Here is a 137,967-nt window from a genome sequence, read left to right as displayed (position 1 = left end):
AGCTGGCACTTGTCCCCGTGAACCTGAGTAATCCAATCACCTCATGAAAGCCCTGACATCTCATTGCTCATTCCCTTTTTCAGGTCATGAGCATGTTGAAAAAACATGGGACCAATGCAGAGATCTCCTTTTACTGCAAAAATTGACTGCTGACTCCTACATCGTCCTTCCTGTTTTCATACTAATTACAGAGCCATGTAAGGACCTCCTTCTTGACCAGCAAGTTCCCTTAAAAACGGGCCTGAAAGCTGGCTGGCATTCTTTTTGGGAAGCAGCATGGGCACTATGAGCCCAGAGTCCCTATGAAGTGCTGCTCCAATCTTGGGGGCCCTTTGGTAGGAGCTTCCCTTGCCCACAGACCCTGCACAGACACTCAGGACACACAGCAGATCCAGCAGTCAGCTTTTCTCTGAAGTTCACCTCTAGCCCTTCTTAGAAACAAATGTCACATCTTTCCCCCCTCCCAGTCCCTGGGGGCTGGAACAGTTGTGACTGACCAGAGGCCACACGTGACGGACAGCTGCTGCACCCTCCCTTTCCTTCAGGGGAACATTGCTTGGCCCGAGCCACTTGTTACTGTTTCCCTTTGCTTTCTAACTTCTCCTCTGCAGATGCTCTGAGAAGCCCCTCAAAAGAAGGTGGAAGAAACTGCTCAGGCTCTTGTGGAGCGAAAAGAGAGCCAAAAGCTTCAACTGGCTTTTCTGCTATGGAGTCGCTTCCTCCAATCCCCCATCCCTCCAATGGCCTGCAGCAGGTTTCCTACTCTTGGAGTGCTTTGTGAGCAGTTTACATCAGTGAGCTGATAGCACTTCCTATTATTCTACTCCTTTCTGCCTCTCAGGAAACAGCTCTGCGGTGCCATCTGCTCCCCCAGCACTGCCCCGTGCCTGCGTCCTGAGGAGGGGGCTTAGCAGGGGAGCAGGAAGGGGGTATTTCTGCCTTCTCCCTTGCCTTGCTGTTTACAGACAAACTCCTCTGCATTGCCAGAGCTCGGCCAATGAAAAACAAACCTCCTGCAAGGCACCCTGTGCCGCACCCTCACCCCACATAGTGAGGGTCCCTGGACAATGTTTCTGACTTGCTTCACCTGGTTCTCTTCAGTTTTCCACAGGCAAAAGGAAAGGCAGCTCTAGACCCCCTCTGCCTTCAGGCTTGCAGCACTAGCAGCCACCACGCAAACACCTCATGGAGCAGAAGCTGTGGATACTGACCCCACTCCCAGCACCCGCTGTTATCTCGGCTGCCGGCTGGCAGGGGGGGGAGCATTGAGCCCTGCGGTGTGTTTTGAACTGCACACACCAGCCGGCTGCAAAGTCCCTTATCTGGAGAGTTCAAGGAGCTCTGAGAGGCTCCCTGGGGGCCCTTGCCCCCAGCAGGTAAAGCGATCTGGCTGGGCAGCAAATTCTCTAGGGCCTGCTGAGACTCCAGTACTGTCCCAAAGGGCATCCCACCAGGGAAAGGGCAGTGGCGGGGCAGAGCCAGCCCTAAAACTACCCCAGCTGACGCAGCTGGGACTCTTCCAACCACTACTGAGCCCCATGAAGCCCTGGGTATCCATATCCCCACCGGGACTGCTGAGTGGGTTTCCAGCCCTGGCATATCACTGGCGAAACACCATTGAGAGGTCCTTAGCGATGGCAGATCCACAATGAACCCACATACCTCTCTCCTCACCACATGGCGAGTGCCCAAGCCCAGGCACAACTTCATACCTGGCCAGAGAAAACCCCTCCAGGCACCCACACAATCTCCCTGGAGCAGAGATGGGTTCTCCTGCCCAGTGTCCCATCAAACGCTTGCAGGAGGACATTGTAATGTAACAGCAAGAAGCTTACCAGAAGGGCAGGGTGATCCCAAACCCTTGCTCCTGGTCACTTCAGGCCACAGGACTGCAGGGACGATGCATTCTTGGGAGAGGCAGGAAAAGCCCTGCAAGCTGCCTGTTCCAAGGCCGGTGGTTTGGAGGTACAGGAGGAGATACAGTGCCTGGGGCAGGAAGCAGGGGGGCAGGAGCTAAGGGAGGGACATAATTTCTGAGCACGCGTCAGAGGAGGAGAGATAAGTTGATCTCAGGAGACTGTTTGCAGAGACAGGATTCACGGGGCTCTTCTGAGAAGCTGTTTTCCTTGATGGCACCCTCTCAGGCCACTCTTCCCAGGGAAGAAGACTGTCCCCTCCAAGCCACAACCCTGACCTGCTTCTTGGGAGGCATATTTTTCTAGGGCTAGGTTCAGACTCAATTTGTTGGAAATTTAGAAAAACGAAGACCCTTTCTCCCAAGGGCAGAGGGAGGGATTTGCTCAGGCCAGTGCAGCTGCAAAACCTCCAAACCCAGGCACAAACTACCTCCAGGACCTTGACGGAGCTTCCAGATAGCTTTCAGCACCTCCAGGAGCTGCAGGGAGATGGGGAGGGGCAGAGGGTGATGCACTACGGGCATGCACAGAAGCTCACACCAAGCTCTCAACACTTGGCCATGGCTTCCCGTGGGACCACCATGGACGTGGGGAGAGCCCAGGGATGCTTCATTCTAGACCTTCATGCTCTCCTGGCATCCTCTGCAGCAGGCAGACCCTCAACAGCCCATGTCCACAGGACTGGTCCAAGCCCCCCAGTGGTCCAGTGGCCAGTGCAGGTGCTGCTCAGGGGCCATGGGGAGGGAAGGGATGCTCCCCTGGGATTGACCTGGGGGCTGCAGTGGGAAGGACAATGGCAGGAAGCTATGTTTCCGCTTCCAAAAGGAGAAAACCTTACAGGACCCCTGTGGAGAACAACTGGACAGCTTTAATGTAAAAATCAGCTGGGAGCACAAGGAGCAGCCAGAGGCAGCCCCAAGTTGGGAGCGGGTCCTCCTTGCATGGAGGAACCTGGGGCTTGATGCAGTGGTGGCACAGGCCCACCACATGCCAGGACAGCCATGCACAGAAGACAAAAGCAATCTCAATCATGCCACAGCACAAGGCACAGTTCTGGCTCCTGCCTGCCTGCCTGCTGCCTGCCTCTCCAACAGGCAGGTGACACTCCTTATTTTCACCCAGTCAAGTGGGAAGAGGGATGCTCTCTGATGGGCTGGGGCAGCGTTCAGGTAAGACCCCCAGGGGCATGGCTGTCTGATGCACCTCTTTTGCTTTAGTACTTTCCCCCAGTCAACTCAGGGTTGCTCAAGAAGAATCCCCACCTATGTCTGTACAGATGGTATCTCAGTCGGCCACACCTTGGGCAGCAGCTAAAGCACGTCAGAGGGATGAGCTGAGCCTACAGGACCATGTCCCCATTTCCCCCTCATGTCTGCAGCTGAAAGGAGTGAAGGTGAGACATGTAAAGAGAAAGCACACAACAAAACAGGATGAGAGTAAAACAGCTCATAGCCAGACAAGTCTGAAGATAAGGACTCAGTGAATGCATGTGAAAAAACCCCAGCAGATAGAGTCCCATGGCCAGGGAATGAAAGAGGAGCAATATATGTTTCTCCATACCCTGCCTTCTCCTGGGCTTGGGAGGGGAGGGCTTTATCTATCAGCAACACATGACTACCCCAAGGTCACTGCTTGGGGAGCAGTACTGGAGGGGGAGAGCAGGACTGCAGGAGGACACCTGCCACTGGTGGCCACTAGGGTGCTGGGATGTAGAGTGAAGATGATTCCTCCATCATTGCTTTGTGTTCTTGGCCCCAGGACTGACCTCAGAGCTGGCAGACCCAGGAAGGAGTCAGGCCAGGAATGACATAAGGGAGCTGAGCATGAAGAAACCTGCAGTTGAGGGTCTGAAGGAGAAGGATGGGGACAGCTTACATTCCAGCCAGGAGGTCCTCAAAACAGTCCTGCAGTGAGAGGCAAGACAGGAGGGGCTGTGAAATTATTGGCAAGTTCAAAAGTCCCTGTAAATTGTTCCCCAAACTATGCATGGAGGTCCTCCATGCACAGAGCCCTTGACAGAGGAGGCTTGGGGGGCTCAGCTTAACCACTCTCCCACCCCAAATGCCACTCTTTTCCTCAGGAGAATCTGAGCCCAGGACTCACTCACTCATCCCCGAACAGTGATGCTTTCTGGAAGGGCAGGAAAAGCTGGCTGCCAACCAGCAGTAAGAGTACCTGCTTGTAGTATCCCCCTGCCTACTGCCACCCAGCCACCTCCTGCACCTCACAGCATCTTGACCCCCCAGCAGAGAGGCTGTCCTTCCAGCTCCAGCTCCTTCCTATATGGAGCCAGATGCAAAGGCACGGAGCTGCCAGCTGGCAGGACCCTCAGCAGGCAAGAGCTACCCAAACCCAGTGGGGGCTGCTGAACTGCTGACCCTCGAGGGGGTGAGAGAGCATCCCGAGGGCTGGATGGAGTGAGCCTTGTCCCTGCACCCAGATGACCCAGCAGAGAAGGCCTGCAGCAGGCTGCCAGCCCTGCTGGGGGGTTGGCTCAAGGGCATAAGTCATTTTGCTCCCCCCCAAGCTGTTTTTCAGAGGCTGGTCCAGGCTGCACAGCTGCTTCCAATTTAGTGGACGACAGAAGAGTGAAAACAGAGCCAGAACAACACAATCTTCCCCTGGTGTCACCACCTCCCCAGCTCCCACAATTTGGAGGGGCAATTCCCCCCAGCTGAGCAGCAGCCCCTGGGCAGAAGCTGGGACAGGCACACTGGACCAACCACCACCAGCCTGTGGCAAGTCAAAGTTGTCTCCATCTTCTGCATGTCAGCTGTGCCCGGTGGCCGGGACAGAAATACATGGGCTATTTTGGGTCTCCGGAAACCAAAGTGGCCTTTCGCCTGTAGGCCAGCTCAGAACAGGGGCCCTGGCTGACCACTGCTTTTGGCACGAAAAGTCTGCAGCCCTACTGAGAAAGGAGATGGCGAGCACAGAAGCAGGTTTTGGGACCAGTCACTGTCCGATGTGGTCTCTCTGCCAGCCGCCTGTCCTGCCAAGATCCTGCTCACTCCCTGGACAGCCACAGCATCTCGCAAACAGACTTCAGATGCTAAATGCAGCTATTTCACAATGGACACAATGGCTCTGCTCCAGGAGACAGGAGTGTCTGTCACTCCTACACCTCAAAAACCCTCTTTATCCCAGCCAGGGGGCACCCCACAATCCCCAGAAACAAATGGAGGCAGAAGGGATGGATGCCCTATCTGGGTTTGCTTGTGCCACATGCCCAATTCCAGTCACTTCCAAAGCTACAGCTATCTCCTAACAGTGGGGTAAAGCCGTCCCTAGAAGTCCCAGGATTTGGAGGGACTCGAGGAGCCACACACACCTGTACATTTCCCAGCGGATTTTAAATTGGGCTGAGGGGAAGATGCTGCCTGCTGAGAGCTGGGTTTGCCATATCTCTGCTCTATGGCAGACACAGAAGAGCTGTGTGGGCAGCACACTGTCTGTGGTCCAAGGAATGGAAAGCCAAGGAGGCAGCATGCCGTCAGTGGCACAGATCAAGCAAAGGACTTGGAGTAAACACCCAGGGGGCAAGCACCATCTCTGGCACCCTCTTCCCTTCTCCCTGAATAACTCAGCTTTCCCAAACAGCCTGGCAGGACTGAAGTCTCACATGTGGAGTCAAAGCAAGACTAGAGGCGGACACTTCCTTTGGAACGAATAAGTCAGAACCTAAACCTCCCACCCTTGGCATTGGCCTTGGCTAAACCGTGGCAAACAGGAAAATCTTTATGCGAGTAGGATCAGGCAGAGAGAGCAAACAGGAGGTGGGGAGCTCACCGCTGTGTCTGCCCAAATCCCGTCAAAACAGAGTCTCCCACACAACTACCAATTATGAGCTCAACCACAAGTCAGGAAAGAGCAAGTCACATCCCCTCCAAATCCCAGCCTGTGCTGCTACATCTGTGCAACCAGCCACCACCCAGTGTGCCCCAGCTATGATATCCCAGCCTGCCTGGGACTGTGAGCATCCTCAGGGATGCCTCAGGGAAGCACAGAGAACTCTGAATGAGAGCCACCGAGTGCTCTTCTCACGTGGAAATAGCGCTTTGCAGCCACTGACATTGGCTAGCAGACTCCACCAGCCTCTCAGCCTCCCCCAGAGTAATGTGGGGAGCAGAGGAGATGAGGGCAGCTCTAGATACCCTGCTGGCTGACCCAAGGTTACCGTACCCCTGTTGAGATGGGCTGGCCATCCGGCAAGATGTCCTATCAGGGCTTACCTCTGTGTCTTACCACACTGGGATGCTGATGAACTCCCACAGTGATGCTGGGCAATAGGGAGCCCAGAGGCTGAGCCCTGCTGAAGCAATCCCTTCTGACACATTGCATCCCCCTAACAGCCACAAGGAAGAAAGGGAGGGACAGCTGGTAGCAGACAATCTGCATTTATATATCGATGGCCAGGCTATTTACTGCTGTTGGGTTTTGTCTCAGGTTGAAGGCTCCACTTTTGGAGCAAGCCCAGCTGCAGAGACCAGGCAGGGGGAGTGTGGTGCTCTTCAGCAGCTCTCTCACCGCCCCCCCCCCAAGGCATGGATTCTGCCTTGCATCACCTGGGCACCCCACACCCGCTGCCTCCAGGAACGCACTGGCAGATCAATGTCCTGATGTGGTTCACCACGCAGACATACCAGCCTTGTGTTGCCATGAGTAGTGGGTGTGAAGACGGGAAGGAGAAGCTGAAGGGTAGGGTGGATCACTTCATAATAGCTCCATTGTGCTGCCGTTGGTCTGCCTCCTCCTGTGGTTAATGGATAACGCTCACTCTCTTTGGAGGCCACAGAGACCCACCCAGCCCTGCCATCCTGAGCCACAGACCGACACCTACAAACCCTGATGGGCTGAAAGCACCATATCCCTGTGTGCATCCTGCAGCAGTGGGCTCCCTGTGGGGGCAGAGATCCAGTCGAGAGCAAATACCATCAGCGAGCTGAAGGTACAGCACTGAGGGAGGATAAAAAATGGAATTGCCTCCAGTTTGGTCCTGAGGCCAGGCAAAGACAAGGCCTACCACAGGCAGAGCAGGCAAGGCAGATAAGGCTGGCATCTCCTTCAACCCTGAGCCTTGGCCAGGACTGAAAAGCGAGATGTGCCACTAGTCCCTCCCACCTCCCTGAACTGTTCTCCAGGGGTTATCCCCAAGCCTAGAACACGGGAGCTCCTCTCATGAGGGTTTCCCAAGACCATGAGCAAACCTGTAGCAAAACTCCAAAGCCCCCACTGTCTTGAGCCAGGTGAGCTGGCCCTCAGTTGCAGGTGTAAATTGGCTCCCTGTCCCTGCATGGTATCAATGGGTGGCTGTGCTAGGCATGATGAACCAGGCAGGAGTGAGAACCATGTTGGGAGCTGCAGCTTGGGCAGCAGCGGGAGAAGCCAAGCAGGGTGGCCCAGGCAGGATGCCCCTCTTCCCAGCAGCCTTGCAAGAGACTGGTGCCATTTCAGTGTCAGTCTGGGGGTGCAGGTACACATTCAGGTTGATGGCTAGCCCTCGTCACAGCAAGGCTGATGACACAGCCCTGCTGCCGTGACTGAGCCTCAGTACGTGGCCAGAGTGGGCTGTTCACTGGGCAGGAGGCTGATTGCGTGTCCCGTGTCCCTCTGGTCCTGCCGCTCCACTCCACCCAGCCACATCACTCCCTGCTCTTCAGCTCCAGCCCCTGCCTGCCTCCTCCCTCTGCAGCTTCCTGGTCTGCTCACTCCATGAATTTCCAGCTGGAAATTTCACAGTGAGGTGCCTTCCTATCAGACAAGTCCTAAATGAACTGAACTAAAGCAAATCTCACTGGCAGTCGTGTGGTGGGAAGAAGGCAAGAAGGCTCTGCGGAAATCTGCCTGATTTCCTGTTGACTTCTTCTGCATGAGCCAGCAGGCAGGCAAAAGGTCTCTGCTCCCCTTTGGCCTCAAGGAAAGCCAGTCTCCTGGAGATGAAGACTCACCATGCTTACCCATGTCTTAACCAAGAGACTGAAAAAGAACCTTGAGCACTGCACCCAGAATGCCAGGCTCACCCACTTGTGTCACAGTCGGCACATGACAGCTACACACACCCAGAGATCTGAGCCTCCCCTTTCTTGGGGATCAGTGAGACCCAGGAAAGCCTGCTCCAAGCCAGAGCAGGACCAAAAGGTCAAAACAGTGATGTTCTTCACACCACCACCATCACCAACGAAGTTATAAAGGGCTATTAGTGTTATTCCCAAACAACAGCTTCCCTTGTCTCATGGGAGCAACAACCCTTCAACATATTCCTCATGCAGCATCACAGCTCCGCTCCCATATGGGGACCCCAGAGCCCATCTACAGCCTCCGAACCAGGTCTGCAGAATCTGGAGTGGAAGATGGGGTGCAGTACTGTGCTGCAGCCTCAGCTGGGGCTCTGTAATCCCTCCAGACCACACATCCTGATGTAACCAAACCATCCAGGGCCTGCCCCTACTCTGCACACTTCTTTCCCCATCCCACATCTTGCATACTATTAACCTAAGAAACAATTAGTCTGTATCACACTGCTTAATCAAATCCTAATGTGTGGCTGGTAAAAGTCTGACTCCTGCCCATCTGCAAATGTATGTCACTTACTCTACATAGTGCTTTGTACTTTGTACATACTTGCTGGCAGCTGAGTAAGACTTAGCAAGGAGATGTGACTCCAAGAGCTGGCAGTCCTGCAGCCCCAACAGTGCAGTGCATAGGTTGGTGCTGGGGAGGCTCAGGAAGGTGCAGGGAAGTAAGCAAGGTTTACACAGTGGAGTCAGTACGGAGCTGGCAAGGACCACAGGCAAATAGCACTCTGCTGATGAGACCAGGGGTTGCAGCTTCTTTAACACTTGCCAAAAACCTGGATGTTACATTGAACAAAACCAACCAAGATCTGCCTGTGTTCCAGAGAAAGCACCAGAAGCTGTTTGCTGGCTTCCTAAAGCTGGTGCCTTCCCATCTGGACTGGGCACACAGGTGGTCCTGGGCTTCCTCTGTCCCAGTGAGCTGGTCCCCAAACCCTGTCTCTGCAAGGGGAGCTGGGAATTAAGCCAGGCAGAGTGAGGAAGGTGTAGCATGGGAGTGGGTGAACGGGTGCCTTGTCCTCCGCACCCTGGCTTACCCCCCGACCACAGCAAGGAATGAGACAGGTCATGCCAGGGCAAGAACAAAGCCCATGGCTCATCTTCAAAGAGGAAGAGGCTCAATAATACCTCCCAGCCCAAGATAATGAGAGGAGGGATGCCATGCTGGAGAATTGATGCCAGTAGTTAATTACACAGCTTGGTGAGGAATGGAGAAAAGGAACTGCAGGATGGAGGTGCCATACTGCCCTATGTGCTGGCACTACATCTGCTGATTCAAGCTGAAGTGAATTTCTTCAGCCTCTTCACTCCAGGTACCTGGCACAGTGTAGGCTCCCACCTCTTGTCTGCACTAGCTGCAGAAGGAACAGTCATGCAGCAAACCATCTTCTGAGGCCAATGCTACAGCCCTCAGTGCTGAACAGAAAGTGCCTTTGCTCTGTGGAGACCTTTTTGGTGAGCAAACCTATCTGTCTTTTCCAGCAAAAGGCAATGGCTGGAGCAGGAGTGCTTTGGAGGGCACACGTGTGGTGTTGGCACTGGACTGACACTATCAATGGCCCATGAGCTGCACTCAGACAACCAGTGTACCCAAGAGAAAAGCATCCCTGCATAGTCACATCCTGAGATAGCTTTGTAGTGAAGGCAGGCTTGAAGGAGCCTGAGGCTGCCCAGTCAGGGCTGGCGAAAGGAAACAATGCCACCAAGCTGGGATGAGGTGCAGAAGGGGAGTGGGATTTCCCGTGTCGGCATTCATAGAAGTCCTTCAATTGTGTCTTCTCACAACAGGCAACTGAGGGGCCGGTTGGCTGCTTCCTGCTTTGGAGCAGCCGGGAAGCACATCCAGCTGTGGCCAACAGCTGCACAAATTCCTCCTGCAGCCCCTAGCCTTGGGGATCAAGGATAGAGTCTTACTTGTCTGCAATCCCACAGCTCTAGGGCTTGGCTGCTGTTGCCTTCCCACACAGCCCACAGTTCCACAGCCCATTCCCAAGAGGCAGATTGGAATGCAGTGAGTATAGGAACGGATGGCGTTGGTTTGCCAGTATTAGCACCTAGCACGGGTGTGAGGCTCAGATTTAACTATGGGGTGGCGAGGACAGCACAAAAGGGCTCTACAGGAGTTCTTGGCACTCCTGCCTGGACCAGGCTTTCCATCAACGTTGATGGTTTGCTCAGAAATGGAAAGAAACTCTCACTCACTGAAATCTTCCACAGCATCCCAGAGCTAACCAGGAGCATTTTCTTGAGCAGGACCTGGAGCAACCCTGGGCCAGCAGTTTTTCTGCCAGACAAGGGGGCTCTGCCCCGCTTTTCGCACAACAGCACACGGTACCCTGCCCCCGCACCTGCCAGCGGGTCCTCACAGTACCCGCCGACTGCGGCATGCTGGCAGACGCCGTCCTGCACATGGGCGAGAGCTCGGCAGGGATGTGCATCTCTGCAGCCGGAGGACCGCCGCACACACCCCTTGGAAAAGTCCAGCATCCCAGGTATCAAAGCATCACTGCACTTCGCATCCCCAGAGCCCCATGCTGGACGCTCCATTTCGCATCCCCAAAACCACATGCTCTCCCCGCAGCAGTAACTATGAAAGGGGATTTGGAGTTGCCGTTCAAGGTAGCAAGGAAGAAAACCCTCCGTCCTAAAAAGCAGCACCTAAGCATCATACCCGCACACCCCCACTCCGAGCCGCGACTTGCCCGCCGCCTCTCCCCACGCTCTGGAGCCGGGTCCTGAGACTGGAACAGCCGCCCGCTCCCTCCGAGGGCTCCCGGAGAGGAACCCACGCACCCGGCAGCTTCGAAAATCCGCGAGGAGCCTCGGAGGGAGCCGGGATAGCCAAAAGCTCGGCGACTTTGAGCCAATACCTTGAACGCGGGCGCCTACCGCTGCCCCCCGCTGCCTGTCGGCTCCGGCGCCTTCTGTCCCCGGTGCGGATGGAAAACCACTGCCTCAGTCCCGCTCTGTAAACTCCTCCTCCGCTTTTTTGCCGCCTTCAGTGCCACGCGGTCCCCGCGTGGGAGAGGCGGCGGATTTTCCGACTCCTGCCCCCTCCCCGTCCCCCCTCGCCCCTGGGAGAGAAAGGGTAAGAGGAACCGCGACCCCTGCACGGGCAGCCGTGCGCGCCTCAGGCTGAACCCACCTGCGCCGCGCTCTCTGCACCGCCCCGCGTTCTGCTGCCGTCCCTTCTCCCGGCCTTGCCCGCCCTTGGCTCCCCCCCTTTCCGCGCCTACCGTGTCTCCACGCCCCGCAGCTGGCGGGAAACCCCCCGGCAGCTACCGAGACCCTCCCTGTAACTCCGGAGCTGCACCCAGCGCCAGATTGGCGTTAATATCTATGTATTAATAAATATTAAAGCTCTAAATCATGGCTCTAACCGGAGTGTGAACTGGCCCTATTCGCCCGGTCCCTCACTTGTCCCCCATGCTGCGTTCTAATATAGACAAAAACCCTCTCTGCTGGCAATCACCACTTAAGGGTGTAATATGTACACATATATATGTGTATACATATATATGTATAGATGTGTGTATATATACACACATATACATACACACATGTATATAAATATATTCCTAAATCTTTGTTCGCGAAGCCTAGCCATGATAAATATGTGTGTACACACACCTGTACACACATATGTACATGTGTGCATATACATATGTATATATGTAAAACTGTCTTGAATTAGCGATCCAGTGGGTGACATCCTTGCCTATGGCAGGGGGATTGGAGCTAGATGATCTTTAAGGTCCCTTCCAACCCAAACCATTCTGTGATTCTATGAGTAGGATTACAGACAGTCTTTTGCGTTGTGTATTCGGAGCGGCACTACCAGGATGGCAGGCAATGTGTAGAGCCCTCTGATACTTAGCAATTCCCCTATATTCAGAGGATATAAATAACATGTGTATGCAGTATCCAAAGGGCAGGCACAAACTCTAAGATGTGAGATGTGTTTTTTCAGGCTGCCGTCTCCAGGCTCCTATCAGTCTGGAATAGATATCTACTCCACCGTGATAAAAGCCTGTTGTTTAGCTTAAGTGCAGACGTGCAGGAGTCCTCAAGGTACTTTGTCCCCCAGCAAAGGGAAGTGCACAGAGTGCACCTGAATTCAAGCTCATATCTGTGCAGTTAAACAGCCACAGAAATATTTTTTATAAAGCTGGATGTTTAAAGGTTCCTCCACCAGGAACAGAGGGCCCTCCTGGCTCTCTCCATTCACCTCTGCTGTGCGGCCACAGGCAGCAACACCAGGAAGTCCCTGCAGCAGCTTTGACCATGAAAACACTTGTTCCATAAATAAACAATCTCAGACAATTCTCTGCAGATGGCGATCAGTTTGGGTTAGAAATTAAAACCAGAAGTTAAAACACTCCCAAAAGCTCTGGCAGATTCCCATCCTCACGATCTTACAGCGCAATGATCTCTAGCACACGTCTCCCTGCAGAATCCAAGCACCAAGCTTGTATTTTAAGACAGACCTACAAAACATTGCCACGTAAGCAAAAAGTCCTTAAGGCCCAAGAAAAAGGCAATGGGAACAGGGCTGAAACAGCTACCAATGGCTTCTGAGCTGCAACCATGACACTGCAGAGTGTCACTCTCAAGAAGAGACCTCTTCACTGATCTGCTTGGTAACAGACTCTGCAGCTGGATCTCTCCCACTGTGCTTCTGGTAGATATTTGTCATGGGCTTCTGGAATCAGCAGGATGCACTAAAAACATGAAGTGAGCACCAGCAATGTTGTCAGACAGTAAGACAGGAGGCTCTTTTCTTAAATGTAAGATTCATATCAGATAAAATTAAATTTAAAAGCTCTCATCTCCAATTAAAGCTCCTTCTGTGTCCCTCAGGCAATGATGGGCCTGCCTTTCCTCAGCACATTTTTCCTAAGCCATTCTGATCTGGAAGGTGTTCTAGTTAAGCTGCAACAGAGACAAAACCTCTCCTCTGTCCACTCGCCTCACCTTGTCTCTACTCTCCCACCTCCTATCTCCTCTCTTCTCTGCAAAAACCAAATAGAAAGGCAAGGTTGCCTACTTTGGCATGTCTCACATCACCTTCTCTCTAGCTTTGAGATGTACCACACTGTCACCCACAGAGGCCCTCAAGCCCTCTTGGCAGTCCCTGGGACACGGATGCCATGGCACCTTGGGCCCCATGTTTCTCCTCGGGATGTCCACACTTGCTGCTTAGCAGCATGAGCTAAAATTTGAGCATCTCTATAATTTTATTTTTCTACATAAGCTCCAACTTTAGGATAGGCTAAAAGCTGTGAGAACAAATTACCCCAGGAACTTGAGCACAGGGTCCAGAGTGGTGGTGCCCAGCCAAAGTGCCACTGCTTTCAGAAGCCAGGACAAGGCTCTCTGCATCATTATAGCCTCAGATCCTATCCTTGGGAGGAGAAACACCACAAAATTTACCTTTGAGTAGATATTCCAGGAAGTCTCCGCTTCAGGACAGGGTGGGTGTAGCCACTGCCTCACCCCAGGCTTTCAGCAGCAGGGTGCATAGCACTTACCATCACCAAAGTACAGGATTAAATGTTCTCTAATTCACAGCTCTAGTCCTGTCTGCACAGCCGCTCCCTCAAGCACTGGAATCAACATCCCTCAATAGAGATGTCTCTCACTGGAGACAGGGGGTTTGAAATCCATTAGCACTGAACAGAGTCTCAGCCACCGGTGACCGCAGGCAGACAGGAGGCCAGCAGATGGACCCGAGGGGAGGCGTGGAGAAAGGCAGCTTCCAGCTCTTAAGTACAGCACGGGCTGCTGGCTGCTTCTCTCCACAGATCTGTGTACCCACCCACCACCGACTTGCAGGACAGGGTTTAATGATGTCTTCTTTCAGGCAAGCAGGAGACCAGGAGTGAGCAAGACACTGTGGGGTGAGGAAGGCTAAGGCTGGAAGAGCATGAGTGTCCTTTAAAATCCAACCCTGGCTGGTGCAGGACAGTAGACATTTCGCTCAAGGTTCTCTTCTCAGGAGAGGCACTTCAGCCCCTCAGGGAGCATGTCTGCTCTCAAGAGCAATGCAGGTCCTTGGGCTGTGTAATGCCAATGGCAGCATGCAGTCGCAGGGGGGGTGACACCTCCTCTGCAAGGGAAGGTAACAAATCGCACAGCCAGTGACAACTCATTTATTGCCCCACAAACATGAGCCCTTGCTGCAGGGCCAAGCTGCCTTGCTTCATCTTGATGAAGTGTGTTGCCTTTGCAAAGCCCTCTGCTCCCAAGTGACTCTCATGTTATCATTTTCACCTCTGTGTGTACAAAAACAAACCTCCTAGAAGAAACAAACAGCTACAAAACCAGTTTCTGCTCCAAAACTGGAAACAGCTGTGCTTTGCCCAGCACTGGTACTGGGCCCACCACTGTACAGGACACAGAGCTAGATGTTTCTCCCCTGTGTAATTTGGGCAAGGAGAAAAGGCAGCCTTGAGTGAGGCCTGGGGACTTGCTGCATTCCCACCCTCTCCATCTCCAAAACAGCAGCATGGTGCCAAAACACACTGCTGCTGTTGGCAGACTGCTGTGCTCCCCAGAGGAAAGGGAGAAGGCAAAGTCCTGCTTTCCAGGAGGACGGCAGCCAGCAAAGCCTCTCCCTTACGTAAGGCTGGAAGTCCCACGGACATGCTTATCAGGACGTGTTGATGGGGCTCAAGCTGCCCAGCCCTTTGAGTTTTCTTCTGAGACCTCAAACTTGCGCTGCAGGAACTGCATCGCTGTCACCTGGAGCCCACAGCTAGTTTGTAACTGGCAGAATGAACAGGCCAAGTGCTAAAGTGCTCTCCCTTCAAAGACACTTGCTGCCAAACCTTTCACAAAAGCTGCTTCCCCCCCCCCCCTTGTAGCAATTGCTTGCTTTAACTAAGCTATCCAAAAGGGGAAAACAAACAAACAGCTGGTTTGGAAAGCAAGAGCAAAAAGGGAGATTTATTCCAGGCAGTGGATAATGCATCACATGAGCTAAAGGAATATTTTCGGTGCCTCTTGGGCAATATTTGAGTTTTAGGCCCTGAGGAGCTAGACAGCATTTGCAGGCACTTAGTGTTTCCAGAATCCTTTACACTTGGCACCCACGTCGACCGTTTTCCTTGGAGATTTGCAAGCACTTTGCAACCATACATTAATTAACCCACCATCCCTCCTCTGCAGTGAGATTTCCTTTTCCCTCTAATGTGCCTGTGCCAGAGGCAAGGGAAACTGAGGCATGGTGAGGCCATCCACCTGCAGCAGGGCTGAGATCAGGGGCTTCATGCTGTCCAGTTCTCCTTTGCATTGCAAAACATCCTTCCCTTTGCATGCGTGACCCACAGAAGCAGTGTTTCCCTACATTGGGTGCTGCTCACACCATTTCAGAGGAAGGCATGGACAACTCAGCTCAGAGAGCCTCTGCGCCACAGAGCAGAGAAACAGAGAGCCAGTGTGTTTAAAAAGCAGGGCAGGCAGGCAGGAATGGAGTGGCAAGCAGATTAGCAGCTGTGTCTGATTCTCTGCACGTGTGACAAGGCAGTAGGGCACAGCCATACTGGGAAAGGGGGAGAAGGGGGCATTTTAATCAGTCACATGGAGGGAAACACAGAAGATGCTGGACCTCTGTCAAGTGCCAGCAGGTTATTAACCTATTAGCCAATGGGGGAAAAAACCACTACAGGCTCCTGTGAATCCAGTTATGATGAGACTACAATGATCCTGGATTCTTTGATAGTCAAAAAAAGCATCTCACCCTGTTGCCAAGATCAGCAAATGGCTCAGGGACCATTTTAGTTTGGCTGTTTCCTTGCTGGTCCTGGCTGAAGAGCTGCTGGCAGACCCTTTTTGAGGGTGGGTGTTCTCTGGTTGCTGCTTGCAGGACTCCTGATAGTAACCCCCCAGGATTTCGGTGCCCTGCCCTGCGTTTCAGGATGAGGTGTTAGGGCAGAGGTGATTCTCACCTGATGGGCTGAGCCTGGCTGGGGAAGGAGTGGGCTGCAATACCCTCCCGAGCTCTGCCTGTGGCACAGATATCCAGCTGGCACCTCACCGCTTGCAGGGAGCCACGCAGACCTTCAACACCCCGTCGTCCCTCTGCTTCCTCGTGCAACCCGACCTGCCGGGATAAAGTCAGGCAGCTGCCTGTGATTTCTTCACTAGTGGGCTGAGGGCAGCAGGAGCTCGCTGCCAGTAGAGGAGCAGCCCCAGGTGAAAACCTGTAAGGAGAGGCAGGGGAAAGAGGGGCACCTGTTGCCAATCAGCCCCACCACCTCCCCATGCTGAGCATCCCCCCCATGCTGGTAGCACTGAGATGCAGGTGACACTGCTACTCCTAAAGCACTCACAGCACCGGTGAGCAAACAGCCTGGAGACATGATAAGGAGGGGCCTCCATTCAGCCCGCCTCTAGCCCTGTGGCGGTTGCAGGGCCACCGGTGTTTTCCAGCTGGGCAGGCAGAAACAAAACCCATTGTCCCCTGATTTGGCACAGCTCAGCAAGGGGCTGGGGTGCCCAGAGGGCTCCTGGGGCCTGGCATGGACAGTGGGGTCCAGTTAAATTCCAACCCCTCTTAGGCTGCTGAAGGTGGGGGGGGGGGTTCCTGGTGCCCAATGGAGCAGCATCATCTTTGGGACATGGGGCATCTCCCAGCTGGCAGGCTAGGGAGACACAAGCCACCCTGCCCAAGCCACTGCTGAGGGTCTCCCACCCCCACCACCTCCTGGGTGCAATCCTCCCCAGAGCAATCCCTCTCTCCTTCATCCCCATCCCTCTGTCTCCCTCCCTGTACTGCTGCTGCCATCTCCTGAGTCCCAGCTACCCATTTGCTAACTCCTACAAGCATTAAAGCAGTAAATACTGCCTAATGACACCAATTAGCCGTGAAGTTGCTTTGTGGCTAGTTATTGAGTGACAGCTGTGTAGCCACCAGCCAAAGGTAAAATGTTACCCCACAGCACACAGTTTCCACCTGCCAGGGCCTGAGCTGAGGCCTGAGTAAACTCAAGACACACAGGCCAGGCTCCCAGTGGTACCAGAGGAGACAGGCAGGAACACTCTGTGGCATTCAGAAATGGTAGTCCTGGGGCACAGGCCACTCCAAGCACCAGTGTCACTCCGTCATGGTGTCACACGAGGTCTCCTTGGCAGAGGATGGAACTGGCATGGGCAGAGGGACCCACACTATAGTCAAGGTCATCTGGCCCATTGAAGCAGTGCCGGGGGCACATCCTGCTCCTTAGCTGGCAGCATCAGTCTCCCACGATGGAGCACAGCCATTAAGGAAGGAGCTGGCTGGCATTCAGCCACACTCGTAAAACACCACAGGGGAGCTGTGGGCTGCTGGGAATGAGGGAACCTGGCAAGAGGAAGAGGGACAGCAGCTGCTGTGTGGTCCTGTTACCCCAGTCTGCAAAGGCCATCCACTCCCCAGTGGAGCACAGTGCCCAGCAGCTCCCTGCATCTCATCTAAAAGGCAGAAGACGACTTTCTGGAGGATGGGTGAATCCCAGGCTCAAAGGATAGCCTGAAGCCATGGCTCCCCATCAGCCTTCCCAAGGCACCTTGGTGGCAGCAGGCAGAGCCATGCTCTGGCTGTCAGGGAGTGCTGCTGCAGTTGGTGGCTGCCCATCCCTCGTGGCAGTGCAGGGCCAAGGCACCTGCCTGCTCTCCCATCCAGCCTGCTCCCTGGGCAGGCTCTGTGGCCACTGGCACCACGGGGACTATGGCACATGGCCACCTGCAGAGACAAGGGCTCCAAACACAGGCCCAGGAACTCTCACAGCCATGCCAGCCCCGTGTCTGTCCCTGGCTCGATAGTTGCTGGCTGGCGTGGAGGAATTCCGCTCTGTGCAAACGTCTGGCAGGGCTGACTAAATCCTGTCTGGAGACTAAGCCCATCCTGTCATGCTTTCCCCCTTGGGCGAATCAGCAGCAGAGCTGTGGCTGAATGCTCCCAAACATCCCCCAGAGAGGTCTCCAGGAGGGCCCTTTCCCACAGCTTCCAACAGTACCAGCCGTTCATCATTTCCTCTCCTTGCCAGTCATACTTCCATGGATTCCCAAGCCAAGACATGGCCCCCAGGCCACCCGGCAGAACACAACCACGGGACATCAAAAGAAGAGCGGGCCGAACCCATGACCAGCGGCCCATCTGTTGTGGATCATCCAAGTACCACTGGGACCGCCCTCTCTCCCTTCCTCAGCCCCTCTGCAAAGCTGAGTGTCCACCCGTGGGCAGAGGATGCTCTAACACGGACCAGGAAGGAGGGAACCCCCGGGGGGTCCTGCACCCCTCAGGCATGAGGCTGGGAAACACTGCTGGGAGCCTGCAGTGCCCTGTGCTCACGCTGCAGGGGGAGCCCGTAAGAGTTCGGCTGTTCCCTGAGGGGGGAGGTTGTGGCTCCTGGCCCCTTCCCGTGCTCGCTGCAGAGCTGCCCGACCCCCGAGGGCTCTGCGGGGACCCCGCACCCACCGTACCCGTGCTGCCCCCTGCCGGCGGCGCGGGGCAGCCGTGGGCCCCCTCCCCTCCCGTGACCGGCCAGCACGGGGAGCCCACGGGGAAGGAATTAGCCGGCCCGCGGGCTTAAGCGGCTCCGCGGAATGCGGGAGGGAGTGTGGGAAAGCGGAGGGGGGCGGGGGGGGAGGGCAGCAGTGGTGTTCTCCCAGCTGTGGGGAGCTGACGGCTGCTGGGAGAGGGTCCGGCATTCTGGGTAGGGAGGCATCCCACGCGACCCCTCGGGCTGGGGGCTAGGGAAGGACGGGCACAGGCCCGAGCGCTGGGTTCACTGTGAGGATGATCAGGCAGTGAGCTGCAGCAGGGGGATGGGGGCATCACCAGCTCTGGGAGCCAAGTGAGCAAAGTGGGACTAGGAAACCCAAAATGTGGGCTTGTTGTGTGTGCTGTGCTAACCCATGGGGGGAGTGGGGATGAGCAGGAGCCAGGAAATCTGGGAGTAAGCAGGGAAGTCTGAGGGCAGAAGCTCAAGCTGTTTGTTTGAAGGCGGTTTAAAGGAGCAGGGCAGAGTTTGCTTGTAGGTAACACACTGTGCAGAAGGGGAGGGATAATGTTAAGAAGCAGATTTCAGGGTCAGAGTGGATCGCATGAAGATACAACACAGTGACAGTCACCCTGAACACAATACCTATCCTGTAGGGCTGTGCTTGCTGCTCAGCTGTGGGCCACAGAGAAAGGGGTCCTAGCTGGTCCTCTGAGAACCCTGAATCTCATAGGGATGGGATGGGATGGGGAAAGGCATGAGGTGCACCTCCTCAGCATAGCTTACTTCTCAAAAGGCAGCTTGCCAGCTTCTTCCCTTGGTCTTGGGCTATAAGGCATCCAGGAGCACCTCTGTGCCACTGGTCAAGTGCTTCAGGGACAAGAGGGGGTTCCTGTCACTACCTTTCCAGGGGCTCATGGTCTCAGGCTGACTCCATACTCAGCTGATAGGGACTCAGTCTCTGGGGAAACACCTTGCTCTTCTAACACTGCTGCCCAGACCCAGTAAATCTTTTTTCTGGCAAGCCAGAAGACAAAAGTCAGCCCTGACTACAGTGGTGGCTGGCTTCCTAGAAAGACCCCCCTCTGAGGAGAAGCTGCAGACAACCTACTCCCTGTCTTCTCCACTCTCCCCACAGAATCTGCCACCTCCAGAGGGTGCAAGCAGGTGGAAAAGTCGCACCTGGTTTTTGCTAGTGCTGTGTCCTGGGATTGAAGAGCTGGGAAGCTTCACAGCAGAGCTGAGCTGTTGTGCAGTGCTCAGCAGTGCTGCTGCTGGCCCTGCTTTGTATCTGCAGTCATGATGGTGCTGGGCTCTCTGCAAAAAGCCAGGCTTCTCAAGAAGAAAAAGAGCTCCACAAAAGCCTAGTTTCCGAGAGAGCCCCTGGAGTGGCTTGTTGCTGATGGTAGCTCAGGGGCTGCCCGCTCTGATGCAGGACAGGCTGCTCTGCCACTGCTGCCTGCATCTGCCATCCTGCTGCTCCTAGTGCCATCCAGCTTGCCTTCAGGGATGCTCCAGCCACTCCTGGCAGGGAGTGGGGGGCTTCTTGTATGTCTGTACATGAGATAGCTGCTGCAGCGCAAGCAGGCCAGCAGCAGCACGTGGCTGTGCTCCTCCACCGCATCCTCCATCATTTTCCTGCACAAGCCTGAGGACCATGACAGATGAGTTTCACTATCTCCTATCACCCACCTGTGCCAGTTTCCCTCACTTCCTGCACTTCCCCATCCGTTGCAGCCCCTACAGCACCCAGTTCCCCTTCAAGACAGCACCAGGGCAGTGAAGGGATAAGGACAACAAGCAGCAATGGGGACCCTGTTTTATCACCTCTTGCATTAAGACCTTTACCGGGGCAGTAGAGCAGCGCCCTGACCTGGAGAGGCACCACGGATGTGGGGTCAAGGGCCATGCCACAAACCCTACTCTGCCTGCACCTTCATCTCTCTCTCCCCTGCACACGAGGTCAGGGTCCTACAAACAAGCCTGAAGCCATGCCTCGGACTCTGAGGGCAGCCAGGACCTCTGCACTGGGCCAAATCATGCTGAGGACAGCCGAGCATGGTGCCTGGGGAGAAAGGAGCTGCATGGGGAAAGGTGCAAGGGCAGAGGGCAAGCTCCCAGCGGTCAGCCTACAAATAGAAAGGGTCATGGGAGAGTGCCCAGCTACTGGGACAAAGGGCCTGTGAGAGGCGAATGGGGCTGCAGAAGAAGCTCTGGCAGGGAGGCAAGCAGTGGCACAGCCCCAGGGCCTCCAGGAACGTGGAAGGCTCGCTGGCGGTGTTCCCTGTGGTTACAGGCACCCCCGGGGCCATACAGGAACATACGTGACTGTCAGGGCAGGGAGGAAGCCAGCGCTCACGGAAGGCTGGGACTGACACAGGAAGGCGACGGGGCCGTAAGCAGAGGCCGTGTCAGCCCTGCAGTGACATCCCCGCGGGCAGAGTAACCAAACACCACTCCCAGCTGCCTGTGCTGGGGGATGGAGGGGGAGAGGCCTTTACTGCCCCGTGACACTGTGCTCTTGGGACGAGCCCCCTGCCCGGCCCCTCGGGGGTCCCGCAGAGGGAGGGGAAGGGAAAGCAGCAGCACTCAGCGCCAGCAGGAGCGGGGCCGAGCGTGCCGGGGTCGGAGACCTGCCACCCCCTCAGCCCCGTCTGCCCCGCACGGCCGCGGGACGGCTGCCAGGGCTTTCCCGAGCGCTGCCGCCGCCGCCGCCGCTGCCGGGGTCCCTGGTCCGCCCCAGCACCCACCCGCTCCCGTGGCAGCCTGGGCTCCGCCGCGTCGCTTACATGTTCCCCCGAGCGTTGCCGGCTCCTTCCCGCGGCGCCGCCGCCGGCACGGTCCCGTCCCGCGATGCCCGATGCCAGCAGCGCCGGCCGCGGCACGCCGGGTCCTAGCGCTGCCCGCCGCGCCAAGGGCACCTCGCGGGCGGGCTGGGACAGCTCGCAGCTTCGCGGCCGCCGGCACTGCAGCCCAGTGTTCTTACCCCTCGCACCCCGCTCTGCCCCGCTGCCCGCAGCTGCAGCGTCCGCACCAGCGAGAGGGATGCTGCAGCGGTCGCCACGCTGCCGCAGCCCTGGCAAAGGGATGGCCGGTGCTACGGCTTTTCCCAGTGCTTTCCCACCTGCTGGAGCAGGCAGCTGGCCCTCCTGCCCCGGGGGTCCCTGCCCCGGGAGGGGGGCATCGCCGTGCTGCTAGTTTGCCCAGGCAAGGAGGGCAGGTGCTGGCAGCCAGTCCCACCAATGCTGCTCCCCCTTTCACTACCCCCTGCACCGGCACCAGGCTCCGAACCCTCCTTGCAGCTATGGGACTGCAAAGCATCAATCTCAAACTGGAGGCAGTGTGAGATGGTTACAGAGCTCAGCACAGGCCCCCAGCTGCAGGGTGACCTTGCAGCAGGAGTGCCGAGCAGCCAAAATGCAGGACAAGACCTTGGCTCAGTGGAGGGGATTGGAGCCAGTCCCCCTTCCTGGTACCCAGAAGGCACAGTGGGGACAGTGCATGCTCCGCTCACCTCCCTGCCTGCGCCCTGCCCTTACCTTGATGGCTCTCCTGGTGCCGGATGATGCAGCCTGCAATCTCCTCGCTGCCAGGTGCCAAGCAGGGTCGGGGTTTCCCAGAACAGCAGCAAAACCAGGGTCCAGAGGCTTTGCCACCCCACAGGCTCTGCAGCTGGAGGGGGTTTCAGAGCCCTGGTGCTGGCTGGGGCTGGCTGAGCACGGCTTCCGCTGGCTTAGCAGGTGGAGGCTGCATGCACGGGCAGATTAGTGGGGGGGGGAATTGGCTTCTGCCACAGAACTTCAAGCGGGATTCGTCAGAGCATTGCAGTGGGGCCAAGTGCCAGCAAAGGGAAGGAGAGAGGGATGCCTGTGGGTGGACAGCCACCTTGGGGGGACAATGCAGGCTGTACAAGGGGAGCACTGAGAGCAGTGCTGCAGATGCCAACATCATCCCTGGGATGGAGTCATCTCTCTGGTGGCCCATGTCACTCCATGCTGCTGTGTGAACTCGGGCCATAGTGGGACACTTGCTGAGCTCCCACCCCATCATTGGTCAGCATCGACCCCCTGGGGCCAGCAGGGGGGCCTTCAGTAGAGCACCCTGCACCCACTGCCCCCTCTGCTGGGCCCCTCAGCTGCTCAGGAATGAACTGGCACCAGCCCACCAGCTGCTCTCCTGGTATGTGCGTCCAGAGCTGGAATGCTGTGTCTTGGCCTCCTCCCTGGCCCGGCCAGGCCTGGCCCCTACCCAGACCTCCCATCCCACTCATCTCTTCCCATTAAGGAAGTGCAGGCAGCTGAGCTTTGGTGTTGGAGGAAAACAGGTGTCAGAGCCAAGAGTGATGGAGCCAAGTGGAGGGTGGGAAGGCACAGGGGAAGCACAGAAAGCATACTCCTGCCCACACAGCAGCACTCTCACCAGCATTTCTTCCCACACCTCACTGGGAACATGGAGACAGCCCCTCTGCTGGTGATACTGGTGTGCCCACCTCCACCTTGCTACCTGTCCCCAGGCCCAGGAACACTGCATGAGGCAGATGGAGTGGCAGGAGCATTTCTCCTCTCCCAGCCCTTACTGCAGAGCTGGGCTGCAGCCAGCACTTCTATTTTAAGCCCCACAATGTGTTTGAGGAGGAGAGCGGTGTGCACAGCCGAGCTTCGCAGCCTGCCAGGGAGAGGCCCTGCTACCCACGTCCCTGGAAACTTCCTCTTCTCCCCCCAGGGCTGGCACATGCTCAAGGCAGGTTGTACCAGCTGCCCTTTCCCCTTCCCAGTACAGGCAAGAACTGGGGCAGCCGAAACCGGCATGACCTGGTGCAGTTACTTCAAAAATATCTGGGCTGCAGGAAGCCCTGAAGGTCCAGCCACACTCCCCTGGCTCCCTCCATGGCACAGAGCATTCACCTGCTGTGACTTGGGCTAGCAGCCATTCTGCGAGAGAGGAAGGCTGGACAGGCCTGGCAGGGCTGTGCAGGCAGCAGGATTTACTCTGTAGGTAGTGATTTCCCTGCCGAGCTCCCATGGCAGGGAAAAGGGGCCCAGGTGCCCTGTAGGATTAGCTGGGCTGGGTGCAGGCACAGAGGAATCACAGGACAAAGCATCTTTGTGAGAGGCACCAGACGGCTCAGGCTTCTTCCCAAGCAAGACTAAAGCCCACTGCAGGGCCCTTCTGATCTGAAGTTCCCCCCATTCCTTAGCAAGGACCACCTTGCAGAGCCCCTTTCCTCCTGTGCAGAGGGGTTCTGCTGGATGAACGAGCTCCCAGACTAAGCGGCTGTTTATTTTTTAATAAAAACAATCATCCATCCCCCTCCACTCGTGCTGTGTGTCGTCAGGACGCCTGGGGAGCCAGTGGCACTCAGAGAGAGCACTGGGCAGGAGGGGTGCTCAGCACCAGGCTGAGGCCAGGGGTTGTGGTGGCTGGGGCACAGTGCAGCCCTGGGGCTGGCTGAAGGGGAGCTGCTTGACACAGCCTCGCTCCTGTGGGGAGGCAGTGAGCTGTGAACTGGTGCTGGGAGCAGAGACCATGCCAGGATGGTACTCAGAGAAGGATAAAAGGCAGGCTAGGACCTTTTTCCCCTGTGGCTGGGGCTCACTCTTTCTTCCCAAAGAACTTCTTGAAAACAGATTTGTTCTTGGGGCGAAGGGGGCTGGTGGTCTTCTCCCCTAGCGTGTCCCGGGAGCTCCCTGTTTGGGCCACAAAGGAGTGACAGCGTGCCCGGGGCATGGCTGGCACTTGCTCCCCTATGTACAGGGTGACTGAGTAGCTGCTCCCGGCCTCCACTGGCTCCTTGGGCATGACCACTGGGGTGATCTTCTGGTAGGTCGCTGCAAGAAGGAGCAGTCAGTGGGGAGGGCAGGGTGCCAGCAGGCCCCGTCAGCCCCTCAGAGCCCTCCCCAGGTGAGGGACTGCAGCCCAGGGCAGAGGTATGTAGGACTGGGTGGGTGCTGGAGCAGCATTGCATCTGCCCTTGGCTGTCTGTGAGGACAGAGGCAGTGGTGCCATCTCCTGGCAGTGACAGTGAAACCAGGGCCATACCTGAGGTGAAGGAGTAGGACCTCCTCTTGTTGGCCACCAGTCCATAGTCGTCTTCTTGGCAGATGTTGTCCCACAGCCCGGGTGACCCTCTGGGTGACCACTGCTGCTCCTTGTGCCCAGCCCCCTGAGCATCCTCTGAAGCAGAATGGAGACATGTCACAAGGCAAGGCCTCCACAGGACACCACTGTGTCAGCCCCAAAGAGGACAGGGAAATGTATTATTATCTCATTATCCCAGGAAGCGAAGGGAAGTAACTGGTCCTTTCCCCAAGCCCTTTCCCCAAGCCCTACACCCTGGGACTGCTAGCCCAGATACCACTAAGTTCAAGACTGACCGACAGCCTTCAGCCTCCACCAGTTGGCTACCTCCTCCCCTGGGCTGGGGAGAGGAGTTGGGGGACAGTGACAACCCAGCCAGACAGGAAAGTCACCTGCTGCTGCCACAGTCCCCTTGGTTGGGCCATCCTGGCTGCCCAGAGACCTCTGCAGCCGGATGTTTGAGCAGGGTAACATCACGATCTCCTGGCTCCTGGTGGTCATGACCTGATTATGTCCCTGGAGGTGGGAGCTCCCAGGGCTGGGGACCTTGCTGAAACTGAAAGTAGCAGAGATTTAGCTAAACCAGTCTGGCCCACTGATGTCCTGCTGGAGCAGCACACACCAGCAAATGTGGGAGTTGTAGTGAGAGCTGGCTAACCAGCTCCTGGCTACTCACCCCCCAGTACCACCAGTGCCCTCGACATGCTGTGCCGCTGCCTGGAAGTAATCCACTTCAGGGAAACCTGGGGGCACAGCAAACATCCTGCTGGGTGCTAGCAGTGCACAGGACTGTCCCATAGAGTCAGTCCCTGCTCCAAGTCCCCATGCTTCCTGGATGGCTTCTCCAACCTCCTCCTGTAGGTCCTGCCAATGAGCCTTGGATTTCATGGCAGGGCTTGAACCTCCTCAGGTGTGGGTACAGCAGCAGGAAAACTTCAGTATTACAGGTCTCCTTGCCTGAAGGGCAAGCAAGGCATTTCCAGGCCCCACAGAGTAGATGGAGGAAGACCAAGGCGCAATTATAATTTTACTGACACAGATTTTTTGCTGCTGAGGCACCACTGACGTCAGTCAAGCTATTCCTGATTTATAACTGCGTATGTGGTATGAAAACAAAGCCTCCAAATCCTGCCTAGCAGAGAACTGCTGTTCCTGAGGCAGGTTAGGAGGATGCATAAATCAGAGATAACGTTTTGTTGCTTCTCTTCTGACCCCCTCTGCAGGGGCTGCACCAACATGGTAACCAAATAGAGCTGGGCCTTTGCTCTGCCAGCAAGGGTTGCTCACCTGAGTTTTGCTGCAGCTTTGAGACCCATTCGTTCATGAGGGGCTGGGAGGGGGCCCTCAGGAGGTACTCAGAGCCATCCTGCAGCCTTCAGAGACAGGGGACAACAAGTCAGCAATGAGACAGATGTGGGGTGCAGATACCACAGCCCCCACCAGACTGGGAGAGAAGTAGGTGTGAAAGAATGAAGGAAATGCTCATCTAAGCACTAGACTGAGCTGGCCCTGGCTGGGCCCAGCATGGACACACTGAGGAGGGATGTGGCTGTAAGACCCCACTGCCCTGAGTCAGGGACTCACTGAAGCCTGAAGCAGTTGGTCTTCTTGGTGTACGCAGCATCTGGGGTGCAGATTGCTCCAGAGAGGTTCAGGGGAAGGGCCACCACAGAGCTCTGCAGCATAAGGGAAAGAAAGAGCAACAATGGGGTTGGATGGCTCTGCCTTTCCTGGCCATGGGAGCAATGGCATGCTGCTGCCAGCTCCCTCCCGTGTTGCCCAAATCTCCCCCAGTGCACCTTGAGGCTGTCCCTGCGGTCCTGGTAGAAGCACAGTGTCTGCCTCATCAGCACAGCATGGAAGAGGCCCCAGGCTCGGCAGCTGGCCTGTGGGACACAAGCAGGGGACAGCTGTGATACCAACAGGTTTGGGAGCAGACAGGTGGTCTCCTGCCACTCAAAATGCAACCCAGCCCCTCTGGGGCTCTGCCCTCCCAGCATGGCCAGTAGTTCCAGGAGCATCCCTGGCTTCACTCCTGCCCCAAAATCTGGACATTTCCTGCCATGTCCCAGCACCCCTGTCCGAAAGAAGCCCCACAGCCATGCCTGTACCTTTCTCCCTCCTGTCTGCAATACATGCTTCCTTTCCAGTGTCCCCTCCATCATCTGAAACTCCATTTTACCCGGAAGAACCTGGAATGGGACAGAGGGTGAGCGAAGCTACATTGAGGGCAATGGTGCCAGCCCAGCCTCCAGGCACATGGGGTCTATCTGACCCATCCCTGATGGGCAACGCTGAGGTGGGAGTGAGAAACAATTTCCTGGCATGGGCAGAGGCTGGGTTGTTTGTCAGCTTTTGGGGTGAAGTGCTGCTTTGCTAAGGCTAAGGGCTGGCAGTGGGGTGTGTGCTGCAGAGACCCCAAATTCAGCACCTAGCTCTTCCCCACCAGCTGGAGCAAAGGGACCACTGGAATCAGGAAGTCCCCAAACACGGTCACATTTGCTGGAGTGGGTAACCCAGCCGCTGCCCAGGGTGTTCCCCAACCCCCTACCTGACCCTGAGGGAGAGTCCCTAGCTTGTGGCTCTTACATTGCTGCTCGCTCTCTCTTCTTGCCCATACTTCCGCCGATCCCAGGCACTGGAGCCATCCAAGGGGACTGCAGACACCAGCTCCTCCAAGTGGGGGGAAACCCTGAGCCCACTGGGACTGCCACTGCCACTGTGCACCACTCTGGGGCTCTTCTCTCCTGGCGGGCTGTGGAGCAGCCGGGCAGTGGTGGGAAGGGTGAATTGGGCCACTAGCACGTTGTTGGCTGATGAGAGGATGAGGGGCCCACCAACAGTGGTGTTGGGGCTGGGCAAGCTGCCTGTCCTGCTCCCTGTCTGCTGGCTGGCACAGCTGCCTCCTGGTGGGCTCTGTGTCCGTTGCTCATCTGCCCCATCCCAGATGGCCTGCAGCTCCTCCTCCTCTTCCTCAAACTGGCCATGGGCAGGATGGCAAACTTCCTCAGTGCCCAGCACAGGGCTGTGAGGCTGTGGAGAGGCCAGTGCCCACTCGAAGACAGAGAGCTGGGTAGGGGCGGTGGGGGAAGCCGAGGACCTTCTGGGCTGGCTGCTGCTGGCTGGCCGTGGTGTGGAGGCAGGGCCAGGGACGGCTCCTGCCCTGCCTGGGGTTCTCACAGGGGATGATCCAAGCTCCAGCCGAGTGGCTTTGCGATGCCTGGCCCTGCCAGTGGCACTGGGGCTGCCATCCTGGCCAAGTTGGGTGGCCAGCTCATCCCCCTCTCGACTGACCCACTCATCCTGCATGCCAATGTGGGATGGCTGGCTTGGCCTCAAGTCCAGGGGGTCTTTACCAATGCTGCTGGAGTGCTGCAGGATCTGGTGCTCCTCCCCAGCACGGTATGCCCTGTGCTGGCTGTAGCTGGGGTTGAAGCTCACCTCCTCAAACCATGTTCCTCGCTCACTCTTGGGGGATGTCCCCAAACTCTTGCTGGGTCCCTGGGGACTGCACCCATCCATATCCACCTCCTCCTGCCATCCAACCCCATGTGTGCCTGTGGGCTCCCTTGGCCTCATCCCCCCACTCCGCCTCTGCTCTTGCCCCTCTGCCTTCTGCTGCCATGCTGTAGCCCTTCGGTGGCACCCCAGAACCATTGCATCCCGGGGCAGCTCCAGGCTGAGAACTGAGCCCAGGGAAAGGTGGGGACATGTGGTTTTCGGGTCAGAGAGGCAGGGGTCCTGGGGGGCTGCCCCACATTCGGCATCAATGTCCTGCACCAGTGGGTTCCTGACATAGAGCAGCAGCTCTCCAAGCTGGGGTCCAGCAGCAGCTGCCCCCAGCCCCCCCTTCCTCCGACCATACTTCTGAGGCCACGTGTTGCTGGGGCCATGGTGCTCCTCAGGTGTGGGCCGCAGGGAGCTTTCGCCCATGATGCCCTGGAGCGTCAGCAACTGGGCCTGCTCTGCCCTTGCCTGCTCCCGCCGCTGCAGGCTGTTGAAGAGGGAGCCAGCCCCGGCCTTAGGCATGGTGTGGGAGACAGCTGGCATCCCACTGCCGGATGTTGGAGGGCGATGGACGACAGCGGGTGGCTGCTTTGCGGTGGAGGTTTTCCTGGCCTCCACCTGCACCTGGGGAAACAGAGGAGAGAGAGGTGATCCCCACTGCTGGAGCCTCTACCACCCTGTGCCAACTGCCCCCTTTCCATGCTGCACCTGGAAAAGCAAGGAGCTGGGGGGCAGGCAGAGCTGGGAGCAGCTTCACCTCAACCCCCTGAGGGCTGCTCCCACCTTGGTGCTGGCAGGGTAGAGGCAGGCAGGGGAAGCTCTGCCTGTTATGGAGTCCCTCAGATATGGTACAGTTGGAGCTGACTGTGCCATACGGCTTTTCCCTGGCACTGCTGACCTCCAAGCCATCACTTTTGGGTGGCTAATGAGACAGCAGTCACTGCTGCCCATCCCTGCCACCCTTGCATGCCCCAGGCAGCAGAACAGCGAATGCAAGGGCAAGGGCTGAGTGCAGACTCTTTCCTCCCTTCCCCACAGCCCCTCTCCTGTGTTTCTACACCTGCCAGAGTCTGCAGGAGCTGGAGCAGTGTCCCCTCATACCCCTTAGGCTAGAAGGTGGCCATTACCAAAACCCTCCTGGCAGCCTGGCAGCCCATCGCCCTGCCTCAATGCCCTCTGTCCTCCTGCCCTCTTTCTCAGGCTACCCAGCCTGGCTGCCCTTGGGGTTCCTCACACACAGACCTTTGCGCAGGCTCTGGAGCAACAAACCGATGCAAGCCTGAACAAATCACCAGGCTCCCAGCTCCAGCACTGCAAGCCATGCAAGCTGGAGTGAAACCCGCCCCTGGCAAAAGGTGCATGTCACACGGCCCCATCCACCCTTGCCCCCTCTTCAGTCATCTGCACAAGGAACTGCTGCTGCCCCATAGCAATGGAGCCAGGAGGCTCTCCCACTGGCCACCAGCATGCCGTGCCTTCCACGGCCACCAAAACCACTTACACAGGGGGCCAAACTGCAGCGAGCCCCATCTGAACCTTCTTCTCACCTGCCCCAGCACCCACACTCTGGAGCCCACAGCACCGTAAGAGTTTTCCCTCTCCTGAGGGACCACTGCCAACAGGGCACAGTGGCATGGCCAGGAGGGTTGGTAGCAGACAGGTTCATGCCATGCAGCCACTCTCCCCATCATGCAGCCTTCCCTGGAACATTACCTCTTCCATTGGCTGGTGAGGTGGCTTTCTCTTTCGCTTTAAGCTACCCCAAGTGTTTCCTAAAAGCCCCTGGCAACGCTTCCAAAAGGTTTTACAGCCTGAGGGTTTAGTGGCGGGGAGCTGAGCAGGGGGAAAGAGAGAGACACAAAGAGTTGAGGGCAGTGAGGGCAAGGAGCTGCAGCAGGAGAGCACAGGCAAAGTGGGTGGCACAAGCTGGTCCTCAGCCCTCGGGCATCACTCAGCATTGGCATGGTCAAAGGCCCCTCTCCTGAGACTGACACAGCCCCAATAGCTCGCTTAGAAATAGCCTGAAGCATGGGGGCTACACCACAGCCCTCACAGCCTCCCAGTCTGCATGGGGGAACAGCTCTGGAGAGCTGCCCTGGCTGTGTGGCAGTGTCCAGCCCTGGGAGCAGAGCTGGGTGCTCACCCATGGTTCTGCCAAAGCTGCCTACTATCCTGCACATACCGTCCGCAGTGCCTCCTCCCCTGGCCGCTCGCTGCTGGCTAGCGGCTGTGCCTTCTTCTTCTCACCCTTCTTGCCAACGCTGAGGATGAGGTTGACCGTCCCCCCAAGACCACTGGGGCCCCGCGGTGGCAGCAGCAGCGTGGAGGTCTCAGCAGGATCCCAGGTGACAGGCTCCTTGGGGGGGCCTGCACCATGAGGTGTTTTGCTGCTGGGTGTCCCCCAGCTCTGCTCTGCTCCTGATGGGGCTTCTGAGAGGGGCGATGCCAGTGCGGAGGTGGCTGTTTCCCCTGGCAGCCATGGCTCTGAACTTTGCACAGGCTCAAGGAGGGAGCAGGGCATGAACTCCACTGGGCTGTGGACGCTTTCCAGATGGGACAGTGCACATGAGGTGTGCTGCTCCTGGGGAGCAAGGCAAGAGAGGGAATGTGAAGGAAGGCACTTTCTTACAACAGCCTTTGCCCTGCCTGAACCTCAGAGACTCTCAGAGGTATTGGCACACATCCCTCCTCTACTTCTGCACCACCCATTCCATCCCGTGCCTCTGCTACCCTCAGCCTCGAGACTGGTCATGCTCCCTGACAGTCTCGACATGTCTGGGTACTCACTTGGCTGGTAAGGGATGTGCTTGAGGGGCTCTCTGGGTCCGTCCTGTCCTCCTGCTTGCTCTCCAGGTCCTGCTGGTGCCTCTGTGCTCTCCAGCGCACCAGCACCCAGCCCAGCATGCTCTGCAGCTCCTCCAAGCGCTCCTTTATCTGAGGGGAGAAGAGATGCTGGGCAGCCTGCAAGGACCCCTGGCACAGGGACACTGACCCTACCAGGATACTTCACTATAGAGCAGTTTAAGAGGGTTTGGGAAGTGGGATACAGTCATAGTTACATCAGCTCAGGTCTCAGCATCCACTGCTGGATGAAACTCCTTCCTGCCCTGAGCAGGCCCAGGGATGCATAGCTGGCCCCATCCCACTTGCTGGGGCTTTGCACCCATACCTTGTTCTTTCCTTCAGGGACTGTCTCCAGAGGATTTGGAGAGTTTGCCCTGACCCTATTTCCCCTGTCCTTACTGTTGCACTCAGGTAGTGCTCCTCAGACACCAGCTGCTGCCCTGATGCTGCCAGTGCCTCAAATTCCTTGAGCTTCTCTTCAATCCTCCTCTCCAGTTCTTCGCATGGAGTTTTTGGGAGGCTGGGGCTGCTTGGGCTTTCAGAGAAGATCTGAGCCCGTGTGTCCTCTGTCCAGGAGCTGTGGGCACGTGAAAGACAGGTTGAGGAACAACCCAGCCCCTCCTCAGCCCTACAGGCCCCAGAGAAGCCATTCCCATGCTCAGAAATGGGTGGAAGCAGCTTGCTGGGGTAGTGGTAAGGCTGTTGGGGCAGGGCAAGATGCTGTAGGGCTGCCCCACAGCAGGCAGGCCCAGTGCAGACCTTCGTTCTGTGCTCCCCATGGTCATGCCTGGCCACAGCTCCAGCACCGCCAGCAGCCCATGCTCCAGCAATGCCATGCTCTCACCAGCTCCTCCTCAACCACCACAGAAGCAACCCCGATGGCTCACTGCCACTTACATCATGGCTAAATAATCCTTGAAGAAGTGCCACAGCTGGCTGGCCTGCTGCACTCGGGTCTGGGTCTCCCACAGCAGCTCTCGCAGCCCTGCCCAGGCCCACAGCGTCTCCTGCACCTGCCGGCTGGCGGGGCACTGCTGAGCGGGGCACAACTCTTGCAAGCGGGCAGCTGCCCTCTCCAGCTCCTCCAACTGTCCCTGCAGGGTCTCTGACACTGCATGCTGAGGATCACGAAGCAGAAAAGGTTCAGGATGCATCCAACTCCTCTGTACCCAGGCTGGACTCCCCTGCATTATGGGATGTAGGGACAGAGGGGAGGATGTAGGGACAGAGGGGAGGATGCTGGCGCACAGGCTGTAGAGAGTGGGAAGAGCTACCCTCGGTGGGGAGAACAGGCAGAGAGCACAGAACTGCCTGGCTTCCTTGCCCTGCTTTCAAGAATTGCTTCCCCACCAGTGGGAAGATGAGCAAGGTGCTGGCAGCTGGGGGCTGGTACATGGCAGCTGATGCAAGCTCTCTCCCCTTGCTGGGCCCTCGCTAGCAGAGGGGAATGGAGCAGGGCAGGGCTTGGCTCCACTGGAAAATTCCAGCCTGGCCTGCCACAGTGTGCCAAGGCTTACGACACCTGGGCCCCCAGGGGCCAGTGCCTCACTGGAACGGCCCCAGTCAGCCAGGACACCAGCCTACCACAGTGCTCCCCTGACTCACCTCCATCTCCTGCTGGCGGCTCAGCAAGCCCTGCAGCCCTTGGAGGTCCTTCTCGCTCTTCACCATGGTGAAGCCGCTCTCTGCTCGAGCAATGTCTTGAGCCAACACCTTGGCTCTGCATCGAAGGGCCTCCAGCTGCGGGGATACCTCTGCCACCTGGATGAGCAGGAGGGGACACAGAGGGAGATTAGCTGTGCTGTGGGACCCACTGTGTCACTAGTTGCCCCACAGCCCTGGCCCACCCCAGCCTGGGGGCACCCTGCCATGCACCTGCAAAAGGGAGAGACAGGGATACCAGCCTTGCACAGAGCAGTTCCCATGCATCCCACTTGGAACAGCCGAGGTGCATGCCCTCTCCCAACTAGCTGGCACGTCCAGCTCCAGGTGGACCCCCCAGTTGCATCCCCAGACCCCCCGCCTCCACTCCCTACCAGATGCTCCAGGCTCTCCATCTCCGCTGCCACCTCCATGACCCGCTCCCGCTCCTTCGCTGCATCATTCAGCATCTCCACAGCCTCCTGCAGCTCTCCCAAGGGGCTGCTCATGTCCTCACTGCTCGGAGGCTGCTCAGCCTGGGCTGACAGTGGGGGAAAAGACCCCTGCAAGCTGCAGCATCTGCTCCCTGGCTGAAGCCAGCAGAAACACCAGGTATAAGAGAGATGGGGAGTGACACCCCAGGCAGCTGGGCTGGAGGGGAGCACCCAATAGGGTCCCCTTGCCAGCCACAGACCAACCCTTGGTCCAGTCCCAGGTGCTGTGTGATCCCAAGGGATGCCTGGCCATGCTGCTCACCACTGCAGATCCCTGCTGGTTCTGTGCCTCCTCCTCTTGTAAGTCCTGCAGAAACTCAGACAGCACCAGGGAGTCCCGCAGATCTGCTGCCCGGCGCCGCAGGGCTGCCTGCACATGTGCCAACCTGGGGTGATAGGTGCCCATCAGAGGTGCTGGTGGCCTTTGCACCTAGTCAGGGAGAGCATCCTCCTCCTCACACCTCATCATGTGCCTCCTTGCACCTCCTCAAGGTGAGCAGCCTCCTCCCCACCCAACCTAGGGACTGGGGAAGAGGCACATTCCCCCATGACTCACTTCTCCTCCACCATCTCCACTTTCCTCTGCATCTTCCTCGCCCCCTCGTGCTCAGTGGGCGACTCGCCTGCTGCTTCCTCCCGCAGTGCCTGCAGCTTGAGGCCACACGTCAGGAGCTGCTTCTCCAGCTGGCCCATCTCTTCCAGGTCCTGGCGCAGCTCCGCCGGGCTTCTCATAGCGGCTGGTTCTGAGAGTGACCCTGACACAGCTTGCAGCCACCGCTCAGCCTGGTCCAGCTCCCCCACCAGCCTCAGTGCCTTCAGGGAGAGCAGGGACCCCATCAGCCTGGCTCTGAGCCACCCAGGGGAGGCAGGAGCCATGCTAGCACCCTGCTGAGGGTGCCTGGGGCACTGGCAGCTTGGGCAGCACAATTGGAGCAGCGTGCAGGCTGCAAGACCGCCAGAGCTGCAGCTCTGGTCCCCACAGGCACCGGCCTCACTTGCTGATCCCAAGCAAGCTGCTGCAATTGGAGCACACCCCATGCCCACTCCAGCCCTGCCTCCATGTACCTTATCGATTTCTCGCAGCACGACGCCATTCTCCTGGTGCTTCCTCTGCAGGTCCTCCCACAACTCTCCCAGTTCTCGCAGCATGGCCTTCACCTTTGGGCTCCCCGGGGGTCTCCCTGGCATTGGCCCCTCCTGGGAGGCAGGGAGGGCAGTTAGGATGGGCCCCACCTGGTGTCACCACCCCACCTTACACCCGGGGGGGGCTCACCAGGAGCACAGCCCTGACATTGGAGCTGTGGTCCAGGGGCTTCTGCTGTATCCGTGCTGCCTTCAGGCTCTCCACAGGACATGGGGAGACTCCAGGACCCACACTCTCATCGTACAGGGACAGAGTCTGCTGAGGAGCAGGGAGACATGCTGGGTTAGTACCCAGACCAGGGATAGGAAGGTGTCAGGGAAGTCAGTCCTCCCCCAACACTGTTTCCCCTGATAGGGGAGGGGGATGCAGAGGGAGCAAAGGGAATTCTTGGGGAGACATTACTGCATTCACTGCCTGGCAGACATCCTGCACTTGGACCTCCAGCTGCTGCATTCCCCACTCAGTTTCTGCCTCTCTCCTCCTCCTGCAGAGAGAAGAGAGGGACAGTCAGGACTGCAAGGTCCCCCCTTGCACAGGGGACCCCCATCCCTGTTCCCTCTGACTCCATGCCACTCCCACAGCCACTTCCACAAGCTGGTACCTCTTGTTGTCCCCTCCATGAGGGGGCTGTCCCACTGGGGAGCCAGGGCTGATCTCCTCCCCTCTCTTGTGCTCTGCCATCTTCCCCAGCAAGTCTGTTGCCACCTGTGACACAAAGGCTCGCATTTCTTCTTGTCCAGCCCAAAATGTGCACCGCTTTGCCCTGGGCCTAGCACTTATCACCTCCCATAAGCAGTGGTACCGGATCCAGGCGTGTTCAGCTTGGCCTTTTCCCAACACCTGAACCCCTTTCCCACAGGCTTCCTTGTCTTCTTGAAGTGGAGGCGCAGGAGATGTCTGAAGGAAGACGATGCTTACCATGCTCCCGCGTCCTCTTGTCCATTTGGCTCCTGCTTCCTTCCCCACAGTCCCATGGCTGCTATTATCTCCTCGGGGCTCAATGTTCAGAGCCACAGCTTTGCTCGCCGGTGAAATGTTTGCCAGCGCTGGAGCCTTCTCTGACCTGGGAATGGGAGGCAAGGGAGGACCAGTGGAGCAGAGGATGAATAGACACCCTAAGTGGAACTGGTGCCCCAGAGACAGCCTGCCAGGGGCTAATCCAGGTCTTTCCCAAGCCTCTGGCTCCAGTGCTGGGGGGCTGGGATTGCAGTCATGGGGCTCCTGCCTGGCTGTGCTCTACCTCAGTGCCTGCTGGAGCTGTGCCCAGCTCTCCTTGACATCTTGGTGCTTTGAGGTGACCTGGGCTGCCAGGCTGGGCTGCAGGTTTAGGAGCTGGGACACGGTCACATCCAGCATCTGGAGAAGAGAGAGCAGCTGGGAAGTGATGGAGGCAGGGCTCATTAGGGATGAACTACCGCCGGTCCTGTGGGGGCAGGAGAGGCAGTGAGTGCCAAGCCCAGTCCTCTGCTGTCCCTGTGGAGGCTCCCCCATTTATCACACAACCTCAGCCACCCACACAGCTGTGGGGTGTCCATAGTGTCCCCAGCCCTGCTGATGGCAGAGCTGACCTGGGAAGGCACACATCCCCCCTCTGCTGGGATGCTCCCCAGGGCTCACAGGATGAAGCAGAGCCTTGCACTTACCATCACCTGGCTGGCTATGTCCCTGACATCCCGATCCTGGCATGGCACACCCTCCACTGACTTCCCTGTGCCGCAGATACTGCTCTGCTGTAAGAATAGGCTGCAGTCAGCAGTAGGAGGAGGATGGTGCCCTGCTCTCAGCTCCAGCAGAAAGGAACAGTGCAAAGCCACACTTGCCACTCTGGCTCCCCTTCTTATATCAGGCTCTAACCCCCAGCTCCCTTTCCAAGCCTCAGGCTGAGAGTCCTGGGACCGCAGTAGCCCCCACACGGGGGACAAGGGCAAGGTGCTGCCCACCAAGTTTCCTTCAGGCCACGCAACAGCCCCGCACAGCAGGGTGCACCTGGCTCCAGTGTGGGTACCTTCGCATGAATGGCCCCGAGCAGTATATCCGCTTGCTGGAAGAAGGCGGACACCTCCAGGGCCAGCTGCAGAGCCTCGTGGTGCTCCTTCAGAGTCCCCTGCAGCCGCAGCCACCTGTGCAAGTGGAAGAGGAAAATTGAAGGGCAGTCCGTGCCTATCTGGGGAGCTGTGCAGAGCTGGGCCAGCAGGTTTGGGGAATCCTGCTTCCCAGCCTGTCAGCTCCTGGTGCTTGGCTTGGTCCTGCTAAGCCTATGTGTCCTCTGCTCACGTTTTGTTGAGGTGCTTGCGCCGGGCTGAGATGTTCCTGCTCTCGCTTTTGCCTTGCTTCTCCAGCTTCTGGGCCAGACTGTTCACCTCCTTGTGCAGACTCTGGAACTGCTGCTCCTCCTGGCCCGAGCAGAGAGGAAGACATCAGCATCCCTCCTCAGGGACCTGTGCTATGCCCCAGCCTTATGAGCTTCAGGGTCCCTCACATGCCGGCAGCCCCCCAGCAGCCTCTCACCTGCTTCAAGTCAAGGATGCGGCGGGTGAGCTGGATCTTGTCTGGGCTTTCCTGTAGGAGGGCTGCCAGAGATGGCTTCTCCTCCTGGGCCAGGGGAAGGTGTGAGAAGGTGGGGGGACAGCCAGACTGTCCCCTTCCCCAGACCATGCTTCCCACCCCCCCCACCTTGTGCTTGATCCATGCCTCCAGCTGCTCAGCTTTCCTGTTGAAGTCCTGCAGACTCCGTAGTCCACCCAGGGCTTTGCTCTGGCTGGCAGCTGTCTGCTTCAGGAGCTGCCACTGACCCTGTAGGGCCAGCAGCTGCCTCCGCACTGCCTCAGCACTGGGGCTTGCCTGCCACATCAGCTGCTCGCCCATCTGTGGGGCCAATGGACCCGCTCAGCATCAGCGGTTCCCAGGGACCCTCCACTGCAGAGGATGCAACAGGGACACAGGTGCTGTGGGGAATGGGAGCCATGCCACAGCCTGGCCTCACCTGGTTGAGCTTTATCAGAGTGTTCTCAAAATCCTTCATGTCCCGCTGCAAGGTCTGAGCCACCTCCTCCCAGTCCTGGAGGTCGCAGCCGTCCTTTAGGTCCCGCAACTTGCCTCGCACCCAGCCCTCCGCCTGCAATGTAGGAAGAGCCACATGGCACCAGAGCCTCAAGGATATGGCTGTGGGGACCCAAGCCCAAACCCTCCCTAACTGTGACAGGGACAGGAGTGCACCCTGTCAGCTAATAACAGGCCAGCAAGGGTGCTCAGGACAGCATCCATGGCAATGGGAGTCTGAAGGTAAGCAGCATCTCACTTCTTTCCAGCATCTGCATCAGCCCAGCAGGAGAAGCTGGGTCCCCTTCGAGCAGGCCAGTCTGTGCAGAATATCCCTGCACAAAGCATCTCTTTTCCCTGCACCCTGCTCCTGACTGCAAACCTCCATGCACTCTTCCCACTATGGCATGGAAGCAGCCCGCCCCACTATCTCGGTTCCCACGCTGCTGGGGAGGGACATGATCTGAGAGGAGGAGGAGGATGGGGGTTGGGAGGAGCATGTGCACATGGAGAGGAAGCAGGGCCCTGGTGTGGGCTGACCCCCTCTCCCTGGGGCTGACAGCCAGGGAGAGGCAGCCAAACATGATCTCATGCCACAAGCATGGCTTCGCTCGGGGCCGGGAGTTCAACCCTCCCTGCTGAGCACCCCACCCCACAGCTCACATGAAAGGCTGCTGGTGGCCCCCCCATCCCACTTCCCACGCAGCTCCTTGGGCGAGGGCCCAGGCTGGCCTCACCTGCAGCATCTCCCGGTTGAACTGGGCTACCAGAGGACTCGGGTCGAGGAAGAGGGCTGCTCCCACTGTGCTTCGCCCACTGCATCTTGGTGCTGCAGCGGATTCCTTGCCCTTAGGACTCTCTTTCTGGGGTGACGACACTGGGGATCCTGCCAGCTGGGGAGAGCAGAGGTGGTGGGGCATGGGGGGTATCAGTGTGATGCCCCAGGAAGCCCTTCTCATCACCTCCCAGGAGCATTTTGGAAATAAAGTACTTAAGCATGCCTTGTCCTTGATCCCACTCCTTTAACAACATATTTGGGGTTCTACCCCAGCAAAGTGAGGCACTGTTCCCCTCTACCAGGGCCACACTGGTAGCTTTTGGAACCCCAGCAGGAGTTGCTGGGCTGTTCCTCAGCCCTGGGTCAATCCAGCACGTAGGCTGGTCCCTACACCAACACTGGAGGTGGAGGTAGTCCTTGCTGCCTCTCCAGCCTGAGGCTGCACATCTCTGCAAGCATTCATGTCTGCAGCTTCCATTTGGTGTCACCCTGGGGGATGCTGCCCGGGATGGGATGGAGAGGCCATGGGGCAGGTCCCTGGTAAGACCCACCACTCCTTTGGGGGCACCCAAGATCCCCATCCCCAGTGAGTGGTTGGAGGGGGCAGAGAGCACAGTGTCTCCCGTGGGACTTGGCCTTGTGGGCAGTTGACACTGATGAAACCCTCTGTCAGGGTTCCAGCTCTGCCAGCGGTGACATCAAAGGTCAGCCAGTGAAAGTGCTGGCCCTCATCCAAGCTCAGCCCCAGCCCCAGCTGCACACAGCCCAGGGGACAGCACCATCACCCGGGCACTCACTTCCCACCCTTCTGCCCAGGGATGGGGATCTGACCACACACTAACTGGTGGCAAACAGGAAACTGAGCATCTTCAGGAGGAACCAAAAGGTGCAGGGCTTACTGCCTCCTCTCACCAGGCAGAAATTGCTCCTGGGGTCAGCCTGGGACAGCCCTCCCACCCTGAGAGGACTGGGTGTGAGCTGCCCCACAGTGTCCCATCTGCCTCCAGGCCCATCAGGGCGCAATTTCCCAGGAGCCTGCAGAGCAGTGGGGTTCAGGCAACTGTTTCAGGCTCTCTAAGCACTCTGGCATGTGCTGCCCTGCTGACAGCATGAGAGTCACTTTTGAAAGCCTGCTCTGCCTAACCACAAGAACTACAGAAATCCTCTATCTTTTTTTTTTTTTTTAATAGCAACACAGATTCTGAGGCCCTCCTGCGACTCTGGGATCTTTAGTCTCTTGACTTGTCCAGGGCTGGAGGAGCCCATAATCTGGCTCCCTTGGAAGCAATAAAACCTGTGAATGCTGGCCAGGGGGCTGACCCCTTGACCCATAATGCCCAGGTTGTCCCCTCACTCACTCAAAGAGGTGAGGCTCCATCCACACCTGGGCAAACAACCAGCAACCAACATCATTGCTCAGCTCCAAGCTGTACATCAGGCCCCCCTAAATGGTGAGGGCAGAGGGACATACCGCATAATAGGGAGAACATCTGTCCACTGGAGAGCAGAAAACACTGGCCTGAAGATTCCCAGGCTCCTGCTGCTCGTCCTCTGCATTCACATCCTTCCTGAGAAAGACCTAGAGGCAGGAAGGCACAGCTGTGAGCCTGGTAGTGCTCAACCATCCCAGCAGCTGCAGGGGACAGAGGACCATGCACCCACCTCCCCCTGTCCTGGGCCAGAGGAGGCTGCTGGCAGTACCCAGACACTACTTGGCTGGGCTCTTGCCCACCCCTCCTTAGGCATCTAGGCCAGGCTCCTCCAAATGGCATCCACAGCTCCTGCCACAGGTTCAGCAAGTGGGAAGAGCTCCTAAGCTTGCTTCATCCAGCACCTTCTCCATTTTAGCTCCCACTGTTCCCCTTGAATTGACTCCAAAGCCAGCAGAAACCCACTTAGTCAGCACGACTGGTCCCTGGTCAACTAAGGATGGTCAGAGTGAGACTCCCCTGGCCTCCTCCAGGACAGGAGGGCAGAGGCACAAGGGCACAGGAGGACATTAACTACATCATCATGAACCTGAATCCTCTCAGCTGCCAGTCCCCAGTCACTCAGCCTAGCTGGGAGACAAGAGTTAAGGGGGCAGCTGGCTTGCAGGGAAGGGCTCCCACAGGACAGGAGTGAGGATGGAAGCAGGAGAGGCAGGAGGAAGGAAGTCCAGGAACTGCAGCCAGACAAAGAGAGGAGGTCCAGGATGAACTCCACATTACCTTATCCTTAATGGAGCCCAGCCCCAGGAGGAGAGGTGTGTGGGATTGTTTGGATCATGCCCAAGGGCATTAAGTCTCATCCTCTACAGATAGATCTTTTCTTGGGCTGTTGGATATAGCAGGCCAACTTAGGAATCTCTTTCCACTCCCTCCCTGGGGCCACCTTGCTGTCTCTATCTTAACAGCCTTCCAAGCACGCACAGGGCAACACGAACAGGGTGGTGGGCAACGTGTGCTGCTCCAACACTCCCTCCTCTGAGATGGCAGCAAATGGGGTGCTGGATCAGCCAGAGCCAGAGCCAGAGCCAGCCTACCATTGCTCAGGCCACTGCAAACTGGAGACACTGCCTGAAGGGGAACCAACCCAGGCAGATCAGAACTCCCTGCTTGCACAGAATGTGGCTTCCTACCATCTCTGCAGGACTGCAGAAAAGTCCCAACACGGATGGCAGCCCCCAACATAAAAGCTGCTGCCACCAGAAAGGCTCAGAGCCCCACAAACATCCCAACAGCCCTATAACCCCTTGGAGAATAGCACCACCGGACCTTTCCAGGGGCCTGCAAAGCCTAGCTGGTGGCTGCAGAGGACAGACCATTGCACCACGCCACATCATCCCATCCCAAGCAGGAAGAGCAGGCAGGGTATGAGGCTGAATCATGGCTCAGCAGGCACAATGAGAACTCAGAAGGGGGGTACCAGAAGGGGAAGGCACACCCCTGCTTGACCACGGGGCTGAGAGGTTTGGATGCACATTTAGGGAATGACAGGGAGCTAAAAGTGAAGTGCTTGTGCAGCATAAGACCCTAGGAAGCCCCTCTTCTAGGCAGTAGCGTCCCACGCCAGCCACCATGGCTCAGCTGTGGGAGACAACCCTGCAGGTGACACAGGAGCTTTATTTAAAGTCCCTGTCTCACGATCCGTCGCTGCAGAAAAACAGGGCTGCCAGCAAAAGGATGACTTCATCCTTCCCGCAGAGCTGCTCCACCAGGACAGCCCCCCCTCCTTGGTCCCTCTGGCTGGAGCTGGGTCCTCGATCCGGCAAAACAACAAACTCTCTCAGCAACTGAAGGCTGGGAGAAGGAGCTGTGCCTGCCTCAGCATCCATGAGGTGCTGTGCTAAATGCTCCCCAGGAGGACCCCAGGCTTCACAATATGAGCAAAGCCACATGTGAAACGAGTGCAGCAGCCTCAGCTGCCTCCTCTGCAAATGCTTCTTTTCCTTTCTAAAAGTAAAATTAACACAGCACATATGCTTGCTGCATTCCCGTAGAAGAGTAGGTGCCAGTGACGTCCCACAAGAAAGAAGAGTGGGGCCAGACCCTCCTGGGTTGCACTGTGCTCATCCTGGAGGAGCCCCTTATTCCTACAGGGCAGGAGTGAAAGGCAAGAGCCACAGGTTGGGGGGCACACTTGGGAAAGCACTACTGTGCCCTGTGTGGCAGACAGCATCCTTCTCTCCTCTGGCTGTCATCCCACATGTTTTCCCCTGAGCTCTGGCTCCCTCTCTCCCTCCAAAAGCTCCATCTTCTAGCCTGCCCTCCTCTTCCAGCTCCACACGCCCATGCTGGACAGGGAGGAGGCACTGATCCTGGCAGCCTCCTGGGAGTCCCACAGCACCCAGCACATGTCCCTACCTTATATGAAAGAGGGGAGCCCTCATGCCGATGCCCCCTGGGCTGCGCAGACTCCGGCCGCCCAGCGAGGAGCTGCTTGCGTGCTGGAGGAAGCGGCAGCTCTTGCGAGGCTGTGCCTGGCCTTTATTGGCAATGAAGACGAGGGCTTTGGCAGTAGGCTGTGTAGCTCTCCCTAGTGCTATCCTGCCGGGAAACCAGCTGTTGCAGGTCAGGGTTAAAGCCCAAGGAGTTCCTGCTTGCTGTTGCCAGCAATGCTGAGGTCTCCAAGCTGTCTTCCGCTCCATCCCAGCCACACAGGGGGTCTCCCGGGCTCTGGCACTGATGGATTTGTACCTCCGTGCCTGGAGTGGGTGCCGGGAGCCCTGGGTCCTGTTCCTTGCCTTGTCCCAGATTTGCCTGGCTGTGTGGCCCTTCATGAGTCACTTCCCTTCTCCTAGCCTCCGTTTCCCCTCTGGTAAATGGGAGAACTAGTTCCCAGCTCCCCACACACAGCTGCATCATCACAGGCATTCCAAGAGCTGAGCCCTCCGTAGCCAGGCTCTGGGGCAGGGCTTTTTTAGCTCATCTTAGCCCTGGGGAAAGCTCATCTCCACTCACCCGCAAAGACCTCTATACCTGATGGTACACAGAAGTGCATGGGGGGCACATGGGAGGAAAAAACAACTACCCCCAGGACCCCGGCAGCGAGTGCTGCCTTGACGACATGGGGACAAGGAAGCACGGATGGCCGCAGACTCTCCAGGACGTACCCATCCCTTGGCAGCCAGGAATGGGGAACTGCAGGGAAGACGGGGAGAGAGCAGGGCACAGGTACTGGGATCACTTACCTTGAACTGAGCTTTCCCTGTCCTGCTGTTGTTGTTGTTGTGGTTCCTCTCGCTGCCGACCCGGGCAGGGTCCCCGGGTCTCCCCGCGTTCCCCGCGCCAGCCTCCCCGTACCGGTTGGACAGCGTGATCTTCTTAATGGAGCGGGCTAGGGAGCTGCGGTTCAGCCGGTCCTCGTCGGTGCCCCCGTCCTCGCCAGGGCCGGGGCTGCGGGGCTGCTCCGCGGGGGCGGCGGGGCCGGCCCGGGCGTGAGCCAGGTAGAGGGAGATGCGCTCGTTGATGCTGCGGCGGAGGCCGCGGTGGCTGTCCAGGGCGGAGGCGAGGGCGATGCCGGGGCAGGCGGCCCCAGGGAAGTCGGCGGCACACTTGGGCAGCGAGAGCCTGGTGCTGATGGTGAAGGGCTGCACCTTCCTCGCCGTGCTGCCCGACATCCTCGCCCTCCCCGCTGCCGCCTGCGGGCAGTGGGAGCCCCGGCCCGGGCACCGTGGGGCTAAGCGGCAGTGCGGGGCCCCCGCCGCCCGGGAGAGCGGGTGATGGAGATCGCCCGGGCGGCGCCGGCTCGTTCGCCGGGGCGGGCGGCTGCGGCGGCGCTCAGCAGCGGGGCAGCCCCGCGGCGGGGGGCAGCGGGGCGGGGGGCGGCCCAGCTCCCATGGCCGGAGCGGCGAGGCTCGGACAGCCGTCCCGCCTCGGCTGCCTGGGGCGGACCCTCCGCCCCCACTGGGGCGCGTCCCCTCCCCTGCCCGGTCCCTCCTCCCGCGGCGGGCCGGGGAGGCGGGGGAAGGCGCCGCGCCTTGTCCTGCCCTGCTCGGGCGATGCCGTCCCTTCCCTTCCCGTCCCGTCCCGTCCCTGCTCGTGCCCGGCAGGTTTCAGTCGTCCGCCTTTCTGCGCAGGTTGAGGAGGCAGAGCAGGCAGGTGAGCAGGGCCTGGCGGCTCTCCCGGGAGCGCAGCCGGCGCCCCAGGCGGCGGAGAGGCGGCAGCAGGCGCCGGCGGGCCAGTGGCAGCAGGCGGGCGAGCAGGGCGCGCAGCAGCGGGGCGGCCAGCGGCGGGGCGGGCATGCTGCCCCCCGGGCCTGCGGGCGCACCGTCAGACCCCTGAGCTAACCTGGCGGAGCGGGGGGTGCCCGGCAGCTCCTCACGTTTTGGAACTTCTGAGCCGAGCGGGATCCTGGGGGGTCTGCACCCTCCTGAGAGTGGGGCGCTGCTTGGGGCAGGCTCGAGGGTGAAGCGCTGGAGGGAACTGCTGCCCACCTCTTGCCCTGGTGACTCTTACCCTCCTTCGGATCCTTCCTGCTTCCACCACTCAGGCCTTTGTCCTAGAGGAGCCTGGACTGCTCAGCTACCCCAACGTGGCCCTGCCACCAGCCCGAATGGCAGGAACAGCTCCAGAGCAAGGGGCAACAACAAAAAAACCCCAGCTGTCCATTTAAATGCCCCCTCCTCCCAGGCTAGACACATGCTCCCTGTAAGTGATACTGCTTAGCAGCCAAGACCCCATTTGTTAGGGTGGCAGCGCTGGGGAAAGAAGGGGGGCGAAGGAGGATCAACATCTGCCCACCACAGAAATGTGGGCCGGCAGGATGGAGTTCTATTTCACTACAGGTCTTTGCTGAAGCCCTTGGGCAGGCAGCTGAGTCCAAAATACACTTGCCTGTCATTCCCAGACAGTGCAAGCAATTGCCACCCTTCTCCCACAAGGACTGGGAATGTGGGCCAGGAGTGCAGGCCAGGTGGGCCAACAAGAGAATGGGCAAGGGATGGCCTAAGGCACAACATCCTGAGGAGCAGATGGGTACTCCCCTGAGAAAGAGCATTGATCTGGCTCCATGTGGGGCTCCAGAGCAGGATGGTAAGCAGTGTGCTGTGCTTTCCAGCTGTGTTCCCAAGCTGAGTTAGCTTGTGGCAAGCAGCCGGGGAGCACAAGCTAGCCAGGGTGAGGGTACAGGCAGGAAGGTCCATGGTCACGTCTGTGCCCTTCCACTTCCCTCCTGCTCCTAACCTTTGTTTTGTTCCTGGTGGCTGTCTGTCTTCATTTCCTTCCCTTGTTGTTCCCTTCAAAAACCCTGCCAAGTCCCTACGCTTGGCTCTCACTCAAGAAGAATTTAGGAGAATGAACAGACACGAGGGACTGACTGAAAGCTACTGCTCCGTTTCCCTGCCTGCCTGCTGTAAGCTGTCCCGTGCCCAGTGCGTCCCATCCAAGGGTGGTTGGTTCAGCCAGGGTGACCTTTCCCAGCCCCACAGATTGCTCTCAGGGAGCCAGCCATGATGAGGAAAGCAGGCTGGCTGTGCCTCGCAGGGACACCATGTGCTGAAACCAGAAACAGCTTGCCAACAGCCCCAGAGCTTCAAGGACCAGGGCTGATGTCAGCCCCTTGGGACTGACCTCCTGGAGGCTCCCAGGCTCCTGGTCTGCCGTGGTCAGAAGGCCCTGGAGCAGGCGCACTGCTCTGCCCTGTGCTGCCGCCATCCCCATGCTGATGGTGGTTCGGGGAGTGGGAAGAGCTCAGACGAAGGAAGCAGGAGCCAAAGCTTTGCTGCAGCTGTGTCAGGGCTTATGTTTCCCTGGGAGGGAGCTTCTCCCCTTTGATCAGGGAGGCAGTGGGTGCAATGCTTGGCCTGCTCTTCAGACTCTTGGGTTCACTATGCTGCAGCTGATCTGGGGCAAGTCAGTGCCTCACTTGGTGCCTCGATTTTCCCCAGCAGTACAACTCCAGTGGGAATATCATCTCCCTGTGCAGTGGGCCCTCGCAGTGTCTTACTCTCTGTGCAGGCTGGGGACCACTGGGATGAAAAGTGCAGCACCCCAGGTCAGTGTTAGTGACCACAGTGATGGAGAAGAGTGGAGATCTTATTCGCCTGGGAGCATCTTACTAGGAAAAGCCCTGCCTGAGCTGGGGGAACTGACCATCCTACCATCCCTGCCGGGGGAATCCTGTCCTCCAGTCCCACAGGGGAAGGGGAGGTGCTGGCCAAGTGCAGACATGTTGCAGCAGAGGTGTTGCAGCACATTGCTGGGGGCATTGCCTCTGAGTGTTATGTTGCATGTGAGTGTAATGTTGCAGAGGTACACAACGGATGGGACGGCAAATCCCTTGGGAACAAAGGGACTCCAGTGTGTGGCCTCTGCAGAACCCTGTTCCTTCCCAGGGAGGGAGCACATGAGGCTCTCACCCTGCTTTGAGAGCCAGATGCTTGCAACATTCCAGCACTGGGCAAAAGGTGGGGCAGGGCTTCACTGCTCTTGGGACTTGTAAAAGGCAGATTTTTGTCTCTTGCCAAAAATGCAGAGACCTTTGCTGAGTCTGGAAGGTCAGGGTCTTTAGCCTCCATTCACAGTTGGGCAAAAGTACAGCCCAGGGAGGTGAAGGGACATAAACCTGCTCCTCTGTCAAGTCAGGCACAGAGCTGAGAAGAGAATACAACCTTAAAAGAAAATGAAATCACACCAGTATCTACTTTGAAACACAAGATTTAGGGCAGCAGATTCCTGTGCCTGTGCATTTCCTGGGCCAAGGCACTTAGAGGCTTGCTGTAACTTCTCTGATCCACAGAGGACTTTCTGGTCCTGCAGTCACTGCTCTGTCTCTCAACACTTTTTATTATCTATCCTTTATCCCTCTCCATGAGGAGGGCTCAAAATTATTCACCAGGTGGTTGGCTTCTGTTTTGCTGGGTACCTGTCACGGCTGCTTCATTGGAGGCATCCGTTTTCTTTGTCAACCAATGGCACAACCAAGTATCCCCTATTAATTGCTGGGAAAGGCTGAGATCCACTTCCTGAGTCCAAACAGGGACTGTATATCCCTCCATAGCACTTACTTCTCTCAGATGATCAGCTAGCAGCTGGACATCAGCAAACAAGGAGCAGGAGATGTCCCTGGGCAGTGAAAGGGCAGTGTGGGTTTCTGGGAAGCCTGTGGATGGAGCAGCACTGGCAATGAGAGAGCAGGGCTGGAAGCAGCCCACATAGGGGTCTGTGCTCAGAGTGGTGGCAGGACTGTGTAGAGCTGTCCTCTCTTCTCCCTGCCATCCCAAAGCCCTGGAGATTCGGCTTATTCAAAGCTTCCTTCTAGCTGCTGAGCAGGGGTGAGTTCACAGCTCACACATCCTCTGGACAGATCCCAGACAGCCGATGCCTCTGTCTCCTCTGGGAGAGGATGACCCACTGGGAGACCACCTCGTAGGAGGCACAGCTGGAGGGTCATGGGTGTGGGACATGCCAGCCTTTGGACTGGACACAGCTGTGCTTCCTCCTGGTACAACTCCTCTTGGTTAGTGCTGCCTGTTGGTGGAAGGAGTGTCTTCTGAGCAGTCCTGTGCCCTGTCAGACAATAGGCAAAGCTGGCGCAGGCTTTGGGAGTGGGCCGGGTCCCTGGCTGTTGTCCCATGAGCAACCTGCCAGCACTCAGCCTGCTCCCAGAACAGCATTTCTGCTTCATGGGACAGCAAGACCCTAGTGCCATCTCAGAGGCAGGCACAGGGGACAGAGTAGCCATTGGCACTTGCTCATGCTCAAAGAGGCTGTTGCACGATAAAGGCTCCAAAGGATTTAGCAGAGAGCAGGAATGCTGGGAAGAAGGGCATAGCCCTCTGGTACCTCTTCGCAAGGTGTATGAGATTTGCTGCACATCTTGCTCTGGGCATAGCATTGGGAGCTTATAGAAATGGTGGGGAAGCAAGATGAGAGGTGGCCAGAGTCTTTTCTTTGAGGAGACCTTACCCTTCTGGCAGGGACCCCAGAGGGTGCTGGTGGTGGGGACACTGGTGGCACCCAAGCACCCAACCCCCGTGCAGGAGTAACGCAGGCCATTCCTGCCAAGGAGGGATGTGAACACTATAAATAGTTTGTTTAACACACTGTGGCCAGGCCCTGGAAAGCCCCAGCCCATGCACATTCCCTGCTGTTGGCGCTGAGACAGCAGCTGTTGGAAAAGACCGAATCCAGCAGCTGCTGCCTGGTACTCCTGGCCCCTGCCACCTGCCCGAGTCCTCCCAATCCCCCTGTACGGTGTCTGAGCCCATAGCATCCTTTGGCACAGGTGCCGAGGCTTGCTAAGGTGATTCCAGCTCTGTACTGGTGTTGGTGCTGCTTCCTGGGCTGGTGGTGGCTGCAGGATGCTGCTGGTGTCAGAGGGACAAAGAGGATGGGGAGAGGGCTTTCCTCCCTGACAGCCCTTGCAGTAGTGGACACGCCACTGAGCCTGGTGGGAGCTGTGGGGCCATGCTGGTGTCAGCTGCTGCCCACCCGCATGCCCTCAGCTGTGGCTCTTCTCAGCCCTGGCTTGGGATGCTGGGCTGGGCCCCCACACCCTGTCTCCACTTGCACAAAGGCCCCTTGTGCCGACGGGAATGACATTCCCGCAGCCGTGGGCCCAGCGCAGAGTGAAGCATAGCCAAGGGGGAGACGGGGCCAGAGCCCAGCTGCCAGGGCAGCTGGTGGGGGCAGGTGGGGATGGGCTGTGGTCCTGGCCCCCCTTCCATGCCTGGGGGATGGACATGAGCAGCTGGTGGGAGAAGGGGAAACCCCAGGATGAGCAGGCAGCTCTGGGCTGTGGGAGGCAGAGGAATGGGGTGCAGAAAAGACTGCGATGTTGGGGAGCCGGAGCAGTGGTGCTGTGCACCCATGGGTGCTGCCAGCCCACCTTATGCACTCCCACCCAAAGCAGATCTATGGGATACGTGTGGGAAAGGCAGGAGCGGACTGGGCTGGCTCTCACTGGCTAGGGGCCGTCACAGGACAAACCCAAAGCTAAGAGCAGTTTTGGTCACATCTTGCCCCCTTGCTTCTCACCTCAGACCAGCATTTAAGGACTCTGCTGGGCATCCTCCTTGTCCCATTTGCAAGGAGGAGGATGAGCCAGGCCACTTCTTGCGGCATTAGCTGGCAGCTGAGGAAGCCCCCCCTGCCTGCCACCCCCCTGCGATCCTGGGCCTGCCAGATGCCGGGCTGCAAGGGAAGGGATCTGCCAGCTGGCACCCAGAGGGAGGGAGGGGATTTCTGGTAAGGCTATGCCAGGGGCACTTGTCATCCCAAAGCCAGGATGTCACCATGCCCTACAATGGGGCCTGTGTGCGTGTGACAAGGCCCTGCAGCTGGGACAGCAGTGACAGCTCTGTATGCCTGCCCCTGTGCTCCATCCCCACCTGAGCCCTTGTTTCACAGGGGCTTTGGGGCTGCATGGAGGAGCAGGAAGGCTGGGCTGGTAAGCCCTATGGTACTCCCACCCCACAAGGGGCAGCTCAGCTCACAGGTAGTCAAGAGACAAGTGCAAGTAGCCCACCTCTATCCAGCCCTGGAGAGCCTCTGGAGGAGAGGGCAGCCCTGGGGGGCAGCTGAGGGGTCGTTTCTTCCTGCTGTCACACCTCTGCCATCTGTGCTCTGAGCCAGGTTGGCTTGTCCCAGGGCTGGGTGCTGCTATGCAGTGGGGAGACTGGTCCCAGAGAGCTGGGCTGGTCCAAAGGGCACCTATGTAAGGGATATTGATGTTGGGATGGATAAGGTATGCAAGGTCACTCCTCTTCCAAGTGCTGAGCACCTCTGGGGCCATCTGGGCTTCGATGCCCTTCTGGGGTGTGAGCAAGGGGCAAGACACACTGACAAGTCCTGCTCTGAGCCATGCTATGAAAAGTCTCACCCCACGGCACTCCATTGTCATTTTTGTGGAAGGCTTTTGCTTCCAACTATAACTGGCATGGCCTCAAAGGAAGCAGGGGAAAACATCCACCTCCCACAGACTCTACCCAGGGTTACATTACCTCTTTCAGTCCTTTTCCAGGGGCCAGAATTCCTGGCTGCCCTCCATTCCCAGATCCATGGTTAACTCCATCCTATCCAAGTAGATCCTCTTTCCCCTCCTCAGCCTCCCCAAGACACTTTCCTTTAAGAGCTGTGCTCCCTTCCATCCCTCTTACATGGTGGTGCCCCATGTGTCAGTGTTAAGATACTCGAGCAAAGGAAGAGGTGACTTTAGAAAAGTCCTAGGAGATATGGATCCCCTCCATCCCCACAGCAAGACCCACATCTGGCGGTGCTCCTCCACCTGTGCCCCAGGCTGGGCAAGCAGCATGACCTGGGCTTGGCTCTGCATCTCATCCCCCCTAGCCCAGAGCATGGTGAGCAAAGGGAGGACGTGACCTCCAAGTCACTGCCTGGACCACACATCTAACAGATCTGTTTATTTCTGGAGTACACAGTGAGCGGGGTGACGAAGCAGAGCTGCCGGGCAGGCAGCAGTAGTTATTGCTGCAGGCGCATCCTCCAGTGACAACAGGGGTCTGGGGAAGCTATAACTGCCTGCCTGCCTCTACAGGGCACCTTGCCCACCACCAAGCTGGAGCCACCCCATTGCCCCAGAAGGTGAGGGGAGTGAGGAGCACAGAGAAGTGCAAATATGTTGGCACTGGAGTCCACCCGCACTTGGCAAAGGAGCCCAAGGGAAGAGGAGAGTGTAACAGTGTGGGACGATGATGGATTGGGAGAAAAAACCCAACTGTGTGCAGAAGAAGATGCCCCCCCCCCAAACCACCACCCCTCCTCTCTGGAGGAAGGCATTTCCTCTTGGGTGCTGTGCCCCCCAGCCCTGCTGTGGGCCATGACCAAGGGTAGCAGATGTCCCAGGAGCTCCCAGGGATGGGAAGGGAGGCCAGGCTGCTGTAACCATGTGGAAAAGAGGAGCTTCTGCTGCGGCACTACAAGGTGGCATGTGTTCGTATGGTGAGGGGGCCCCAAAACATTCAGTGCTTGAGTTGTAGGATTTGATCCAGTGGTGGGCATGGGCAGGAGCATGGAGGTGGGAGGGATGTGTTGAAGGCCACGCAGAAAGAGCCTGTGGGCTCCACGCTTTGGTCGCGCTTAGTGGTGATAAGTACAGTGCAAGGGCTTCAAGAAATAGAGTATGGCCATTCCTCCTCCCAGAAGGCCATGATGGCTCCCCCAGGAACCTGCTGCCTGAGCAAGGCAGTATCTGCTGATGCTCCCAAGTGTGGGTGCAGGGATAGACAATGTGTGCCAGAGAGCATGGGACAGCACTAGAGCAAGCAATATGAGTGTCCTCCCCCTCATCTCCGTGCAATTCCTGCCTCTCCCTGCTCTGAAGCTGGCCCCCAGCCTGCTATTGCGCAAGGATTCACAGGTACCACGATGCTTGCACTCCTCCTGTTCTGGGGTGGGAGAGAGGAGGGGGGAGTGGAAAGAAGCCCAGCCCAGAAGAGGAGAAGGGAATCCCCTGCCTGCCTTGACCCCTGGTCCACTGGAGAAGGTGGTGTGAGGCTTCCTGGGAGGCAGGGCTGGTGGCTCAGCATGGAATGGAGCAAAGGGAAGAGTATCCGGTGTCCACAGATCCAAGGGGAGGCACTTGGAGGGGGCCTGGCCCGTTGGGGTGTCCCAGCTGCAGCAGGTCTGTCATGGCTCCTAGCCACACATTGTCAGCAGCAGCCACTGGGAAGGAGAGGGAGAAGGGATAAGCAGGGTCTGGTGCATTTTTGGCATGCCCTCAAGTGCCAGCTTTAACAGCTCTCCAAGAAACATAGGGCCTGCAGCAATCCCCTTTTCTTATCTTGATCTTTTATGGGTTCTTGCCCTACCCAGGGGGCTGGAGGGTTTTCTACCACCCACCCCAGGTACCCCATTCACCCTAATGCCTTGTCCCCTTGTTTCCCACCCCACCTTCCACTGGGCTGAGTTCTCACCTCAGCGAGGTTCATGACAGCGGTCCCAGTGCCGTCAGGGTCCATACTGCGGAAGAACCCTGCAGGGACACAAGAGCAAGGTGAGCAACACATCCCTCTGTTCCTGCCCTCCCTGCCCCAGGGCCATCACTCACTGAACATGGCCTCCAGCTTCACAAGGCAGCAGACAAAGTTGTCAAAATCCACGCCCATGTTATCATCTGCATAGCGGGCCACCACCACCTGATGCAGCTTGTTGTTCAGCTTGAAACCTGCAAGGCAGAGAGAAGTCAGGACCCCAGCAGGAGAGGAGGGTGTAATTGTCAAAGTCCATGCACCCACACAAAGGGTCCACCAACCCACCCAAGGAAAGGCACCATGTCCAGCCTCAACAGGAAGAGGGGATGCTCCCCCTGCAGCCATATGACTGGTTAGCTCACTGATCCACCCCAGGCCTCTGCTTCGCCAGGATGGGATTCTGCAGGTCAGAGGAGGACAGAGGCTGGGACCACCTTGCATGCATCCCTAACTCTGAGGCTCCAGCACTTGGCACAGCTGGGATGGAGAGAGTCTGGTGCATAGATGGGCCACATCTCACTATAACAGGTTGGTTCCAAGCATGCAGTATAGGCTGGTTACACTCTTCTCCAGTTACTTGGGACAGGACTCTGACAGCAGGAGCCCCTTACTCAGCCCTCATCCCAGCCCCATCCTTCCCCAGACCTACCCGCAGACTCCAGAGCCATGCGCATCTCATAGGAGCTCATGGTGCCAGACTTATCCAGGTCGTGCTGGCGGAAGATCGTCTGCAAAAGTATCACAGAGGACATGAAGGGCAGGCTCTCCTGTGGCCTCCAGCCTGGCTGTCCCCTCACCCTGCTGCCCCAGGAGGGGAGCTACCCCTGTGCAGTGCACCATGCCCCCTCTCCTTCTCACCAGCCAGCTCCGGATCTTGTTCCACAGGATCTGGAATTCCACCAGCCCTAGGCGGGCACTGCCATCTTTCTGGGGATCAGAGGGTCAAGGAGAAAGCAGCCAGCAAAGGGAGCGGTGCAAAGACAAAGCCATCAGATTCCAGCCACTTGAGGCAAGAAAAGCCTGGCCACACTTGGCCTGCCCAGTTTTCCCCCCAAGTTCCCCTCTCTGTCCTGCAGCACTGGCAAGATCAGAGCCTGCAACCCAACAGGGAAAGGGCAATGCTTGAACTAGCTGTCATACCACTCCCTGGGAGCAACTGTGCTGCTGCTATAGGAAGCACATCACTGTGCTGTCCTCGGAGCAAAACTGGGTTGGCCTGCAGCAAAAAGGGCTGTTGTAGGGCCAGGCGGGAGAAGGGCTTGGAGGCTCCTCTGTCCTTGCCTGACCCTCAGCTGCATGTCCTTGTGCAAGCATGACACAGGCCATGGCTCCTGTCACTTTACATCTCTCTTCCTCAACAGCTGGACAGGATGGTTTAGGGGAAAGAAGCCCAAGAGTCCTCATTCCCTTCCATGAGTGCCTCAAAGGCTGGGTGGCATGATAACATGTCAGGCTGGGGAGCCCGTGTGAAGGGAAGCACAGGGAGCTTCCTCCTGGCAGGGAAAGTAGAAAGCATGAGTGGGACTGGGTTGGGCTTCTGGTGGCAGAGCCAGGACCCAAACAAGCAGGGGAACTCATGGCCCTTTTTTTTTTTCCAAAAAATCCTGCTGCTAAAGCCAAGGGGTGGTGTGGTGGCCCTGAAGCCATAAGGACCCTTTCCTGTCTTCCCCCCGTTGAACAGCCTCAGCATGGCTGGAGAGCCAAGCCTCAGCTCCCACAGAGAAGACTTGCTGCTGGCAGGCTGAGCACCACAGAAGTTGGCCCCTGCCCACAGCACCAAGAGAATACATCCATCAGGTTGACCATGTTGCGGCAGGAGTCCACACTGAACCCATCTGTCTTCAGGTCTTTGTCTGAGGAGGAAGGAGGAGGTTGAGCACATGAACCAAAACCCTACCTGCTGAGCAGGCCCAGGGCACAGGGAGCAAGGGGTGGGAAGGGCAATGCTTACGTCTAGCAATGACTCTGTTCAGAATAGTCCGGAGCTCAAAGACGCTGATTTCCATGTCCTGTAACAGAAGCAGAATTAGCATCACCTCTTGCTTGCTCTCCACCCCACTTGTGGCCATTCCCCCCCTCCCACCTAAACATCTCTGCCTTAATCACAAAACATGAAGGTGTAATTACATTTCTTGCATGCCCAGAAGAGTTTGGGTCGCAGCTGGATGCCTCTTCCCCAAATCTGCCCCTGTCACACCACCCCTGGGGGCAGCTGGGCTAAGCTGTGGCAGAAATGGACCTGTCTACAGGATGGGACTGAGTGACCGTGGACTGGGCTGGAACTCCCATCTCATCCCCTCCCCAGGCCAGGGCCTCCGAAAGCTTGGCACAGCCATACCCACCTCCCCTGCCAGCTGCTGGAACATGTTCTTGAAGCCATCTTCTATGTCGTCCTCAGTTATTTCCTCCTGGGGTGACACAGGCCAGAAGGAAGAGGTTAGTGGTCAAACCCAGGCTCTGCCCTGCCTCCCAAGCTCAGTAAACCCCAACTGGAAAAAGGAAGCTCTTCCTTGTTCTTCTCATCTTTGTTAATCCTCACATCCCTGTTGCCCTGACCCTGCCAGCCCCTCTCTAGCCACAATGATATCCCAAACTCAGACAGCCACCGCCTGCCTGCAGCTCCCCCTCCCAAGCCCCAGAGCCTCAGAACCAGACGAACCAAAGTGGCAGCTCCTACCTCATCTGCCAGGTCTGCTGAGATCTCCTCATCCAGCTCCCTGGGGCAGAAAGGAGAAAAACAAAGCGATGAGCAGGGTCCGCAGCCAGCAGGCTGCTTGCAGTGGGGAAACATCCCCCCCCTCCCAGACACAGGGTGTCCCCTCCCAGGCAGGGACTCACGCTGTGTCAGACTGCTTCTCGGTGAAGACCCGCAGGACAAAGTCGGCCTCCTTGTGTGGCTCGAAGGTGGAGGGCACGACGATGTACTCGCCGGGGGGCAGACGGATCTGGTTGCTCACCTCCCGCAGGTTGATGAAGGTCTCAGAGCGTGCCCGTGACTGGTTTCGCAGGAAGAAGTCCTTCTTCAAGTGCACGTTCTGGGTGCCCTGGGCCTAGGGGAAGGAATGCGCATGTGGACCACAGCCCCACAATGGGGAGCACTCATGGGGAGCGGTGGGACCAATGCCAGCCCCTGTCAGGCAGGACATCCCTGCCCTGCCCATCCCAGTAGGAGCCATCCCTCCCTCCCACATGGAGGTGCCCAGCACCCACTAGCACCCTAGCCACTGCCCATGACAGTGGGTGCATCCACCCATTCCTGTCCACTCTTGGGGTCCCCTCCAAGAGGGGGTAGGCTCCAGCAGCTCAGGACATACCTCCTCAGGAACCTGCAGAGAGGAGAGAAAAGAAGGAAAAAATCAGAATCCCAGTATGTGCCCCAGCCCTTACAGCCGCAGGGAGCACAGGATAGGGAATATTAACCCATAGACTGGTCAAGGCAGGTGGAAAAGGTTTCCTTGAGGACTGGGGTTGAGGTGGGACTGGCAGGGCTGAGCCTGTCCCAGGGAAGTGGCATCAGGACTGGCAGGGGTTACCTCATAGACAGCAAAGCCGATGGTGTGCATGTCACCTCCCACCCGCCGCTCCCGCCGCCGGTGCTTCTGCATCAGAGCCACCAGGAAGCTGCAGGCCACCTCATCATCCCCAGGGTCATCATCTTCTTCCAGCAACTTGATCTTGAACTGGGGGTTGATCCAGAATGTGGCTGACAGGAAGAGGATGTGTGGATGAGACACTTGGCTTCATCACGCTGCCAAGAGCAGAGACGTGGAGGCCAGAGGTACCTGGGTGATTCCTGCAGCCCCCAGCAGTGCTTCCCCGGCGCCACGTGCCCTCGAACACCTGTGTGTGCCACCTGCTGAGCTCGTCCTTGGTGAGGGCATCGGGGGTCAGGTTGCAGATCTCCAGCCTGGAGAACTCCCTCATGAAGTCCCGGAAAGACATCCTGCAGGAGGCAGGTAGGGGATGAGGCCAGGGCACTGCTGTAGGGAGGGAGGACAGCACAAGCAGCCCTGGACCCAGCCAAGATTTTGGGAGAATTAAGTGATAGTAAGATCTTTTACCCTAAACAGTGATAGCTTATTTAAAGCCTTCTGCTGGGTTTGGGAAAGAAGGGATGTTTACCCTTCCTAGATGTTTATTTTGCATTTAGTTGGGCTGAATTTCCTTGAAAGGAGGAAAATTATTAACTAGATCAGATGAGAAAACACTAGCAAGCTCTCCAGTGCTGGAAAGCCAGCTCATAAAGGCATGTCATGTGCTTCAGGTGAAGCATGACCGCAGGATCTCTTCCCAGCTCCGATGGCTGCTGAAATAGGCAGCACTTTGCCCCAGCACTCACCAGAACTCTCCATCCTCCATCTTCAGCTGCAGCTCTTCCCTTTCACCAGGGTCAATGTTGTCCCATTCAGAGGAGCTGGAATAGCAGGAGAGAGACAATTAGATGAGGACTCCTGAAGGTGAATTGAGAGCACTTTGGAGCTGACCCGTAACTTCTTGCCTTTCCAATGTGAAGGGTACTGCACGCTGCCAACTTCCCCTCAGCAGTGCCATGCGCTCAATTGCTCTGTGCACAGGGCTTGCTGGCCTGCCAATGGAAGATTGGCACCCCTTCTGTCCTGCTTACCCATCACTCCAGGCTCCAGTCCACTCCACCTGACCCCAGGGATTCCTGATGCGGATGAGTTGTTCCTGCTGACCCCGGTAGTTCACCTGCCAGACACCAGACACAGGAGGTTGAACCCATTCCACTGTCCAGGCTATGTTAACACTATTAAAGTCTAATCTAGCTAACTCACGTCTCTGAAGGCTGTGACAGAATAGGCATGGCCCTTCACCAGCTTCTTGAAGGTCACTGCTTCCATATCAAAGGCGCTTGTGATCTGAGGAGAATGTGCAAGCTCAAGTCAACACGATTAAATAATGTAGTCCTATCCCTACCCCTTCCCTCCACTGTGTGGAGAATTCCCCTTGCAAAGAGAAGTAGCAGGTAGCAGCTCCCTGTGCTCAAGGACTTCTGGCTGAGGACAATTTAAAGAAGTTTCCCTGCCAGAGGATCCTAAAGATCCATCAGGGAACCACTCAAGGAGCCCATTCACAGCAACCGGGCTGCAGCACCACATGCTGTGCCCCAGGGCTGCCATACTGGCTCTGGAAAGGGTGCTCTGCTAAGACGGGGAAGAAGTAACCTCCCAGCGAGGGGACTGCTGATACAACCGTGGGCTGTGAGGCCTCACTTTGGGCACTGCGGTGGCAGAGCCCCAGCTCGTCTCAGTGCACCACTTACGTCGATGGAGCAGCCCAGCAGGGACCCCCTCTCCAGCGCCTTGCGGATGATGTGGCCCATGTTGCGTGGCGGTCGTTTCAGGTCGTACATCTCTGCCACGCCGCCCGTGAAGTCCTCGAAGCCTTCGGTGGTGCTGCCCCCCGAGAGTGACTCGTAGCAGCCATTCAGCCTGAGCGGTGACAGGGGCATATGACGTGACAAGGAGGTAGCACACTGCTGCTCCCTAGGCACCCAGCACAAGCAGGGCCAGCAATAGAAGAGACTCCCTTCCCTCTGCCCTGCACATTGAGGTGCCCTGTCCCCCACCTGCCCACATGCCCACCACAGGGGTACCCACTTGGCGTAGGCCTTCTCCAGCAGAGCACTCCAGAACTCAGTGCACTCCGCTGAGTGGACAAACAGGAGCTCCCCATCCTTGGTTGGCAGTTGGTCATCCACCACCACATCCACCCACTCACCAAATTGCCAGATCTAGAGGGTGAGGAGAGAGTGGGGTGAGCTCGGAGCATCACATGGCTTGCTCATCCCTATCCCAGAGGGATGCCCTCAACTCACCACCCTCCCTTCCACCCCAGCCCACCAGCTGTGGAGGGCCAGAAGCCCCCAGCCCACCTGGAAGTGGAAGATACCAGCATAGTCCTCCTGGAAACTCTGTCCGTGGGGCACCACGCGGTGCAGAAGCTCCTCATTGAGCGTGAGGGAGCCAATGGCAGCCAGCAGCCAGCAGTCACCTGGGGAAGGAGAGGAAGCCAGTGTGAGCACCCATCACCTCTCTATCTGGGAGAGTAGGCAATGGATGTTTAGGAGCCCATGTTGTGCTCTCCTTGCAAATGTTTGGAGTTCCCCAGATCAAAAAGTACGTGGGAAAACCAGAGAGGGTCCAGCAAACAGAGCACAGAGAGGCAGGCTTGCTCATCCTGCCCTCAGAGAGTATTAGCTCAAGGCATGATAGAACAATCTTCCCTGACCTGGAGCCTGTGTCCAGAACACCACATAGTCAGCACCAACAGCCCCTTCCTGCAGCCATATATCTAGACCCCCCTGGAACTCATTCATATGACTGCCCTCCATATCTCAGACACCAAATTCTGCAGTGGAATTACACTTTGCATTTAAAAAGCCATTTTATCAAGCAAGAGGGTTAATGCTGCTGTCTCAGCTTCTCAATTGCAAGCAACGCCACCGCCCTTTTCCTTCTAAGTGCTCTTAACCACAAGTGCTGCTCCAGGCCAGCACTATGCTTTAAATTCTTTCCCTTGATTCCTATTTCTCTTTTGCCTTTGAAGCCTTTCACACTTTAGCCTCGAGCCTGGATAACCTGTAACTGGGCTGTGGTTTGACAAAATGGAGTCAGATTTTTTAATGACCAATTCAACACTACCACAGTGCTCTGGGCTGTTATGTGCTCCAGTTACCACCTCAAGTTTGTCCTAATTACCGTATGCATTAAAAGGTCAGCCCTGAAACCAGCATGCTATGTGTGCTTAGGTATATGATACTCCCAATCAAGTGATCCCAATCAGGACAACGCTCTCGGTGGTACCAAGATCTGTTTCCAATGACCACTCTGCCAGCCTACATAGCCCATTAACATTTCTCTCCTTGTCTTAGTGCCCTTGCCTTGAGAGACACCCCTGGAGTCCACCCGTGGAGTGTGGACAAATCATCACTTGTACTCAATAGCTCTCAATTCTCTTCTGCCAGACTGCATTGCTTTGCAACCGCTTTGTCACAACCAGCACATCCTCACCTCAATTTGTTACTGCCATCCAGCTGCCATCCCTCATCATTTACCAAATCAGGGAGCTCTTTGGGGCAGCTCCTGGCATTGTTGTTGGCATGTGTCAGGCATGGATCCACCCATCATCTTGCCTGACCTCAGCATGGTCAAGCTGTGCAGACATCAACCCATTTTCGTGGAGCCTTAACCTGGAGCCACTAGGAGGCACAGGATGTCCCACATCTTCCATTTTCCAGTGCACTAAATGGAAAGGGCTAGCCATTCAACCTTCTCCACTCACTACTCTCCCAGACCAAGGTCCAGGGACAGAGCTTAAACACTCACCCAGAGCCCCCTGGCAGATGTCCGTCCGGGTTGCACCACCAACGATGAACTGAGGGTCATCCACTAATTCCTGCAGAAGAACAGGATCAGATGCTGGTGCTGGAGTTCAGCAGGGTCTGGGCTTCAGCAGGGCTGGTACCTGTTACAGCTCTGACTCGGGAGAAATAATATATGGTCCCTGCCATATACCATGGCACCCCATATGCCCTCTACTAGGGAAGGCTGCTTGACTGCAATTCCAAGGCCATCATGGTAAAGCAAGGCAAGATCTGCTGTAGCCATGGGAAGACAAGGCTGGATAAATAAATGACATTCCCCTTGCACTTGTGGCACCAGGGGATATATGCTCTCAAAAGCCCCAGTCACTGAGGGTGACACATCCATGCCATGACACCTAGAAGCAACAACAGAGCCCACCTATTTTGGAGCCCACTGTCTGCTGTCCAGAGGAAGCTGGGCCTGCTAGGCACAATGCTTTTCTGAGCAGACACCCACAGGGCATTGCTCCAGGAGCTTGGGAAGGGAAGCTATGCAGCACTTCAAGCACTCTGAGCACTGAGAGGAGCCAGCCAGAGCCAGGCTGCAGATCAGCACACCATGTCAGTGCAGACATGCAGGGCAGGGATGCCAGCCCAGCCTGAGAAGCAAGCCCAGAACTTACTGATGGACGCTTCCACTCCACCCCCCGTGTCTTGCTGGAATGAGGCCCCAGCTCCTTGAATCCAAGGGCAGTGGGGCCAGCGGGGAACTGGGGATCTCTGAAGAGGGTGCCGCTCTCAATGCATTGCTGCTTGAGGGCCTCATAGTCCTGGTTGAGGTACTTGATGGCGTTGTTGTGCTGACCAAGCCCCTCGGCTCTCAGGCGGTCTCTCTGTAGACGGGCAGCCATCCCTCCAAAGGGCATCATGGCCAGGCACTGGCAGCACTGCCTTCAGCTCCACTCCCTGCAACAGAATGGGCATGGCCAGGCTGAGGCAGGGCCTGGTACCTTGCACTCCCCTGGGGACATCAGCCATCTCACAGAGCCAGGCTTGAAGGCTGGATTCCCAGTTCCCCCTCGGCCTCACAGCAGGGACCTTCTCCATCTGCAGTGCCTTGGGTCAGTGAGCCCAGCAGCACACAGAGCACCCCAGGGTGGGCACACGCACCAGGGAAACCTCCCCAGACCCCATTCCCTAAAGCAGCCCCGTTTTGAGCCCTGTCCTCCAGCCCGGCCATCACAGTCCTGCTGTCTTTAGGGGACGCCGAGGAAGCAGAGCAGCGTTGAGGGCTGGCTGGGAGGAGGTAGCCCACCAGCAGCTAGGTCACGGATCTCCCGTCCTGTCCCGTCCCTGCTGCTGAGCCCAGAAGGCTGAGCCCGGAGGAATTTCAGGCTCTTCCCGCCCCCGTCAGCCTCTCCTCCCGGCGCAGCTTTCCGGGTCCTTCCCTAGTCCCGGCTCCTCCTCACCCGGGAGGGCGTAAGCAGCCGCCCGCAGCTTCTCCCAGCCCCGGGCGCCTCTTCGTCTCCTTCGAAACCCGCCCCAGCTGCCTGAGCACTGAGTCAATAGGGCCGGCTAGGGAGGAGCGCAGCGGGGCGCAGATAGCTCTATCTATGGGGCCGGAGGAGGATAGGGAAGGAAGAGGCGGGACGGCCCTTCCCGGCACACACACACGCAGGCAAGATGATTCAAGGCTCGTCGACGGCCAGTGGAGCAGCCTGCTGGGAGACACCGGGAAGGGATGTGGGATGCAGCGGAGCACCCCGGCAGCAGGAGACCGGGGCAGGGCAGACACCGCAGAGCCGCCACGCCGCACCAGTCCCTGCCCTAGCCTTCCTCCCCGGGGGTTTAACCAGTAGCTCACGGCCAGGCGCTTCAAACCAGCAGTGACACAGCTGCCAGGCATGTCTGGCCCTGCAGTCCTGCCCCACCGCTGTGGCGGCAAGACCCAGCTCCCCTCCCAGTGCCCAGCTGCCATCAGCCCTGTCCAGGCACCATGACAGCAGCCGGCATTCCACCCACTGCACCGCCCAGGATGGAAGGGGCCTCCGGGGCCGTCTAGTCCAAGCCCCCATGCAAGCAGTGTCACCTGCAGCAGGGCCATGGGGAAGGTGCCACCACCATCAGCCCACCCGGATCTGCAGCTCAATGTGCCACACTCCCCAGCCATCTCAGCTCCTGCTTGGCAGGGCTGGTGCCGAATACTTCAGAGGTTTCTCCCTGTGAGGGAGTGGAACAGTCCTTGGGTAAATAACCCTGGAGCCAGCAACCCACTCAGAGCAGCCAGCTCAGATGCCAGCACTGGCCAGCAGCCTCCCTAGCACCCAATCCCAGGGGAGTGGGGCCCAGCCTAGCTCTGAAGAGGTGGTTTTCCTTGTCCTGAAGTGCTATGATAGCTAAGGGAAGGCAGGGAACAGTGAAAAGCTCTTGGCACATGCATAGGGCATAAATCTGGCTGCTAACTCATGGGACTGCCCTAGCCAGAAGCTTTTCAGAAAAAAAATCTAGTCTTCCCCATCATTCTGCCTGCCCTGGGATGCTCTAAACCCACTATCTTTCTCCAAGGCAGCGCCAGCCCTTCTCTCCTCTACAGTGGCCCCAAATCAATGGAGCTCCTCCCTCCAGCTCCTGCTCTGCAGCCAAACACCCTGGCAGTCTCTCCAGCAGCAAGGCACTCATTGCCTGCAGAGCTGGTGGAATAGCTTCTCTAGTACTAGGTGCTGCCCAAAGCCCAGGGATGGCTGCAGGAGGAGGAAACCCAAGTGCAGGCACCCTCACTGTCTCCAGTTCCCACCTCGCAACCTCCCCGGCACTCACAACACAGCCTGCTGAGGGCCAGGGAACTTCCCCTGCCCGCAGCCCCTGACAGACTCCCTGCACCCTCTCCCACCCTACCTACCAGGACGGGCCATGGCTGCGGACGTAGGGAGCTGTGTGCCGACACGGGCACTGTACGAGTTATTCTTAGATCTGTGGCTCAAAATACTCGGAAGGCTGTGCTCAGCGGCAGACGGAGGTCACGCAAGCGCAGAGCAAGGAAAAGCATTTCAGAACCCAGAATGGGAGAGGAACCACATGGGGCCTTAAATGACAGGATTGGTTGCTGACACCTCCCCAGGATGATGCTGGATGGACACTGCAGGTCCTCCATGGAGGAGGAAGGGGTGTGATGAGACAAGCCAAGCCCCCAGAGCAGTTTTCCACAGCAGGTGACATCCAACTACAATAGGATGCTTTCCAGTATTGGAGGTACTTCTGATCTCTCCCAGTTGGGAGCAGAAAGATACGCTGGTATCTGCAGGGTCTCAATACCTCATACACCTTAGCACATAATGCAAAACCCCTGGGCAAAATCACTGCTGAAGTCCAGCCAAAAATCTCTGCAGACCTCTGTTTTGTCAGCTGCTCTTGCAGATCAGAGGAAGTGGGAAGTTCCCTTCCTCGAAGCCAGCCCTGACACACAGTATTCTGCCGCATACTCAGCTCGGGGCAAGAAGCCACTGCCGCCCATAGGGTCCCACGCGGCTCAAGCAGCTCTCAGGCCTTTGCCAGCCCTCCGGAAGACAAAGATCCTAATTTCCCACAAGCTTCCCTTTATGTTCCCGCACCCCTTCAAAGAGATGTGACGTTGGCTTTGGGGTCGGCAGCGCATCCTGGGTGGCCGCGGTACCCAGTTTACTCGCCGCCCTGACTGGGAAGCCACCGGGTCTCTGCGGATGCGTTATCTAATGGGATATGCAAGCCTGGAGAAGCTTAGAGAACAGAGGAAGCAGCCGGGGGAGGGGGGAGAGGCCAGTCGCCGGGCGGGCAGGGTTCCACCGCCGCGGGGCGTTCGGAGGAGCCCCACCCGCCCGGCCGTGGGGAGTGCCCCGGGTACTTAAACCTCGGGCCGGGGTCGGATAAGGGTAAGGATGGGGTTGGGGGGGATGGACTTACGGAAGCTGCCGCCGCTGCCGCCGCCACCGCCCTGCCCGCTTCGGCCCGGCCCAGCCCAGCCCAGCCCAGCCTAGCCTGGCTCGGTACGGCCCCGCAGAAGGTGGAGTTTCGGTGGGCAGGATGTGCGAGCAAAGCCGGGAGGGCGGTGGGAGGGGGAATTAAAGGAGCAGTGACAGCTCACAGACACTAGAAGGGGATTTATCGGGGCTGCTGGTGCGGTTCTGCCTGTTGTCACCCTCTCCCAGCTCCCGGGGATGGAAGGGTACCGCCGGGATGGGCCCGCTTCTTCCACCATTGTTCAGAGTAAAGTGTTCGGTGCACACGGAAACCGCGCCTGGAAGGAGAAGAGGAAGCAACTTTCCCGTAGGAATGGTTTTGGGGGTGACTGCCCCACACTGCTGGCAACTCAGCTTAGTTGGGTGAGCTCTGTACTGCACCTTGTCCCAGGGCTTATTGACCTTCTGGTGCCGTGGCTGAGTATGGTGGTCCCAATGGGTTTCACACACTGTGGGGTCACTTCTTCTTCCCTTATGTCTGGGAAGGCTGTGCCTGCACCACCTCACTCTTACAAGCCCAGGGACTCATGGCTGGCACATGCCGTGGCAGTCATGGCCAGTACCCACCCCACCAGCTGCTCCCTGTTGCTGGGTGCCAGCAGGGAGGTCCCCCTGCCCTGGGGCTTCCTGCAGAGGGGCTGCCCCTGCGTGCCCTCTGTGACTCATGGTGCAGCAATGCTGGGTGGTGCTGTTACCAGTGGGCATGGCCACAGCAGGGCTTGGCACAACACTCTGCAGCCCTGTGTGGTGCAACATGGCTTTCTCTGGCATGGCATGGCACAGCTCGGCCTGGTGTGGCTCAGCGCAGCATGTCTAGCGTGGCCTGGCCTGGCATGACCAGCTCAGCTCAGCCTCATCCTAAGGAAAGAAGCTCTGCGCTGCCATCCTTCTGCTGCCAGGGCTGGACAAGATGATCCCAGCAACCATGGGGCTCCTTCTCCTCCCCTGGTGCCTGCTTGCAGCTGGGGAGGCCGTGCCCATACAGCCTCACTGCAGCAGCTGGTATTGAGCCTGTGGGAGCCCAGGCTTCACACAACACCTGCTTCCTAACTCACTGTGCCTTGCTCCAGGGGGTAAATCCTTACTAAGCAGGGAGCAGGTTGCACACGGGTATAGGAGCTGTGTCCCTTGCCTGCGGGAAGGGCAACCAGGACATATAAAACTGGCTGTAGCATGGTCCTGCTGCCACATCCAAAAGGTACCACTGCGGCCTTGGCCAGCACCCACCAGAGCTGCCCTGTCCCATCCCTACCTAGAAGAGCCTGTCACAGGCAGGTTATTCTGCCTGCCCTGGTGTAAAGGAGGCTCTGGGGTGCCCTGCTCTGGGTTGTTACAGGGGCTGCTCCCTCCCCTCTTCAGCCAAAGGCAGCTGTGCCAGTGCCTGCAGGCTGGAAACATAGGGGGTTCCCTGCTGGGGTCACCCTCCAGCTCTGCACGGAGCTGCAGGCAGCACCGTGCTGTCAGACAAGGAGCAAGAGGCTGGAGCGGGAACAAGCACATTGTCTGTGCTTGTTCCTGCTTTGGACTTGTGCCCAAACAGTTCTTCCAGCTTTTTGTCTGGCCTGGACCACCGCTGACCACCGTGCCTGCTCAGCTCCACCCAGGACAGAGCAGGTCACCCCATCCTTGTTGTGACCCCATTCTCCTGTTTATCTCCTGCCCTTATTACCCCTCAGTGGCCTCCAAAGCTGCTTTCACAGCTGATTCCTGGAGCAGGAGACAGCTCCTACATAATCCTGTCACAAAGGCTGTCCTGCATCCTGCCCTCTGTGCTTGGGAGCAGTTTCCGTAAAACACCTGCACAAATACCTGTGCAATTTCATTGTTTCCTTCCCTCAAAATTCCCTTTGCAGCAATGGCTGCAGGGACTTGGCAGCAGGCATAGTTTGTCTTTCAGTCTTCAGTTCTCTTTGTTCTTAGGCATTGCCTCTTCCCTATCCTTTGGCTGTGGGCTGCCAGGAGGAGAATGTTTTGTCCCCTGCTGATGCTGCGCCACCGGCACAGGAAGCCACGGAGTTTGAACACAGCAAGGCGGGAACAGAGCTGGTCACTTGTCCATCTCTCAGCAGCCCGCCCCAGGCCTCGCCTCTCCATTGTGCTGTCCTCCGAGCAACAGCCACTGTACACAATGTAATGAGCATGCAGCAACTGCCTGGGAAGCATGCTGGATCCAGCCTGCACAGAGAGCAGCAGGGAGCATTCTGGGGGTTGGCCCAGCACTCAGGATGGCTGACCTACAAGCAGCATCACATGTCAGGAAAGTGCTCCCAGCCAAGCTGCGCTCCAGAGGTCTAGCACCCCTCATCCTTTCCCAAAGGCCTTAGCTGTCCACCCAAACCAGGTATCTAAGTTTCTGAATGGATGTGGCAGGAGTGGACACAGAACTTGCTACTGGGACTGTAGAGGTGGGCTGACATTTCCTATGGAGGCTACCAGCAAAACTCCCCTACTGCACCATTCCCAAATCATCTTCCCCCATCCCAGCCTCAGTGCATGCAGCTCCCCATCTACCTGCTTTTCACAGTGATGCCTCCGGAAGCCAGAGGAAAAGCTCACTTGTGCCAGGAATGCCTGTGATCCAGGGCTGGATTCTTGGCAGCAGGGCAGTGCTTGTGCTCACACATGATCCCCCACTCCTTTTGCACCAGGCATGCTCCTGCAGTCCTGCTGCAGGTGGGGTCCTCTCCTCCCAGGTCCCAGCCCCCATTCCACAAAGAAAAGACTTCAAGAACAATAGCTCCTTTTTTTCCTTTTTTCTTTTGTACACAAATATATACAGGGTATTATACACATCTCTACACAGACAGTGCCACTCAGAACACACAGCTCTGCACGGGCAGAGCCCCGACAGGCGCAGAGGCAGCCCCGGGCCATAGCGTACCTACAGAGACCAGAGCATCCCAGCCCACCTGCTGGACCAGAGGCAAGGACAGTAGGTGGGTGCAAGCACAGGGAAGCAGGATCAACGTCCCCCCTGCCCCAGCCTGAGAGTGGACCGCGAGTAATCAGCTCACATGCTCATTTCATTCCTAGCCAATAGCTGGAGGGGATGGGTGACTCTCACCATGCTCCTTCGCACCCACCTGTGCTCCAGCCCCAGTTGAGCCCTGGGAGCTGGGGTGGCCTGCCCTCCATATGCACTGAAGACCCACATCTCCTCCCCTCCATCCCCTTTCCTCTGGGCCTGGGATTCTTATAGAGGAGGCATACAGGAAAGTCAGCTACATCCTCCTTGTAACAGCCCCCACATGCTCTCTGTGTGTCTGGCTCCCTTCCTCTAGTGGGGAGCAAGGAGGGAAAAAAGCCATGGGATGTGACCGCCCTTCCCAGCAGCTGAGGTGGGCAGGGCTGACATTTCACTTGTTCAGGCCTATTAAAGTGCTTGGAGCTCCAGGGCCAGCATGGGTGACAGAAAAAGTAAATGACTGTCCACTTTCACCCAGCCCCATGAAGCCCTGGAGGGAACTGCCCCAGCGAGCTTGTGCAGCACCCACAGATGGCAGGCAAAGGGAGGGTGATAGTGTCTGCAATGAGCACCAAACAGGATGGTGGCAGGGTTGAGGGAAATAAATATAGCTAAATAGCAGGGGGATTTATTATTTTCCTTTACATTTTACACAAGGGGAAGGGGGAAGCAATTGAGGGCAACTGATCCTGACCACAAAAGCCCTCACAAAGAGCCCTTAAACAGGGTCAGTCCTCCCTGCAGGTGCCAGGGGCTCCAGTCCACCTCTCCCATCCATCCTGTTCTCTGCCTGCCTCTGGGACAAAGCTATCAACAGGGAGGGGGCAAGGGTGGAGGTAGGAGAGGAACAGCCCCCCTCTCTCAGGCTGGGCGATGGCAGGGGAGCCTACACCAGTCAGGGCAGGTGAAGAAAGTCAGCACAGCCCAATGAGGCTTTTGTGCTCCTGAAGATGGTGGTCTTGGTTGGAGAGGGCTCCCAAGGGCTGCTTTCCCAGGGCTCCCTCCCTCTTTGACCACCTCAGCTGGGGGAAGACCCTGCAGCAGCTCAGGGAAGGCAGCCTATGGGGCCCTATGACAACCAGGCAGTGCTGACCTCACAGCGTGTTGAGGGTCTGCAGTCTGAGACCCTTTCTCCCCTCTCCCTAGCACCCAGGAGACCCCCATCACAGCCCCTCCACCCCAAGCCTGACCCTGCTGTGCAGACACAGGGCAGCAAAGGGAGGCTGCAGTACCACATGGGGGTCAGGTTGATTTCTTTGAAAGAGGAGTAAAATGTGCAAAGAAAAATGCCATTTAACATGATGCTGCAATCCCCTGCCTGTGCACCTGGGGAAGGAGGGACAGGACCTGGGGGAGAGGCTGCCTGCGCCTCCTGCTGCCCATAAGAAATGCCCTCAGCACCCCTCATCCTGTGGGGGATGCCTAACTCATGCCAACCCTGCATCCCTTACCTGGGATGATGCCACCCTTGGCCATGAAGCCAGGCTATTACGGTCCCTGTGGTGAGGGAGAAGTCTATAACAACCTCATGCCTGGACCAGCTCCTGGCATGCCCCACCAAGTGGATACTGCAAGGGGTTGAGAAAGGGCACACGCAAGCACAGGGAGAAGGTGCAACAAAAGCCACCCCCTTCCCTAGGTGGGGTTTCCAATACACTGATTAAAGTTTTTTGTTTATCACTTTCCTGCAATAATAAATTATTAGTGTTTCTCACCAGGATGACAGGCGACAAAGTGGCCTGCTAAGAAGACCCCAAATGTTCCCCTTATGCCCCTTCGCACAAAGCACCCAGCCTTTCAGGTCCAGGGCAGCACTGTGGGGGTCTCATTCCCCTTCCTCTCAAGCCCCCAGGATTCTGGGGTCCGGGGACATGTTGAAGAAGGTAGCTAGTAAAGAGCATGCCTGCTGAGCAGTTGGGCTGGCACAGGGGTGGAGGGGCAGGGAGATAGAGAGCTCGCAGCAGGGCCCCTGCCCTCACTAAAGGCAGCGTCCCTGGGGGGCAGGCGGACAAGGGCAGTGGCCAGCACCCTCAGGTGCCTCTCCCCAGGTCTCCATGCCCACAGCCTGCCCTGCTCCTGGGCCTCCTTCCCCTCCCACCCTTCGAGGTCCCTACTGGTGGATCTCATTCTCTATCAGGCTGTCCTCACACGACTGGAAATCTGTGTCGTTCATGCCATCGGCGTTGATGAGCTCCTCATCCTGCGATCCCTGCTCCGATCCCTGCTCCTCTGACTCTGTTGCTTCACCTTCTGGCGAGGAGTCCTGCAGCACTTGGGCGATGTACTTCTGTCAGGGTCCGGCATGGGGCAGGAGAGGGGTGGGGAGAGAGCAGAAACACAGGTCAGTCTGGGGAGCTTCTCCTGGCAGCAGAGCACAACACACGAAGCACCATGCATGAGGCTGAGCTTGGTGATATGCTGGGGGGGTGAGGAAGGGTCCAGACTCCATGGCATGTACCAGGAGAGGGGGTTAAGAATGGGACTGGCTTGGCCCTGCAACACTGGATGTGCCAAACCCCAGCATTCTGGGACAGGGAGCCTGGGCTCGGCTCTTTGGAGCCCACATGGAAAACTGTACTGCCTTTTTTGCCAGTAGAAATGTTCTTCTGAGGCTCTGCCTGTCTCCTATAGGGATTCTCTTTTTGGTGATATGTCGCTGCCCTTAGATATATGGACACTAGGAAGAAGCCTGGATTACATGTGCCTAGCCCAGCCCTGCTCTCCCGAGGAAGCAGGAGGGTCTGCTTTACCCCATCTCTGCAGCTCTGTATAGACCCCAACTGCAAAAACCTCATGGAAGGAAGCAGCTGGAATGAGCCAGTGAGCCAAGGAAAAGTTCAGAAAACTCCTCTGGGATCTTGGAGAGTTGGACAGGGGAGAGGAGAGTCCCCAAAGCACTTCCACGGCCTTCAAGGCAATGCCCATGGAGACACCTTTGTGTTGGCACTAGGACCAGCCTGGTGGGTGATGGCCGTTGCTGGCGAGCAAGCGTGCAAAGATGCAGAATGAGAAGGGAGACTGACCCGGCTGGATTCACTGTCACAGCCGAGAGAGAGGCAGAAAGTAAACGCACAGCATCTGAGGAGCAGTGGGAAAGGGGTGTGTGTGGGGGGGTTACACTTCATCACCCAGAGCAGGTGAGGGGCACAATGCCCAACACTTGCCTCCCACCTTCACTGGGAGGATCCAGGTGCTGATTCAGAAAAATGAGAAGTGAGGAGTGAGGTACCTGGACAGGGAGTTACCTCCCCCTTTCCAAACCCAGGTAAGGAATGTGCCAGGGCATGGAGATGGGGACAGTGACTCACAGCTGACTTAGGAGCTGGCAGATTGGTAGCAGGTCTCCCGTTCTGCCTGTTGTCCATGGCATCCACCTCTGTGTGGTCAATCTGGAGAGGAAAGGAGAAACTGAGAGACTGCCAGGGCAACACGCTTGCTGTCCCACCTCAGGAGCAGCACACAGGCAGCAGGGACAGCCTTGTGACTGTGTCCTCTGTGATGCCAGTGTTGAAAGGCTCTGCTGAAGGGTAGGCTGGGACACCCTCAGAGCCCCTGCTGTTTTAAGGCTGAGCTGCCCTCCCAAGGAGGGTCCCACACCCAGCATTCTGCCTCACCTTGTAGTTGTGAGCGCTGAGGTATTTGAAGTGCCCAAAGCAGACGTGACACAGACAGATCACAATGGTGATCACGAGGACCACAAAGGTGAACATGGAAGTGGGGGCCAGGAAGCCTGGGACAAAGGAAAACCAAAGTGGTGGTGTCAGAGGGATTGTGACTGTGCTCCGTGGCTGGGGGCTGCCAGGACCAGAGCCTGGCCAGGGAAGTGGCTCTTTAGGAGGCCAAGGGCTGGCATCCCAGCCCAGTGCTCACCTATGCGCACGGTGGAGAAGAAAAGAAGCCAGAAGAGGCAGAGGATGGGGGCTGCCACTACCTGATTCACAGCCCCTGAATGGATCTTCTTGTCCAGCTTGGCAGGCAGGTAAGCATAGTACAGGTTGTATCGGTCCACCAGGTGCTTAAGCAGCATGTACATGAGCCCTAGGAGAAAGGGAAGGATGCCAGCAGAGTGGGGAATCAGCTTCTTTCCTAGATTGAGAGAGACTATCTCCCCCACATCAGCCTTCTTGCCTCCACTCTGTCTCTGACACAGGGAGGCAGAGTGGTATCATTTACCAAAAGGGACGATAATGGGGCAGGTGATGCTGTATGTCATGACCACAGTGAAGACGCACATCATCCAGGCGTAAGCAGCTCCAAACTGGAACTCATAGGCTTGGTGCTGCAAGAGGGAATGGAGACCCATCAGCAGGACCCTGGGAGCTGAGTGGGTGTGTTTAACACACCCAGTTCTACACACACCACTGGGCAAGCCCCATCAGGGTCCACTGCAGCAGTCCCATCCCTGGGTGCAGGCCACACCCCATCCCCTCAGCCCCGTACATACTCGTTTGACGTTCCTCCGCTCGGCCGCCGAGCGGGCCAGGCAGAGGCGTATCATGTACATGAGCAAACCAGGGATGCGCAGCAGATCCATGGCATTCCCGATGAAGGCAGAGGCGATGACATAGTTGACAAAGAAAGCCCCATTGTCCGGCAGGAACACACACCTGGGGAGGTGCAGCAAGAGCAGGCTACAAGAGGAGCTCCCTCCTTGCAGGGTAGCAGCTGGGAGCCCCAGTACCTTCGGGTGCCAACAAGAACCATTCCCCATTGTAAAGAAAGTCTTTCTGCTCAACTCCACTTACTCAAATCGCACGGCGGCTTCAGCGAGGAACTTTTTGTCAAACAACCAGCGGAAAAACACATCCAAGCTGTGGGATAGGAGGGCAAAAAGAAAAGAGGGACCATCAGAAGCAGCGATAGACAGACATGTAAATGGCAAGTGCGGAAGCTGCTCTAGAAGGACCGAAAGCTCTGACCATAAACTGTTTTGTTCCCTCTTGGGACGTGTCACCAGCAATTATGTAAATCAGACACTGGAAAACAAAACAAAGCAAAACAGTGTAGCACTCAAAAAGGGATGTAAAGCTTCCCACTTGCGTGGTTTTATCCCTTTTCCCTGATCCTATCAGTATTTTCCTCTCTCCTCTGTTTGGGCACAATAATCATGCAAGGAACAGGTGACTGACTCTACAGAAGAATGTGGTTAGGTACACAGTACCCTCCAACAAGAGATTAAAAAAAATCCCTTAGGAGAAACAAATCCCATTTTCCTAAATTCTGATTTTTTGATATAAAATCATCCCATCCTCTGGCACTGGTGGAATACAGAGTTCCAGAGGCAACAGCAGGGGGACTGACTCCTCAGAAGGGCGGGCAGTCTCTTTAAGGGTCAAAATGCAAATCTTCCAAGAGCATTTACCTGCCTAAGTTATAAGGTTAAATGCAACTTGAAACCAATGGGTTGTATTTTACTTAAGTTGTGGTTGTCGTGTGCTGGGTGCTTGAGTGAAATTCTTCTCCTTGGTTGTATGCTACTCCTGTAAACCTTTTGCCAAAATGCCTATTTTCTCGCTAAATTAAAAGAAGTTTCTCAGGAAATGCATGTAGCGTATTCCCTTTATGTGAATTCAAGGTGTTACATAACTAAAGGCTCTGCAAGAGTTCTGTTGAGCCTAATCTCTTGGAGTCTAAATGTAACTAAATCGCCAGGGAAGAGTGTGGCTTGACCTGGGGCTTTACACGCACAGTGTGTAAGGAACAAACTATCACAGTGAGAGCTCCCTGTCCCACATCCATTCCCCAGTTTTTTCTTCCTCCTGGTGTTCCCCTCCTTGGCCCCTGTTCAGTGCTGCAAGCCCACACCAATGGCTGGCAGGTGATGCAGTTTCCCACACAGCAATTCTATAAACTGTGCAGGAAATTTGGGGCTCACATCCAAACAGATGAGCAGTGCTGCACACCCACTATCCCACCCAGCCAAGCAGTGCAACCTACTCAAGTTCTGGCTCAAATAGAGAATTCACTAGCTTTGTGCAAAATTCAGAGTGCACACTGAGCACAGAGGTGGGGAGTGCTTCCTTCACCAGCAGACCCTGAGTGGACTTTTCACATGCATCCACCAGCCACGCCAACTTTTGCTGCACTATTTGTAACACCATGGCACACGTCACTGCATCTGCAGATTGAGTCAGTAAGGTCCTGGAGACCCAGACATGTATGGTCTGGCCTGTGGCCCCCAACCAGAACCAAACACATTTTCCCAAGGGGATGGTGGCCAGGGCACCAGTGCAGTGAGGAAAGAATGTAATGCATATACAGGAGGACAAGCAAAGGTGCATCTTAACCCTCCCCATGCTCCAAGTCTCTGCATTTGCCTTCCCAGCACCCCTACCTGCTCAGGCCCAGCGACGGCAACAGCAAGACCATGAAGATGAGGAAGGTGTAACACTTGTGCATGGTTGTCCTATTCTCTCCAGACCTGAGGGTAGAGAGGAAGCCATTAGCCTTTCACTGTCACCCCACCAGCCCCATGAGCTGTGCTCCTATGGGATTTTCATCAGTACTTCCCAATCTCTAATCTGATTCCCATCCTGTCCACTACTGGTACATGAGTATGCCCCCTTTCCCTACAGTATGTTTGAAATCTGTTACCAAGTCCCAGTTCCTTCCCCCTTGTCTCACAGGCTGTGCAATCATCTCCCTTGACCTGCAATCCTCAGAGCTGGTGACAACCTCCCCATCAGTGTCTGCAACAGAGGTCAGAAAACAAAGCTTACATTGCATGTCCTGTGGGGAATATGCCTCACAAGCAGCTCATTTCTAGTGATCTGCACTTTGAATACCTTCCTTGTAGCCAGAAGCTGGAGCAGTTGAAACAATTTTCCCTTGGAAAAGCTATGACTTACACATGGGTACAGGCACGCCACCCCTGCCTGCTCACCTGAGCCAAGACTTCCTTCTCTACTAGCATTTCTCACAGTGACCAGCCCCAACTCTTCCCAGCTTTTTCTTCTTGCAGACCTATGTAAAGCTCTGCTCAGACAACCATGCTGCACAACAGCAGCTAAAGACTGGCAGAATAGCTCTCCACAGCAGTCCCCAGGTGTGGAAGACAGAATCACAGAAGAGAAGTTCAAGCAGAAGGATGCACTAACGAGCTTTACATCAGTGAGAAGTGTCTAGCAGCCAGGTAGCTTGCTGGTATGACTAAAAACAGGTGCTGGCTGCCCTTACCTGGTCCAGTGTGCTTCAAAGAAGGCAGAGTAGTATACAATGGTGGGCAGAAGAGCAGAGAAACACCACAGCAGCAGGGTGGGGAAGAACTGGGTGATGATTGGATTCTGCAACAAGGCAGAGAAGAAATCAGTGTTACATGGTGCTGCAGCTCTTGTTCCAGCCACAGGTACAGCTGCCTTTGCTGATGCCAAGTCCCCAGCACTGCAGCTGCCACTGCACCCTGGGCAGGCTCAGCACCTCCCTCATGGTCAGGCCGACAGCATACGGGGAATGCTGACAATTTCTCTGCCTATCAGCCCTGCAGGGGATGTTGTGCCTTGAGGTGGTTCCTATGCTACCCATCCTGTACACATTTCCAAAGTCCTTACATTGAGGTACTCTACGGGCTTGGTGACATTGAATTTGTCCATAGTGGTGATGATGATAGCAGGGGTGGTGAGGAAGAAGAGTAGGATGAAGAGGATCACATTAATCACGAAGCAGCGGATCCACCACACGAAGCCCTGGACAGAGAGGTGTTCCCTGGGAAGGGGAAGGAGGGCATCAGGATGGTTGCACAGGGTGGAATACCATTCCACAGCCCAGCCTGTCTGAAAAGCACTTGGGGTGCCAGCCCAAGGCTTTCCTCCTCCCGGTCAGCCCTACAGAGTTGCTCACCAGTAGATGTTCTGTGGGTCAGGGGCATAGCTGACAGTCCAGTTGGAGACATGGAGGGACTCACTGCAGGAGGAGGCCCTGGGCTCCCCACGGCACGCACAGCCCTGGCACTTACAAGCATTGAAATCTTTGAGGATTCTGAAGAAGAGAAATAAGGACATGCTGATGCAAATGGCTGGCAGGCACAGGCTGAGGGGGTGCCTTAGTGCTGGCATTCTTCTGATTTAAGGCAACGGTTGGGAAAGGTCACCTTCTTGGTGAGGGCAGCACCCTTTGCACTCACATGGCTGTGATAGTCTCGTTGTGGAAGGTGACAAAGGCCATCCCCAGAGGCTTTTCATTCACCTTCTCCTTCTCCCGCTTGTAATCATCTTTGAGCTTCTCCTCCAGTTTGGTATAGTACTCGATGGCCTCCACCTGAGCAGGAGGACAGAGGTCAGAGGGGAGATGATCTGGGCAACCAAAGCCACCATGTGCTCTACCTGCCCAATACCTCCAGCTTTCCCCTACCTCCTCACAGCCCCTAATGACACAGCAGCACAGGTGGCCGCAGGGCTTGGGGTTGATCATGCTTGTGTGGCTGGTCTTGCTCTTCAGGTTGGTGAAGTAGATTCGCCCACGCTCAGCTTTCTTCCTGAAACAGGAGAGCAGAAGGGAGGGAAGGCTCAGAAAAGCTCTGTGGCACCAGACTTGTGAGGAAGCCAGCAACACTAGCCCACTCTGCCTTCTTTCCCAAACTAGAAGTTACCTCTCTGCATCAAGGAACATCAGCCGGGCCACATCGTAGCAGGGACGGGCCTCCAGGACAGTGCAGTTGGCATAGGCCTCCCTGTGGATGAGAAGCACCAGTTCATCACACCTGGCTCCAAAGGCCATACTCTCAAGCAAATCAAGGACTTCTCTCCTGCCCCAAGAAGAGTGTCCTGGGCTGAGTGTCATGACACATACCAAGAGTTTGCAGGGGAACCTGCAGGCTCTCTACCTTATAGCAGAAGCAACACATGGGGCAAACGCCATATCCTCTGGCCTTTGGCACAAGGAGCCTCTCTGGACTTTTGCTCTGTAGCAGCAAGGAGCCTCTCTGACCCTACACTCCTTCTCTGCTTTCACAGGCTTGGGGTTAGAAAGAGGCAGAATGGTTTACAAAGGTTAAAGGCACTTCTCTTCTACCCATGGTGCTTCTAAACATGGCCCTGAGAGTTCATTGAGATTCTGACAGAAGAGGAACTTAATTTTTTTGTTAAAATTATATACCTTCTACAGGGACTGTGATCAGGGCAGCAGCACAACATCCCATAGGAACTGCTTGAGTGCCTCCTGCCTGTATCTCATCTCTGAACCTGGCCACATCTCAGGACATGCCCTGTCCACTGCTTACCATGCTGACCCCCTATGGCTCTGCAAGAGATAGCTGGGCATATCCCAAGGTACAAAACCAAGGATACCGCACATTCAGATAAAAATTTAGCAGAAAAATAACAGCAAGAGGCCCAAAATAAAGGTATTCACCAATTTTGGCTAGAGTTCTCTATTATTGCTATTCGAGGTAAAACTAGCACTACCCTACTCCCTGTTATGGAGCAGTCTTTGGGGACACAGTGAAACTCACTCAAAATGCTTCTTGATCTTCTCTGGCTCAGCGTATTTTGAGATCCCATTGATGAAGAGAGTTCGCTTAACCTGAAAGTAAGAAAAGAAGGGAAGGAAAGAAAAGAAAAAAAAAAAAGAAAGAAAGGAGGCAGGTAGGTGTGGATGGTGTAAAAGACCAGACTGCAGCAAACCCCCTCCCAAGACCTCAGTCAGTGATGAAAAAGGGCAGCCCCATCACTTCTGGCAACCAGGACTCCCCCTCTCCTATGCTTCCACTAGCTGTAGTCATCCTGCATCCTGGTGTACTGCAGATTGAGAGGCTAGGGACTTATACTGCAGCTGCCTGAACAGAAACAGGGCTACCCTTTAGAAATGAAGAAGGCAAAAGCCACTGCAGCACTCTTGAGGAAGAATGGGGTCCTTCCACATATTTACCCAGTGCAGGCCTCTCCTGTTTCCCCACAGGCAGTCAGAGCTGCTTCTCTGGAGGCAATTTGCCTTTGGCCAGGCAGAATAAAAGAACAGCCAAAACATGACAGTCCCAAATTACTGTGGGAAGTGAGGTGCTCAGCACTCTCTCCAAGGCTACCTGACTTGACCAGAGGGCATAGGAAAATGTGCCTGAGAGAGTGGCCAGATCCTGCTCACCAAGTCATCCTCTTTGTAGCGCATCTTGGAGGTGTGCCGGCGCATGCTGAGCACTGTCAGCAGCAGGTACAGGAAGGCAAAGATGGTGTGCAACCACAGCAGGTGATTCCTGTTACAAGGGAGACCACAAAGGTAAATGCAGGGTTGCCACTACAAGTCTGTGTGTGGCTGGTCAGGCCCTGAAGGCACTGGCGCCACAAGCACACACATGCCTTACAACCATAATCCAGGAGCTCAGCTTAGAAAGTGGAGCAGGGACAGTAGCCTCACAGCAAGGGCAGAAATGCAGCCTTCAAGGAGGTGAGGCTCTGCAGCACGTGAACCTTTACAAAACACCCCTTGACAGCCCCAGTTATCCATCCTACCCCTGCCTATACATACCTAGAATTCAGGTTAGCAATTGTTGTCCTCCCAAAGCTGTAGGCGTTGTTTTCTAGGGAGAAAGAGCCAGACACGAGCACGTTCAGTTATACGGAATGGAACAGAGCACCGTGGTGAGCTACAGCAGGAATCTCACCTGCAGAACACCTCAAAACCAAAGCTGCCCGGGATTACCCTGTGGCTGCTCTACACTCAAAGTGAGGCAGCAGTCATGGTTTGTCTGTGTTAGTCCTATCCTGCCCTCCACTGCTACCCAGAAGTCTGGAACGTGGTGTTGAAAGCAGCTCCCCCAGCCAAGCTAAAGGCTCTTTGCTCTCACCTAGCAGGTCCCCTGAGAAGTTGACAGGTAACACGATGCCCACAGAAAGCACACCCACGACCACCAGCAGCCCGATGATGTGCCTCTGGAAGGACAGATAGTGCACTGCATCAACCCCGCATTTGTCCCGGATCTCGTCATCCCTGCCAGGGAGAGAAAGGCTGTCAAGCAATTTTCTACATTCCCTCAAGTGCTGGGGAAAAAGACTGCTCCCCTCCTGATTTAAGCCCACACAGCACCCCTGGTTCTGCCTTATAGAGCTGTAACTAGGCTCCAGGGTAGGGAGCCCAGCACTCAGCCTTGAACCAGCCTGGGCAGAAACCTGCCTGTGCAATGCTTACTCAGTCCCACACCCCATGGTCCTGCCCTCTGTTCCCCAGGACAGGTAGCTGGACACACAAAAATCCCACCTGAGGTGGGCCTTGTCTTCTCTGCTAAGATATAGGATGGCTGATGCTATCCCACAGCACTCTGAAGCCAGGAAGTGCTTAGGAGACTACTTCTGAGCATCATCATGCTGAGGGCATCTCCCTGCATTCTCCTGTCCCCTCCTCATACCCGTTCCCCAGAGAGCAGTGCCCCTAGCAGGAGTCCCAGGGAGAGGAGAATCTCTGCAGAGCAGTGAACAGTGTTTCTGAGATGGGACTGAGGTGGAGGAGCCCTGGGCTGGATGCTCTTCTGTCATTCACTGTGTGACCTTATTTTGCCTTTAAGACTCCTCATCTAGTCCCATCTTTGCTTGTCCTCTTCAGAGAGGGGGCTGCAGGAAGGGCAGTGACTTCACTCAGCTATACTGCACTGGATGACCCAACAATCCCACAATGCCCCTCCTTCCCCATGTGGGTCCCTCAGGCAGGTCCTGGGGCACTTACTTTATCCTGAAGATGGCTGTTAGCCAGGAGCAGAAACCCTGTGCAAAAAGAAGACAGGACAGTCTCACATCACTCTGTGTTCCCTTATCCCAGGTCCCTCCTTCAAAGGCTCTGGTGACTAGGCTGGTGTCCTTGCACCTTCACTGACTTGGCTCAAGGGGACAGACCATGAGCACACATATGTGCAGAGCCACAAATGGGCCAAGGTGAAGGAGGTGACAGTGCTACTCCATGGAGCACAGTACAGGTTGGACTATGCTGTGTGGCTGTCCCCTACCAACTGGCAGTTCAACCTCCCAGGCAACCCATACACTCCTGGCTAACATGGGAGCGCTTCACTGCCTAGGGACACCCAGAAAATTTACCATACAAGTATTTTAGCCATCATCCTGGACAAGAGAAGCTCTGCAGGGACTGGGAAGGCAGGCTGGGCCAAGGCAGTGCTCCTCAAAGGACACCTAGGGGAGCTTCACCCCCCATCCATCACACCCCTGTTATCCTACTGAACTGTGCCTCCCCTTTAGTAAGGAAAGTTGCAGCAGAGGTAGACTGCAGTGTGAGGAGAAGCTGGCAAGTAAGTATTGTTTGTAATGCTGAGATTATAGGCTGGACAGGTGTCTGTTAAGTCACAGGGATCTATTTATTTAAGCAAACATCTAGAAGCTGCATAGTTATGTAGCCTTGAGCTGCACACCATACTCACACACTACAAGGTGTGGGACTTAAGGCCTAGGAATGGGCAAAAAGTGTTTCTTCTGAAGAGCCCTTTGTTCAGCCAAGCTGTGGGCCCCTGGCCACTCAAAGGTAAAGCGTCTGACTCTTGCTGCTACTCACGTTGTCCCTCTGGTCGAATTCCACAGAGCTGGAGACGGAGGTGAGGCGCTCGTAGCGGTCATGGTTGTCAGAATGCAGGGCGGAGGCTACACTAAAATGACAAGTGGGAGGCGAGGGAGAAAGTTAGAAGACGTGAGGAGGCAGCCTGGCCAGGAACCAAGAGCACCCAGAAGACGAGAGGTTAATTCAGATCAGTTTGCACCAGGTGAGATGAAGAGAGACAAGATCAGAGAGCAGAGGTATCAGTAAACAGAGATCCCTCCTCAGATGGCATGAGGAGACTGACAAACCCCGTGGGCTTGGCCATGGATCTATTTTTTCAGCACCTTCTGAGAGGCACCCATGTTATGTGGCAGCCCCTGCAAGGAGAAGCTGGCAGAGGGTGCCACAGAGGAGAGATGAGGTCTGTTTAGCACAGGGTTTAGACAAAGGAGAGGAAGGGAGAACCAGAGGGTGCCGCAGCCCCTCTGGCTCTGGCATGGCCAGAGAAGCACTGGCAGTGGCTCCTGTCCTGGAGGGCCTCACTTGCCTTCAGGAAGTGGAAGGGTGGGAGTCTGGTGGGCTGCATCCTGCTACACCAGTCCTCCTCACCCTTAGTGCAGGAGGAAGAATGCAGCTGCCTGGAGCCAGGCTCAGCACAACCTGCTCCACAGCTTCAGCTGAGCCTCCTGCCTGGAAATCCTTTGAGTAGGAGTGGGGCAGACAGCAAGAAGTAAATGCCTGCATGCTACAGGACAGGAAGGCAAAAGGGGTGAATATCCCAGACCACTTTACTGTGGGCACAGGCAGAAACCTAGATGAAGAACCTGCAGCAGAAGCATCCAAGGCTGACAATAGCCCCTGCTACAAATGGAGGCAGAGGGAAGCTGGCAAAGGAGGCAAGAAAATGGTCCAGAGACCTAAATTAAATAGCACTCCCAAAATGACAACAGCAGGCTGGGACCTCAGAGGTGCCTCAGAGGTGCCAGAAGAGGCTAGAAACAAAGCAAAAAAATCAAATGAAAACATGGTCTCCCTGTAATCAGTACAAGCTCAAGGAGGATCAGATGGACAAGAACACCAAGAAGCAGCTGCTGAGAGACAATTGCTAGATATGAGGTAGAAGATACTAAGGGAAAGAGAACAAGTAGAGACCCTTGTGAATCTGCTGAAGGAAAGAGGATGGGACACGTGGCCTCCCTCAGAGCAGAGCAGCACCTGCTGAGTCCCTAGATGGAAGTAAAAGAGAGGGGAAAGGAGATTAGCTGAAGGTCAGGGGACTACAGCAGTGCAGATCAGACAGAGGTGTGCAACCTTGCGACTGCGGAGCCCAACACCCTGCTCTGCTGGAGGGACAGAGTGAGCTTCAACCCAGCTCTCAGACCTTCAGCCTTTTAAAATCAAAGGCCTTGTAGCTGGGCACACGGAGTGAAGGTGAATTGCTGCTGTGCACAGCCCTGAGGAGAGCTCAGCAAGATGACACTCTGTGCTTTTGGCTTCTCTGTACGGAAAAGGCAGAGGGCAGAGCAGAAGCAGCACTGGGGGGAACAACTGAGAGGAGTGCAATGTTATGAAATGACCAGGATAACTCAGCTCCGTGCAGGGGGATGCTGAGACAATAATCATGATGACCTGCAGTGCTGAGAAGACAGAGGACGCCAAACCTTCCCAAGGATGGAACGCTGAAGAGGGAGCTCCTGCATCTGGATGAAGACTTTTTAACGTGAGTGGGTGGAAACAAGACTGCCCTAAACCACAAGATTAAGGTGGGACCCTGCATGACGTCCTGAGTTTGGTACAGACCCTGCCCAGGGAAGGAGAAGTACAGGGTCTGAGGTATGAACAGCCTCAGACCAAGGGAATCACAGGCTCTGAGCGGGGAGGCCAGGCATGCCATGGAAAGCGCTTGCTGCAGTGTGAGGCTGAAGGTGACTGCGTGGGTGGCAAGCCCTTCAGGGCTCTGTGATCACTTCCCTCACACACAGAGGTGCGGGTAGTTTGCTACAACCTCCCAGTGCAGACTGAGTCACCACTTAAGACTGTCGATGGCTACTGCAAGCTCTGGCAAGTGGCAGGACAAGGGTACTTGCTGGTTCTCATGAAAAGGGAACATCAGAGGAAGATGCCCTTCCCCACAAATGATGTACATTCAAGGCCTAGGAGCATCAGGTGACATACATGTGTTCCTAACCACCTGTCACTGCACCCCCGTGGAGAACAGCTGGGATGGGAAGGTGCCATCAGCCTTGGAGGAGCACAGCCAGAATGAGGCTTCCTCACTGAGCTCCACAGGTTTTTGAAAGCTTCTGGCTACCAACACTATACCAACTCAAGCAATAGGTTTGGGGGTGGTATGTATGGTGTGTCAGCAGATTGTTCCAGCAAACTCAGATGAAGAAGAGGAGCAGGAAGAAGTAGTCCCCTGGAAAGAGACAAGCACTCATGATGATAACTGAAGTGGGCCCCCGAAAAGCCTCAATGCATGATGGCTCTGCCATCTCCCCTCACAATGTGTTAGCAGTAAAAAGTTGCCAGACACACCTGATGCAGGGCCAACCACTAAGTTAAGCACTCAAGCATGAGCAAGATGTCCCCTCTGTGCCATGTACTACAGCTACCATCAGTTCTGTTTTCACAATTTCAATTGCTCTGCTATCGAGGGCAAGGAACACCTACAAAAATAAGAGCATTCTTGTATCCTCTTAAGGCAGTAGCAGGTCCCTGCATTGCAAGTGAGAAGTGAGGCTGCAGCTTGCTGCCCTGGCCTCAGACACAAATCAGCGTGGCTGGAGCAACCACTGCAGGCTCTGCACTGCCAGCTGGTCACCTCCTCTGCAGCATGTACCATCCAGCCAGTCAGCAAGGCATGGACAATGCTCTTTTCTCAGGCATAAAAGCAGCAATGAAGAGATAAAAGCAGGGAGGGACAGTCCGTGGCAGGGCTTAATGGGCAATGACGGGCCAAGGTGCTGAAGGATGCTCTCAGGAAGTTTATTCTGCAGGGGAAGAGAGAAAATCAAAGGTGCTGCCTTGCTGGGCATAGGGATAGGTGGCAAGGGACAAGGGCCAACAATTACCCTGGTCCCAGGAGCCTCATGGGTTAAAAAGACAGAGAAGTCTTGCCAGATCCTCTCTGTGTACCCAGCTACCCTTGCAGCTGGCATGGGAACAGCCCTTGTGGCAGCCTGGCACAAGAGGGACCAGGCAAAGGAGCCTCCCCTGCACCTGGGTGACCTGAGCATGCTGTGGGCTCAGGCAATCAGGTTTGTTTTCTTCCATCATAAGGCAGGACAGTTGGACACAGGCAGATAGAGCAGGGTGTGCAATATGGCACTCTCTACCCAGGCCAGGACTAGGAGCTCATTGGTACTGCTGCCATCAGGGAGCATTTAAGGGCTACTAGGGGAAAACCAGGGTGCATTCAGCTGTGGCAGTGGATGACACAAAGGGGAGGGAACGAGAAAAGCACAAATCCACCGAGAGGTACAAATCCATGCCCAAACTCCCAGCCATTTAGATTAGTTCAGAAGCAAGACAGAAAACTGCAAGAGAAAAGGAGAGAGAGAGGTTGTGAGCAAGAGAGAAGAAATGAGACCCTGAAAAAACAACATACTATTCCCGCTCCTCTCTTTCAGTCTCCCAGCGTCGGCGCCTGGGGGCACAGAAACAGAAAGGGAGAGGTTACAACCATGGGAGTAGGTGCTGGGTTTCCTCTTTCATAGGGAGCTATGCACCCAACATGGCTTCATATCATCCTGAAGAAGAGAAACCTGCCAGTGGTCAGGCTGGAGAAGATCCTCCTTCCAGAGCCCACCAGTGGCTCCGGATCCAGAGCCCCCACTGGCCCAGGGGCAGAATGGTTTGCTGCCAGCTAAGGGGAAGCTGGCTCCACTGGGAAGGTGGCCTGGCTCCACACTGTGGACATCGCAGTGAGCTCCTGAGAGGCGTAGGAGAGACTGTCTGGACTGCCTGGCTGCCGTCTGAGTTCCTCATCCATGTCTCCTTCCCATCCAGGCAACCAACACACTTGCATCCCACTCTCAAAAAATTCTCATCCTAACCCATCGATGGGCCAAGCGGCAGGGGCTTCTCCCTGGGACCCCAGTCCTTTTGATCCACAGCCCTTACCATAGTCATGCTGTCCCTCCCCCTGCGCTTATCGGCTCTCCCTCTCCAAACAGCTGGCATCCCTCTGCCTTTCTGCCTACAGCCACTGCTCCCATTCCCTTACCCCCAAGGTGCTCAAGCATTGCCTCCAAGAAAATCTAGCCCTCTCTCCTCACTGGAGGCCAGAGCTGTGCAGCCCCTGTAGCTACCAGTCAGCACCTGGGTCCAGATTGCTTAACCCTGAGAAGCTGCTGCCCTCTGCCATGTGAGGTCCTATATGGCTATCCCTTTCTCCTCGTTTTCCCTGCACTGTCTCGCAAGGCTGATTTCCCCAACCAGGCCAGGAGAGGAAGGACAGAGGAGCTACAGGGACACAGCTACAGCTGCATATCTAACCCTATTGAGGACCACTTATCTAAACCAGGAGAGTTCCTGGTTCAGTGGTGGAAGAAAATTACTCTTACTCTTTCCACTGTTGTGCAGTGAGTGCCGAAGAGCATATTACTTGACCTTATATTGTCAAAGGAACCAAAGTGGCTAGAGCTCAGCCCCATCTGAGCCTTTGGGCAAAATGAGCTCACGGAGCTGATTAAGATGAAGGAAAACCTACCACAGCCAGCCTTCAGAAACCACACTTTGCCTCCAACATGTCACAAAGCACCACAGGCACAGCAAACCTCTCCCCTGGAGAAAGCTGGACTACATGCACAACCCCTCTAGCTCAATCAAGGAAAGTTCCTTATTTCTGCACTGGAACAAAATAATCACTGTCCTTCCTGCTGCTGATGGCAAAGACTAGAACTGCATCTCACTCTGCTGTGGAGCTGCCATCCACAGTGGGCCCTGCCTTTTGCTGACAGATACTGGAGCCCACAAATGCACCGGGCGGGAAGGATCCACATCCAAACCCATTCCTCAGCACTTGGGATGCGAGCTAAACTCACGTCAGCACAGCAATACTGCACTTGGAAATGCAGCATACCACTTTCAAGTGCTCTTAACAAGAACTGCACGCAGCAGAATCACAAAGACACCTTCAGAGGCTTAACAAAGCCTTCACTGTGGCAGCCCTCACCCTTCCTGTGACTTCTTGTTCCTCTATCCTCCTTTCATCTGCTGTTCTTCTATAAGGGGCCCTGCACACTTCTGTCATTGTAGGGACATAGGTGATATGGAGCCAGTGGGGACCATGTGCTGGGAGAAGGATGCTGTAAGAAAAAAAGCCAGTAAGCAGGGAATTTTTTCCTGTTCCAGTAGCTCAGGGGATGCAACTGGCACGTTTGCCTTTCCTCCTCAGCTCCACAGGCACACACAGTGGGATTTCTCTCTTCTGCCTTGTGGGAAAGAAGGGTACCACTCATACCTTATTTCCCTGCCCCTTTCCCATGCATACCTGTCAGCATCAGTCACCAGGGCCAGGCGTCCGTAGTCCCAAGCAACTTTACGCAAAATTGAAAAGACAAACAACAGTACCTGGAAGAGACCAAAAGAGAAGCTGTGAGAAAAGGCATTGTCCAACTCTGTCCTTGTCCTCTGCATGCAGAGCCACGGGAACAGGGAGGGGAGAGAGTCCTCAGCTAACAGCACACTGAGACTGTAGGACAGCACAAGTTCCCCAGGACTGTTAAATCAGACTATCTGGATAGTTGTAGGAGGCAAACGTACAGGACGCAACACGCAGTAACTAAGGTAGCCTCACAGGATCAAAAGGCCCTGAGGTCTCTAGGAGTTGAAATGATGGCTACAGCATCTTTGGTCCCACAGTTTCTAAGGAGGAACAAGCAAAGCCTTTTGAGTGGGTAAAGTTGCAGGAATTTGGCACTCTAAGTGGGAGTTTTGGGATGCAGGACTGGCCCACTTCCTTAGGGCTGCAACACCCTTCCATGAGGCTCAGTGTGGTTGCATTGGAGTTATGTCAATAGCGGCTAAGCCCGCAGTGACTAGGGTACACGATCAGGGCCAGAAAGTTATCCAGCAGCAAAGTCAGAGATGGCATTTGGGGCCCTCAATTCTAACCATCTGACCACAGTCATCCATTCTTGGTTAATTAGGGGAGAAGCTGCTGAAGAAACAGCAGGCAGACTTACAAGAAAGCACATAAAGTCAAGGGCTAGGACGGTGGGCACCCCGCCGAAGGGCAGTCCCTGCAGGACAGTGCTGCGGATGCGCGCACTGTAGCAATAGTCCTTGGTGCTGTTGTTGTTGTTGCATGTGGAGGCTTTGCAGGTGGCCCCTGTTGAGCCCAGGGTGGCAATGACGTAGGGAAGCATCTCTACAGCTTCATCGTCTTCTCTGAGGAAAGAAGAGAAACAGTTGGTTAGACGCACCATCCAGTGCCAGCTGGATGACAACGTAGCCCTGCAGGAATTAGGGGCCAACCTTGTCCACTAGCTCAGGCTTCTCTGCGCTACAGGATTTTCCTGGGACCAGTGTCCAGGGACAAGGTCATCTGGAGAAGTCTGCTGAGTCTGGGAGCACTAGAAGAACCCAAGTTCTTCAGCAGCTGTGGTCCCACCATGCACAGTCACAGAGCTCCCTTCCTTGTTTGCCCGCTCTCATGCCATATAGGTGCACCTCTTTCCCCAAAGACTACTCTTCTTCCTGAGAACAGTGTCTCATCTCCCGCTCCTCAGCAGGGAGAATATTTAGGTACGGGAAAGAACGAAAGGGTGGGGTGGTGGGAGCATGAAGTCACATCTGAATGATGGAAAAAAACTGCTATGGGACAGTTGCTGCATCATGATCCCACAATTTCCTTTGCCTGTCTGCATAAAGCCATTAGCTTTATTAGGCTGAATCATTCACCCTCTGCTTACTGAGGGCCTCAGCCTCAAGCTCCCAGGGTACCCATCAGGGGTTGGTCACACCCCCTGCTTGGTTTCTTTCCATCCTCTGATTTGGATGCATTTAGATGGAACCACACAGGGCAGAGAGGAGGCTTAAGCTCCACTATTTAGCTGGTCAAATATTTTATTTATTTCAGTGCCCTCCCCAAACTGTTACAAGGCCCACAGTGGCATGCAGGTCAGCATCACTGCTTGGACATGGGGAGATCCTCCTCCTGTACAGAGCAACTCCATGGGAAACACAGAGAAGACCATGCTAGGAATGGATAAATGCAAATTGAACATCATTGAGATGGTCTCATAAAAGGACACACTCATAGCAGAAACATAACCACTCTGTGGAACAGGGGAAAGAAAATCCCATCAGCTGCAAAAGGAACAGTGATAACAGGAAGATCTACTCAGGCTGCTGATCCCTAAGCCATTCCTCTTATCTAGCATGCACAAACCACCCCAAATCCTTCACTACTACTATGAACAGTGCAGAAAGGCTGGATAGCACAGTATCATTTCTGGGCAATGCTCAGGGGTTTCTGGCCCAGAAATGTCATCATGGTGGGCTGGGCAAAAGAGCCATCACTTGCCCAAAGGATAAGAAAGCTACCACCACCACTGCCCTGTGGTGGTTTCAGCCTCTCATCCCACCAGCCCTGCCCTTCAAGTTCTGCATTGGATGGTGACATTAGCAGAGAGGGTGCAGCTCCAGCTCACGGTATATCCTGGCAATCTCCTGCCTGGCTGCAGAGATTTATCAGTATCACAGCACAATGCTAGCTGGATAATGACCACAAAACTATTTGCTGCGGTGACCTAGAGAGCTTGGGTTCAAAGTGATCCCTCCCAGCTTAGCTGGTATGGATGCACAGTTGCAAATCAGCTGAAGCATCGATGACAAAGGGCAGACCGAGGAGCAAAAGCCCATCTGGGTACAGGCATTGAGAGGGGGGCAGCCAAACTGGAAAAGCCACAAAGCAGCCTGTTAAGAGAGAATTCACAGGTACAGAGCTGGAGCAGGGCTGCCAAGAGCAAAACAAGGGCGTAGAAAAGCAGGAGAAAAAAACCCAAGCCATGATATCACAGTTGGGAACAAACTGGGAAGCCAGGGAGGATAATTCACCTTGTCTGAATTAACTTGGAAGCTCCAGGGGACGGATGGGAAAAAATGGTGGAATAAGACTCAAAGGAAAGTCACTCATTTTGGAGCATGAATGGTTACACTCCTCTGTAAGTACAGCCTAGATGGACTTACTGAAAAGAGAAATACCTCTCAATCCTCTTTTGGGGAATCTTGTAAACTTTTAGGCTGGAAATAGTATTTTGCAGCAATGAGTTCCAGATGTTGAATAAAAGACTATGGTCCCACTGCAACACCTCAGCCTTCAGTTCTCCTTGCATAGTGAGAAAAGGCAAAGAAAAAAAGCATTTGCTTTTTCTAGACCTACTCACTCTAAGTGCCTTCTCCTTCCCAGGACACAAGATGTCTTCTAGCTCTAACCACTCTCACCACATATCCCCAATATATCCTCTCTTCTGACCCTACAGAAAGGTGACCAGAACCACATACAACATCCTGGGTACAGAAACGACCTTGACTGCCTGAACAGCATCCTGATGCTCTCAGCATCTCTCCTTATGCGCTACTCCTTATGTGGCTGAGCACAATTTACTTCTCTGATGGCATCTTTGCGTACTGAGGAAAAGCATCTTTGTAACCAGCCTGCAATCCTGCTGCCCTGAGTAGCCACAGTAAATTAAAAGCCAGCCATGTTCCAGAGCAAATAATTCCTTCCAATACACCTGGCTGCATGCTTGTCATCTTCTCACACCACTTCGCTTCACATGGTGTCACTCCGGAGTTGCTTCACTTTGACAAATCTGAATGACTCCAGGGTACCGGCAGATTTTTGGGTGCCTTGCTGCAGATTACCTCTTCTGAATCATTAATAGTGAAGGACCTCATCCCTCTGCTCTTGTGAAATTGCTCATTCACTCCTTGGCTTTGTTTCTTGGGACCTCAGCCAGTTTTTGATCCAGAACTCTACATCGCCTCCAGTGGACAGTTTTCCTAGTCTTTTGTGAGAAATTTCAGAGGTTTTCTGAACATCCAAGCAAGTTACACAAGTTTGCTGAATACTACCTATTATTTTACCACAGTACTGAAAGACTTGCAACAGATCAGGGAACTATGATTTTCCTCTGCAGACACCCAACTATTTACCTCATTTCTGCACGTTTTATAGCCCTGTTTTCTGGTTGTCTTTCTTAAAAGAAACCAGGCTCATATGCTCACATTGCCCACAACCCTATAATAAACATTATTTATACAAACCATTACATATTGAAGATAAATTTCGCAAGCCTATGGGTAATTTAAGCCACATTTCACAGAGGCAGGTCCCAGAGATATATTTTTCCCCGAAGCCTGGAGGATGGACTGGAGGTAAACCTTCCTAGCCTCTCCAGTAACCCAGCCAGAACCCCCAGTAATGGGAAAGATGTGGCATATGCCCTTCCATCAGTCCAGTCAAGTGGTACAGCAGCAGTCAGCACCATCCTTAGGTATGCAACCTCCCACCTAGTTGGTAAGCACAAGGGGCTCCCCATGGAGACTGAAAAAGCTCCCAGGAAATGTTCAGAGCACTTCTGCTCTTCCAGCTCCCTCAGCTGCAGTAACATCTGGCAACAGGCTAGAGGTGACCTGCCATCACATCACTTTAGGTCAGACCCCCCCAGGGTTATTCTGTGACTGCAATACCAATTAGACAACCAAGAAAGAATCTTTAGTTACCAACTCTGAAGTCTTGATCAACAGTGCCTACCTATCATCCTTCACCAAAGGCCTTTCCCAAGAGCCTTTCAGCTGAGCAGGAGACTGGCTGCTCTTCCCAGGCACAGTGCAACCCATGGGCCTGGCAATACCTCCGTCCTTGCACTCGGTTTGCACTTTGGTCTCAGATGCTCGCTCCAGGGGATGCTCTGCCTCCACCCTCAACCAGGCAGGGCACGCTGCAATGTGTCCAGTGCTGCAAGGTGAAGGGCTGGTCCTGGAGGCAGCTGATGTTGGGTGCAGTGTTTTAGGTAAAGCACAGGCAGGGAGGAAAAGCAGCACTTGCAGCAAGCACAGTCTTGCGGTGCAGCAGCATACTTCCCAGTTACAAAAGGAAATCTCTCCGCAGCGCAGAGGAGATGGGGATTTCTCAAGCAACAGCTACTCCCCTCCCCAAATACACACCTGATTCCCTGCCTCCACCAAAGGTAGGTTTTGCAAAGCTTTCTGTTCAGATCCCACTGCCTGCTTCTAGGGAAGGTCCCTGCATGTTTCCTTACACCTTATGCTGCCACCACAGGTAAGGAAGTCCCTGTGACAACACAACAGTGCTGCACTGGGACATGGTTAAAGGTGCCTTTCCTGGTCTCTCCTTCCCCTCAAAGGCTGTAGAGGTCAGGGCAAACTTGGATCAGCCTGGGCCAAGATGCTAACATCAGCATGAGCTCCTAAGCATTCAGAGCCACGGCACAGGGAGCTGGTGGGAAGCTGCTGTGAGGCTGCTGCAATGGGAACCAGCTTAAGGTGTCCAAGCCCTTTCCTGACCATAAGTGCAGCTTCTCACCACAGCAGATACTGGAGCCAAAGAGGTAGCAATAGCAGGACATCAAACTAAGTCCCATGTGAGCCTAAGTCTTCCCTTCCTGCACTCTGAACATTTAATGCTGACTTCCTCAAAACAGCATGAACAGCAAAGACAAATTTGCCAAAAGGTATTTTTAGCTCTTATTCAGCAATATTGGACTCCATCCCCTTCTCGTCCCCAGAGAAGCCTGCTCCCTGCCCTGCACCATAGCCCCTACATCCCCAACAGGACCAGCATGTCCTCACTGTCCCATGTTTTTATCCACATCTGTCAGGAGCAGAGGCATCCTGCTTCCTAAGTGAAGTACCTAGAGCACATCCCACCAGGTGCTGCAGCCCCAGCCCCTGCCTGCTAAGCCCTGTGCAAACAAAGCCCTGGGAACCACTGCTCTCAAGGGCTTGGTGGCCTCAGCAGGGCAGGGCCTCTCCTCCTCGCCTTTGTCCTTGGCTTGCAGGTCAGCACAAATCACTGAGTTTTCCTCTTGGATGAGCACCCATCCAAGCAGCCAAGCAAGCCTCCATGCTCCCATCCATCCATTGCAAAGAGAAAGAGAGAAGAAGGCGGAGTGAGGCTGGGAAGACCAGGATTACATGCCTTGGTCCTTTACTGCTGTGACTCAGCCTGCAGAGTGGGCATCAGGATGCTTATGGAGTCATCCCGCAGTCTGGGCAGGGGGTGACACGCAGCAGAGATCTGAGGGGCTCTTGCCGGGCAGGGGACCAGCCTGTTGAGGAGGCTGTCTCACTTAACTCTGCTGTGTCACAATGTAGCCAGGGCACACAAAAACAGCACTGCAGGCCCCCCTGAATGGAGCATTTCCCATTCTCCTCACCAGCTCACCCTGGAGTCTCTGCCTCTCACAGTCAGCACTCCAGTCCTCTGCCAAACCCCTGGCACCAGGGGGAAAGAAGAAAGAGAAAGCACATCTCTTGATGCAGAAGCTGGGCAGCCAGCTCACTGGCAGACAGATGCACTGACATGGGCAGGTGTCTATCTGTGTTCTTCCAGCCACACCACTGATGTCAGCCAGACGTGAGGAGGTGACCCAAGAGACACTTGCAGGAAAATATAAATCAATAAAAGCATATGGCTGAGCTTGCAGCCGGAACGATGTAAGCACAAAAGCTACGTTCCTGTGTTTTCTCACCAGTAAATGTTAATAACTTCATCTGTAATTAGAAAAGCGAGACTGTGCTCTGGTAGAGACCCATTTCTTTATCAGAATGTGACAGTCTCACAGCAGGCTGGAGGTGCAGAGAGGTAACCAGATACCAGCAGGTCTGAGGTTACAATACCAGAGATTTCCAGATTAAAAAAAAGCAACTCAAAACTTGCTAAATCTCTGGGGCATGGCATTCAGGGAGGTAAGGTGTGTTTTGGTTCTCAATCCCAGAGGGTAATGCAGGCATGGCCAGTGCCTTGCAGACCTGCTCCTCTAGGATCCTGTTGGTATCCCAAGCACCATAGGTAACTTCTACTGTGACCCAGGGGACCTGAGCCCAGAGGATGTGGCACCCTGAGCCCCTACCTGCCAGGGCAGCACAGACCTGTCTGCACTGGGCACTTGAGGACCCTCATGTAGCAGCTGACACCCAAGGTTGATGGAGCCTTTTCAACCTCCAAACAGCCACTTCAGTTACCTGCCCCTCAATGGCACAGCCCAGCAGAACTCTGTACAAACTGCTTGCAGCCACAAACAGACCACAGGAAGACTGACTCTTCGCAAGCAAGCAGGGAATGGCCTCTGGAGAGATGGGGAGAAGGGGGCTTGCAAATTAGCTGAAAACCTTTCTAAGAGTACAGCAGTTAAAAAAAAGAGGAAAATAGCACTCTCGCTGCAGACACAGCAGTGGGAAAACTGCCCTGTACCATGCTTCAGACCTGGCATGGGGCTTCCAAGCAGCTGAGGGCTGGAGAAGTGCTGATGTGATGGGTGCAGTAAGGAGGAACACCATCTGCAGGCCAAGGGAAGAAGCATGAAGAAGCAAATGTGCTACTGGTGCATTTCCAACAAGCCTGGGCAAAGCATTGACAAGCATACAATAAGGATCAGTCCTTATTGTGACCAGGAAGGAAGAGGGCCCGCCAAAGTCCTATGTCTCTATGCCTCCTTTCCATCTCCTCCAGTCAACATACAAAGCTCCCTGCACACTTTACTGTCTGTATGAGCTAGCCAACCAGCCACCAGGCCTCCAAAGCTTTGATCTGGCAGGCTTGGCTTCTTCAAAGCAAAAATTAAGTGCACCTTTGCCCTGGGTATAAAGTCCTTCCATCTGGCTTTGCACCAGGCCTCAAATATCTACAAGCAAAGAGCATTACACCTTTCTTTTGTGCATATCAGCTCCCAGCCCTGGTGTTGGCAGGTACCGTCACTGTCACGGCCAGCCGGCCCCGCGCTGCTCGGAGCACCGCCTTGCCGCAGTCCTGCACTGCTGGTTGTGTACATCCTGCTGCTCGGGAACCCCTGGTCCTGCTCCCAGCACAACTGCAAGCACTGCAGACCACACAAGTGACTCTGCTAGGATGGTCCCTGGCAGGGATGCTAGTAGACTGTAACAGGAGGGAGCATCTGGATCCATGAGAAATCTGGGCTTTAGTTTCTCCTAAATGCAGAGATCACAGAAAACTTCAAGAGTAAAACAGGACCGAAGCATGGCTTCCCCACCTGAAAGGAGGAAGAGAACTTTTCTTTAAATTTCATCTTGACCCTGATAAGAAGGTGATCCTGGAGGAACATATACTTTGGAGACCCTTGCTTACCTCCTGGGGCTCAGTATGGAGGTGCTCCTTTGTTTGAAGAACTCCCCTCCCTGGGAAAAACCAATCCACAAGCTGAGGAATCCAAGCATCAGGTAAATCTTCAAGTTTCAGGTGAAACCAAGCCATTTTATTTCCACAACTTCATCTTGACAGTCTTCCTTTGACCAGGCCATGTAACACTTATCCCTTGGAAGTTTATTTTCTCATTCATGCTTTTCATTAAGAAGAACTTTTGAACGCTAAGTTTTATAAAGGTCAGGGAACCATTGATTTCACAACTCTGTCCCTTTTAAAATCACTCAGGATAATCAATCACAAAGCCTTGCCTTTGCCTTTGAACATCAGCAAAACCCTTCATGCTGCCTTCGCCCACTGGAAACTGTCTACCTTGCCAAGTGATACGGATTTAGCTCCAAATAGCTACGTTTTTTTTATGCCTGTTTTTTACAGGAACTCCCTCCAATCTGCTGGTAGTGCTTTCAAGTCGTATGGTGCCCTGAACATAATGTACCATGCCAAGAAGGGCTGTACCATGGCTTGAAACCCTAGTACACTGTGGTTTCATGCTCTTCTCATCTCAGCTGGCTAATCTGTCCTCAGCCTAAGGGCAATTTTGGTGTTTTGCTCCCACATTGCACACTGTTGCCCTCCTACCTCAATTTTCAAATCCATTTGGACTGGGTGCTCCTGGGCAAGGGGTCTCTGTCCCTGTCTGGTCATCAGGGAAGGGCTGATGGTGTCCCCTTCCCCTCCAGGGAGGTTTGGTGGAACAGTGGCACCCACACAACACCATGCTGCAGCTCTGTTGCTGAGAAGGCAGCCCAACTGTCTCCACCGGGCTGCAAAAAACCAACACAGCCATGGCACCTGGCATTTCTGCACCATGAAGGAGAGGTTCCTGGTCCCATGTTATCTGCCTACCACTAGGGAGTCTTGATGCCACATGGACACCCCCAGTGATGTCCCATAGAGACCTATCCATGTGTCCCATCGTAGTCCATGGTAAGGACCCATCTCTTCCTCTGCCATCAAGAGAAAAACCCAAACCTATCAAACAGTTCTCCACATCAATCAGCTCTCAATCTGCATGGCAGAGTCACAGTCACTGTGATTTACATTGAATTTTGAGTGTTAGATTTCATGAGTCACCAAATCAAACACTTTAGTTCCAAATATATCTATCTGTCACTTTCCCTTCAAGCTCCTGGGCTGTAAATCTTTCAGAAAGAAACCAAGATTGTCTGCCAGCTTGTACTTTATAAAAAAATACTGCTTACTGTTTGGCTTCCCTTGTTTCCTGTAGGCATATGCTGACAGTGATCCAGCAAACGCAATAAATAATTTGAGCAGTAAGGCTGACATGCTGGACTTCACGTTGTATATTTTGCAGAGCAGTGGATATATGGCAACCAAGGCACATGGTTGGGAGTAAGCCCCAGAAAACAAGGCTTCCTCACTTGTCACCCAACACCCCAGCAGCAGCAACTCCACCAACTCCCAATGGACTTTGAGCAAACTCAAGGATGGAGACTTCACCATCTCTCTACACCAGTGGTTTTCAGCTTCTAGTTTATGGATTCCAGTAGCACAAGGGCTGTTCCTCAGTGGTTGCCTTCTTAGTTGTCTCCTGAATGTCTATTATCATCACTTACACTACCTGCACATGGTTTGCACTTTCCCTACAAAATATCTGTGGGCCTGCCTCAGGCTGGCTCTCTCATACTTCACTTTTTTAGGTGAGAGTGAGTATTCATACCGGATCTTTACTGCACAAATATCACTTTGGCTTTCAAGCACTGTTAAGGAGAGCTGTTCAGGTGCATGACATCTGGCTTGGCTGAAACATGAACCAATCTCCCTGGTGATCTTATTTACTCTGAATTTTTTCATGCCTCCCCCATTTCTGAAGTGAACAAATGCCATCTTGTCCCTTTTGCACAGGCACATATTTTTAGCAGGAGCTCTGCACCTCTTATTCCTTTTTGTTTATCAATAAGCTACCTCATCTTAAGGCTTCTTGTTTATCTCTGATCTTAATGCTATTGTGCATAGGGGGTATTAACATACTTGTCTTCCCTCAGGCCTTATATCTGTCCCCTACCAGTCACAGATTGGGTATTCTCATCTGCACCCAGCTTTTCCTCTTGAGTGAAACATATGTGTGTGTCTCTCATAAAACCAGGTTTTTAGCTAGTCTCTCAAGGTCACATTGACTGTTTTCTCCTCCTCACTTCTACATGACAGAAGTCTTTACCTCCTTGCAGCACAAAACTCAAAACCAGAAGAATTTTGTTCACTTGGCACAATTACAATGACCTACCTACGCAGTATGATCAGCACTTCCCACCAAGGAAATCGTTTGGTGATGCAAGTCACCAAGTAGTGGCAAGGAGCATCTCTCAGAGTAGTCCAAGTCACCTCTCAGGGCTCCACAGCATTGCCCCAGGGGTGGCAATGCATCAGCCCTGGAAGCATCCCTACTCCTTACTCTGCAGCATGCAAACTGCTTGAGAACTCTGCAGTTATTGGGGGTAAGCTTCTCTCTTGCCTAGTCCTCCTGCCCCAAGCACCGACAACATCACACAGGATTAGGGCATTACCTCTCTTGGATGCTACTTCAGAAAAACTTCATGTCCCTTCTTTTAGCAAGTGCTCTATATGGACATGCAAAAATCGAAACCCTGCATCAATTCAGGAACAGTGGCAAAAGTGGGTGCATGTGCTTAAAAGTAGCATCCCTGGAGACGGTGTTTAATGGCACACATAAAAACCTTCCTACACATCAGGTGAGGAAGCTCGGCACTAGCAAGGAAGGGCCCACCAGCCTGGCTCCCTCATCCAGCAGCAACATCCAGGATGCAAACCAGAAAGCCCAGAGGGAAACTCCTTCCCTTGTGGGCACTGAGGGACAAGCTGCCAGGTGCTGCCAGGGTGCTGCATGACCTCCAGTAGGAACAGCCTCTGTGTTGCTCCTACAACAACAGGAACATCTACTCCAAATCCTGGTACCTGCACCCTTCCTATAACAAATAAAGGCTGACTCTTTTCCAAGGTCCTTAAGCAGATTGCAGCCTCAAGTGTTTGCAATTTGCAGGCTGGAGATGTTCTCACCTTTTCTCACCATCCTTATAGCATTCCTAAGGTAGTGCTTGCATTGCAACCCTGGTCTACAAAGGACCCACAGCACAGCCAAGCACCAAAGGTCAAGGTAATCACAGCCCTGCGGCAAGCAGAATTGAGCTCCCTTTACAACATCATGCTGAGTTGTAAAGAGATTTGGCAGCAACAGCAGGAGGAGGAAAGTCTTCAATTGTTCCTCAAGAACAGCAGACATCAGCAAAGCGCGCTCACAGCGAGAGGTCTGGATACAGCCAGCAAACCAGGATGGTTATAGGAGAACATCTAGGAATTTGCTTTCTGCATCTGCTGGGGAAATCACAACAGCAGTCAGAGCTCCAGCAACAACAGCACAGCCCAACCCATGGCACAGCACCAGGGCAGTACACACAAGGTTGGCACGGCTCCAGTACAACAAAGTGCAGCAGGGCAACCTTGGCCACAAGCATGTCCAAACTAGGACATTGTGATACTGGAAAAACCTTGAGGCTCTACAGCACAGAGTTCCCCTAATGCACTTTGTTCCAGCACCTACTGAACGCCATTAAGAGACAGATGTTACTGGAGACCAATGTTGAGCTCCTGCTGGGCCCTGAATAAGTAACAAAGGTCACAGCAGAGTGAGATGGAGATTGCCCTGAAGCCCTCACCCATGCTGCAGAGAGATCTGCTGGACTTCACTGGCACATCAAGGCCCAGAGATGTCCCAGTTCTTCTTCTGCAGGATATTTGCTCTGATGCTGCCAGAGAGATCTAATCTAGAGACATCTGCCCAATAACCTTTACCTGCCGGGAAAAATGAGAGTTGAACATCTACCTCTCAGTTTTCAGGGCAGCTCTGCCTGCTTCTGACTGACAGGGCTGGAGTCCGCAGGCAGGAGGCACTGGCACACACCAGGCTGGGGATGCCAGGCTCTCAGCCAGCCACCAGCACTTGAGAGATGCTGACCGAGCTCTTCTTTTCAATGGTTTCTCTCCACTCCATGGGGCTTGGCAAGAGGAGCTGGGCCTGGCTTGGGAACACAGGGAACAAAGCGCCGGTTTGACGCTGGGCACAGAGATGTTGGCATTCAGCAGAGACCAGGAACACTGAAGTGGTACTTCAAGGCAAGCAGGCCGGCTCCCAGAGCCGCAGATAAAGGTGTGTGAGATAAAGTGGCTGCTTGGGCTTGGAGGAGGACACTGAATTTTTGGCAAGCTGCGAGCTTCAAGTCATCCAGACTCTATCTTAACATTAGGACAAACAAAGAAAGAGTACTTTAACTGGATGAAGCTGCTCTGAGTCACTGTTTACCATGGAGCACAGCTCCACAAGAGCAAATATCAAGCCTATGAGAGTCCACTGAAGACCTACAGTTCCTCTTGCCTGGGGTTCCTCTTGCCTGCAGCCCCAGCTCAAGCCACGGTGCTCATGTCTACTAAGACCACCAAAATCCTAACTTGATATGAAACAGATGGCTGGGAGGTCACCTCAAAACCAACGTGGAGCACACCAAACACTGTGCACCAAGGGCTTCTGGAGGTGAGGCCATGAATGGCCCTCCAGACCAGACACACCAGCATCACACAGAAGACCAGATAGATATCTGACGGCCCCCTCAGGCATGCCTGCCAGGTGGCCACAGCATTTCCTGGGCTCTGCTGCTCCAGGCTGTTGTGCTGAAAGGAAAACAGAAGCAGGTGCTTTCTATGGGCTTGAGTCTGGAGAACACTCAGGAGCAGCTAAACATCATGGCCTGGAGCTACTGTAAAGCAGCCTGCACATCTGAAGGCTGCTTTCCATGGAAAGCACCGCCCTAAACAGAGAGCAAATCAGTGGGGAACAGCCTGCTGGGAGCCGTAGCAGCAGCCCTGAGAGGGACATGCTCAGAAAAGCTGTGCTATTCCCATCCTGCCACCTCCGCTGCCAGGCTAAACCTTCAGCCTCAATCCTCATGTATCAGTGAGAGCCAAGACCCATCCCTTATTCTGGCCATATTTCCTGAGACCACCTTTCCTTCCTAAAGCCCTCTTTGTGCTTCCCGATGTCTTCTAATGCCGAAAGAAAACAGCGTGGTGGGTTCAGGTTCCCTAAGCCTGACGTGAATCTCATCTCTGACCTTGCGTGAAGCCTTGAAGTTTGAAGGTCACCCTGTACAACCCTGAACCCTTCCCCAGGTACCGGCAGACAGCAAAACATAGGCAGGATGCGCTGAAGCATGCCATAGATTTCTACCAAGGAACCACATTCCTGGCTGTTCATCTTCTATGGAAGGGAAATCTGCCTGTATGGACTGATTTGAAGTGCAGCATCATAGAGACGGGCAGGAGGGGCAGTACATCCAAATAAAAAGGAGCCAGCAGACCCCAAAGGCAATCAGGGTACCTTGAAACAACAAAACTGATTTTTAGTGGTTCACATGAGTGAACATGCTGCTCCATAACTCATTTGATGATCAAGACAACATAGCACATGTATTGCATAAAAAGACAAGCCACCCAAATCTGTGGCTGAGGCCTCTGATACAACACAACAGAACAACAAGCAGTTCCTCCAGAATTTTCCTTATAGGCATGAAGTTTGCCTGGCCTTCCCAAACACATCACAGGAGCAAGAGCATAAAAACAATTAGTAGCTTATGGCATTCTGAGATAAATTACTAATTAATATCCCAGATGAGGTTAACACTTAGTATTTCTCCCAGTGCAAATCTATCTTTGGCAGCTTTTTAAGATATTCCTTAAAGAATCTTCATATAAAAGAAATGACCCCTGCTCAGGAAAGCTCCTAAGTACATACTTTTATTGGAACACCTTCACTGAACCCATTGTAACATAAGTACACGGGTAAATTAAAGTGTTTACCCAAAAAGGGACAGACTTGAGCACTGTGCTCTACTTCAAGCACCAGATCTTTTTCAAGACTATTCTCTGAACTCTGGCTATGTGCACCAGTTATCAACCCAGCCCCAGCTGAGTGTCTCAGGGTAAGGGCAGCAAAGACCAAGTATCTTAATCAAAATTTTTCTTTGATGATGAGAAATAGGTCCCTGCCATACACATCAGAGCAACTGGTTAAATAAATGATCCTAGACCAGAAAGCTTTCTTCCCTTCCTGGGGAAATGATTTTGGTAGGTTGGAAAGGCACACCATTCCTCCCAGTTCTGCTTCCAAATTTCATTATTTCTTCTTCTCGCTGCTCCTCCAAAAATACTTCTCTCCCTTCTCATGAAGGGGATGGAAGATTCCTTGCTCCTGCCTCCACCCTCCTCAAGCCAAACCCTGTACACCTGTAACTTTTCCAAGCACACCTCTACAGCCTCTGTTTCCACAGCTGATGTCTGTGTGCTCAGCATCTTTCTAGCTATATTTTGCCCAAATGTCCAAAGCATAGATATGGCTGGAGCCAGAGGGACAATGGTACTGCAGTCTCCTTGCTCTGCAGCGCAACCTCTTTGCATTCTTAGCCTGAGAGGCCAAAGGGTTCTCTTTCAGTCACGTCGTGGCCAAATATCTAAACCCCAACACCCTGTCATCCTATCTCATCCTCTTGCTTCCCATTTCCTTCCGGCACAGCTGCTTCCCATGGTGCCCAAACTGTCCACAAAGAGAAGAGAAAGCTAGCCTTTTTTTTAATTTTCAAATAAACATAGTAGTTTGACAAGTGTCAACTGTTATATAGTGAACTTCAGTTTTCCCATTTATATCAACAAACATTAAAACATCACACTTGTCTCATTTTTACAGAGAGGGACACACCTGAATCTTGTTGCCAGACTTGCAACTGATCATCAGCATCAGGGCTTGCCTGGTTCTTGGGAAACAAACACAATCAACAAAGCCTTTGTGTATCCATTTTTGTTACAGGGTATTTTGAAAAGGTCTCCTGCACTAAAGCACTCAAGTTCCCTCAGAGTTACCCAAGCAGCTGTATGATCCAGAGTCTCCTGCACTTCTAATGGAGCAGGCAATCTACAGATACCAAAGGCAGAGGCAAACTCCATTAATGTATTATGGAGAAGAGACTTCCTAACATTCACTTTTCAGATCAGGGCACAGAAAGATGTGCTACACACTACAGATGAGGCAGAAGTTTCTCACATGGCATTTTGCTTTTTATCAATGGATAAAGCGCAGTCATACTGCCTCATTTCACATGCCAGTCAGGCTATTCCTGGGATGCCTTTTGCCTGGCTCTTCCAACATGTCCCAATCAGCTCAGAAGAGGCAGACCAATACTTCACAGGAAAGCCTTAGGCAGATTTAGGTGTACATGGCTTAAAACACAACCCAGATAATGCAGAGTAAGGACAGACAACACTGCTTACTTGAGCAGCAGACTCCACTCCTCAAACTGGGGAGCTTTTAGATTCAGTCTGCCCTTTGCAAGCCCCCCCCCCCCCCCCCGAGAGCTCCCAGGCAAGCCCAGCTATTCTTTTCCCCAGTCACCCTCCTGTTTAATAGGGGGGAAGGTTGCAAAGTCAGCTGTCCCTTGCCTAAAATCACCCAGGCATACCAACTCACAGCTGCTCCTTGAATCACAGCCTCCTGCAGTGGGTACATCCCGCCTGCACCCTATGCTGCTGGGGCTTTGAACATACCTTCCAGACCAGCATCCAGAGGGAAAGGCACGTGGCTGCCCCCAGAACAAACCTGACAGCCACACTTAGTCCTCCAGGGCCTGAAAGGGGAAAGTACAGGTATGCAGGAGAGCAGCACCTCTTCCAACCTCTCCTCCTGGGCAGCCAGCACCACTGCTGCTGCCCTGCCCACCTGTTTATGCCCAAGGCTTGCCACAGCAATCCTGCTACAGCCCTGTGAGTGAGGAGGCTGGAATTTCACAACTGGCACCCTGCTCTCTGCTTACGCCACTTGACTGGCATCCCAGTTAAAGACTCCGAGAATCCCTACATACGGAAATCAGGTCTCCATTGAGGTAGTGGTACCAGCCACCAGGCATGGCTGCTGGGAACTGACTGCCGGGTCTGGTGGCAGGGACACACATCCTGTCAGAGTCAGTGACGAGAGCTCTGAGATCAGCTCTGTCACACGCAGCTCTGCTGGGCTCCACCTCATGCACATACACAGGGCGTGTATGTGTGACTCATTTACTGCAGCTCATCAGAAATCCACAGCCCCAGCAGTGTTTTAGGGTCAACGCTTGCTCTCCAAGTGGCACAGGCATAGGGATGTGCGTGTGTGTGACTTGACAGCAATGGAAGAGAGATCCTTTGCTTGGTGCCTTCCACCCAGCAGCCCGGTGGGCACTGGAAAGCATCCCAGGGCAGTTACCTGCTCATCTTGAGAGTCACGCAGATGCTGGCTATTACACCTTCTCCCAAGTCAGGGACCATCTCAACAGGAGGAAGCTGACATCTATCAAGCCCCAAGTTTTACCCCACTGCTTGCCAGTGGCAGTACATTTGTCACTACATGAAACACCTGCAGACCCTCAGGGATAACTGTAGCCCAACACAGCCATGTGCACCTCCCTCCTTCCTCCTGAATCCTACTTGCTTTCTAGACTCTTCCAATACCCCATCCACACATCATAGATTCATAGAATCATTAATGTTGGAAAACACCTGTAACATCATCGGGTCCACCCATTAACCCAGCACTGCCGTGTTCACCATTAAACCTGGTGCCACATTCACACATTTTTTGAATACTTCTAGGGACAGTGATTTCACCATATCCCCGGGCAGCTTGTTCCAATGTCTGGCCACTCTTTTAACAAAGAAATTCTTCCTAATATCTAACCTAAACCTCCTCTGGTACAACTTAAAGACAATTCCTCTTGTCCTATCACTTGTTACTTGGGAGAAGAGACTGATCCCTACCTGGCTACAAACTTCTTTCAGGAAGGTTCAGGTGTCCTGAGCCTCTGTTTCTCCAGTCTAAACACCATCAGCTCACTCAGCCACTCTTCAAAAGATTCGTGCTCTGGACTCTTGACCAGTTCCATTGCCCTTCTCTGGACATGCTCCAACACCTCAACATCCTTCTAGTGAGAGGCCCAACAGGGTTGGCAGGGGTGGAAAGCTGTGGATGGTTTCCCAGGGCCAGGGAAACAAAGCTGGAGCTCAGGAAACATCCTCTCAGCCATATGCACAGCAGCCCCTCAATGAGGGGTCACCAGGGCCCCTGCATGCCTCAGCTGACCTCAGAGCTTCCAGGCACAGTCCTTCTACGCCTGTGCTAAGTGCTCACTAGCAGAGAAAACTCCTTCCAATATAGCATCAGTTGCCTATTTATAACATGCTGTTTACCAACACCAAGCACTCTCTCCTTGGAAGCGGAGGATGAGATGACTCAATGGAGCATGAGCAAGGGAACTTTCTTCTGTCATGGGAAGATGATAGGACCCTGGGAGGGTCACTAAGAGCTGGGTGCTGCAGCATGGCTGATCACCTGTAGCTCTCTCACCAATGCAAGGAGAGTCAAGGGCACACTTAACCTTTTTTAACATTAGACTCTTAAGCTCTGGGACTATCTTCCTGTGAAAGGATGAGATCAGATCCAGCACAAATGACCATGTCAACGTCCCCTTGCCGCCTGCTCTGCGCTTGGGAAGCACCAAGTGCCAGCAGGTGTTGAAGTACCAATTCAACATGAAGTCTCTGAAAACCTCTTGACATCTCCTGTGCCCCTCTTCCAGCAGCTCAAAGCACGGCTGGTTGCTAAAGTGCTTTGACAGAGCTTCTTCAGGCAATACGCATCTCCAGGGGAACCATGACCCTGCCAGCCAGCCGTCTTCTGGCAGGTTGGTGGGGAGGCAGCCCCCACTGCTTACCCTCACCCACCTCAGCTCTGGATGGTCACTCTGTCTTCCATTTGCTCAGTGCCCCTCGGAAGAGTTAGATTAGCAGGGTTGTATAAAGCAAGGACACCTGACTGCTGAGGCATTAGTGATGGCAGCCTTCAGCAGCGGGCAGAGATGAGCACTACAAAGTTTGCTATGTGTGTCAAAGTGGGATGGGGGAGGAGAGGAATTACAACTCCAGCTCCCCAAGGCACTATCTCATGTTTGGGATACTGTCCAAGAATACGCTCCTGAGCAACAGCAGGCAAGAAACGAGTGCCTCCTAGGGCTCCTTAAATTTTTCAGACTTTCTCCCGTGTCCAAGCTATACCCCTTCCTGGGTGGCTAGGAAGAGACCCCACCAGATGTTATTGAACTGCAAAACCATATGGTGGCAGATCAGTCTTGAAGTCCTTCCAGGTGAAACAAACGGTACCAATCCTGTCTCCTCCCAGAGCCATCATCGCATTTTCCATTTTTCCCTCGTGGCTGCATCCAGCCATCTCCTGATGCCAGGATAATTTTTAGAGTCTCACATTTTCCCCTCCATCCTTAAGAAAGTTATTGCTTTCCTGTCCTCAAATAGCCAACACCTCTTCCATCTTACCAAACTGGTAATGGACCTCCTGGCTCCATTCCCCTCTGTCATTCCCCAGATCTATCTCCTATGCCATTGCACTTACCAGCCCCAAATGGGCTGACTAGGATGCACATTTACATTAAGGGGCTGGATCAATTTCTGAGTTTTTAACCTTTCCTAACGGACAAGGGAGGGTTGATGTCAGGGACTTTACCAGAAAGCCTCAGCTGAGCTCTGGTGCATGTTCAGCCAAGGCTTGGAGTCCAGAGGCATGCCTGGAGCACACCGCCTCAGCTGCAGGAGCATGGGGCATTGTCACACATAGGGCCCAGGAACTGCTGGTCAACTGCATAACAAGTTTTGGCTATAAGCCATTCACTGAGCTTGCCCTCATGTGCCATCATCCCTTCAGCATGGCTCCTCCTCACCAACAAGCCACAGGCTCAGTGGGGGTACAGGCTTCTGCACTCCATCCACTGCCAGAGGTGAAGGCACCAGCAGCGTTGCCCATGCCTAGGATAATCCTTTGCTCTTATTCATCCTCCTGGGTCACCTCACTACCTGCTGCTGGGTCCCCACTCACTGCCAGCTTCCCACACATTCATGTGGCAGCTCCTGGCCATCTCCACCCATGTCCCAGCCCACTCACTCCTCCCAGCACCAATTCACCCGCCCCCAGCACTGAGTCACTCCCCACTGCTCATGACCACGCATTCAGCCTGCCTCTGGCACCCCCACCACCCCGAGACAGAGGGTGAGGTGTCAGCACTCTGCTTTAGAGAGCAGCAGTGAAGCAGAGTGGATCCATGACGCAGGAGAACCTGGCTGTGTTCTGCATCCCACACAGCTGCATGACTGTGGGCATGCTGGTCCATGCCTCTGTCCATCAGAATCACATACAACCTCTCCCAGGGAGATCATGTACTTATTTTCCAGGCATTGGAAAGACACTCCACTTTCCAGATGAGATATACTAGTAGCACACAAGTATTTCTTGCTGCTTGCACCCCCACCTACAGTCAGCTGAAATCCCTGTAGAGTTTTGAGGAGTTAAGAGTACATCCTGGAGCTATGGACTTCTGCTCCCACTGGCAAGGTCCAGGAAAGTGGCAGGGGACTCTCGCTATCCTGCTACCACTTCTTCTGCAGTGGCTTTTGGACTTACCCAACTCCTAGATAAGCAACACCTGTCTTGTAAGTAGCCACAGGATTATAACCAAAGATGGTTTGGGATTGTTTCCCAGTTGCTTGCCAGGGTAATTGCAAGAGCACAAGCTTCACGATGCCTCCGCCAGCTCGGTCATTGCCAAGCACCCACGGAGATGCCCAGGCAGGCAGCAGCACACCTTACAAAGTTTTGCCACTGCTAGTTTAATCTTCCATCCAAGGTCAGCACTTAGACTCTTCAGGACCAGGTAAACTCACTGCCTTCAGGGAGGGGGCAGTGGTACCAAGCAGCAAGTTTGACTCAAAGAATGAGAAGAATAAAACACTCCCCCATCCACCTGTGGCCTGAGTCACAGGACTATGCCAGCGCTGGCACAGCCCCTCCTGCCTGCAGGCAGCATCCACCTTTGAGTATCTGCAAGGAGCAGTGGGTCTGCAGGGTGCTCAGTGCACCCAGCTGCTGCTCCCCATCCATGGACTTTTCATTCTACACATGGTGCAGCTATTACATGTCTCCTCCTGCTACCTGTTGCTTGTCTCCACTGTCACACCTTCTCCTTTAGTTCTTTTCTACCTGGAGAGGTAGGGTTCAAGTTCACATTAGGGCCAGGCCAGTCCCCAGCCCTCTGGGGGATCCCAACATGGGCAGCACATATGCCTGGCAATTTTTCTTTCCCCCCTATATCCACAACCATCAGATTAGGAGAGTAGAAACCACATCTTGATTATTCCCTCTGGTATTTGCTTTAGCCCCACAGAGCTGGGGAAGGAGCAGGAGGTTCCTTCCCCACAGCACCAAGCCTGTCTGAGTTCAAGTTTGGACAACACTCTCAAACACAGTGTGATTCTTGGGGTGTCCTGCATAGGGCCAGGAGTTGGACTGTTATGATCCTGATGGGTCCCTCAGCATATTCTATGATTTTATGCACCAGCAGGCCCTCTTCCTGGACCTTCTTGCCTGCCTGCTTAGCAAGAGATGGGACAGCTGTTCCTGTCCCACCCCATCCCCTACCTTAAGAAGAAGGGGCAGATTAAAAAAACAAGCCAAGAAATCAAAAAAACCCAAACTCAAACCACCCCCCTCCAACCATATTTGAGTTTCAAACCCTGTTTGATCCTGAAATCTGCCTGGCACGTGGCTCCTGCAGGCAAAAAGGGTATGAAAACGTACACCTATCTAAGCAGGTAGGCAGAGCAGGAATATCAAGGCTGCCAAGCCCTGGCGCTGGGGTAGGAAGAGAGAGTGTTGCCCCAGAGCTCTGCTTGGAGTCTCCAGAGCCAGCTCAGCAAGGAGGAGCTCGTAGGAAGGGCGGGCTTCACTATCAGAAATGTACATTCCAAGTGAAGGGATGCTCTGAAATGTTGGAGTGGGCTGGGAGGCAATTAGAGGTTGATCAGGATGACTGACAGGATGGAAACAGCTAGGGGGCTCTATTTACCAGCCACACATTTCCAGCAGTGCTTTCCTATCCAGACATCAGTCGCTCCCATGTATTTTGAAAACAGGCTCAGTAAAACCGCATACCTCCTACTTTGATTGCCCCATCTCTTCTCTTCCCTAGATTTCCAAGCTCCATCTAGAGATCCTGTTTGATCTTTTGTACCCAGCCAACCCCAGAGACATCTGCAAGCACAGCTGTGTCAGACACAGAGACAAAGACCCAAGCAATCAACATGTCTCCACAGGCGTAAGTCTGCTGATGGAGGTGCAGTTATACTGGCAAAACTGCTTCTCAGTGTTTTGAGGTGGTGGAATAAAACCAGACTTTAAAAGCAGGAGCATTTTTTGCTAAAATAATGTATCAGCAGAGCAATCAAAACATGTAGTCCTACACATCAAGCAGGCCAGAAGCTGCAGGTGTTTTAAAGGAGGCACCTAAAGCACCTTAGAGACAAGACCCAGCCCATGCTCAGGTACTGTCACCACATCACATTTACTTGCGAAGGTGCATTCCTCACCCCATACCCATCAGAGGAAAGCTGAGCTATGGCTCCTACTTCACAAGACCCTTCTGGAACAACTCCAGCTGTTCCACCCTGTAGCATTCGACTCCCCAGAGGAAAACACAAAGGCTTACTGGGGTTATTCCCTGCAAACCAAAGCTCTGCTCTCATCAAATTGAACACAACATTAAAGAAAACAAAATAAAGAAGTGAAACACTGGGTTCCCCCCCACCTTCTTCTTTAAAGCACATCAAAGCATTTGCTTTCCCCTGACTTGAAACCATAGTCAGGAGCTATCTACTAGCTTTGAAATTCCCCTCCTACCCCAGGCAGTAATAAAACATGAAGACACAGAGCGTAAGATTCCAGGAGCACTAGGCAGCAGGAGAGATACATCCTGTCAGGCACACTGGATCATTTTTATTTTTAACAGCATTACAGCATTAGTGGGTGAAAGGGAAATCACGGATGTAGCAAGATTTTAGTGAGCCATCTGCTCCGGCATCTCACCCAGTCTCCCTCTTGAGGTCTCTTCACTGGACTAGGGAAGAAATGTCATCTCATGGACTGCAAACAGGCATAATGACCCTAAATAAACCAGCAGCTCTAAGTGACAGAGCACTGCAATACAGGCTGGCAGAAACCAGAGGCAAAGGTGACATTTCGTTTCATTCATCATTTTCACCAGACAGGGTGCTGAGTCTGGATGGGTGTTAGGTGTTGGCTGCTCCCAGGTACCGGTTTGGCAAAGAAGCCATGCACCACAGAAGAAGGGATGCTATCAATCATTTGGAGGCAGATGACAGGCTGGGGCAAGCAGAGGCAGGGAACAATTCCAGAGGCACATACACAGAGAGTAGACGTAGGTTTGTCAGGACATTAGCTGGGGCCAGGTGAGTGCTTTCTTTTACTGGAGATGTCTCCTCATAAGGTAGAAGGGTCTCAAGGAAAGCCTTTCGACAGATACTATGACAGAAACAACAAGTAAGAAGAACAAGAAGCCCAGAGAACAGAGGTGCACTAAAAAATTAACAAAGACATGGACCTCCACATGTGCAAAGGGAAAAGGCAGAGCTGGCTGCATGGCTCTGAAGGTGACTGCAGTTCTAGCATCTCACCACAGAGGTTTTTTGCCACTGTTCACAATCTGTCATTTCTACCCTACCAAGCTATGATACACAGTCATAAGGTATGTTATGCTTATGTAGGATAACCAAGTCTCACCTTAATCTTTTCCTTGATTAGATAAACAGATTGATCTCCTCATGATTCCCACAACAAAACTATCTCTCCAGCCTCAGATTATCTTGTGACTCCTTTCTGCAATCTCTTCAATTTTTCAGCAGCCTATTCTGAGCACTGACACTGGATTTAGACAACATACTTTAGTATCAGTCTCCCCAGCATCACCTACAGCAGTAAAGTCTCATTCTTACAGCTACTCACTGCTGCCTTTCCAGGTGTAAAATGTTTCATACAACTGCCAGGCTTGAAGGGTCCTTAACAGGTCATCTGACAAGATTCTTTGCTTGAGGCACAGTCAGTTGCAAGTCATCCATATCTACAGACTTTTAGTTAATTCGTTCCAAAACAAACACACCCCCCTCAACTCCACTAAAACCCCTTCAAGATAGCCTCAATTTCTGCTTCCAGTATCCCAACTGATATTACAGAAAACCATTAAGTTTGGACTCCCTCATTACAGGTAAAGTGAATTCCTACCCTGTCTTCATCACAACTACAGACTTCTACAAAAGTACATTGCTGTACATTCTTCAAGACCATGAAGTTCCCTCTTTCACCTTTCTTCCTCAGGCTACACAGCCCTAGTTATTCTCATCCTTCCTCCCACAACATACTTCTAAAGACCTTAATAATTGTTGCTTTGCTGGATACTCTGTTGTTTGCACACATCCTTCTCCAAGAGTTGCACTACTTCTGAGTCTGGCCCTTCAGCAACATCTCATCTGTGTAAAGGAGAGCACTAATTGCTTCCGGCACCTTAGAGGTCACTCCTCACATGGCCTGGCACAAGGCTTTCCTCATGTTTTTCTGTTCCCCAGAAAAGCACTAATTCACCCTACTCCTAAACTTTGGCAGTAACATCTTCCCCCGCCCTGCCTAGCCAGGGTCTCCTTATCAGATAGAAACCTTTCTGAGTACAGCTTTGCAAGTAGATGAAGGTCCACATAAGGGATGCTTCCCACCTCCTACCCCGTCCTCCTTTGTTTATAAGGCTGACACTTGGGGCAGTGACACAGATTGACTTAATTCAAGATCTATTACATCCATCGCCCCCGCTCAGCTACGGGGCAGGCCATCCTCTCAGGCAAGGGCGTTGACTGACCTGATACAGTACGTTCCAGACAAATGCATGCTGGTGGATTTTTAATCAGCATATTCTCCCACCTCCTTAACAGAAGAAACACTAACTACTTAACTGTTTATGCTAGATTACTTAGACAGGCTGGATATAGTCCAATTTTCTTCCCCTGCATTTCAAGGGATCAAACCTCAGAACCTCCCTTTACTAAATGGTGTCTCAGGTGGCTGCTCACCGTGTAAAAGTTGCCTCAGTCTATAAGTACTTTCAGGGAAATTTCATAAAGCTTTGCCCACATGACCACATCTAATTTACCAAAACGGTCTTGTCACCTGTTCTGATTTGTGCTTGGATTTACTTTTAAAATTAACGTGTCACCCCTGATCTTCTTTGCAAGGTGAAGACAGAGTTCTCACATTTTATTTGTTCCTCTTTTCCATGTAGCCAGGAGCTAATTCCTTCTTCTTCAATAGTTCAATAAGCTCCTTCTGCCCTAGCTGGGAGTTCACACTGAGTTTTGCATCCACTGCAAACCCAGTTCCTTCCTCTCAGATTTATAACTTTGTGACTAACGCCAACTCAATATTGCCTTTTCTGCATTGTGAGTAACAGCGAGTCCCGGGGCAGCTATCGCAGTTCAGCAGACACACAACAATAATTCACTTCCAGGTCTATGCCTCAAGCATAGACTTAAAGCCCAGCAAAACCAAATCACCAACTTGCATACACAGTCATCCTGGAGAAGATGTCAGCTTTACCAGCATCACCTGAGAGCCTCGAGAGCTCAGTGACTTCACACAAAGGCAGTATAGACCATTAGCACACAGAGCAGAGGGATGAATCCCTTTTAAGATCGTCCTTGGGACCCCCAAAGGCACTAAGTTTTTGGCACAAGAGCCCAAGTATCCTGAGGCCATCTACAGAGACCATCCCCAGTCTGGTTCACTGCCGAGTACTCTCTACTCTCCAGCAGAAGACATCAAATGTTGATAATCATTTCAAGGAGAAGACAAGGCCTGCTGCCATCTGAGTTTCCTCTAAGTACAAGATTATGCCAAGATTCGTCCCCCCACTTTGAAGGGACTCACAACAGAGTCTACTAAAAGCCACTGTTTAATTGGCAAAAGCAGGGCCAGGCCAACTCTCCTACTAAGTGCACTCTCATGCGAAACTGCACTTGTAAGAGTAGCATTCTTCCCCCTGACCCATGTCAGCAACACATCAGGAGACAGTTGGATGATTTAAGGGAGCCTGTCAGAGCAGTTCTTCCATGCTGGTCAACAGGAGAGAGCACATCATCTCCCCACAGGCAATACCACATGGTCTCCTTGTCGGCGTGACACAGCCAGAGGTCACATCGCTGGTGGCAGCTGGGTGTCTGCAGGGTGATGCTCTGCACTGAGCTGGGAACAGAGACCTGCACAGAAACAAGTGACAACATCCCTAGGGGAAAGGGAAGAGGGTGTCAGAGCAAGCAACTGCTCTGAACACAGAATTACAGGGGTGCAGAGGGGATGAGCACATCCAAGGAAGGGATATAAGTAGCTCTGGCAGCATACAGTCCTTCTAGGAGGTGAGAGGGAACAGAAGGACAGGAAAGGTCTGCAGTAGCCACTCTTCCAGACAGAGAAAGGCAGGGAGATTTTTCAGCTTGCTACTCAGAGGTAGCATGGCTGTGGTGGTTCAGGAAATCAACTGCAGAACATACTGAAAACAGGCAGCACGAATCCTGCCTGTGACTGCTTTCTCTTGTGCTGATGCAATGTGCCACCTTTCAAACACAGTCCCTTAAGAGATCCAGCCCTTTTCTTTAACGCAATAGCACAAACAGCCAACACAAATGGGAATCTTCGAAACCTTGCTTTAAGCCAGACCTGTACTACCAACTGCTAATTTCTCTGGGGAAAAACAGCATGCATAAAACAAGACCTCTCTCTCTTCCCGGCACAATAACCATGAGGGCAAAGGCTGCTGGCATCAACAATTACACCAAAGTACATCACGAACAGGAGATTTTGCTCAAAGATGCAGTGGGCTATGCCAGCGTAGCCCTATCTTGCTCACATAAGCTGTGTAGCCACTCTAAGAGTTTGGCCTGAGAAGAGCACTGAGACACTGGGAAAGCTTTTCCACTCCCTGGCCTGGCTTTATGAAGGCGGGGAGGAAGGGACTCGAAAACAGGAGGAAGAATGGCAGGCAGGCAACACCAACATGCAAGAGCCATGGGGAGAACAGAAGCCTTTCCAGCACTGCTTAGCACTGTGCTGGGAACACATAGGGAGCATGCAAAGACAACCCTATAATGGGCAGCAAGCGCTGTGCAGAAAAACGTGGAGGAAAAGGTTCTGCATCTCACAGGTAAGTCTCACAAGCGTCTCACAAGCATCTCACAAGCAAGCGAGTCTTGGGCTTCCTGCAGCTAATCTGTATTTGGAGCAGAGGGCAGACACCCAGCTCCATGCTGGAAGGACATGAAGAGAGAAGGCAGTGCCAACCACAGGCCTGCAGACTCAGAGAAAAGCCATTTCATACTGCAAGCCTTTGCTCTACAAGCTTGGCACCGACTTCACGCATCTCACCCTCTTTCTGTTGCAGAGTGCGTACACACGTGTGCGTTTCTTTTTCCTTTCTTGATTTTTGTTTTTCTCCTTTTAACCAACTTTCTAGGCAATGCATCAGGCCTGCCCCCTAACTCATTACCCTGAACAAGCCAGAGGGCTGCTGACAGGATGAAGGCTGCAGGCAGAGAGCTGACTCCCAAGAAGGCCATGCTCAAGGCAGCTCCTGCACAAATCAAGTCCCCATATGGATAGAGAGGTGAGCAGTCCTTCCCAGCAACAGCCTGAGCTGCACAAGGCACAGGAGACAGGGCGAGGGCTACAGTTCCAGCCAGCAGGCACTCCCACAATGAACGAAGAGCTACCTTCAGAGAGGCCAGCTGCCCCACAGTGTGGTCCTTCAGAGCAAGAGCATCAGAACTTGCTAAGATCAAAGTGGCCGAGGGATGCAGGGACTCCCTCCCACCTCTCTCCCTTCCTGGAAATCTGCATTTCAGTTTGCAGCATACAAGCAAGCTCCAAGCTCCCCAGGTTCATTTCCAGAATAAGGAGGAACAGCAGACAGCTGTGTTGAGACCAGGCATAGGCAAACCTTCCTCTGACTCACGCAGCATCTCAGAAGCCATGGCCCATTCGGGGCTCTGCCGCTGCCTGTCCCCCCCTCAATGCCTTTTGAGCCATCAGGCAAGGCCTGGGACCCTGCAGAGCCAGTTCAGCCAGTAACAAACCTGCTCCTTTGCTTCAAAGCTCCAAGTTGGGCCTCTGTCTCCTTGTGTGAAAGGTAGCATGGAGAAGAGGCAGCAGGCTTGGCACATTGGCCAGTTGCTGCAGGACCCACTGGGAGAGGGGATGGCTCCCAGGCTCAACACTGTGGGCTGCCCAGCAAGCTCTCAGTGGCAGGAGGAGCAGGAAGCAGAGTACCCTGCCACCAAGAACTGCTTGGTTCCCAACCCCTGAAGAGGAGCACCTAGATTAAAAAAGCCTTTACAGTGCTGTCACTCAAGGACACGGAGACAAACTCCATTTTCCAAACATTCTGTTCGTCTTGCCTCATCAGCCTACCAAAAAAAGCCTCGGGGAAGATCTGGCCCCAGCTTCCAGCAATCCTTATCATCCTTGCCCATCCCTACCCATGGCAGAGCTCTCAGATGCTTTGATATGCAAATCATGCACAGTATCCATAACCAGCACTGTCTGCAATTAGCAGCGCACACAGAATATCCTACATGCAGGGCCTCCTCCCTCACGAAGCCGGCACCCCACGGCTGCGCATGCTTCACGTCAGACAACGCAGGTTGCAGCTGCCTTTCCTGGGAGCGGGAGGTGCTGCCTGCGGAGTCCTTGGGACTTCAGCATACAGCCTCACCCTGGCTGCCAGGATGGGGCACTTATAGGAAGGATGCAGGCTGGCAGGAGAGTGTCAGAGGACAGTATGGACAGGAGGGTGTCAGAGGAGACGCTGGCAGGACGCTGCAAGGCTCATCATGATCGGAGGCTCAGGGAAAGTGTAACTAGCAACAGACAAAAAGCAGGGCCTTGGCACTGCCAGCTCTCAGGCTTTTATTGCAAACCTTATGCTACCTGGGATTTTCTGACAGTTCTAGTTCCAAGAATGAAATAATGTCATGAAGATTTTTTACAAAAACAGTATTAGAAAACCCTCCCAGCAAGTTCCTAGTCCACTCTGTTGCTGAAGAAAGCTAAAAAATATAACCAAGGATATTTTAAAAACCCAGAAAGAAAAAAATTTTAGAAACTCAAACAAACAAGAAGCAAAGCACACTCAGTATTTTTCTTTTCTTGGCTCAACTCATGGCTCCAGGACAGTTCAGGATAGTCACACTGTATTCTGGTCAAAGGGCAAAAAAATTGAGCATTGCAAAGCCTCACGGCAATGTCTTCTTGACAAGAAAACCGACACCCTCAGAAAATACAGTAGCTTCAGTTCCTTCCAAGGTTATTGAAGACAGGAACAGACAAAAATAGAGCAAACTTAGTGCAACAAAACATACTTATGAGCCAAACCAGAGCCTCTTCCCAACCCCCTCAAAGGCATCTTCTTTCATGTTTATTTTGCTCTTATGGTATCCAGGCGAAGACTGTAGAATGGACTTCTCTCCCCATAAAGATAGTGTATTCCTACTACTAAAAGGCTCGAGAGGAAAAAGGCCTTTCCTAGGTAGACACCAGCTAATTGCAGTCATTAGAAGCAGTCCTTAATGCTTTGCTATTTCTGGCCTGAACAGAGTCCTCCTGGAGTCAGTTAGGAGCCGAGTGGTTGGCTTTCCACTCTCTCAGAAGCGTTAAGAGAATATAAAGCTATTAGGGACCATACAGCACGAGTGTTTGGAGGGGAGGGTACTGGTTCCTGCAATACACTTGCAAAGGCTCTGTCCCACACTCAGGTGGGGCATCTGCAGGATCATCCAAGGAGCACTTGTGCCATGCAACCCTTCAGAACCCCAAAGCACATGGTCTCCATCCAGCTGAGAGCTACCAAACCTTCTATGGACACCAGGTTGACTGCAGCCACCTTGCAGATTTTTGGCGTGATGCCTTCTTCAGCAGGTAGCTACATACAGGGCGCACTCTAGGACAGGAGATAAAAACATGGTTTGCTGATGTGGAGGGGCTGGCAATCGAGACAAGAGCAGAAAGGGGCTGCTTGGCTGCCTGGCCAGGGACACGAACCCCCTCCGACAGCCCTTCGCCAAGTATTCCAGGGTAGAAGCAGCAGGGCGGTATCAGAAACCGGCTCGACACTCCAACCCTCGAAACATCCCTGCTGCCTCGCTGCTGCTCGCCATGGCAGCGGCGCCCGGACGAGCGGCAGGGGGGGGGGGCAGCAGCTCCCCGAGCCGAGCACGCACAAAAGCGGCGAGCGCAGGCGAGACGGGGCCGGTGCCGCCCCGCGGGAAGGGGGTCGGTGACCCCCGGGGTGCTCAAACCACAGTACCCAGCAGCCGCGGAGCAGAGGGACGGCAAAGGACGGGCGCCTGTGAGGCGGAAAGAAGCCCCGGCGGGCCCTGGGGGACGGGTGGGGGAGGCCAGGCCGCCGCACGGGCGCCGCACCAGGCGCGCCCCCCGCCCCGCTCCGCCCCAAGATGGCAGCGGCGCCCCCCGCCCCGCCGCCCCCGACAAGGGCTCCGCACATCGCCTCCGGGGCCCGGCCCGGCCCGGCCTCGGCGCCACGACCGCCCCCCCCGGCAAGCACCCGCCGGGCCTAGAGAAGCCGCGGCCGCCGCGTCCCCCCGCCGCGTCCCCCCGCCGTGCCGCAGGTCCCCGCTCGCTTACCGGCGGCCGTGTCAGGCGCGGACAGGCTCCCCCTGGGCCGGGCGCTGCGGTACCGCGCTGCCCTCCGCCGCGCTCGGCAGCGAGCGGCGACTGCCTGGCTGCGCTAGGCTGGGTCCGGCGGGGCTCGGCTCGGCTCGGTCCGGCGGGGCTCGGCTGCGCTCGGCGGGGCGGGGCCCCGGCGGGGGCGGGACCCGCAGCCGCCGGCCCTGCAGCGCCGCGGGGGGCGGTGCCGCGCGTGCGCGCGGCGGGCTGCGGTCAGCGGCAGGGCGCGCGCTCCCGCCAGAGGTGCGCGCGGCGACCCCGGGAACGACGGGACGGGACGGGACGGGACGGGACGGGACGGTGGGAACGAAGTGCAGCGCAGCGCGCTGTGGTGCTGTAGCGCCTAGCAGGGCCGGTACCCGGGAGAAGGGAGGGCCCAGCGACGGGGCAATGCTGGGCCCGCGTGGCCCGGCCCGCTGGCCTTCCTCCGGCGCTGGCGCCAGGCCCTCACCCGGCCCTGCGGTCGCGCCTCTCGGGGCGCGGACAGCCCCTCTCAGCCCCCGGGCGCTGGGGCTGTGCCGTGGCCGTGCTCGCCTGTATGCTCTGCGGCGCCGGGGCTGGCCGGGCCCTACCTGTCCCCGCGTCCCGGCCCTGCCGCCCGCCCCTCGTCGGGAGCTTCTTGCGGGGTGTCCCTGATGCTCTGTGCACAGGGCCTGGAACGTGTAAACCCTAAGCGTGGGCTGCTGCTCTGAAGGGATTGAGAAACTCTGTCCCCGAAGATGCATGGGGCAAGTTTGAGTGGCACGTGACGCAGCGGAGTGGTGACACCGTGCGAAAGCAGCTGGGAGCCGGAGCCTGGGCTGTGCCGAGCGTGGAGCCTTTGTGTCGCTTGCACTCTGCAGATGGCGTGACTGAGAACAGCACCTTGTGCTCCCTTGGGCTGCAGTCCACGCCCTAGCAGTATGGCTTGGGGGAGGGAGGAGGAAAACCCAATTCTGAAACTCCTGCTCGTTTGTCCTTCAGAGAGTAGAGTTTCTTTGCTCAGAATTCATGTGGGGCTGCACTGCTGGAGTTAGGCTTGTGTGGGTACGAGTAGTCATGCAGCAAAGTTAGGACCGAAATTCCTGTGTCCTGACAAGTGTGGCATTTACTCACGTTGTGTCATGGGGACTCGGGAAGTGTGGGCACTACTTTGTGCTTTGCTGGTTGTTCTCCAAAAAGCTCCTTTGGGGGTCCTGTGACTAAGGGGAGGCAATTTGAGGGAGAAGAGCGCATGCCAGATTTCTTACAAGTGTGAATAATTCTATAGTAAAAGCAGGTGGGCAGCCAGCCTTTTTAACAGCAGTAGAGAGATGCTCATCTGAGCTGTCTTCACTTACCTGGTTCGAGAGTTCTCCAGGTTCACCTGGGAGGGTCTTGTTTGGAAGGAGAGAAACCGAGTTTAGGGAAGTTTCTGAGTGAGAAACGAGGCTTGTGTCAGCAAAGCTGCAGGTAGCTCTGTACTGCCTTGTGATGCAAACATGCCTTTCTCTCCAGGTCAGATTCCTTGTAAGCCTGAACTCTGTCATTATTAGGTGTAGCTTTATCAGGAAGGCCCAGAGCCACTACTGCTCTTTGTTCTGTGAACAACTAGCCTAGGTCTGTGGTTCTTGACTTTTTTTAATGGTTGAGCCACAGCTGCTCACCTTCTCTTCCTTCTTGTTTGTGTCATTCTTCCTGCCCCAGCTCCCCCCAACATGGTTACTGCTATCTGGGCACCTTGGTGGTTGGTTCCTGGTCACATAGGTCAGCACCGGGAACAGAACTGAGCTTGTGGCTTTCCACCATTGTCCTGTTCTTGAGACCTCAGTACTTCTAAAACTAGTAAAGATACATTTGTGAGCAGCATTAAGGTATGGGAGTGTGGCTAGTTCTCTGAATTCATATGTAATTCCAAAGGCAGAGAGGGACCTTTCTGGGCTTCACCTTGAGCCCCACAGATCACACCTGAGCAGAGCCTCTGGGGTTAATCCAGTACCTGCTCTGCAGCTCATTTCCTTTGACTTCACACAGGCAATTGTCCTCTCCGTAGCTTAATTTTGTGGGGGTGCACTGGGAATAATCCCTCCCTATTTTAGTACAGTACTGTGAATATGAATATATAGGATGGTTTTAGGTGTTTGAATACTAAAACAGTAAGTGCCATAATTACTTTACAAAAGTTGGGACTTCTGGATACTTAAAATATCAAAAGTAAGTTTTCTTTTAAAGGTATTCAGATCTCTTTTTATCTGCCATTCCTGATTGTGGTCTGGAAAATGAGGTTTGTTTTGCTTCCAAATTGTTAACACATGTACCTATAATGAGTTTCTGTTGGTAGCTTGGATCAATAAATATCCTGTTTAATAGCTAATCCTATTCATAAACAGAGTTAAAAACCACTTAATTTCTCTTTGTGAATCCTGGCCTATTTGTCTGTCATTAATGTAAAGCCAGTTATGTCTTGGTAATGAATAGCTTGTGTATTTTTAACACACAGCCCTTAATCACATTGTTTCCTTTATGAGGAGAGCTGTGAATGGATTGAGTCCCATAGTTCACATTTGTAGTTCACCCTGGCAGCTGGTCTATAAATAAACCTGCAGTGGCAGAGTAGGGGTTTAGGTATTTGCATTGCATATACTATCTTGGGTTTATTTCCTGTGTTTTAATGATGGATGACAGATGCAGTTCAAATCTTTATGGTGCCTGGAGCATGTCTGTTTTGGTCTTTTAGAAGGATAAAGGTAATGTTGGTCCCCACTGTTTGTGCAGAGCAGGCTACTACTATTAAAGTGAAGAATATTTTTCCCTGGTTTATTTTGTGTATTTGACAGCAGGCTTTTGGGTAGTAGGCCTCAGCATTTGCTTTGCAACATCCATTGGTTTTCCATGGGGCCTGTTTTTGTGGATGAGTTACTAGCAGAAAGAAGGAAAAGAAATAGCTGAATGGTTATGAGACTACAGGTCTTGGGAATATAGGGAGCAGGTGTCAGCTTCCAAACTTGTGATTAAAAAGGAGAGTAATACTCGATTGCTAGGCAACAGCACTCTTTAAAATTACCTTCACCCTAGGATGCAGGCAGGGTAGGAATGGTTTTTAGGATATGCGCCACTGATAAGACCTTGGTCAGAGCTGTTGCACTGGCCTCTTGAGTGCTCAGACACAGACCTTTTCAGTGCTCCCGTGGCCGTGTTAGTAGTGCAGATTCATGCAGACCATTCTTGTGAAGCACGTTGGTGTTTGTGCTGTAATGAAAGAGATCCTTTTCTTGTCCAAATCTCCTTGTGTTTCTTTGGAGATACTGTCACCACATAAGCCTGGGTTGGCAGTGAAAGGAGAAGTCCCAGTCTTGTGTTTTGCCACCAGCATTCACGTGGCTGCAGGTTGAGTTGGATCAGGGAACTGATCTAGCTGAAAACTGTCTGATTTACATAAGTGCTAAAGCCAGCATAAGGGAGGTGCTGGAAATGTGTGATGGGGGGACACAGGTCTTCCTTTCTTCGTACTCTGTGCCCTGATGTTCATTCAAAGTGAGTACGTAATCCTGCTCTGCTTATCTGGAAGATGCCCTTGCTTTATATCAGTTCCCTGAGGCGATCTACTCATGTGTTTGCACACATTTGACGAAAATACTGTACGTGGCCCAATTCTGTTAGCTGGGATGAAGTTTTCCAGAATTTCTCCATTCAAAAACAACTCAAAATTGCAGTAAATATAAGTTAGCTCTTTAATATGAAGAAAAAATAGTGAAGGTGATAGCTTTAGCACTTCAAAATGGTGCAGTGGATAAATAACTTCCAGAGGTTTATAACTGGTGAAGAGTTCTTTGTTGTGCAGTATTGGAATTTGATGTCAGTCTGTTGCATTTTATGCGGTAAGACTGAAGGGCCCTTGAGAAGAGAGTGTTTACTGCAGCAGGTTATTGTGTACTCAGACTTATTCAATGAAGTAGAAATTGGGTCATTTTAGTGAATATTTGATTAACAAATTCTTCACCCCTTTCTGAATCTTACTCTGAGCTCTTGTCTGAGGTCTGTGCTAACTTTTAACAGATATATGGAGAGGGGCCAAGTGTCTCTGTGATGCTGATTTTAAAAAATTAGTCTAACTATGAGATAGAGCCACTGCAGCAGGGTAGGAACTGGGAGAGAGATTTCTCTGCACAGTTCTTTATCGCTGCTTTGGTGCAGCTATAAGTGGTCAATGTTATATCAATCTTTGTGTTAGGCCTCTCATTTGAGGATAGTGTCCATTTAAATACTGCTTTTGCCTAGCATGAACAACTTGGGAATTAATCCTGCTTGAGCAGGAGATTGGACTAGGTGACCTCCGAAAGTCCCTTCCAAGATAAATCCTTGGTCTGGGATGTATTAGTGACTAAGTACTAAGCAGTGGTGGTGTTTTGCCTGTCCCAGGGTTTTGTGGGCTGCACTCCTGTGTCACTTGGGTAATACTGACAGCAGACTACTGGGAATTCTTGCAAATTTTCCTGTGCTTGAAGGTTAAGGTGTTACTCTTCCCATACACCCCTGAGCACTGAAACCTGATGACCTGGGGAGAGCCACCTTCAGAAGCATACTCGAGTCACATGCATTCCCCGTGCCTGTGCTAAGTGCAGCCTCTGAGCCTTTTTAAGGCCTACTGGTGTGAGGCAACATGTGCACTGGGAAGGAGAAAAGCGCCAGGGGCGCTGGGGCCGATGGCTGTCATCGATTTATAGAGGGTCTTTAATTTTGGCACCACCTCGCAGTGTTCGTGTGGCAGCACCGAGTGTGACAGAGTGAAGGGCCTCTGTACCCTTTGGAGTTTAGTTATTTAGTAATTAGCCACTTCACAGAGGGGAGAACTGAGGGCAGGAGAGATGAAGGTCACAGCCACAAGAGGGAGCAAGTTGGGACTGGGTCTGATTGAGGAGCATCTGGAGACAGACCCAAACTATTGGCTGTTCAGTTCTAGAAAGGAAACTGGCATGTTATGATAGCTGAAGTTATGATTCATTCTTTGTGAACCCACTTGCACCTTTGAATGCTGTACTCGATGCCACAGATGCATTTTTCTCTTCACTCCACCCTGAACCTTCCTGCTAATTGGAAGCATCCCCCCTGTTTACTAAGTTCCTAACAAGATGCTTCATACCCAATAATCAATCATGTGAAGTTTCTTAGCTTGTGACACATCCTAACGTGCCGAGAAATAATTCTTAGCTAAGAAAGGGGTACTGAGTCATCTGGAAAAATAAACAGTCCTTGGACATTTAATGCTCTTGATGCTTCTGCTGGTAGTTTTGTAACTTCAAACCTTCACTGCTGCCATAGGGTAGAAAAAACCAGTGACTCCACCCAGGATTTAGGAGTGAGTTCAGGGTTTAGGCAGCACTTTAGGACATTTTAGATGTGCCTTTAGCATATCTGGCTATGCTGGTCCTGATGTTGCTGTCCCTTTGACAGCACGTGCCTGTGCGTGCCTTGCCATGAGCCAGCAGACCTCTCCTATTGGTCTTATATAGTGGTGAGGATGAGCAGACCCATCCTCTCCAGCCACCAAGGCCACCCTGCCTGCCAGGAAAATAGAGACAGCTGACAGTAGCAGCTGGACTCCCCAAAAAGCATCCATCAAGGACACCAGAGAGGCTGACTTGCTGCTGCTTGTTTGGGTTTTGTATGGGGATCCAGATGCTCAGTGTGATTCTCAAGGAAGTAGGAGCAGTATTACCTTCTGGATTTGAATTTCATATGGGGAGACAGTACACCTAAGAGCAGAACAAGACAATGGCAGACTGTGGGCTTAAGCAAGTCAACATAGTTGAATTTGCTCAGAAATCCAAGCAGCAGCAAGGCCCAGGTATTGGACCTTGGTTGGCAGCAGAGCTCTAAATGCCCCAGGGCCTTGCTGTCATTAGGATCATGCAGCTAGGTAAGGAGCTGTGGCATAAACACAGCCTTTTTGGAGTCTCATTTCAGAGAGGGGACAGTGTGGGAAAGCTCTGAACTCATTTGATGATCTACCCCACAGAAAAGTGGCTTTGTTTAGTAAATAAATCTAAGCTTTGGCTGTTGCTGTTCTCTTCCAAACCTGCCTGCATGACAGGCGAGATGGTTTGCCACACGTGTACTTTGCTCAGGAAATGCTGCTCAAAGCTGTTGTGGTGCACATCTCTCGTGCTTCTCATCTTGCTCTCAGGTAACACTTGCTTTGTAGAAAAGCTGCCAAGTAAGCAAATGCACTGGAGGAAAAAACAATGAAAGAGGGAGTGAAGATTTAGGCTGGACTTGGTTGTAATAAGAAGAGCTGTGGCATCGTCTGTCGGAAGGCTCTGGTTATTTTCTTCTCTCTAAAGAAGCTAAGCTTTGTTTTTAAAATAAAAGTCAAGAAAATGGCTTTCTGATGTATTGCTATAGTTTGGCCCAAAACTCATCAAAACTGGCAAAGAGAGATATGAGGTCAATGGATTTTTAATGTTTGCTTTAGAAAGGAGAGAAGCAGAGTCTGTGTTGGTTACACTGCCAAGGTCACAGCAGTACTGTCACATGACAGTAGTTACAGTCAGGTGGAAAGTCTTAGCTGTACCTGAGCTGGCCTGAAAGAAGACTGGCTTTAGATCTATGTTTTCTCCCTTCACTTGGATCTGCCAGCATAACCGCTTGGGTCAGTGCTTCCTAATGATGTCTGGGAAAGTGATCCAGGTTCAGATAAGCCTTTGTGACTGTGCATGCAAGCTGGTCCCCATAGTCTGACAGAATGAGGTTAGGAAACTGCTGTAGATGTAGTCAGGTGTAGTCAGGGTGTGGTACTCAGTCTGAGGTTACCCCTGTAACCCAACTCAGCTGCATTCGGGGTGGTGTTTTGCTCTGAGTTGAGTGAGCACTGTAAAGTTACAGGGAACTGTTTCCCCTGGGCAGCCTGAACAGGGCAAGATTGGCAGCAGTGATGCTGTGGTCTGCAAACACAGCCTGCTAAACACCTTTATATGCTAAGAGGGAGCATGCCCTCACCAGCAGAGCTCTGACTTGTTTCTTGTCTGGCAAATGGGTTTTTAAAGCTCTGATGCCAGTCTGCAGACTATCTCGGGATTTTTGCTTGGTTTTGTAGGTAACCCTGGTAGCATTTACAAGTAATTGTGATGGCTTTTACTGGACACCACAGCCACTAAACTAGTTTATATCTGAAATTCTGAACCTGCTTCTTGTTACATGATTCACAGTGCACACAGAAGGGCCCTTACCTTTGTGCATAGGAAACTGCAATGCAGTGATACTGAATCCAGCTTTGTAGTATACATGTCTGAATTACACTGCCTCCTGAAGTCAGGCAGGGGTTGTAGATCTGCTTTGTAGCATGCTGTGGACGCTGCTACCACTCTCTGCTGTGGATTGCAGCCTTTAAATAAGTGCTGAGGCTCTGGTGTGTGATTCACGTAAAGGAAAGGAAGCAAACCAAATTCCATCCATTTTCCAGAGTTCATAATTCTCTTCTTTCTTATGCAGGTTTGTTACCAGAATCCACATGGCTCTCTTGAATAGACGATTGGTTTTATCCTTAACCCATCTAAGCAGTGCGGTGCTCCAGCGACAGTTCAGGTAATCTTCAGATTTTGCTTTTGTTTTCTTCAGAGCATTTCCTGATTGAAAGAGATGCTGTTAAGTAGGTCAAGCATAAGATACAGTATTTGTAATTCAAATGAATAATATAATAAATAAACAAAAAAATCTCAGAGTTGTCCCTTCACTTGAAGGTTGAAAAGTAGGCCCAAACACTACTTTTATAGATTCCTGGCAGTCTGAACTCTGCATTTTCATATGTAGGGAGGCTTTTAGGCATTTGAGAGCAATGCATGGGCCTGCAAGCAGAAGTTGAAAGTGTCTGTGTTTCTGATGGAAGTGCAAAAAAGCCAGCTCCTGCTGATGCAGACCCAGTTACATCCTTAAAATTATTCAAGAGTTTATCATTACAGTTATTTAGAACAAAAATAATCAGAAAAATTACTTTCTCATACTTTAACAGTGTCTATTTTGTTATTTTTCTTTAGTTTCTTGTTCCAGGCTCAAGGCATTTAAAGCTTCTTAAATTTATGGACTTCATATTTTACAATACCTTGTACAAAGCTTAGAGCGTAATCCCACAGTACACTCATCTGGTATGGTGAATCTCTAGCATATAACTCTTTGAAAGATGAGGGCTTCAGTTTAAAGGATGAGAATAGTAATTCCCGTGACTGTGGTCTAGAGAGGGGATTAAGACAATGCTCAGGGCTAGGTTGTGTGATAGTCCCAGGAGCTAACTCGAGGAGGTGACCAAGTCTTCCTGGCTTTCTCTGTAAGTGGGCTGCATGAGAGCATTGGCCAGTAGACATTTAAAGCATACATAAGAGACAGCAAGACTGAGGTGAAGTCCAGTCCATAGAGATAAGCAGGACTTCAGCATTCTTAATGGGGAAACCTTTCTTTTGGGGTGGAGTTTTGCTCCAAAACCATGGCAAAAATGAAGAAAGAAGGAAAAGAAAAAGTACTCCTGCATAGCTCTTTGCTACTTCTATGTTATACACTCAGTCCCACCAAGGTTTTCCCTTCTCCTTCCTGTGACAACACTTCTCCCTTTCCAGCCTCCTCCCTTCTGTCTCCCCTGCTGTGCAGCCACAGACAGCAGGCAGACGAGAGTGTGGTATACCACAGTCCCTGCCAGTGGTTGGAATGGGAGGGAGTGGCTGCTTGCAGAGGTGAGTGACTTTTGAGAGAGACAGGAAAGCAAGGGTATGCCTCTGCTGCAGAAAACAGATCTTGTAAGGCAGCGCTTGACCTCTGGAGCAGTTAGACTAACACAAACCGACTCAGCTGGCCTTCCCTCACTGCGTGTAAAAATATCTGCTTCAACTCATGTCCATCCACACTAGGTTTGGTGCTTGTCTTCTAGGCAGCTTTGCAAATACAGGCCCTTCGTCTTCCAGAAGGGATAATGGTCCCTATTAGTCTTTATTTACTGTACAAGCTTCTGCTCTGAAAAACAAGGTGAATGATTAGGTTGATTCCATATGCTGTCTCCTGAGTAGTTCAGCTGACAGCAGGTTGGCATTCCTGCAGCTCTGGCCAGCACGTTTCTATACCTTAATGCAAAGCAGTTGTTCAGCAGTAGAAAGGATCTTCCTGCTTTTCCAGTGGTCTGTGTTTGGGTGTCCTTTGAAGAGAAGCAACAAATCATTTAAGTGTGAGCTCACTGAGTAAAAGAGTAGTGGTTTCTGTAAGGGAGTTTATTCCTGCTGTTCTCAAGCATATTCTGAGTCAGATCTAACTATTTAGTATTGCGCAGTTTATTTCTGTTGTTCTTTGCTTCTGATAATCCCACAGAGCAAACAGATACAGAAGAGACTGTATCTTTCTGGATTCCTCCCACATGGGGAAGGCGATGATCTCTTAGATTCTAGTCGGTGACGGCTTAGCACAGCCACAGCAGGTCCTCAGAGATCTTAGTGAGAGTAGAATAAAATGGGAGACCCTCACAGACTTCACTGAAAAGAAGATTGGTCATAAAAGTCCTTATTGCTGGGGAATGCGTACAAGATTGAAAGAGCCTGACTTGAGTCTTAGCTTCCTGCAGGCTGTTTGTAACAGAAGCAAGCACATTTTTTTGCTTGTAAATTGAGGTTGAATCATCTGCAGTTGCTAAAGAGCCCATGAAATGCAAGCCACTCTTCACGCCATCTTTTAGTCGTGTTTCAGAGGAGAACGGTCGTTTTATGTTTGACATTTAGTGACGAGTGTGCAAAGCCCAAAGTAGCATCTGGCTTTCAAAGAGCACATTGAATGCAGTCAATGTGTCACCCATATGGTATGTATTTATTGCTGGCGCCTTCCGAGTGGTTTGTATAATGACAAGATTCTGTGCCGAGTTTGCCCTTTCTCCCCAAGGATTATTGAGGAGATCTGTCTCTCATTCTTTCCTGTCTTATGCTAGTACCACTGGAGCATGCCGAGCAATACAGAAACTCACCCGCGTGCGAGTGGTGGACAACAGCGCCTTGGGGAACACGTCCTACCACCGGCCACCAAAATGTATCCACGTGTATAACAAGACCGGAGTTGGCAAAGTAGGAGATACAATCCTTCTGGCTATCAAAGGAGAAAAGAAGAAAGCTTTAATTGTAGGGCACAAGATGCCTGGCCCCACCATGACGCCTAGATTTGATTCCAACAATGTGGTACTCATAGAAGATAACGGAAATCCAATCGGGACTAGGATAAAAACACCAATACCCTATCTCCTGCGAAAGAAAGAAGGCGAGTTCTCCAAAGTATTGGCCATTGCCCGCAACTTTGTATGAAAGCTAGGAGAGTTCTTTAGCAATCCTGTTATATCCTTTCATACAGTACATGTTACTTGGTCCTTCTTTACAAACTGATGAAACATGAAAAAGTTGAGGTTCATCAAGAGTCTCTCCTATTTAAGAATTACAAGCAACTAGTTTAAATGTTGAAATAGTTTCTTTTTCTCCAAAAGAAGGTTGATTTATTTCACAGAACGTCTGCAGTTTGTTTGGGAAATGGTCCTTCACCCTTACTGTTCCTGTGGTGTTAATTTGGTCTGTCATCATTAAAACGAGAACGTGAAAATCCTTGTTCTGTACTGCTTATGCTCTCTTTTCCCTATTTCTGCCTTTCCCAGTTCCCTACGAGCAAGACACAAAGTTCAGTCTCTGGTCCAGTGACACTGGGGTCAACAAAATGGATTCACAAGTAATAGGGTAGGAGAGATACAAAATGAACTATTGGTGCCTTGGGCACATTCAGTAAGATTAGTTTCTATGTTTTTTCCTAAGAAAAGTATTTAGGAGGAATCAGAATCAGGAGAGCATGGTGGCCTACAACTTCAGCAGCGTGTGGCTGAACAGGGCATGCCAGACATCGGGAAGCAGAGGTAGGAAGGGGAGCTGAATGGAGTGGGTTTGAAGTGCATCCTGTGCTCTCCACCTGACCAACCTCTGAAAATTGTGTTCTCCGATTAATGCAAGGGCTGGGTTCAGATTGAAAGGTCCACAGAAAGAACCTTCCTTTTGTATTCCTTTTTGGGACAGTTGTCAGACATTGTCTGTGATGTTATTTGGTGAGACTGGCTGTTGTCCAGCTTCTTAAGCTCAGGTACAACAGCAGGCAAATGCTAGTGTTGCTTTCAGGGCCAGCTGTGATCCAGGAGCCAAACAGCTGTGTTTCTGTGGAGCTGAGCAGAGAAACTTCGTGCTCGTGGCCGGTAAAGGGACATTGGGGCAGAGCAGTCCTAGATAGAGCAGTGCTGGGGAAGAGGGTGCAGGGGGTGCAGTCAGCAGGAGTCTGGCCAGCTTCAGGCCATCGAGCTGACTCCTCACAGGTCTGGTGGCTGTGGTAGCTGGCTCTGCCTTGCCCTTCTCTTGTGCTGGGAAAGCTCCTTACCTTGGCACTACGTTGCCCCCAGTGTGAAGATCTGAAGAGTGCAGTGCTGAGCTATTCCACACTCCACACCAGATGTACATCCTTGCAGATGTATCTCCCCCATGCTTCCCACTGTGAAATCCACATCACGCATGGAAAAGGCAAGTCCTGGATCCCTTTGAACTCCATTATTCCAGGTAATGCACAAAAGATGATACTATAATTTCAGTATTAACCTCTAAGTTAATGGCACTGTCCCACTTAGTAAAACTTCTCTGTGAACTCAGTTCTGTGGCAAAACAGAATTATCTGCTGCCAGCAGCATGTTCCTTGTTTGCTGTTGTCCATGGACCAGGGAACATTGGGTCTGCTGCTCTGAGTCCTCTGAGCCCTGTGGGCATTGCCTTTAAGCCCTCAGCCTGCGTCCTACATAGGTGTCTGCCCACTGGAATAGCAGCAGAGCAGATGCTCACCTGAAGTCAGTGTTTCCAGCCTATCTGAGTGCAGTCAACTTCCAGAACTGTCCATGCTCAGAGGAGGTGTTTATGCTACTTTTTTAAGTGGGACAGTGAACAAACTCTGCGTGCCAGTCACCACGATAAGCATGACTGGCCTCCCTCCCTTGGGTGGGGTTTGCTTCTGCGTCACAGGGGCATGGCACAGCCTGATGTCTCAGACATTATCCATTGCCTTTTTCCCTGGTTAAATTTGTTCCTGGGTCAGCATGGGATGCTCCTGGTGCTCTTTTTTATTTTTTTGGGATAAACACTGGCACCAGCAAGGGCTGAAGGGTGCTGAATCTTTCTGAGTTTGGCTAAGAGGTGGGAAAGGCAGCATTGTGCCCTGCCATCAGTGGATAAATCTTCACAGCCCACTTCAGGTGTGGTTTTTAGCTTTTTCAAAGCTCATCCCAGTAGTAGACTAAAGTATTTTGAGTAGAAAAAGAGTATATGATTTTATACATTTTTAGGAGAAGTGTTTATGCCACTCAACAGCTCTGCAATCTTGCTTTAGAAAACCTTCTACAACCTTTGAAACTCCTCCAGCCTTGATAAACACATAAACAAATACTTCTATAGTTTTTTAATAAACAAATCATAAGCAAATTGAAAGGTCTGTCATGGCCTTCCTGCAGACAGAAGGAGCTTAGCCTTCCTCAATGTAAATCCTTTTGAGAACAGAAGAAGAAGATGGCTTCCACTAGCACAGCGCTGGAAAGTAGAGTTTCAAATGGCACTTGTATGGGGTATTTTGTTTCTGTGCAAAGTCTGTTAGCAGAGTAGAAGTGGGGTCTATCCTAAGCTGCAATACCTCGGTCCCAGCTAGCCAGGTTTATAACACGTCTAAAGGGATGCTTTACTGTGAGATTTTTGCTTGGCAACAACTCCACCTTCAAAGCATCTACCAGTAGGACCTGGGGGCCTGCAAACAATCCTTGTTTTTCTTGTCCTGATCATAAAGGCGATGAATCTCTCATGGGATGCACAGATCCTGCTGTTTGGATATTAAACAATTCACAGAATATTTGCTAATAACTTTCCAGCGTTTTTCTGAGGAAGAGGTCATGGGGAGAGGGCATGAGAGGAAGTGGGCAAGACAATGCAGCATACTTGAGATTGAAATGTGAAGTGATGCTTTAGTTCTAAGTAAACTGATATGTGGAACTAAATCCTTAATCTCAGAGCTTAATAAGCAGACATGCAGACAGCTAAGCTAAGCATATCCTGTAGCGCGTCTCCTGCAGTTTTTACCTGTCTTGCCTCATGAGGAACATAACCTCAGCAGAAATCCCTGGCCTATGATGACAGCTCTGTGCTTGGCAAATTCCAGGCACTGCCTGTGGCAGTATCTCTCTGAGGGGAAAGGGTCAATCTTGTGGATGAGCCCTTAGCCTGCTCCCACCCATCCCACTGACTTTGGCTCCACCAGGGCTGTGAGACGGTCAGCCCCTGACTGTTCAGTACTGCTCCAGTGCTGCTCTGGCTGCAGAGCCTGTGCAGGCAGGGGCAGGTGGATGGGACCTTGCCAGCAGCCCAGGCTGATGTGGGTTCTCCAGGCTCTCTCTCTTTTTCTTTGAGCAGGCCCTATTAAAGAATCCTCAGTTCCTGATCCTCTCTTTTGTTTTGGCCTAGGGGATGATACCCATTTACTCTCAACTTCCAGGCTGCCCTCTGCTCTTCTCCAGATGTGCCCTCACTGCCTTTTGAGCAGCGAGACAGTGGTGCAGCTGCTGGGTTTCCTGGGCTCTGGCTTGTGGCATCCTTCTTTGGGATCCGCCTGAAGCCCAAATAGGAGGTTTTTCCTTGTGCATCCATCCTACCAGGAAAGCAGATGTGATTTCCTCTGCATAGCAGTTCTTCCTGCAGGTCCTTTTATTAAAGGATGGCTGCAGGCAGGTGGGATGGTTCCCTCAGAAGAGGGAAGAAAAATCAAAACGATACCTATCTCAGCTGCCGCCAGAATGTCCTTCTCTCTCCTGTTCCCTGTTTATGTTTATTATTCTGCCATTAACATGATTTTATATGGTAATTGGAAACATTTCTCTGTGTGAGACGTGGTTAGGGGGAATTCCCTTATCTGAGCAGCCTCTGGGGGAGCTGCCACCGACTGCAGAGGGATGGGGAAGCCAAAGACAGAGTCCTCCCACGCTCTTCTTGCCCCATTGCAAATGTGCCTCCCTGGTCAGCTTTGACTGGGTCCCTGGGTTAGTGTCCATTCTTGTGCATTCGGATATGGGGTTTGCATCAGCTGAAGCTCCCCAGAGGGTGCCTGTTCATCTGGTGATGGTGGGGACTTTGTGTCTAGACATTCTTCCATGGGGGTTGGGGAAGAAGGGTCTTTTCTTAGGGCATCCTGCATGGGTAGGGAGAGATGGCCTTTGAGGACATGCTTGCCCAGAAAAGAGTTGTGACGAGGCTCTCTGGTGAGGACTGGGGTCTGGAAAGAGATAGGCAAGCACTGGGGATTAACTGGCTGTGAGAAGAGGTAGGTGTCCCCGAAAGGAAGTGAGTGAGACAGATTATCGTGGAAGGATGCAGCGGGGAGCTGATGTCTTCCATCTGCTTGGAGACCAAGACTGGGAGACAGGCAGCCCCGTCTCGTGGCCCTGTGCCAGCTGTGTGGATGGACCCCACAGCTGGGGGAGGCAACCAGTGACTTTGGGGGCTGGGAAAAAGGGGAGATAGCTGAAACCCCAGCCAAACTGGGGATGATGCAGCTGGAAACAGGGCTTTGGTTTAAAGCAAGCATCACTGCGTTGGCAACGGTGAGGGCAGCGAGCTGCACATCCCAGAACAGAAGGCTAGATGGCAATGTGGGTGTGATGGTGTACCCAGCAGCCTGCCCCCATGGCCCCTGCCACTCGGTGGGCCCCTAAGCCTGACTGACGCGCCGAGACAAAATCTCCCTTCGTCAGCATGTTCCCCAGCCTCCGACCCACAGCAGGGCAGCGGAGCCATGGCTGGCGAGGAGGAAGATGGAGACTTTGGGGTGTCTGAGCTTGACCTCATCCCTTGGGAAAGCTCTAGTGGGAGCCAGGGGCTCTGACTGAGGTTCAACCCTGTCTCTGGAGGGTTGTTGAGCTACCGGCAATGTCAGGGTCACATCTGGGTCACTGTTTTAGTGAGGGCGAGCTGGGCTAGGAAAACTACTGGGAAGATGGGTCTGCAAGCAGCACTGTGACTCCCATGTGGCTGGTAGCTGCCTGTGTTGGGCAGAGGAGGGACATGATGCCCTGCCCAGCTGGCTCATGGATTGCTGCAAAATAGGGGGCAGAGATGGGCAGCAGGGAGGCACAGCCTGGCTCTCTTGGGAGCCCCGAGCTGGGCCACTCTCCTGATGCAAAGCAACCCCTCAAAATGCATTGTCACCCCTTGCCAGGGCCTTTTACCTAGAGCAGATGCCAAATCCCCTACCCTGAGGGAAAGGCATGCCAAGCCTCAGGTATGCAGGCTGAGCAGCGTTTTCCACCCAGCTGCTAACAGAGGCAGCAGCAGGACCCTGCCAAGCCCTTCTAATAGACAACTGAGGGCTGTCATTTTTTTTGCTGTCTGATTCTCATCTGGACTTGGCTGTGCTGTTTAGGATCACTGTGAACCAGGGAGAATAAAGAGGACAGGGAAACAGCTGAACCTGGGGTCTTGCTTGTTTATATCTTGCAGCTACTGTTCAAGATAGACAAGGGCAAAGGGAGAGTGTCCATCAGGGAGACTGTATGGGCTAGACACTTGTACCGGGAAACCCAGAGGGGCTAGAGGGGGCAAAGAGCTGCTAGTGAGGGAACGGGGCTGGGGCTGGCACCACTGCCAGGGCAGAGCCCCAAGGTTGAAACTTGTGCAGTCGCTGCTCAAAGGGCTCTCCCCTGTGTAAGTCAGCACTGACTGCAGCCTTGTCAGCTTGTTTTCTGAGTAGTTTCTCCCATTCTCCAACACAAGAAATGGGGAGGTGAATGACACTGAATCGAGTCTTAATGCTGTTGCAGTGGTGGAGCCTCAAAGTGAGCAAGCATGCCGTTGTGGTCAGCTTATCTCAGAAGCTGTCAGGGGTAGAGGATGGAAATTTTCCTAGGCTTGTCGCAGATAGACCCTCTAACAAGAAAATAGAATTGGAAAGCTCAGGAGTGTCTAGCCTGGAGAGAAGGAAGAGTAATGAGGGCTCATGACAGAAGGATGAAAAGAAGGATGTGGAGAAAGGACATCAGGAACATCCATTCACCCTCTCTGAGAGTGCAGTAGAAGCAACGTTCAATCAGAATGGCTGTTGGAGGAAATAAAATTAGCTTTTTTTCATTTCTCCTTTTACCCAAAGCACAAGTTGCTCCATGGAATTCATTGCTCCAGGGCTTCACTGCTTAATAGAGCTCAAAATGAACCTGGACGCTCACCGCCATGCTGGCTAGAGTGAGTGTGCTCAGTATGAATAGTAAACACACCCTCACCAAAACACTGGGAAGTGATGTGCCCAGTTATTGTGGCATAGACACCAGAGACAGGCTGTCACTTGGGCCTCTGAAATATGAGCTTGATTTGAAAATTTCTGAGGGCTGTAAACTCTATGAACCTAATGTGGTTCTTTAAAAATAAACATGCAAGCGTGAAGGTACAACATGGACTAAGGCAGAGGCTGTGAAGCACATCCGAGGTCTTTTGGTATAAGGCCTTACCCCAGACCCTGCTCGCTCTGTAGCTCAGATGAGCTGCTCTTCATAGTTATGACTGTGGGTGTAGCAGGGCAGGCACTGGTGAGTATTCCTCAGGGCCAAGGCCAGGATGTGGTGGTCTCACAGCTCCTTAACAGTGATACTAGCCCTCTGTAGGTGTGGTGGGGTGAGCTCTGCCAGCGTCCTAGCTGATGAAGGACTGCAGCTCTGGGAAGGGCTCGGCAGACATCCTGTCCTGGGTACCGGGGGCACTTCCAGTGGTGACCTACAGCAGCTGTAGTCCAGACTATCCATGGAGTGTGGGGAATTGGGAAGCTGCATTCAGGGCCCACCTGCCCTGAAGCCGGTCTTTCTGCCATGATCTACCAGGGCAGGGCAGGAAAACGAATGAGCCAGGGTTGGGCTATCACGAGGAAATTCTAATCTCCAGCAATGCTTTCTTGGGCTTCCTTACTTCTGCTCTAACTCTCCAGTATGAATGCGAATGGTGGCTGACCTTCTGCCCTTGAGAGCTGGAACCTCCCTGGTATGGTAACGTCATCCTGTGACGTCCACCCCTGGCCAAATAGGGCCATCACGTAGCTCACAACCGTCGCCGTGTGGCCCAGTCTCTGAACCAAATCTCTTCCCCTGATGGACCCCAGTTGTGACCATGGAATCCCAATGTAGTTTCCCATATTATAGGATTAAAGGATTTGTTGCTCTAGCTTGTAAGACTGCAAGCTGACCCTGGATAAGGTAAAAATAAATCTTCTTCACATTTCTGGGACAATATGGTGCAGTAATTGAAAATCATGGTGGTTCCTTGGCTCTGAAATGAGGAATGTTCTGTGGATTGAGAGAGCAGCAGTCAAGCATTAGGGGTGGCATGTACTGCTGGTGAACATGTTCCACCTCCTGCATTCAGAAGGTGAGAAGAGCTCAGGTGTTCCCTGACATTCTGGTCCTGCCAGGCCTGGTCCTGCTCACTCAAACAGGCACCCTATGCTGGGACGGGATAGGAGAGGTACAGTGGGGTGAGTGATGCCTAAACCATGCTGCTGGCCCAGTAGAAGCTCCCTAGAGGCACTGACAACAGCAGACCACTCATTCTTGGTTCACCGGGGATAGCAAAAGCTGAACAGGCCAGAGTGTGTTTCTTATCATCATGCTTCAAGCTGCGTTTTTGTCCTGTCTTTCACACTTTTCCCCATGATCTGGTCCAAGCTGTCTGGGATGCACAGGAGGCTTGAGAAGGTGGTACCCATCTCCAATGCAGGAGGGGCTATTACTTTTGCAGGATGAGCTTTTGGGCTTTTGCATTCACGCATGACTGGAGCAAAGAAAATGGTTGTGTGCTGCCCAGCCACCTGAGCTTTGCTCCTAATTACATTTACTTTTCTCTTCAAAACAAGGCCCAAGATCCTCTCTCTGTGTCTGGAAAGGCTCCAGTTCACTGGAGGCATAAAACTCATTGCTTGGAGGGGTAGATAAAGTAAGGAGAGGAGGTGGTAGGATGGTAGATGTTATCTTTGTCCTTGTTTTCTGAGCCTTATGTTTGGCTCTTGGCCCTTCTTCAGGAGGCCCTAGACAGCTCTAGAAAGCCTCCAATCTGTGTTTCATAATGTTAACAGCAGTAACAGCTGGTTTAACTGGCTTCACAAGTCCAACACTTTGCCACAGCTCTGCCTTGTGGAGGAAGGATGGGTCCCCAGGAGGCCTCATCTGCACTGGGGTGAGCTGAGGACACGGGGACCTCCTTGGGGGGAGAGGGAAGTCAGGCTGGCTTCCTGCAGGAGAGGGTCTACAAGCATCTGTCGGGCTCTGCAGGGCAGGATCTGTCCTTCCCCTAGTCCCCAAGGTCCTTCACTGCTGGTGTCTCCACTTTGCCAGCCTGTGTTGCTTGTGGGCAAACTCAATGGCAAAACACTCTGCCAATGCAGAGTGGTGGTGGTAAGGTAGTATCTTCTGTTTCTGCAGAAATTTGAGCAAACCTTAAGACCTAAAGAATGGGGAAATACAGAGTTAATAGGCTGTCCCATGCAAATTTTGGGCTACCTGAGGCTGGACTGAACTCCCTTCTACAACCTCCAGCTTCTCCTGCATGTGGTGGTTGAACAGCCCTGAGAGATCCTTGGCAGATGGCATCACACCGAAGGGAGAGGGACTGTAGGGACAGGGGTTCAAGTCAAAAGCAAAGGGGCTGCATAACCTGGGAGGCACATACTGTGGTTTTAGGGCAAGTATAGGCTGCTCTGGCACTATGCAAATGCCAGGTTCTGCTAAAGAAGTAAAGAGACTACTACCCCAAGGAACTTGTGAGCTGGTGTGAGAAGTTTGTATTTCCTGCACTTCAGCAGCCAGACTTTTACTGACTGAGGACAACAGATCCCACCTGAATTCTGCCATAGCTCTGCTTTTTCTTACATGGACAAGATGGGGTGGATAGGGACTGTTTATTGTGTCTGGGGATCATAGTTATGTAGTTTATGGTAGGGATGCTACTGTGACCCTTTAAACTATGCAGAACTGGACACAAGGATTTGTGTGGTCCTTGGGAAATGTCTGAAGTACAGGAATGTTAAAAGAGTTGTAGATCGAAATCAGGCTGCATTTATGGCTCCAGAATCTGCCACTGTGTTATGGTGTGGTCAGTGGATTTTAGCATGTGAGTGAGGCCTGGTGTTTGCCTTTCTTTCTCCATCCCTCAGCCCACCCGTTACCCTAGCTGCTTTCTTCTGCCCATCCCATTCAGCAATGAACACACTCAAACCAGGCTCAGGCACTGGTGGGACAAGCCCATATGATTAACCAGTCCTTCCTGTGCATCCCTCTGACCTCTGCTTTCACTAGGCTGTGCCTTAAGCCCACCCCATTCTCTCCCCCTCTAAATCACCTATATCTAAGGGACCATTCAGGCAATAAGTCAAGTCTGATGGTTCCTGTACCCGTCTCCTGAGATGCACCAAATTTCAAGACAAAGTGAGGAAGGGTTACATTGCAGAGCACATTAAAGTATATACTTTAGCCTTGGGCTTTCTGGTCCCAGGGAGGGCAGCAGAAGTGCTGCAGTTGTGTCCCCGCTGGTGTCGCAAACCTGGAGCAAGGCTCCCAGGGCTTAGCTGACTCAGTTTCACACACACCTGACACTGAATGTGAGGGGTGGATAACGTAGCTAGGGCTGACAATATCCTCAGCCTGGGGGCTGAGTTTGTTGACCCATTATCTGTAAGGTCAAGTGCTTACCTGCTGGTGTAATGTAGCACTACTCGCTGACAACACAGCTCCTAGCCCTGCCCAGGCTCTCCCTCTGAGTGCTACTCACTGGCCTGCCTTTTTAATTAAGAGAATCTAGGCATTTGAATGGGCTTTGTATTGACTTTCTGTAAGGTCTCAGCCTGGTTTGGGTGCTGGACTCATGGGTGCTGACATCTGGTGGGGCTGTGGCAGCCTATGGCTCAGCTGCATTGAGACATCAAACCCAAGCCGAAAGCCCCTGGTGCCATGCAGAAGGGTTAACAGTCCACTTGCTGCCTCGCTGCTTCAGAGAGCTTTGTTCATTGGAGTATTAAATTCCACAGCTGTAAATAATCTGCAGCAGGAGAGATTATCAAGGCCTTGGGAAGAAGCAGCTTTTATTAATAAGATCAGTTCTCCCTGCAAAGCATCACGTAGTTGCTCTTGACCCTTTCCTTGCTGTCTCACCAGGCATTGCCAGGGTCTGGCAGCATAACTTTCCCACCTCCATCCTGTGCCACCCATCCTCCCGCCATGCTCCCTCAGTCTTGCTGCTGCTGATCGGCAAATATGGCTCTTCACAGCGACCGGCAGTGCAGGCTAGAAATACTCTCCGCTTTACCTGAAATGAATTGTGGCTGACATGGCCAGGCTGCTGCTAGCCAAGGCGGGGAGGTGGAAGGACACATCCTTGCTGGGACAGGAGTTTAGTGCTGCTTGCAGTCATGGCACCTGCCTCTGTGCTGGGCTGGAGGCTGCTCCACCTATGACTGCTCCAGGGGTATGGCTTTGGGCAGGCACAGCATGAAGGGCCTGGACGTTGTTTTCCACAGCTGTCCCAGGAGCAGAAAACAGGCCTGGTAGGTATTTGAATGGAAACACATTCCTGGTGATTTAGAATCATGTTTGGTGTCTGGGAGCTTTCTTCCAGAGCATCCTTGGGTGAAGGCAGGAGGCTCACAACTGCCCAGAGTGGATTAGACTCTAGCCAGGAGGCCAACCTAAGAGAGGCTTTTTAGGATGGACACCAGGGCTCGGCTTTCTTTCAAGCCTCCCAGTCCCTGGGGATTCCTCACTTCTATATGAGGAAGAATCCCCTTGCCTAATTCTTCCTCAAACCCTACTCTCCCTCACAAGTCTTTTCTGGTCTTCTTAGCACATTCCCAGCAGTGATGGATCCCCTCTGCCACCAGAGCTGAGAACACAGCACAGTTTGCGGCTCAACTGGAGGGACATCAGACCTCGTTGTCATTCCCACCTCCAGAAGCTGGCTGTGGCTGTGGTGGCTCCCTACCATGCTGCACTAACCCACTTGGTGCAAGGCCCTGCTGAGCTTTTATCTTTCTTTTTTGGCAGAGTCGGAGAGCCAACATGAGGCCCCTGTGCCCCTAAACATCCATAAGCAGTGCACAGACATCCATCCTCCTTCTCTGCTGGGAAAGGGATTGGTATCAGGGAGCAGTAAATGCTTTGAGTTTGGGGGAGGGAGTCCCCTAGTTTGCACTGGGCTTTCAGGGCACTGTAGTCATTGCCAGGAGTACCAGCCCCATGGTAAAGGCCGCTGAGAAATGAGCACCAGCTCATTCTGTCACTTCCCACTTTCCTGGCAAAGCTGTTGAGTCCAGAGCTATAACCCTGACCAGGCACGTCTTCCCCCCTGCATCACTCACCCAGCTCACTCCTCCTCCCTATATCCCCAAAGAAGCTTCTGCCCTGCTGACCAAAGCATCACTTTTAATTAAAATGGTTCCCCTGTGATGTGCCGTCTCAATGTCTCCGGTTCTCCCCGCTGGGCTCTGGCCAGAGGGACGTGCGGGGGCAGAGTATCACGTCAGAACCTCACTGAACTGCAGCCAGGGAAAGTCAGAGCAGAGAAAGCAGCTGATGGCCTCACTGCCCTGCTGCCAATGGGCTCTCAGCAAGGGCGAGCTCTGCCCCAAGAAAGCCTGGGAATGAGACACAGACTTTCTCCCTGCAGAGGCATGCGGAACTGTGGATACCCAGGGGAGGCTGTGAATGAATGCTATGAGCAGTACAGCAGGGTTAGGAGTCACCAGCTCCCTGGGCATGTCTGATGTACCTGCAGGAGAACCAAGCTGGTGGCCATATGCAGCACTTGGTGGGGTGTAAGGGTGGAACATCCATAACGGTTTGTAAACTGGAGAAGAACGGAGGCAAGTCAGTGAGAGTATTCAAAGGATCCCCTCCTAAATGGAGACAAGCTTTTCTATCAAGGTTACAGGGCTTCACTTGGGTACCTAGGTGATCACCTGGAGCAAGAGCTGCCTGCTCCAAGGTAGCTTAGCTCTCGTGCAAAATGCCTTCACCTCCCCCTACTCCTGGAGTCCTGGCAGCTTTTCCAGGGATGAGGGCAGACCTCAGGAGTCTGTAACTCCCCTGGGGCCCCACATGGAGCCATTCCTCCCACTTCCCTGGGAAGGTGAGTGCCAGCTCCATCTCCAGCTGTTACTGGAACTTTCCTGGTCTGTGGTCCTGGAGTGTCACAGTTGCCGGTGGTGCCTTAGACATGCTGCAGGGTTAGCCCTGAGCACCTGAACTGCCAGGGTGTTTCAACTCCTACACGAGCATGTCCCCATCCTAAACTGTGTAGGACATCTGCCACACGTGGCCATTCTGACCCTCACACCTCACAGGTCAGTGCAACAAGTGGGCACCCCTTGGGGTTGGTGGGGTGCTGATGACCAAGTTTTCCTCCAGCCCCTGTAGAGACCCCAACCCTTGTGCTTTGGGAAGTGGAAATTCAGCCTTCTTGCAGGAAGTGAGCAAAACCAAGGAGGCACAGGGAAAAGGCTTTGCTGTGCATTGGGGAGGACTCTCTGAGGGGCTGAAAACCCATATGGGGGTTCTTAGGGGATGTGGGATCCCATCCTGTATTGGATGTTCTTAGGGGCCTCTCATCTGTTGAGGCGTTATTATAGCAGCCCCCCACTGTCACATACTGCCATAGAGCAAGAGGTCTTGTGCACATATAAGCCTGTGGCATCAGTTAGCAGTAAAGTGAAATTCTTTTCGTCCTGGACATGCTGGGCTGAATCCATGGGCACTAATGGAAACTGCCAGGACACGTGTGTGCTGCTTTATGAAAGTATGTAGCATTTTATCCCTGGATGGCAGGTGGCAGGCGTCAGGTATGCGCCCGGTCTGTGGTTTCTCCCCGCTTCTGTCAGCTTTGCTCTGCTAACAGACCCTGTGTGCTCCCTCCCATGCAGTCTCCTCACGGACTCGGTCCCCATTTCCCCATCGCGCTCCACGCCGTGTCCCTGCAAGGCGGGCGGTGGCCACAGGGTGTCAGGCGGGTGCCGGGCTGCCTTCCCATGGAGCCGGGCTGCGGGACCGCCGGTTGCCGCCCGAGGGACCAGCGATCCCGGCGGGCCTGGGGAGCACGCCTCGTAAAACTGCAAATAGGGGCACGGCTTGCTATAACAGACACCCCTGAGCGCGCCTCTCTCCAGTGGAAGGATGGCTTCTTTTCCTTTTCCCACCTAGGGAAGGACATTTTTTTTTTCCAGGTGCTGTGTGAATTTTGCCTTTCAGAGTGGCGGGAGGAGGGCTGGTGGTCTTCAGTCTGGAGCACCCCAGGTGCGATGAGTTGTGCTGGGCCTCAGGCTCTGGCTGCGAAATGCAAAGGAAGACTTCCCAGCGAGGGGAACAAAGGGCCTTGGATAGCAGCACTAGTGAGGAGGGAGTGTTGGCAAACAGGGCTGCCATTGCTCGGGGAAGAAAGCGCCTGAGCAGGAGCATGGGGAAACGCTGAGCTAAAGGGAGTGTGGGTCCTCAGCAGGAAAATGGGATCAGGAGGTTCATGCTGCTGAATACCCCCTGGAACCCGGGCAGGGACCAGCTGGACCTTGAATCAAGTTCAATTGTGCCTCTCCCGGCTCTCTGCTTTGTGGCTGTACCGGGTGTGGGGGGAACCCATTTTTCCCATTGCTTTTTTGTGGCGGAGGCGGGGGAGCTGGTGCAGGGAGAAAGCAGGCTGGGGAGGATGCATCAGTGAGTGACGTGTGATGCTGGAGCGAGCAGTGGCCCAGCCTCACTCAGGTGCAGCTCTCCGTGCTGCGCCTCACGTACAGAGACACTGCCTATCCTCCAGCTATTTACCACCAGCTCATTTTGCAAACACTGCACTCACAAGATTTTTTTTCCCTCTCTCCCTTCTTCCCTCCCTCCCTCCCTCTCTCTCTTCTGTGTAGAGATGCTCAGTGTTTCCCATTCAGCTTCAAGCACAAGGTCTCCCACCTATACAGGCATTGCACACACTGACCTACCTGCAAGTTGTTCTGTTTGGCCTGTCCAAATTCAGCCCCTTCCCCTTGGGGGACTGGGCTTTAGTCCTGGCAAGGGAGACTCTGGTGAACAAAGAGGGAGGGTGGTAGGAGCTGAGATGCTGCAAGGGGGAGACTGGGCGAGGAAGCCTGCTGCTCCTGCTCACCCACCCATGAGCCTGGAGGTCCAGCCCTTGCTGCCCTGCAGGGGTGCTTTCTTCCCACTGGGGTGTGGAGTTGCCATCTTTGTTACCCTTTGCTAAGGAGGGAGGGAGGAAAGAAAAGAAAGGTATGAGGGACTGAGGAGAGTCCCCTGATGTGAGAAGGCACAAGTTTTTATTCCTATGGTGCTAGTAAGGGATGTGGAATATGACCCAACCAGGGATTGCCCCATTGTGTGCCGAGGAAGGAGAACAGAACCCTGTAAGGAGAGGGCAGTGGGAGTCTAGGCCCTCCCCAGCAGGGGACTGGAAAGTGATTGCTGAGGGAAAGGGGCTGCCCTTCACTGTCTCCTCCTGAAAGGGGTTTCTTGGCCCTGGGAGGGTTTCTTCCTGACCAGGGACTATGGCTGACGGCTAACTCACTCTTCTCCTGGCTGGTATGTGCTGCTTTCATCTGTTTTTTAAAGCCTCGTGCCCAT

The 137,967-nt window shown here is 53.8% G+C and overlaps 5 protein-coding genes across 20 annotated transcripts in view; 1 reads left to right on the top strand and 4 right to left on the bottom strand.

Moving 5' to 3' along the window:
* Positions 1-22,112, bottom strand: part of SLC29A1 (solute carrier family 29 member 1 (Augustine blood group)) — a 34,145-nt gene extending 12,033 nt beyond the window's left edge. The window contains exons 1-3 of one of the 9 annotated variants that reach the window (XM_027681842.1): positions 22,014-22,112; positions 15,940-16,094; positions 13,424-14,099 (exon numbers count right to left, since the gene is read on the bottom strand). The gene's annotated coding sequence lies outside the window, so the exon portion shown is untranslated. Of the gene's footprint in view, positions 1-1,078; positions 1,100-1,835; positions 1,982-11,135; positions 11,185-13,423; positions 14,100-15,939; positions 16,095-19,656; positions 19,901-21,263; positions 21,324-22,013 lie in introns of those variants that run through there. The other 8 variants (XM_027681839.1, XM_027681838.1, XM_027681840.1 and 5 more) reach the window with 8 other exon arrangements.
* Positions 22,113-23,746: 1,634 nt separating this feature from the next.
* On the bottom strand, positions 23,747-43,267 carry LOC113966798 (spectrin beta chain, non-erythrocytic 2-like). 6 transcript variants are annotated; one of them, XM_027681828.1, is made up of 33 exons: positions 42,672-43,267; positions 39,471-39,578; positions 37,959-38,114; positions 37,166-37,297; positions 36,856-37,047; positions 36,691-36,774; positions 36,457-36,575; positions 36,188-36,302; positions 35,826-35,912; positions 35,423-35,538; positions 35,101-35,245; positions 34,784-34,887; positions 34,585-34,666; positions 34,312-34,440; positions 34,104-34,235; positions 33,595-33,851; positions 33,301-33,424; positions 32,940-33,134; positions 32,509-32,664; positions 31,801-32,021; positions 31,303-31,480; positions 30,847-30,993; positions 30,242-30,640; positions 29,773-29,892; positions 27,142-28,683; positions 26,664-26,744; positions 26,352-26,438; positions 26,137-26,228; positions 25,840-25,925; positions 25,229-25,295; positions 24,945-25,108; positions 24,514-24,648; positions 23,747-24,302 (listed from the first exon to the last, which is right to left on the bottom strand). In XM_027681828.1, exons 1-33 carry the CDS (start codon positions 43,098-43,100, stop codon positions 24,067-24,069), a joined length of 6,417 nt encoding a protein of 2,138 aa, XP_027537629.1. In that variant the 5' UTR covers positions 43,101-43,267; the 3' UTR covers positions 23,747-24,066. The 6 variants fall into 6 exon arrangements, with proteins under 6 accessions (XP_027537629.1, XP_027537633.1, XP_027537630.1 ...); XM_027681832.1 differs by having other exon boundaries at positions 31,801-31,916; XM_027681829.1 differs by having other exon boundaries at positions 34,312-34,437.
* A 6,561-nt stretch (positions 43,268-49,828) lies between these two features.
* CAPN11 (calpain 11) lies at positions 49,829-62,781 on the bottom strand. Of its 2 annotated transcripts, none has more exons than XM_027681929.1 (22): positions 62,677-62,781; positions 59,424-59,706; positions 58,763-58,832; positions 57,310-57,428; positions 57,035-57,168; positions 56,698-56,866; positions 56,210-56,293; positions 56,038-56,123; positions 55,753-55,827; positions 55,196-55,356; positions 54,947-55,116; positions 54,728-54,739; positions 54,252-54,463; positions 54,091-54,130; positions 53,756-53,821; positions 53,365-53,422; positions 53,202-53,266; positions 52,272-52,340; positions 52,063-52,141; positions 51,491-51,607; positions 51,357-51,415; positions 49,829-51,105 (listed from the first exon to the last, which is right to left on the bottom strand). In XM_027681929.1, the coding sequence occupies exons 2-22, from the start codon at positions 59,667-59,669 to the stop codon at positions 51,079-51,081; spliced, it is 2,118 nt and encodes a 705-aa protein (XP_027537730.1). In that variant the 5' UTR covers positions 59,670-59,706; positions 62,677-62,781; the 3' UTR covers positions 49,829-51,078. The 2 variants fall into 2 exon arrangements, with proteins under 2 accessions (XP_027537730.1, XP_027537732.1); XM_027681931.1 differs by lacking the exon at positions 62,677-62,781 and adding an exon at positions 61,640-61,740.
* A 2,689-nt stretch (positions 62,782-65,470) lies between these two features.
* On the bottom strand, positions 65,471-113,394 carry TMEM63B (transmembrane protein 63B). Of its 2 annotated transcripts, XM_027681926.1 has the most exons (24): positions 113,271-113,394; positions 84,351-84,555; positions 83,657-83,736; positions 81,770-81,808; positions 78,178-78,268; positions 77,344-77,381; positions 76,472-76,614; positions 76,153-76,204; positions 75,772-75,880; positions 75,143-75,213; positions 74,282-74,362; positions 74,044-74,167; positions 73,817-73,950; positions 73,534-73,671; positions 73,245-73,398; positions 72,874-72,980; positions 72,032-72,118; positions 70,443-70,508; positions 70,142-70,304; positions 69,871-69,976; positions 69,568-69,735; positions 69,312-69,427; positions 69,006-69,086; positions 65,471-67,984 (listed from the first exon to the last, which is right to left on the bottom strand). In XM_027681926.1, the coding sequence occupies exons 2-24, from the start codon at positions 84,531-84,533 to the stop codon at positions 67,808-67,810; spliced, it is 2,508 nt and encodes an 835-aa protein (XP_027537727.1). In that variant the 5' UTR covers positions 84,534-84,555; positions 113,271-113,394; the 3' UTR covers positions 65,471-67,807. The 2 variants fall into 2 exon arrangements, with proteins under 2 accessions (XP_027537727.1, XP_027537728.1); XM_027681927.1 differs by lacking the exon at positions 81,770-81,808 and having other exon boundaries at positions 113,271-113,393.
* A 102-nt stretch (positions 113,395-113,496) lies between these two features.
* Positions 113,497-123,877, top strand: MRPL14 (mitochondrial ribosomal protein L14). Its single transcript, XM_027681928.1, has 3 exons — positions 113,497-113,555; positions 120,759-120,851; positions 123,220-123,877. The coding sequence occupies exons 2-3, from the start codon at positions 120,778-120,780 to the stop codon at positions 123,584-123,586; spliced, it is 441 nt and encodes a 146-aa protein (XP_027537729.1). The 5' UTR covers positions 113,497-113,555; positions 120,759-120,777; the 3' UTR covers positions 123,587-123,877.
* The last annotated feature ends 14,090 nt before the right edge of the window (positions 123,878-137,967 follow it).

The sequence above is a fragment of the Neopelma chrysocephalum genome, unplaced genomic scaffold (assembly GCF_003984885.1).
Source record: "Neopelma chrysocephalum unplaced genomic scaffold, ASM398488v2 Primary Assembly neopelma1_61b, whole genome shotgun sequence".
NCBI classification, from domain to species: Eukaryota; Metazoa; Chordata; class Aves; order Passeriformes; family Pipridae; genus Neopelma; species Neopelma chrysocephalum.
Note: the sequence above shows the minus strand (reverse complement) of the source record. Positions and strands in the feature narration are given on the sequence as shown.

What these genes read in the sequence shown, in the direction of transcription:
- TMEM63B (XM_027681926.1), bottom strand. Translation starts at nt 84,533, where the DNA reads ATGCTTCCCTACGTCATTGCCACCCTGGGCTCAACAGGGGCCACCTGC. An exon ending in ATTGCTAACCTGAATTCTAG is followed by an intron (nt 75,881 to 76,152) that starts GTATGTATAGGC and finishes CCCTTGTAACAG; the next exon opens with GAATCACCTGCTGTGGTTGC. An exon ending in TTTGAAGCACACTGGACCAG is followed by an intron (nt 72,119 to 72,873) that starts GTAAGGGCAGCC and finishes CTCTACCCTCAG; the next exon opens with GTCTGGAGAGAATAGGACAA.
- LOC113966798 (XM_027681828.1), bottom strand. Translation starts at nt 43,100, where the DNA reads ATGTCGGGCAGCACGGCGAGGAAGGTGCAGCCCTTCACCATCAGCACC. An exon ending in GATGTTCTCCCTATTATGCG is followed by an intron (nt 38,115 to 39,470) that starts GTATGTCCCTCT and finishes TGCTCTCCCCAG; the next exon opens with CTGGCAGGATCCCCAGTGTC. An exon ending in TGCAGACAGGAGGGAGAAAG is followed by an intron (nt 26,439 to 26,663) that starts GTACAGGCATGG and finishes TGTGTCCCACAG; the next exon opens with GCCAGCTGCCGAGCCTGGGG.
- CAPN11 (XM_027681929.1), bottom strand. Translation starts at nt 59,669, where the DNA reads ATGATGCCCTTTGGAGGGATGGCTGCCCGTCTACAGAGAGACCGCCTG. An exon ending in CTGGTATCTTCCACTTCCAG is followed by an intron (nt 57,169 to 57,309) that starts GTGGGCTGGGGG and finishes CTCACCCTCTAG; the next exon opens with ATCTGGCAATTTGGTGAGTG. An exon ending in CATGGCTCTGGAGTCTGCGG is followed by an intron (nt 51,608 to 52,062) that starts GTAGGTCTGGGG and finishes TCTGCCTTGCAG; the next exon opens with GTTTCAAGCTGAACAACAAG.
- MRPL14 (XM_027681928.1), top strand. Translation starts at nt 120,778, where the DNA reads ATGGCTCTCTTGAATAGACGATTGGTTTTATCCTTAACCCATCTAAGC. An exon ending in GTGCTCCAGCGACAGTTCAG is followed by an intron (nt 120,852 to 123,219) that starts GTAATCTTCAGA and finishes GTCTTATGCTAG; the next exon opens with TACCACTGGAGCATGCCGAG.